The 144,179-nt window shown below is 36.7% G+C and overlaps 2 protein-coding genes, 1 non-coding gene and 1 pseudogene across 7 annotated transcripts; 1 reads left to right on the forward strand and 3 right to left on the reverse strand.

Annotated features, from left to right (window-relative positions):
• Positions 1-3,398: 3,398 nt before the first annotated feature.
• Positions 3,399-50,540, reverse strand: NDC80 (NDC80 kinetochore complex component). Its single transcript, XM_004455864.5, has 17 exons — positions 50,421-50,540; positions 49,033-49,142; positions 47,609-47,695; positions 38,445-38,568; positions 38,172-38,344; positions 36,854-36,956; positions 33,177-33,266; positions 30,876-30,969; positions 29,521-29,627; positions 28,659-28,803; positions 27,251-27,456; positions 22,805-22,957; positions 20,358-20,447; positions 8,917-9,009; positions 7,289-7,419; positions 5,013-5,115; positions 3,399-3,801 (listed from the first exon to the last, which is right to left on the reverse strand). Exons 2-17 carry the CDS (start codon positions 49,131-49,133, stop codon positions 3,634-3,636), a joined length of 1,968 nt encoding a protein of 655 aa, XP_004455921.2. The 5' UTR covers positions 49,134-49,142; positions 50,421-50,540; the 3' UTR covers positions 3,399-3,633.
• A 30-nt stretch (positions 50,541-50,570) lies between these two features.
• METTL4 (methyltransferase 4, N6-adenosine) lies at positions 50,571-94,484 on the forward strand. Of its 5 annotated transcripts, none has more exons than XM_058277495.2 (9): positions 50,571-51,138; positions 52,147-53,061; positions 55,106-55,168; positions 67,728-68,097; positions 71,324-71,393; positions 85,422-85,596; positions 87,689-87,795; positions 88,178-88,269; positions 92,814-94,484. In XM_058277495.2, exons 2-9 carry the CDS (start codon positions 52,663-52,665, stop codon positions 92,957-92,959), a joined length of 1,422 nt encoding a protein of 473 aa, XP_058133478.1. In that variant the 5' UTR covers positions 50,571-51,138; positions 52,147-52,662; the 3' UTR covers positions 92,960-94,484. The 5 variants fall into 5 exon arrangements, with proteins under 5 accessions (XP_058133478.1, XP_058133480.1, XP_058133479.1 ...); XM_058277497.2 differs by having other exon boundaries at positions 88,178-88,223; XM_058277496.1 differs by having other exon boundaries at positions 50,594-50,685.
• Positions 59,118-59,249, reverse strand: LOC111763548 (small nucleolar RNA SNORA38). Its single transcript, XR_002796397.1, has one exon. It is a non-coding gene; the product is annotated as a small nucleolar RNA SNORA38 (small nucleolar RNA).
• A 19,593-nt stretch (positions 94,485-114,077) lies between the features above and the next one.
• LOC139436620 (histone-lysine N-methyltransferase SETMAR-like) lies at positions 114,078-115,101 on the reverse strand (annotated as a pseudogene).
• Positions 115,102-144,179: the final 29,078 nt, after the last annotated feature.

Below are 144,179 nucleotides of genomic sequence, written 5' to 3' on the forward strand. Positions count from 1 at the left end.
GAAAAATAAAAGAGTTGAGGTGGCTCAAGCGATTGAGTGCCTCTCTCCCACATGGGAGGAACTGGGTTTGGTTCCCAGTACCTCCTAAAGAGAAGACGAGCAGACACAGTGCACAACTGAATGGACACAGAGAGCAGACACCAAGCCCAAACAACAGGGGTGGGGGGAGAGGGAGAGGAGAAATAAATAAAAAAAAAAAAGAGCAATTAAAGAGATAATGGCAATTAAATGCAATATGTGAATCTTGATGGGAACTAATAATGGAGGAGAAAAAGTTCAAAAGGACCTTATTGGGGTATATGAAAACGTTGGAATATAGACTTTAAGTTTTTCTATCAATTTAAACTTCTGAAATTTGCTAACTGTACTTAAGACGGTTACATAAGTGAACATCCTGTTCTTAGGAAAAATGTTCCAGCAGTTAGATATATACAACCAACTCTCAAATGTTCAGATAATATAGATGTATAGATATGGAGATAGTTTGAATGGTAGAATGAAATGGTAAATTGGCAAAATGTTAAATTGTTGGATCTGGGGAGTGGATGTAGCTCAGGAGGTTGAATACCTGCTTCCCATGTATAAGGTCTTGGGTTCGATCCCTGGTACCTCCTAAAAAAAATTGTTGGATCTGGGTGTCTGGGGTGGGGTGGGCTATGTTGGAGATTCTGTATGGGGTTTGAATTATTTTTGTAACTGTCTTGTACGTTTGAAATTATTTCAAAATAACAATTTTAAAGAGATAAAATGATCTCCTTATTAGGTAATCATCAAATGTTGGAATTTCTTAGGATGGGAGTTTAATTACAGTTTGTCTTCTAACACACTGCATGTTCATCTGATTGGAGAAATGCTAGGGGGTAAATAAAAAGGAATTTGAGGTAAAGTGTATGGGTGTGAACTCACTGTAAATATGATCTCTTAAAGTTGTTATTTTTAGTTAAGGTGTGGTCAAACTGAATGAGGATGGTTCTTAATCTAGATTACTGCAAGACTGACAAAGAGGACTCAGGAATCACAGAAGCCAGAAATAAGTGGACATCTCCATGTGACTTAGGGAAGAGATTCAAGCCAGGAAACCCCAAGGATTGCAGCAAGCCAGCACCAGAAAGCTACTGATCCTTGGCAGAAGCAAGACTTTTAGCCTCTGAAATCATGAGACAATAAATTTCCATTGTTTAAGCAAAAATCAGTTTGTGGTATTTGTAATAGGAGCTCTGGCAAATGAAAAATTACATCAAATCATACAGAAAATTACTTATTAGATTTTTCACAGTTGCAAGAGTGACTTCAGTGGATGAGTGATTCTCTTAAGGAGACAGTCATGAATTAGTTTAGTTCAAGGAATTGAGGAAGACGTAGCATACTATATTTTCCAAAAAGATGGCCACATTTCCCAACCCACATGCTCTTCCATTACGAGATCTTGCCAATCCCCCATTAAGTGATTAAGTATATTTCCCTTCCCTTTGAGCTGAGACTTACTTGTGACTTGCTTGTAACCTATAGAATGTACATTAGCAACACTCTGTGACGTCTGTAGCTAGATCAGAAAAAACTACGCAGCCTCCCCTGGGCTCTCTTGGGACACTTGCTCAGGGGGAAGCCATCTGCCCTATGAGTAGTCTGAATACTGAGGCCATGCTCTAGTCGAGTTCCGGCTAAGCTCAATTTCTGGCCATTCCCATCATTTGCCAGACACGTGGGTGAAGCTGTCTTGGACCCTCCAATGCAACCCAGCTGACCTCTTCTGCATGAATTTAGCTGATGCCATGAGAACCACCCAGCAAAGGCTTGCCTTAATTCCTGGCTCTTATTTTTGCTCTTTTATTATTTTCTTGCTGTTGACTAATGGGGCTTAATTGGGTCTTTTCCTAGTTTTTAATAAGGAAGTCTAGATCACTATTTTTCCTTTGTGATTTTTTTCCCTCTATTTTAGAACTGTTTAATTTCCAAGTTTTTGGGGATTTTCCAGTTATCTTTTGTTTAGTATTTCAAATTTAATTCTAGTTACTGATTTCTAGATTGTCTGAGAACATACTTTGCATGATTTAAATATTTTTATATTTATCAAAACTTGTTTTATGGCTCAGAATATGGTCTATGTTGAATTTTCTGAATGTACTTGAAAACAATATATATTCTGGTTTTGTGGGGTGTAGTGTTCCATATATGTCAAATAGGTTGCTAGCTGAGCGTATTGTTTAAATCTATATCCTTTGTAAATTTTTGGTCTACTTAAATATAAAAACCTACAACTATAATTATGGCTTAGTCTATTCTTCCTTTCAGTTCCATTTTTGCTTGAGTATATTGGTAACTATCAATCTTGTCATATCTACTAGTTTTCTCCAAATAAGCTACCTATGTTCACTCTTCCTTTGTCCATTCCACTCTCTTAGGCTGAATACCCTCTTCTTCATAAAGCTTTGCTGGAATAATTCTGTTCTGGGTTTTTATAGTATATTGCTTACATTTGTCTGTCATATTCTTCATTCTGACTTGCATTAGAGTTGAAATTAAGTTGAAAGAATAGAATGTTAAACTGGAGGCAGATACCAACTCATTTTAAGGAGGTAATTTCAGAACTTCTCTAAGAATGAATTTTCATCTCTAAAATGAGAGTTGAACTAGATTATTTCTTCTGATTCTCATATTCCATATTCCTGTGCTTATTTCACAGTAAAGATGACATGAAGCCAGAAAGAACTTAAGCTTCTTGGAAAGGAAAGCCATAGGGCTCCGATCAGGAGTGGACAGACTGTTTCCAGAGTCATTAGAAAGTTTACTTAGTACTAAACTTTTGTATAAGAGATTGGCAAACTTTTTCTGTGAAGGTCCAGATAGTAAACATTTTTTTTTTTTTAAAGATTTGTTTTTATTTATTTTAATTCCCCTCTCTTCCCCCGGTTGTCTGTTTTCTGTGTCTTTTTGCTGCGTCTTGTTTCTTTGTCCGCTTCTGTTGTCGTCAGCGGCACGGGAAGTGTGGGCGGCGCCATTCCTCGGCAGGCTGCTCCCTCCTTCTCGCTGGGCGGCTCTCCTTATGGGTGCACTCCTTGCGCGTGGGGCTCCCCTACGCGGGGGACACCCCTGTGTGGCAGGGCACTCCTTGCGCGCATCAGCACTGCGCATGGGCCAGCTCCACGCGGGTCAAGGAGGCCCGGGGCTTGAACCGCGGGCCTACCATGTGGTAGACGGATGCCCTAACCACTGGGCCAAAGTCCGTTTCCCCAGATGGTAAACATTTTTGATTTTGCAGTCCATATGGTCTCTGTATTAACTATTCAACTCTACCTTTTGTAGTGAGAAAGCACAGACAAAACATAAATGTTGGTTTAGACTGTAATACCTATTGTCTCACCATCTGAAATCAGGCAAAGAAATGAGGGAAAACATGCTTTATTTAAGCAATTGTATTATCTCTGGGTACAAATGTAACTGGTCATTTATATCTAAAAGGTAACAATCTAAAATCTATCATATTTTAAGTTAAAGAACTAGGTTTATAGAAGATACAAAAATACTACATAGGCTTGGGAAGATGTGGTCTTAAAACTTCGTTGTAAGGAAGGGCATGGGATAAACTACAGAGATTTTTCAGACTTACAAAGAACATTCCAAAGTTTACACTCTTTAATAAAGTTCTTGCTTAATCATCTTTTCATCTTCACCGGAAGTCTTAAGTAGAGCAGCTTTTTTCTTATACTTGTCTCCAATCTCCCTAATGTATTCCAAGAGATCTTCACACATGTATTCTTCATATTCTCTATCAACTTTAGCAATCTGCTCCTCAAGATGTTTCTAAGTGAAACAATTAGCAACCGTTAATGCAAAAGTAATTTCTTTCTTTTTTAAAAAATTTATTTATCCCCCCTCCCCACATTGTTTGCGCTTGCTCTCTGTTCTGTGTGTCCATTCACTGTATGCTCTGTGTCTGCTTGAGGCACTGGGAATCTGAATCTGGAACCTCCCATGTGGGAGAGTGGTGCTCAATTACTTGAGCCACTTCTGCTCCCTGCTTTGTTGTCTCTCTCATTGTGGTTTCCTCTTTGTGTCTCCTTGTTGTGCCATCTTATTGTGTCAGCTCACCACACCAGACTGTTGTGCCAGCTCACTGTCTTGTTCGTCTTCTCTAGAGGCACTGGGAACTGAACCCAGGACCTCCCATGTGGTAGGCGGGAGCTCAATCACTTGAGCCACATCCACTTCCCAATTTAAGTGTTTGTGAGCTTTACTAACAAGAGTGTAAATAACATTTGTAAGTTAAAGATAGGAATAAAAAGAATATTTTTCATCTACCATGCAGGCTCCTTTTGTACCCTTTTAAAATTATATCCCTTTTTTTTGCTTCCCCAGAGAAAACCACTCTCCTGAATGTTTTGGTTTTCTTTATGCTTTTACTAGTGTGTGCACACACATATGCACACACAGACATATAGATATGTATGGATCTTTAAACAATTTATCAGTTTATTGTTACTTCATTTTTACCTTCATATTTATGGGATTATATTATATGTAATGCTCCATGACATTTTTTCACAGTATGTTTTCAGACTCATTCATGTTAATGCACATAGTAGCAGTTTATTCATCTGTATAGTATTCCATTGAATGAATATATCAATATATATTTATCCATTTTACTGTTAATGAATTTGTTTCCAGGTGTGGTAGGCTGACTAATGGCCCCACACTTCCTAATCTCTGGAATCTGAATATGTTACTTAACATGGCAAAAGAAACTTTGCAGATGTGATTAAATTAAACATTTTGAGATGGGAAGATTCTCTTGAACTATCTAGCTATGCCCAATGTAATCATAAGGGTTTATAAAATGCAGAAATGTCCCTTGCATCCCCTCACCAGACAGGATTCTTCTGATATAATTTTCCTAGATCATTTCCCCAGAAATAAAATTTATCATTTAATTTCTATAGAAACAAAACATGATATATATCAGAGTTTAAAAAAGCTTCCTTAGAATGTAGGGAAGGCCTTCACACACTTACCTCTACAGATCCTACATGTGTAGCAACCATCTCTAAAAGACGCTGCAAGTTATTTCCCACTTTTCGTCTTTCTTCAGTTGTAGTCTGTACTACTAGTTGGTATCTGTAAAATAAAACTCTTGCATAAGTTGTAAGAAAGAAACTAAGATATCATTTTTATTTAAATGACTTTGCATTTTCATATTCAATAAAACCAAGCTGTGATTGGTATCTGTGCTGCCTAATATATGTCTAATTCATCGAGGTTCAGTTATTAATTATTAAAACAGAAGAAAAATATCTCCAAAGATCCTCTGCTGGCTAGGTTAATAGAAGGGAGGAAACACAAAAAAGAAATCAGTTTTATTGAGTCAAATATTTACCAATACAGTATTCTCTGATTTAAGAGAATGCAAAGATTGTACAGTGAACTCTCCTTGGAAAAATCTACCTACTATTCAGTCCTGTAGAAACTGATTAAACATTTCTGAAATGGAATAATTCTTATTTATTACTTCATTGTATTATATTTTAGTATATTACTACCTCAATTAGTGGACATGGGGCCAAGGTCTAGGTAGATGAGTATTAAACAAAACAAAATACTACCAAAACCTTAGCTTTAAGATATAAATCTCTGGAGCAAATGGTCTTACCTGAGTCTCCAAAAGGAATGTAAACTTCAAATGCATTCAGGGATAAAGGGATTGGATAAAAATGCAGGTAGGGAAATAGAAGGGTAGTGTGTTATTTAATACAAAAGGGTAGGGGTGGGGTCACAGCAAATTAGAAAGTAGAAGCCTTAACTTTAGAATCCAAATTCAAATTAATAACAAAGACTACAGGCCAAATAAACCTCCAACTGAATTTTCTATCCCTAGTCTATAGATGAGGAAATGAAGATGTATGATTTTCTCAAAGTTTGTACTTCAACCTCAAAGCAAAATTTTTAATTATTTGAGGGCTGCTAATTTGAAACTTTAAAAAAGTGTATATTTTGATACAAGTGTGCATATAAAGCCTATGGATTAAATAATATATTGATTTTTTATAGGCTGCATGAGTGAATTATTTAGAGAAGGGCAGAATATTTTTTAAAGAAGGGATGCCACTACTTTTAATAGTTATTACAAAGAGTGGCTAAAATTTTTCCTATGAGTTTAGCAAATTAGAGTGGAAATCAACAGGGAAAACCTGACAATGTCTAATTTGACTATAAATAACTTCTAAGAATCATAAAATGATATACAGTCAGTTCTACTATAAAGCTTGTTTGGAAATAAGAATTTGTTCCAACTTGATTGCTATATTAGGTATCAATATGAGCATGATGCAAATTTTGTTTGCTTATGCTGATTTCCTCTATGAGAAACAACAGGTAAATGCAGAAAACTGCACTTGGCTGAATCCAGACAAATAGGAATACATAAAATATGCACATACACATTTGAAATGTGTATCAGACATCTGCATGGTTAGCAGCTGCACCCTTCTACATGTGGTGCTACAATTTTCCATTCAATTTCAGATACACCTCTTTCCACCTCTTCACAATAAATAGCTCACAATCCTTCTGATGCCCATTTCACCAATCGAACTTCTGGTCTTTTTCAAGGTAAAGTGTCATATTTATTGTAGCATTTATGTATCTTTTAACCATTTACCATGTATAACATTTGCTAAAATATCATTAGCTTCCAATTTTTCATTTATGTTTTACACATAATATATTTTTTAGTGTTGTGTCCCAATCCCAATTTTCCCATAAATCCTGTGATTTTTATTACATGATTGTGCACAGTGCAATGATTTTTAGGATCATTATAGCAGAATTCACGGTATCATTTATAGTATAATTACATTTTACAATATACTATAATTGTAAAATAATTGACTATCATTTATAGTATAATTTCACTTTACTTGTAATTTCTAAGAGATATATCTTAAAAATACAAGAAGTTTCGTGGAGTTTAGTAAGTTATCTGAATAGCTACAGTTATTTGAAATGATTTACAATTCTATGTTGTCTTCAGAGATTAAAAACTGTTTATTATCTATTATTTAGAATTTTTCAGGACAATAACTGTAATAGGAGAATGTATAAGAGGGCGAGTATCTCAAGTTATAAGCAAGTTCTTAATTCTAAGAATGCTGTGCTACGTAAGTTATATTCACCGCTAGATCTCCACAAAAAGAATATGAATTAAATCAAATCAATCTAGATCTAGTTTTATATAAAGGTCAGATAATTAATGTGAAAATAAACATGAAAAGTCTTGGAGAGATGAACTTACTCCCGCTGAATTGCATCTAATTCATTTACAGCTTCACTGAGGCCCTCATTAACACCACTCTCCAGCAGGTGCTTGTGTTTCTCCAGGGACTCGAGCTCATTGGCACATTTTTTGTCCTCTTCTTCAGCTTCCTACAAGGATAAAGTCATTGGTAAGAGTTTCAAATATTCACATTTTATATACTCCAGATGGATTATTTTTAAAGCATTTCTTATTAGGCTGCATTGTTTAAATTCTCAGCGCTTACAAGATTTACATGCAAAAGACTTTAAAATGCTTCTTTGGGAATTTTATACTATAGACATAAAGAAGACCTTTTCAATAGGTCTGCTGAGGATTCATTCAGCAGTATATTCAAGTCTGAACTACTTGTTCAGTAAATTTTATGTTACCGTTTTAAAAATTTTCCATGATCCTCAAGGAAGCCTAATCTAGGTCAAAATGTGGACAATTCTTATAACACTATTATTTTGCAAATGTATTAACTATGTGCAGGCAAAGTAGCCCAAATTTATCACTTCTTAGGTTTCTCAAGATGAAGTATCAAAGTCCTTCATTTAAGTATTTCAGAGAATAAACTCAAGTATTATCATAGAGGACATATGAAAAAAACAAATTGATTACCAAATATCTCCTATTTTGAAAATTAAAATTTAACACTGGCTGAAAAAAAGTATAGGCCCTAAATGCAGTACAAGAAAGAACTTTTCAATTCCTAATACTTTGTTGGTATAATTAAAAACAAAATAATGGTGTGGTTAAAATTTTCACATAAATTGTGTAAGTGGTAATGAATCAGTTATCAGAGTTCTTCCCAAAGTCAAATGCTGGCCAGCAGGTTGGGAAGAGGTGGTACGAATTAATCTTATTATTTTACCTACTTTCTTTCTTTTTTTTTTTTTTTAAGATTTATTTATTTATTTAATTTCTCCCCCTCCCCTGGTTGTCTGTTCTTGGTGTCTATTTGCTGCGTCTTGTTTCTTTGTCCGCTTCTGTTGTCGTCAGCGGCACGGGAAGTGTGGGCGGCGCCATTCCTGGGCAGGCAGCATTTTCTTTTCACGCTGGGCGGCTTTCCTCACGGGCGCACTCCTTGCGCGTGGGACTCCCCCACGCGGGGGACACCCTTGCGTGGCTCGGCACTCCTTGCGCGCATCAGCACTGCGCATGGCCAGCTCCACACTATTTTACCTACTTTCTAGATGTCGTATAAATCTCTTTGGAATGGGAATATGAGAGTCAGTTTGCAATGACTTTGGATGGGCAATTATATATATATAAAAGGTCATACTGGGGTTTGAGCTTTAACACAAAATCTCTATAAACAGGTAGAAGAGAATATGTTTAAAAAATATTTTGGACTTGCAAGGGTACTGACTCACATATTCAGTGTAAAATACTAGATAATGGAACAGTAAATGTATTCTACAGTGAAATAGTACTAGTCTAGAAATAAATTCTTCAAAAAACAAAACAAAACTCCTCACAATAAGTTTTTGGATTAGAAGACTAAACTAAAACACAAGTTGAACATTATAGCTTAAAAATTTCAGTTTTGATGTCAGAATATGTGCCTAGTTAATCAAGACATAGCTTTGGCTAGCCTATACAAACTGTGGCGAAGTTCTTACCTTAACTTTTTGTTGGTAAAGATCATCCAACTTCTGAACTTCTTCTTTCAGAGTTCTTACACTTCTCTTGCTTTCTGTTACCATTGTATTCAACTTGGAGAATAAAACTTTGGTTGAGAAATTATAACTATACATCAAAAATTTTTTTAACAAGTTATAGGCTTTCTATATTGTCAATCAACTGACTGAATCATATGATTTCTTCTACTCCTTTTGGATTCTTACCTATCATTTGCCCCCAAATTTTATTCCCCCAAAAGAAATTAATTTCAAAGAGACTTATGCTTTTTAATATATAATTTATGCATGCTCTAAAAATAATATGCACTTAGAAAACACATATTGTTTAAGTGGAATAATAATTACTATGTTTAAATGTGGGGTAGAATAGGACACTAGAAACCAAAACTCTGGTTTAATTCTCATTAAAATAGGGATACTGATATCTGTTTTCTAACTAATGGCTCTTATATAATATATATTATGTAAGATATTAATATATTGTTAATATTGTTATAGCAGCATACTAATAAATTTTTTCTCTCCAGTTCTGAAGTCTAGCTCTTTCTACCTTACTATCTAGCTTTGCATTTATGCTCTTTCTGATAGTTTAAAGGTAAGTATTAATTTTATTAGATAATGCTTACTAATTGTTATAGTCATGTATTCTTCAAAAAACATGAAAGTCACATTTAATCTTGTTAAAACTTGAGCATTAAGGTTCATTGAAACCAAAAATCAACAGCAAAAAAAAAAGAGAACACATTTCTTAAAGTTCATTTCCTGTTGACAAGTGCTAATACCAGTGTTTACCAGTAATTAAAACAGACTGCTCTTCAGTTACACCAAGAGGAAAATATTTCCCACAGGAAACAGAAAATATAAAATGTATAAACATTTAACATCTTCTTTAAAAGGATTTTATACATACATGGAATTAAAAATATATCAATATATTTTGGGAAAAATTAAGTGAAGCTATTGTTATTTGGCAAAAGGTAGCATGGTCAAATAATAACATTTATTAAAAACTTGCAAGTACTTCTCAATTAGTCATCAAAAATCCCTTAAAAGGATTTCTCCTTTCCCTCATCCCCCTTCCCCCCATCTATAAGCAAGAAGGTGGCTGGTAAGAATGTTTGCTCAGGATCATGTAACTTGTATATGTCTAGAGCTAAAAGTCAGATGTTCTAACACCAAGGACTTTTCCTATACCACCTGCTTTTCAAATTATTTTAAAGACTAGAGTTACCAAAGCTATCACCTTTGCTTCCAGTCTAAAGGTATGTTGCCTGTAAAGTAACTAAGAAGTTAAACAAGCTGTTTCATTAAATTCACCTGCGATAAAACCAATGGCCACCCAAGTAATCAGAACTTCCACTATCCCCTCAAGGTTGGTCAAGATCTTAGTTTTTAATCTCTGAGCAGTTTCTACTTTCTATGTCAGTTTCTTTCATCAATTAAAAAATTTCCCCCGATTACAAAACTAAACATTTCCATTGCAGTAAATAGGGGAAACTCATCCCATCCACCCAATAGAGTCCTCAGGCTGCTTATAGGCAAAGGAGATATTAGGCAACTATAATTTCTTTTTGGAATTCCATTACCTCCTGTCTCCAATCCAACCAACATATCAGTATGAGACCTTTCCTTCTTCCTTCCAGTCAATTTCAGGATGCAGGGTGCCTATTTTCCTCCTAATGAGAAGTAATTCTTCTTGCTCTTCATTGTTTCCAGCCATTCTTATCTCTTCAAGGACTGTATTCAAATCCATCATTCAAAAAACAAACTTTCCCACATGCCCCCTTTCCTTTTCTAACTACTGTTCCATGTCCTTTCCTTAGAATCAAACTTTTGTAAAGAGAAGTATATTCATATGATCCTATCTTCCTTTTCTACTGTTCAAATTTCAGGCCATAATATAGTTTCTGACTCCTCCTGTTTTCTTCTTTATGTCTTAGGTGGTCTTTCTTGGTCTTGTAGGTTTCACTTTCTCTGCTTGTCCCTTCTTTTTTATTTAAACAAATCAATTTTATTGATACATATTAATAAAGCAAATAATCCATCCACAGTGTACAATCAATGGTATTTGGTATAATCATATAGTTGTGCATTCATCAATTTAATCATTATTAGAGCATTTTCTTATTTCCATAAGATTAACAAAAGTAAAAAAAACAGAAAAGAAAAATTTTCACCTCTCAATCTCTCTCTTTTCCCCTGCTTTACAGAGCTGCTATTTCTGGCTATTCTTGCACATTTATTTATTAAGCAGTTTTATTGAGATATATTCACATACCCTATGATCTACCTAAAGTGAATAATCAATGGCTTTTAGTATAATCACAATGTTGTACATTCATCATTACAAAAAATTTTAGAATTATTTCATTACTCCAAAAAAGAAAAACCCATACCCCTTAGCATGACTTCCCAGCCCTATATAACCACTAATCAAATTTTATCTTTAAAAATTTGCTGGGCGCATCTGCTGGTTGTGGTGTCTGCTCTTCTTTAGGAAGCACTGGGAACTGAACCAGAGACCTCACATGTGGAAGGCAGGATTCCAATTACTTGAGCCACATCCGCTCCTGAGGGTTTCTTTCTGGAGTCTCAATTCTATTCCACTGATTGATGTGTCTATCTATATGCCAGTACCATGCTGTTTTGACCACTGTAGCTTTGTAATATGTTTCAAGGTTGAGCAGTGAAATTCTTCCCAGGTTGCTCTTCTTTTTCAGAATGTGTTTGGCTATTTAGGTGTACTTTCTCTTCTAAATGAATATGGTAATAGCCTTTTCTAATTCTGAAAAGTAGGCTGTTGGAATTGTGACTGGTATTGCATTGAATCTATATATCAGTTTGGGTAGGACCGACATCTTCACAATGTTTAGTCTTCCAATCCATGAACATGGAATGTTTTTCCATTTGTTTAGGTCTTCATTTACTTATTTTAGCCTTGTTTTGTAGTTTCCTGCAAAAGCCTGTACTTTTTTAGTTAAATTCATTCCTAATATTTGAGTCTTTTTGTTGCTATTTTAAGTGGATTCCCCCGCCCCCGATTTCCTCCTCAGATTGTTCACTACTAGCATGCAAAAACATTACTGATTTTTGCGTGTTGATCTTGTATCCTGCTCCTTTGCTGTAGACATTTCAGAATTTTCTAAATATAGGATAATGTTTTTTTTGGCAAATAGTAAGACTTTTACTTCCTTTTTTCTAATTTGGATGCCTTTAGTTTTTTTTTCTTGTCTAATTGCTCTAGCTAGAACTTCTAGTACAATATTGAATAACAATGGTGACAGTGGGCATCCTTGTCTTGTTCCCAATATTGGAGAGAAAGTTTTCAAACTTTCCCCATTGAGTACAATGTTGGCTGTGGGGTTTTCATATATGCCCTAATCACACTAAGGAATTTTTCATCTATTGCTATCTTTTGAAGAGTTTTTATCAAAATGTATGCTGGATTTTGTCAAATGTCTTTTCTGCATCGATTGAGATGATCATGCGGTTTTTGCCCTTCAATTAGTTAATGTGGTATATTACATTGATTGATTTTATGTTGAACCAGCCTTGCATACTAGGAATAAATCCCACTTGGTTGTGATGTATAAATCTTTTGATATTTACAAGTATTTTGTTGGGAATTTTTGCATTTATGTTCAATAGAGAGATTGGTCTGTAATTTTCTTTTCTTGTAGAGTCTTTATCTGGCTTTGGTATTCAGGTGATGTTGGCTTCATAAACTGTGTTGGGTAATTTTTCCTCCTCTTCAATTTTCTGGAAGAGTTTAAACTGGATTGATGTTATTCTTCTTGAAATACTTGGTAGAATTCACCTGTGAAGCCAGCTGGTCCAGGACTTTTCTTTGCTGGGAGACTTCTGATGATAGATGCAAACTCTTTAAATGTGATTGGTTTTTTAAGTACTTGTATTCCTTGCAGCATCAGTGTAAGTTTTTGTGCATTTCTAGGAACCTGTCCAATTCTTCTAAGTTGTCTAGTTTGTTAACATAGTTTTTCATAATATCCTCTTATAATCCTTTTTATTTTTGTGGGGCGAGTTGTTACTTCCCCCCTTTCATTTTAGATTGTATTTATTTGTATCTTCTCTCTTTTTTTGTTAGTCAAGCTAGGGGTTTGTCAATTTTATTGATCTTCTCAAAGAACCAGCTTTTGGTTTTGTTGATTTTTTTTTTTTTTTGTTCCCAATTTTATTTATTTCTCCCCTAATATTTATTATTACTTTCCTTGTGCTTGCTCTGGGATTGGTTTGTTCTTTTTCTAGTTTCTTTAGTTGTTCAATTAAATCTTTGAGTTTAGCTCTTCTTTTTTAAGGTGTTTAGGCTATAAATTTCCCTCTCAAGACTGCCTTCTCTGTATCCCATAAGTTTTGATAAGTTGTGTTTTCATTTTCATTTGTCTCAATATATTTACTGATTTCAATTGCAGTTTCTTCTTTGACCCATTGACTATGTAGGAGTGTGTTGTTTAGCCTCCACATATTTGCAAATTTACCATTTTCTATTACTGATTTCCAGTTTCATTTCATTATGATATGAGAAGGTGCTGTGTATAATTTCAATCTTTCTATATTTATTGAGCACTGCATTGTACCCTAATATGTGGTCTATCCTAAAGAAAGATGCATGGGCACTCGAGAAGAATGTATAACCTGCTAAGTTTGGATGCAACATTCTGTTTATGTCTGCTAGGTCTAACACATTTATCATATTGTTCAAGTTCTCTGTTTACTTTTTGATCTTCTGTCTAGTTGTTCTAATGATGTGAGTGCGGTGTGAAGTGTCCAGTGATTATTGTAGAGATGTCTATTTTTCCCTTCAGTTTTGCCCAAGTTTGTCTCATGTAATTTGGGGCACCACGGTTAGGTGCATAGATATTTATGACTGTTACATCTTCCTGGCAGATTGCTCCTTTTATTAATATATAATAGCCTCTGCATCAAATTTTTTTTTGCCTTTAAAGTTTGTTTTGTCTGATATTAGTATAGCTACCCCTGCTCTTTTTTGTTCCTATTTGTGTGGCATATCTTTTTCCAGCCTTTCACTTTCAGCCAGTATATATCCTAGGGTCTGAGGGAAGTCTCTTGTAAGCAGCATATGGGTGGCTCATTTTAAAAATCCACTCTGTCAGACTATGTCTTTTGATTGGGGAGTTTAACCCATTCACTTTCAATGATATTACTGTAAACACATTATTTACTTTCACCATTTTCTTACTTGGTTTTCATATGTCATTTCATATTTTTGTCTTTTCACTCTTTTGGTTATCATTTCTGCTATTCTTTCTTCTATACTCTCCTCCAAGCTTCTCTCTCCTGTCTTTTTCTTTCAGGCTTGAAGGCTTCTTTTAATATTTCCTGCAAAGATGGATTCTTTTTTACAAACTTAGTTTCTGTTTGTAAATATTTTATACTCACCTTCACATTTGAAGGACAATTTTGCTGGATAAAGAATTCTCAGCTGGCAGTTTTTCTCTTTCAGTATCCTAATTGTATCATATTACTGTCTTCTCTCACCTCCATGTTTTCTGATGAGAAATCCACACTATGTTTTACTAGGAGTCCCTTGTATGTGATAGTTTGCTTCTCCTGTGCTGCTGTCAGAATTTTCTCTTTATCTTTGACAATTGACACACTGCGTACTATGTACTTTGGAGTAGGTCTATTTGGATTTATTCTGCCTGGGGTACAGTTTGCTTTTTGGACATGTAAGTTCATTTCTTTTGTGAGAGTTGGGAAATTTTCAGCTATTATTTCCTCAAATACTCTGTCTTTTCCCTTCTCTTCTCCTGGAACTCCCATGACATGTCTGTTGCTGCATTTTTTGTTGTAATTCATCTCTGAGCCCCTGCTCATTTTTTTCCATTCTTTTCTGTTTTCATCCTTTAATTTCAGCGTTTTGTCTTTGGTATCACTTTATTCTTTCTTCTATCATTTCAAGTCTGCTGTCGTATGCCTCTAAAGTGTTTATGATCTCATCTGTCATGTCTTTCCTTCCCATGAGCTCTGTTACTTTTCTATGCAGGATTTCAAATTCTTCTTTGTGCTCACCTAATGTCTTATTGATGTTGTTTATCTGTTTAGCCATGTTGTATTTCAACTTATTAATTTGATTTTGGAAATTTCTGTGCATCTAGTTAATTAGTTCTCTCAAATCCTGCATCTCTTCTGGGGCTTTGATGTATTCCTTTTCTTGGGCCATGCCTTCCATTGTCATAGTATGGGTCATAATTTTTTGCTGATGTCTAGGTACCTGATTAGGATGGTAGTTTACTCAGATGCTCAATTTTTTTCTTTTATAGGGATTTAGTGGTGGGAGGTTGTATGTTACTGCTGCTCTTTGAGTCTTTGTTCAACCTGGATCGTTAGATTTGCTTGTTTGCTCAAAACTGAAGCTCTAGACTCAGTAATGGGTTGCAGACGTGCTACCTAGGGCCTTGTGAGGGAGGCTATAAAGGCCAGAAGCAGCCTTTAATTTTCTCACATGCACTTCCTTGGTCTGCCAGCAGATAGCCCTCTCTGGTAGCCCTCTCAGTTCAATGCCTGGTCCTAGTGTGTTGCTGCAACACTGACCAGATCAATGTATAGAGAGGTTCCTGCCTGGAGGCTAAGAGCCTTGTAATTCAAACTTTCTCAGAGACAGTTCTCCAGCCTTCTCTGGCAGACCCCTCCCTTTTCCCAGGCAGGAAATAATTCCACTCCCCTCTGTGTGCTCAACAATCATCTCATTTAGTAGAGATGGAGATTGGGAGGGTTGTATCTCTTTAGCCACTTGCAGGGTCCTAAGGCAAACAATGACTGGGCTCCACTTGGCCTGGAAGGGCTCCTGGGACACAGCAAACCAAATTTGTGGATCAAAAGCTGAGTCAGCCTTAGGCTGTGTCCTTCTCTCTCCCCTTTCCTGGGGAGTGGCATCCTCAACAATCAGTCCTGCTAGAAGAGAGGGAGATTGCAACAGTCAGATCTCTCCAGTCCCGTGCCATCTCCCAGGGCAGAGTGGTGCGATCCCACCATGCGTGAAGTGCTGGTAAGACAGAGCAACCAAATTTGTGGATCAGAAGCTGAGTCAGTCTTAGGCTGTGTCCTTCTCTCCCCCCTTTCCTGGGGTGGTGGATATCTGGAGCCCCCTTTGTCTATAGCTGACTCAGAGGCTTGAAAATTCTAAAGCCTCTCTAGTGTGGGGGAGGCAGTAGCAGCCGCTGGTTTCAACTCAGTTTTGTCATCCTTGCGATTCCCTTCCTTTGTCCTTTTCTCTTTTGGGTGGTGTCCAACTTTCACCTAGTGTCCTAAATCCTAGAAGATATTTTTCCAGTTTGTTTCAGCCTGTCCTCTGGCTATTTTTCTGGAAAAGAGAGGCCTGTGTTTTTCTAGTCTGCCATCTTCCCGGAAGTCCCCCTCTGCTTGTTCTTTTGATGTGAAAGTTCTCTCATCTTGCTCACTTGGGATAGCTCTATTACCTGTGAGAGCTCATGGCTTTACCTACTTGCATGCTAAGAAATTATATATATACATACATACATTTATTTATCTCTATCCAGACTTCTCATCTGAGTTCTAGACCCATATATAATCCAACTGCTTAATGGACATTCTCCACCTTGATGTCCTAGAGAACTGAAAGTCAGCATAACCCAGCCTGAAATTCTTTTTTTTTTTTTTTTAAAGATTTATTTTTTATTTATTTAATTCCCCTCCCCTCCCCCGGTTGTCTGTTTTCTGTGTCTTTTTGCTGCGTCTTGTTTCTTTGTCCGCTTCTGTTGTCGTCAGCGGCACGGGAAGTGTGGGCGGCGCCATTCCTGGGCAGGCTGCTCCCTCCTTCGCGCTGGGCAGCTCTCCTTAGGGGCGCACTCCTTGCGCGTGGGGCTCCCCTATGTGGGGGACATCCCTGTGTAGCACAGCACTCCTTGCGCGCATCACCACTGCGCTTGGGCCAGCTCCACACGGGTCAAGGAGGCCCGGGGCTTGAACCGCGGACCTCCCATATGGTAGACGGACACCCTAACCACTGGGCCAAAGTCCATTTCCCTTTTTTTTTTTCTCTTTTATATCCTTTTCCTGCATTCCTAATCATAGTAAAGAACATTACCACATACCAACAGCCAAAGTTAAACACCTGAACATTTCTGGTTTCTCTGTTAAACTTCACATGCAAATGCTCCACTAAATTCTGTTGTTTCCATCTTTAAGTCTCCTTTCTCCATCCTCACTGCTAATAGCCTTGGTTTGGATCCTTAACATTTATTAGTCAGGATACTGTTAGGTCTCTTAATTGAATGCCTGTGGTCTCATATACCTTTAGGACTGGAATGCCAATTCTCTGAATATATTTTTATTTAAAAATCTTCAGTGGTCCCCACTACCTAGAGAATAACCTTTCAACCAGCAAGCAAAGTCAGATAATTAGGTTCTTGTCTCTTCAGATTTCTCTCTTACTCTACTTACACTCATGGTAATTCATCAATATGCCATGGTCTTTAGTCTTTGGGCATTCATGTGTGTTTATCTTTCCATATATCCATTGGCCAACACCTAGTTGTTATTCATAACTCAACTTGGCTGCTACTTCCTTCAGAAAGGACACTGTGCTTATCTTAGATGTACTAATAAGAATTCACAGCCTGCTGTGCTTACACTACAAAAGTGTTGATAAAAGTAATCATTTTCATGCCTGTCCTCCCAGGCGAAATGGAGTTCACAGGAGCAGACAATGCACTATCTCAGTATCACTACCTACTAAAGCAGGGATTCTTAACCTTTTTTGTTCCACTGACCCCTTTGCCAGTCAGGTGAAAATCACAGACCCCTTACTAAGTCCACACTATAATTATTTAATAAATGTCACACCTGCTCCAACATGGCCCTGCAAGAATGTTCTTTTTTGAATTTCAACTCAAGCTCATGGAACCCTTGTTAAGAAACCCTGTAGTTGAGTGTCAGGCAGTTAAAAAATATTTGATGAATAAATTTCACTAGCAAATATTTAATTTTAACCTTTACATTTATATTCATAAGTGCAATTAATTTAATTTTCTTTGTGATACTTTGCAGGTTGTGGTATGAAAGAGGGTTATACCAATCTTATATAAGATCTCCTTTCTGCTCTATGACAATCTGCAAGTCTTGGGAATCATCTGACCTTTAAAATGCAAAAATACTGACCTGTAAAATCACCTATTAATTGAGTCTTTTTGGAGAGAGAATTTTTTTAAAGAAAAGTTTGTTTATATTTATTCATAATTTTCATAAATTCCCATCTTTATAATGTATCCCGTTTTCACTTTGTATTTTTCTGCTTTTTATTGAATGGTTTTGGCAATAATTTTACTTTTAAATACTTTCAGATTGATTAGCTTCATCTTTCTAATTTATTAATTTCAGTTTAAACTTCCAATGGCTATTTACCTTCTGTCCTTTTATCTTTGTTAAACTAATTGTTAAATCCAAAAGTAGTTTTTAGTCTTTATCCTTGCTTATCTCTGCAGCTTATTATACTACTGATCACTCCTTTTTAAGTTTTCCCATGTTGGCTTCTATAGCATATTCTCTTCTGATCGTTTTCCAACTATTTTGTCCTCTTCTTCTGTTTTTCCCAGAATGTCCTTTCTTTGCCCATCTCTTAAGTGTATTGCTCCTCAGCATTCAATCCTCTGCCACTTCCCTCTACACAGTCATACCAAGAAATATGACCAACATCCATGGCTTCAAATATCAACTTTGTGCTCAAATCCCCCAAATCTGTATTTACAGCCCTGGTCTCTCTCCCATGCTCTGAACTTATTGCTTCAACTTCCTCCTGGATGTCCCATGGACAGCAGGCTCAAAATCTCCAGCACTGTTTTGCCATCCTATGCTCTCATTTTTCCTCTTGTAGGTTAAGAGCAGCATAATCCACTCAGTTGCCCAAAATAGAAGTCATTGTTGATATTTCTTCCTCTTCTGGCTTTCACATTCAGCCATGCAATCCTTGGGTTCTATAACCCTTAACTCTTCCTAAACCTGCTCCCTTCCCTCCATATCTACTATCAGTACATTAGGTTTAACCTCTGAACATTTTCAGTTGCATCCCCTCTAAGCTACTTTTTCCTATAGTCAAAATGGTTTTGCAAAAAATGCAAATCTAAGAAGTATAATTACATATGTCAGTCTTTTCCTAAAAGGAAGCACGTGAAGATTGTATTTACTTTTAGAATATTAACATGGGGCCTAGTCTGTAGCAGGCATGTTATAATTTTTTCCCGTATTTTCCTGCCCATAGCCTTCAAAAAGTTTAGTTTGAAAGACGTTTCAGTCATGGAGGTCCCTCTACTGCTTGGAATTTCACAACTTTTTCAGAGCTACAGATTTAGTTCCTATTCCAACAGAAAAAGAAATCAAACTGAAGCAAGCTAAAAGAAGACTTCGTTTCAAATCTTCACATCTACAGAGCATATGCTTACGCAGTCCTAATTCATCATAACACACTTGATCTTACACAAACTCCAAATTACAGTAATATAACAACAGTATCATGAAATACTTCATTTATGTAATGTAACACAGTTTTCTATTTTTTGAGTGGAAAAATTCTATCTAATACAAAGAAAGTTTTGATAGAACTTAACATTAAAAAATGTCTTTCTGTGGGTTACTAGCATAAATATTTGTGAAGTGCCATATGTTTTATTTCCAAATGAAATAAACAGTTTCTATTTTGAGAAAAGGTATGATTTCATTTTATATCTTGGAATCTGTTAGCTAGGACACAATAGTTCTTAAAGAGCTGAATTTACTGGGGTTTACCTTTAACTGTTGGCATATTATCAATGACCTTTGTGTACATTTGAGAAGCAGCTTCTTAGCTTTTCTTAATCAAGCACAACAATGTTTACAATTAAGATTATTGACCACAATACTAGTGTTCCCTTTCAGGGATATTGGTGATACATTTCGAGGATTTCAGAAATAGGAATTTTCTGAAAATTACTTTTGGAAACAGACTTTATATACATTTAAGGTGGGGCCCCTTGAACTCCATAGTCCAGATGAAAAACTCAGTATAAAGAAACCTCTTATTCTATAATAGCTATCTAGCTTCTAACCACAAATGATACATACCTACTTATAATGTAGCCACCTCTAATCTTTTGGTATAAAAAGTCATATTATTAAATTATCATGAGTTAAAGAAGGCAATTCTTTATTTTACAAAAGAGGGAAATTTTCTCAGTTTCATATTACTTCATCAATGAAATGTGAAGCCTAGGATATGAGTTATTTAATAAATTACTTCAAGTGCTTTAAGCCAAGGGTATAACCAACTCTCATTTTTTCCCTATAAAAAATTTCTTCCATAGTAACCAGAAACCATAAATCACATTTAATATTTACATTTTAAAAATCCTATTTTGCTTTTAATGATATTCTATGTTTGTATTACTTACTTGTTCTAAAGTATCCTCTAAACTCATTTTTTTATTTAGAGCTTTATTAATTTCTTCTTCAGTTTGATTCAGGAGTTCCTTGAGTGGTACCTATAAAATACAGGAATAGTATTATATATGATAGGAGTGTTTGCAAAAATTTCTTTCATGAGGCACCTTCCCATTGTGGCTGGAAGAGTCACTTTTGAATTAAACTACTAGAGAAAAGAAGTGAAGCCATGACATTTTAAATATAAACTAACATACCATTAGTACGAAAACAAAATACTTAATTTCTTTAAGTATAGAGTGTAATCTGCTATTTGTTCTTGAATCCTTGCAAAATTCCAGATTTACTATTTAAAACTTTAATTCCACCCAAAAATTGATGGTAGCTTTTATATGGGGCCTATTTTTAGCTTCTTACCTTTCCTGGAAATTTACTTCTACAATTTAAACATTTTACAAGTACACATGGTTGACTACAGTAGTCTTCTTTGAAAACAATTAATATGTAGTTTGCATTTTTATGCTATATTCTCTAGGGGCATCAATTTCTCTTAATCCTTTTAAAAATGGCTTAGTACTATAATTCTCTGCTTGTATTTCTTATGTCTATCTTCTAATTTACTGATTTTAATTTAAACAGAATATTTCATTGCTTATTTTTTTTTTTTTAACTATTGAGGTAAAATTCAAACTTTAAAATGTTTGATGTGAAATGAGGTTTACATAAAATTAACATTTTAAAGTGTATAATTCAGTGATACTTAGTACATTCACAATGTTGTGCAACCATCATTTCTGTACTAAAACATTTTCATTACTACAAAAGAAAACACTGTATCCCACTATCTGTTTTTTTTTTTTTTTTAGGAGGTGCTAGGGTTTGAAACTAGGACTTTGTAAATGGGAGGCAGATACTCAAACCACTGAACTACACCCATGCCACCCGTTATGTTTTTAAGTCGGTCTTTTGAAGTTACGACTTTATTTTGGCTTGCTCTTTTTTGAAAGATGCATTGGCTTCTTTAATCTCTTTAAGAAACAATTACAAAATTTTCCAATTACTATTTGTAATGTTTGGGGTTGCTTGATATTAATGTTATTTCTATTTTTATTGTTCTAATATTATGTAAAACTATTTCCAGAAATCCAAAAAATCTTTTCTGAGTCCATGCATTTTTTTTGCACTGGGTAAGTTTTTTCACAATGATTTGATTCAGGTAATTATTTTCTTGAACAAGCCATGTAAACCTATTCAAATCAAACTACTGTCTATCTAGTGATCTATGAGTTTGTGGAACAATTCAGGAAAAGATACAGTGTTTTCTGCATACCTGTTTTTTTCCTATTGAAAATAAGCCAGCTTTATTTAATCAATGTCTGTCCACCAGTAGACTGTAATCTCTGGGAATGCAGGGACTGTATCTATTTTGGGTTAGCATTTTATCTCCATTACTTAGCTGGTTTAGAACATATGAGATACTCAATAAAAATTATTGAATGAATGAAAGATTCTCAAGGTAAAAGTGCATAGTCTCATGGGGAGCAGAATTGGCTTAAGCAGTTGAGTGCCTGCTTCCCACAAGGGAGGTCCTGGGTTCAGTTCCTCCAAAAAAACACCAACAAAAAAACAACCAATCAACCAACCAAACAAAAACACCAAGCAAAACAAAGGAAAAGAACAACTCAGGAGAGCTGATGTTGCTCAGTGGTTGACTGCTGGCTTCCCACATACAAGGTCCTGGATTCAATCTCCAACTGTGGTACCTCAAAAAAAAAAAAAAAAAAAAAAAAAAAAGAGGCAGAATCTCATGACTTTAAATGACATTCTTCTATTCAAAAACAGTATTTTGAAAATTGTTTTTTTTTTTGGGGGGGGTGGAGGGGGAAGAGGAGCACTAAAATACTAGAACCTGTGAATAGATGACAAATTGCAACAGGGCAACTAAGAAAATTTCTTCCCCAAATTATATCCTTGGCTATATTTCAAAATCAGGTAAAGATTTCTTATCATTGACTGTTGGTGTTACTTAATGCTCTGTTTCATGCCTTCGTATGTCCTTGTGCCTGGAACTCTTTCTTGTAGACCATCCCCATAAATACCACATTTTTCAACATTTCATTCCAGTGTCACCATTCCAATGGCATCTTTTCTGCTCCTTGTTACCACACCTTGTAAAGACTTATAATTTATGATCCTGGTGACTATCATAAAATCTTACAGACTATATTTTATGTAATCAATTTATTGAAATTTAGTAGTTGAATGGATAAAGTAGATAAAAAGAAAGAAAAGTCTCTATAATTTGAAGAGTAAGGTACAATAGATTTCTACTACCTAGAAGAAAGAAGTTAAAGTTTAGTTCTAAGATACGGACACGCTGAGTTTTAACCTCATAAGTATATGAATCATTCACTAAACATATCATTTAAAAATTTTTCAAGTACCCATGATTACTTACATAAACTTGAGCCTTGTATTTGACAAGGCAGTTGGCACCAGCCTCAGGATTAAATTTTATTTCAAAGTCATAACCTTTGGAATTCTCAGCACCCTTAGGGATAAGTTTTAATTTTCTAGCCAATTTGTGATACTCTGCTAATTGTGTTTCAATCTGTAAGGAGAGAATAGCACACAAAAAGGTTAAAAAAAATCAGTCTTATTCCACATACTTTTCAGCTGCCATTTCTACAACTTTAGACCAATATATTGCTTTACATTTTAGTTTACTAACTTTGCATTTTTCAGTAGTAGGGTGGCAGTTTTCAAATATAGAAATAATGAAAAGCTCTATTTATATTAAATTTGTAAAATAATTTAAAGACTATAATTGATTACTAAGCAATATACTATTGCTCTTTCATTTACTGACAAATAGTTTGGAATAAGAATCACATTTAGGTATTAAAATTCACTTTTTATTTAAAAAAATGTTTTTAAAGATTTTAAATATTTATTTTTCTCCCCTCCCCCCCCCCCCCCCAGTTGTCTGCTCTCTGTGTCCATTCACTGCGTGTTCTCCTGTGACTGCTTCTATCCTTATCAGCAGCACTGGGAATCTGTGTTTCTTTTTGTTGCCTCATCTTGTTTCAGCTCTCCCTGTGTGCAGCATCATTCTTGGGCAGGCTGCACTTTCTTTCGCACTGGGCGGCAATCCTTATGGGGCGTACTCCTTGCACATGGGGCTCCCCTACGCGGGGGACACCCCTGCGTGGCCTGGCATTCCTTGCACACATCAGCATTGCACATGGGCCAGCTCCACATGGGTCAAAGAGGCCTGGGGTTTGAACTGCGGACCTCTCATGTGGTAGGTGGACACCCTATCCATTGGGCCAAGTCCGATTCCCAAAATTCATTTTCTAAAGTACTAGAAGGAGAATTTATTAAAAACAAAACCAAAATAAATCTTAATTTTGTCAATGTACAAAGGAAAACATTTTATTTAATCAAAATAAGTGAAATGTTAAATGTCTTCATCAAGCTATTTTAGTAACATATTCCACATTTCTTGCTCTTTCCTTCATTATGGCCTTTCATCCCAGAAAGAATTTTTCTCTAATTAGCCCTCTAATTTCTATACCTCCTTACTTCATTTTATTTTTCTTCATAGCCCTTATCATTACCTGACATTTATTAGTTGATCATCTTCCCTACTTGAATGTAAACTCCATGAAAGAAGCTGTATTCCCAGCACCTAAACAGTGTTTAGTATACAGTAGATACATTAATATTTAATAGAATAAATGAACAGTAATGAGAAACTAAGTAACAGTAATAAGAAACTATGTATAATACATACTTAGTTTCTCATTACTGTTACCCTTTCATAAAAGCAAGAAATTTGAGCGCAAGAATGCGCTGGCAAGGGCACGCATCTGGAACCTGCTTAAATAATTTGTGATTTCCAGAACTGTGCCAGATCTCACTTGTACTACTACTTACATATTAAATTTAAGATTTTGGGTCTTCTAGAATTCTAGTTTCTTTTGCTCTTTACTTTTTTTCCCCTTAGGCAAACACAGCAGCTTTGTTTGAACCCTGTTTTCATTTTTAACAATGATCATAAGAATATGTAAGAAATACTGTACTATGGAAAGTGTTGGAAGTTAAAAGGATGAAAGCCATTTCTCTGAAGCAAAAGTTATAGGCTAAATTTTCATTTTTAACAATGATGATAAGAATATGTAAGAAATACTGTACTATGGAAAGTGTTGGAAGTTAAAAGGATGAAAGCCATTTCTCTGAAGCAAAAGTCAGAATAATACCTACTAACAAACATCAAAACTGAAAATACAAGGATAAAAAACTTCAAAATAAAACTTAAGTCTGAAATTCTCCAGTCTGTTTTTCCTCATTTAAAAAAAAAAAGGCCTCTTCCTTTTGAAAAAATAACACTTAAAAAATTTTACCAGTTTTCTTAGGAACGCAAATTGTGTATTTAGCAGAAAAGATTGCTGTAGAACTATTTGCTAAGAAAAACACCCCTAGACAACCTATTATATTGTCTTAGAGCACACTAGTGTTATATCCATGATTATGCTGAATCATTAAGAAAAAGTTCATTTATACAGCAAATGTGAAAGTTGCCTTTAACAATAACATTGGCTACATTTTTAATGTACTATCTATATAATTTTAATTAAGTAATTAAGTTCTCATGAAGGTCACTGGTGACTTCTTTGTCTGACCCTTTGAACTCTTATTTCATTTGACACTGCTAATTCCTTCCTGACTCCTCTTTTAGCTTCCATTTGACCTCTACCCAGTCTTCCATTTCCTTTAGGTGTCCCTCCCCCCTCCTTTTTTTCTTCTCAACACGTTATGCGTATAACCCAGTTTTAATGAAACTTTTTCACATAATGTAAATCACAAGTCACAAAGTTGTCAAAACTGAATGGAATACTTGTTCTACTTGCTTCTAAAACACCTCATTCATATGACAGTTAATGAAACTTATTCATGTTATAAATCACATATACTACATAATTTTCAGAACTGAATGAAATGTATGTTTCACTCTCTTCTAACCACTTTACTTCACATATATAATGCAGTTAGGTCTCCCTTAAACTGTGACTTCTTCCTTTTCTTTTATTCTGGAGCGAGTGATGCTACTTGCCCAACTGCCTAACATGGACCTGATTATCTATACCATGTCTACCTCCCTTCTCCACCAGTCTTTTCACCCAACCTGCTAAGCAGTCAGAATCCACTCACTTCTTTTAATTCCCATTAACATGATCTAAATTCAGCCTGCAATTTCTCACCAGATTGACACAGACTATTATCTGTCTGGTACCCCTCTAACCCATTTTCACAAATAAAAATGAGATCCTTGTGAAGCCTGACCATTCCTACTTAAAAATATTAAGGGCGGATGTGGCTCAAGTGGTTGAGCACCTGCCTCTCACATGGGAGGTCCTGAGTTCAGGTTCCAGTGCCTCCTGAAAAAAAAGGAAAAACAAGCAAAAAAAAAAAACCAACTCAGGGAAGCCAATGTGGCTCAGTGGTTGAATGCCACCTTCCTACATACAAGGTCCCGGGTTCAAACTCCAGCCCCGGTAACTTAAAAACAAAAAACAACAAAAAAAGTCAAAAGAAAAAAAAAACCACTAAGGGCTTCATTGATAGCTTTTAGTATCAAGTCCAAAATTCTAAACACAAAAAAGTTTTTCACCAAATGGTCTATGCTATCTCTTGAGTCTCACCTTTGGTCACCCATCTCTTGCTCCAGACATATGAGAAGTTCACAATTCCACAGTGCATCAATCAGATTGTTTTCTCTGAGCTTTCCCACATACTTCTTTTTCTGCTGACCCTGCTGTACTTGCTATGCTAACTCTTCCTTGTACGTCCCAATTCTGCTCAGGTGTTAGTCTTCAAGAAAGTCTGTCCTGAAAAACCACTTCAATCTGTTTCTCCAAACCATGTACACTAAATATGGATTAGTACACTCATCTACTTCCTCACTACCCTGTACAAATCTCTATTACAAGTCTGATCTCATAGTAGAAAGATATACTCTAGATTGTAAGTTTCTTGAGGGGAGAGTCAATATGTATTTTAATCTATATTTTCCATATGCCCAGCAAGGTCTGGGATATAGTAGAGGAATAGACTAATAAGTAGTGAATAGGTAAATGGTGAGGGGACTCCTTTCCGCTTCTGCAGAGTAAAAGGCATGGAATTTATAAGAATTATTTTCATGGTCTTAGAAATATTTTGGTTTATTTCTTTGTTCATTGTTAGAAAATACAGGCTACCTTAAATCTAAATGAGGGAAACTGGGGTATTATTGAACTGACACAAAGGGATGATGTGATGGTTACGCTAATGTGTCAACTCGGCCAGGTAATTATATCCAGTTGTTTGGTCAAGCAAGCACTGCATTAATTGCAATACAAGGACATTTATGGGCTTTAGTTATCTGTGAGTTTACTGCATAGATGGCTGATTACATCTACACCAACCAGCGAGATTGCTGTCAGCAATGAGTGACACTTTATCTAATCAGTTAACTGCCTTTATAGGGACAGTGATTTCAGGATTCAGAGAGAATTTCCCAGCATGTCTTTGGAGAGCATCTTCTGCAAACTCAAGGACCTTAATTGGACTTTCATCAACAGTCCTGGTTTGCAGCCTGCCCGCGGAACTTGGATTTGAGCATCCCCATCGTCACATGAGAGACTCTTAAAAAAATCCCATACTATTTACAGATATCTCCCGTTGATTCTGTTTCCCCAGAGAACCCTAATACAGATGACTAGTTTAGTAAAATGTCAGTGCTTTTTAAAAAATTCTACCTCTTTAGCCAATTTATTCTATGCACTGAAGGGTTCTTAATTTGGATAGACTTTTACAAAGGTTAGCACCAATGAGTTGCCACTCTGGAAATGGTATGACATACCGCTTCTTTGCCTCTGGCATATTTTAGCTCCTCATTCCACAATTGCTGCTGTTCTGCCTGCAGGTCCTTGGTTAATTTATTAATGGTTTGCTGCAATTCATTTCTTTCATGATTTATTCTCTCAATGTCTGCAACTGAGTACTTCTGGTTATCAACAATATTCTGTAGCCTAGTATTCTCCTGTTTCATTGTTTCACACTCTAATTCTGCATTGGAAAAAACATATTTGTTAAGTTTCTCCAATTTCGATAAAGAAATTGATGCCACTTTTTAATAAAGTTGATAAGGATGTTTAAATTTCCAAGTTATATACATATTTCATTTTCACTTTTGTTTTTTTGGACACAATCTGAGTGTTCATCAACAAATGAATGTGGTATATACATACAGTGAACTATTATTCTTTCATAAAACGGAATGAAGTTCTGATATGTGCTACAACTTGAATGAATATTGAAACATATTAAGTGAAAGAAGCTTGACACAAAAGGACAAATATTGCATGATTCCACTTAAATGAGATGTCTAGAATAGGTAAATTCAGAGACAGTATAGAGGTCACTGGGTGTTGGTGCAGGAGGGGAGGGATGGGGGAAATGGTAGTTAATGCTTAATGGGTAAAGAGTTTCTGGAAAGATGAGAAAGTAGTTCTGGAAATAGTGTTGATGGTTACACATCATTGTGAATGTATTATATGCCACTGAATTGTACATGTAAATATAGTTAAAATGGTAAATTTCAAGTTGTATATACTTTACCACAATAAAAAAATTAAATCAAATAAATATGTTAGAAAGTCTATTAGATTGAAAATGATTACTCAAAGATACCAAGACCTAATCTAGGAACTTGTTAATATTACCTTATTTGTAAAAAGAATCTTTGACCATGTGATTAAGTTAAGGCTTCTGAGATGAGATGATTAACTAAATCATAAGAGTGGGCCATAAATACCATCTCAAGTAGCCTTATAAGATAGAGGAGTTTTTGCACAGATGAAGCTGAGAGAATGACACTCAAAGGTGAAGGCAACATGAAGACAGAGGCAGAAGTGGAGTGATGTGGCCACCAGCCCAGGAATGCTGTCAGCCACTGAACCTGGATGAGGCAAGAAATGAATTCTCTCCTAGAGCCTCTGGAGGGACTGTAGTCTGATCAGATTTTGGATTTCTAGCTCCAGAATTGTGAGGATAAATTTCTGTTGTTTTACATTACTGAGTCTGTGGCAATCCGCTACAGCTGTCACAGGAAAATAATACAGAAGGCATTGAAAATTTGAAAGCCTGCTATAGGTATTTCCCATAAAAAGAAGAAGGCTTGGATGACACAGCTGTCTCTATATGTGACAAATCCCACCCAGGTCTGCATCCCAGTCTGAATGGCCTCTTTTAGCATTACAGGTACTTACCCATTCTAGCAATTTCTTCATCAAGACCATTCAGTTTCTGGTCAAGAATGGCTGAATGAGACTCTAAATTGCTCATGTATGCCTGATATTTTTGAACATCTGCTTGTAAGGAAGCTTTCAGTTTTCGCAATGACTCCAGACGATTCTTTACAGAAAATAAAATGAGTTTTTCACATAACAATCATTCCATACTTTAATTGAAAGTAAAGAAATATTTAAATTCATCTTAGAGAAAGGTAAATTAGAGTTTTGCTTTTACTTTTAGAGGGAGTCAAAAGAACTAAAAGGGACTTTACTATTATTAACCAATTAAGAAAGAGAATTTTTAAGAAGTCAGTTTGGAATAGAAAAAACAAGGACCAGGGTGAAAAAACAAATGTTTTTAATCTGCTATTTTTACAGAACAATCTAGGTGCTTCACTAACATAATACACAAAATTAGACATCTGGATATGATCATTTAGCTTTTAGAAAGCCCTTAAAATACCACATATTATCCAAACCCATTTATTACCACTTCTTTTTCACTAACTATAAAACTCAGGGCCTTTTGTGAATAGTGGTCCTTGGAGGATATAACGTGGGACCTTATTCAAATGATACTTTTGGTCTTATGTAAATAGGTAAGAATCTTTCATCATGTTCTGAACACCATTAGTCTAAGACTGATAGACCACAAGGGAAAACAAAGCTCCACAAATACCAAACATGTTTTCATTGGGAGTTCTGTCTTATGTAAAAAAATTTAACTTTTAAGAAGTGTAATTTGTTATCTTTTTTATTGATAAAGAAATAGCTAATATTCTCTAAAGAGGCCCAAGGGTCTAAAAGAGCTCTCAGGAAGACAAGGATGTTTACTAACCGGCTCTTTTTCTCTCTCTTGCTCCAATCTTGCAATCTGCTCATTTAATGCTTTGTTTTTTGTTGTTAATGATTCCAGCTTGGAAGCATCTACATTAAATAAATCCTCTGGAGACAAAATCCAAAAACTTCATAAGATCTTAAACGTACTGAAAACATTCTTCCCCAGGTTTTCACCATTGCTTGCTCCCTCACTTCCCACTGGTTTCGGCTCAAACAACTTTATCAGTGAGGTACATCCTATTCTCTGTAAAATATCAAATCCTTCCCTTTACTCCACTGCAGTCTTTAATCCCCTTTACTCTGCTTCCTTGTCCTCATAGACTTATCAATATTTGACTTATTCTCTTATTCTCTTAATTCTCTTTTTACTAGAATGTATGTAAGCTTATAAGGGCAGGAGTTTTCTCTCTAAATCACTACTGTATCCTTACTGCCTAAATGATGGTTAGCATATAATAAGTATACAATAAATGTTTGAATAAATGAATCCAATTTATATACTTAATTATACACAAAAATATCAAATAACTCACTAGATGCTTGCTGTATCCAGTCTTCTATAATCTATAATTTATCTTATTCCCTTTCCCACGTGGACAAGCTAAAGTTGTCCTGGTTACTCTTCAGAAAGATACATTCCCAGAGGAACATAAAAGAATGTTTTCACCTTTTGTGCTGATAGTAAAAACTAATATTCTCCTGTTTTGCTTAATTTCATTTCTCTAGAGGAATACCTTCACCCACCTAAATTGATCTACTTTACCTACCTCTGACATATTCTATACAAGGTATTTCAATAGAAGACATAGTAGTGTAAAATAATATCTCTGGAACATTTCACAGTTACTAGGTAAATACTGAATGTCACTAGATTAAAGTTGAGTGAAAAACAAAGAATTTCCTTACTTGGCCCATTAACTTTCTGCACATTGAAAGAGAACTTAGGTGATTTGACTAATTAGTTCTTTAATTTCTTAAACAGTAGAGCAAGCGTATCAAAGGGATACTATTTCCTAAGAAGAATAGCATTTATTGACTATCCTCTATGTTCCTAGTAGTATGTTTGTTAAATACATTGCCATCTAATCTTGCAAAACTTTGTTAGACAGGTTAAATATATTGTTAATGTCATATAGCCAATAAAGGGGCAGGCCTTAAGTCTGACTCCAGCACTAGTATCTGTTCTGCTTAACTACTACTTCTTTCCACCAAAGAAATCATGAAGACAAAAATCAGTAGTAAGTAAGTGGCTCATAGAAATATTGGTAAGATATGGTAAGGCAACCTACAATGCCATAAGCAGAATTAACTTAAATGACCAAAAGCAAGCACAGTAGGAACAGAGAGACGTACTCAGTTTCGACTGCAACTCTGCATTCATCTCTTCAAAGCTGTCAGCACCAGTCATGAAACTCTCATAGCATTTTATGGTGTAGTCCAAAAACAACTGATAGGATTAAGAAGATTTTAAAAACAAAGCTGTGATTACTATTTAGTTTCACTTTTCTAAGTGGCAATTTTAATCAGTAGATAGTTTACATACTTGCATAATTTTAAAAAGGTCAAACAAGGAAGACTTTAAATAAATACAATCCAACATAAAATTTACATACTTAATCATCTTTAGGAATAATCTACCTTAAGAAAAATTTAAATGAATTATTGATCATCTAAGTTCAATTAAACTCACAAGGTCTAGTACTCAAAACCAAATGTGCTTAATGAAGACATAAATTATATTTTAACTTTAGGCTAAAATATGGCCTATGAAGTGGGGATCTAAATTGTAGAATACTAGAATTTCTTAGTACTTATCCAAAGGAGGTAACAGTATGTTTTGCAGACATTGAAGTATTTTGGTTCCTGAGGATGCAAAATTTATTGGGAGGCAAGGATGGCTGATCAGAATTTTCCATTGCCTGGATGAAGTAAATATCCCTCAAGACAAGCCAATTCCCTTTGCAGCAATTCTCTGCTTACTAAGCAACCTTCTTTGCTGATATGGAAGGGGTACCTTGAGTAGGTAGTGAGTATTCTTGTAACTGGAAAGGTGCACCACTTATGGTAAATTAATTAACTTTTCATTCTACTTCACAGATCAGTATCTTGTGAATTTGGTAAGAATGGATCAGTGTCTTGAACTCGTTAATTGTGGTTTTACAGATTAAAAAAAAAAAAAGTTACTGGATTCACAATGCTGAGGACCAGAATTTAACTACAGAGTGAAGCTGGATACTCTGATAATTCTCTTTAATTAAAAATAGTACTTTATAGTTTCCAAAGCAATTCTCTATATAATGTCAATTGAAAAAAATAGCTAAAGTTGGAAGAACACCTTTTACTCATTTAACCTTCATGATGAATGTCAAAAATTTTCACATTTAATGTGTTCTTTTAATTGTACTTGAGTGAAAAACTGAGGTGCAACCTAAATCTAGTCCTGTATACACAGAATAGGGGAGGACAATTCTAAGAGTGGGATCAAAGGCTTCAAACAGCATCTCCAACAGGGAACAATGCCAAGTGGTAAAGGGCCACATTTAATCTTCATTAAAAAAAAAAAAAAAAAAGCAAGACAAAAAAACCCCCAAAAACACAATGACACTATGCTAGTCAATTGATACATCTTTGAACTCTTTCCAAGGTAGTAGTAAAAGATGAGAATGAAATTACTTACTCTTCCCTTTTGTGACAAATGTTCTAAAGACTTCAGTTTAAGGTTAGAATTAGACCAGAGAAGAGTTTTTCTTCTTAGGGGTCTTTATGGTGATTGGTCTTTTATGTAAGCTAAGAGACATTAATATATAATTTCAACATTTTAAATATATTCCTAGGAGCTATTGTTTTGCTTCATTTGGAATATAAATGTGCATGTTTTAGGAAACAAGTTGAGTTAGTTACACAGTTTAGGCTCTAATACAATATGGCTTGGTGTGGGTACTAGTTCAGACTTCCTGTGTACTTCTGCCTCAACCACTTCAGGAAGTGGTAACTTGAACCTCAGTGGCACCATGCCTACTAATAGGGCCAAAATGAAATAAAACAAACAAGCAAAAAGCCATATATTTTAAGACCCAATCCATTATTATTTCTATTGACAAAGAATTATATTAAAATAATGTTGACAGAATCAGTATCTTCATTCTAAAAAAGAAGTTAAAGAAACATTGCATCTATAACATAACATTAACATGTTATGATTTAATTTCAATCTCCTTGCATTTTTTACTTAGTTAACATTTAAAATTTCTGTGCCTAGTTATTTTAGGAAATGTCATTGGGACAGTAGATCTGCATATAGATATACATATATATATATATATATATATTTTTAAGAAAGTACCAGAGATAGAATCTGGGACTTCATACATGGGAGGCAGGCACTCAACCACTTAACAACCTCCCCCAAAATCCTTTTTTTTTGAAGGTACTGGGGTTGGGGATTGAACCCCATGTATGTGGGAAGCTGATGCTCAACCACTGAGCTATATTGGCCCCCCTGCTAATATTTTTAAAAATCAAATTTTAGTAGTTTGTTAGGAAGCAAAAAGATAAGCACTACAAGAGAATGAATATTAATTTCAACAGTGATACATTTAGTTACTGCATAATATCAAGACAAATCACATTATAGTATTTGGTAAAGTATTATACCTTATTATGCATAATTCCATCTTCAGTTTCTTCTCCCCAAGGCTGTCCATCATCAAATGAAGATGAGCTTTCTTTCATGGCAGCATGTAACTAATTAATACACAAGCAACCTAGTAAGTTGATATTTAACTCTAAGACATATAGCTTTCATGTTTTGTCAAACTCATTTTTCAGAAGCATTTATATTAATGCATAACTAAAATTCTCTTTTGAGAGGTTATTATATAGAATCTTAAAATATGATCCTTTTGATATTTGAGCAGTTGAATCCCTTAGAATAAAGAAAGTATAGGTTTCATATTTAGTTCTGTTCCCTAAAGATAAATATGCTGGCTTTTATGCTTCTATTAACCCAAAATGAAGAATAGAATCCTCTATCTTATCAGGGTAGATAAAGACAGACTTTCTGTTTTTTTTGTCAAAGGTTCTTATGAAAAGTTTTTCTACTCTGCAAGGTTCAAAGAGAGCTTTACACAAGGACAAAGAGATGTCAATGAGCCACAGAAAAGACTACTGCAGGACCGCAAACTTCTGAACTTACAAGATTTGGTTGAAACAGCTTCAACTTGAAATTGTACAGAGATAAACAGATTTGAGCAATACTTTTTCAGCTAAAGGTGGTATTTTCCACTATAATGCCACTTCTGAATATTGTGAAACATAAGAGAGGAGAAAAGGCCTGAGAGGGTTCTGAGATAAGTGAAGACTGAGCCCACTTTGATTAGTAACTAAATAACTAAGAAGAGTTCATGGAGCCTGTGCACCCTCCTATTCATGATCCCTAGTAGAGGAGGCAGGGCAACCTTGGCAAAACTACTATCACTCAAACATAGCAATAAGAACATATGTGCCAAGCTCTGGCTAGGAGGCATAGGAAGAGTGAGGGAAGAAATAAAACATAAACTGAATTTGCAGCTTTAGAATAAACAATGAACAAAAAGAAGTTATTAGGAAACCAAAATATTATATCAACAGATCAAGAGAAAAACACAATCTTAATAGATCCAAAAGTATATAACTTTCAACTAACATTCTAGATAAAAATTAGAAATAGGTAGATAAATTTCATCATGAAAAACATTATTTTCTATCTGAGCACAACATAACTGATAAAACAGAAAATATTTCAATTGAAAACTGTGGTAGTAATAAAAATCAACTGAGAACAATAGTAATAATAAGGCAGTGCAATCAGAGTAGTACAAAAAATAGAAAACTCAGCAATAAAAACTTTAGAAAATACATCAAAAAACCACAAAACCTGTTCATAACAGAAAACACACAGAATTAACATTCTCCAATAATTCTATGAAATCAATGTGATACTAATAAAAAGGTATTTTTTGGAATTTGAAAAAATAATTTAAAGAGTGAGGACATGAAAATATCCAGGAGAATTCTGAAAAGTAATAAGAATCTTCCTCTAGTAGATAAAATATATTTTAAAGCTACAGGAATTAGAATAGCCACAATGCAGGGAAAGGAAGAAAAGCAGAGAAATAGATCTAGAAACATACCGACAAGAATTCAAAACTGTATGGAAAAGGGGAGTGGATGTGGCTCAAGTAGTTGAGTGCCTTTTTCCCACATGGGAGGTCCCGGGTTCCATTCCCGGTGCCTCCTAAAAACAACAGCAGCAAAACAATGAGCAAACAGACAAGAAAGAACAACTCAGGGGAACTGATATGGCACGGTGGTTGAGCTCTGGCTTCCCACATAAAAGGTTCAGGGTTCAATCCCTGGCCTTGGTAACTCAAAACAAACTAACTATGGAAAAGACAGATTATTCAATAAAGGGTAGGGAATATGTGAGTCATTTAAAAAACAAAGCTTCCTTCTTTCGCTAAAACAAATTTCAGATGTATTGAGATTTAAACACAAAGAAGCTATTAAAACACTAGGAAAAAAAATTGGAAGGAGACCATCAGTGTGGTGAAATTTCTAGGATTATGTTATATGGAAATGATAATTAGAACAAGAAATTTGAAGTCTCTTATTTATTTTTACATTGCTACAGCATTCAGTTCCACAATCTCAAGGAAATCAAGTTAGCAAGGAAAGGATTTCAATCCAGATAATGTAGTGAAGCATCTCAAGAGGTCCCTTCTCAACAGATGCTTACAGTAGCTGCTCCCAAATTCCTGTATCACTGTGGAAATGCTATTTTCCAACCACATAACAATGACATAAAATGCTTAGACAGGACAAGGGTGAAAAGTCCAGTGACAATAGGGATATTTGACTAAAACAGTAGAGAGATTACCCAGTGTCCATGAGCATTCCTGAGAGAGACAAAATGAAAGTATGAATGTTCTCTATAAAGTCCAATAAAACCTCAGTTTTATTAATGGACTATGCTATTGAATTTCTACTTCAATCTTGACAGTTGGTAGTACTGAACATACAAGCCTGGTTTTTTGACTAAAACCCATCCACTAGTACCCAGTGCCTGCCTACATTCAATTAAGGGCTTGTTGATGGCCAAGAGAATGTCAGGTGGACAGCATCATTTTTATGGAATTTGGTGCTAAGTGAGCAGCAAACTGAGAACCTATGAAAGGAAGAGACTGCATTAGACAAATACTAAACATTTCTGAACAACCAAAAACAGTATATAAAATCAAAAGAAAAAGAGGAAAAACATATTTGCACCAGAGTTTCTTTTCCTAATGACCATTTTGACCTACAAAAACAGTGTTCATGAAAATCAATAAGAAAAAAGAATGACAACAAAGGACATGCTTAGGTAGTTACAATAAATGTGAAAAAATGTTTAACTTTAAAACAAAAAAAATGCAAATATGAAAATAGTTGCTACTATTCTTTGCATGCCATGTTGTAAACTATGAATGACATCAATAAGCTTAATACATAGAGTTCAATATATAAGAATTCAGATTAATAGGCAAAAGAAAATAATCCACTATAAAAGGGTCCAAAAAGCATGCAGAAGCAAGTTAAAGGAAATACAAATGACAAACTATATAAAAACATAGTCACTTTAGAAATAATACATATAAATTAAAACAAGCTCTTTTTTACCTGCACATTGTTAAAGATTTTAAAACAATAATGCCTATGGTGGGGGGAAATAGGTATATTCATACACTCATTTTAACTTGTAAAAGTTTTTTTCTTTCCCAGAGGGAACCTGTCAATATGTAGTACAAGCTTAAAAAAAAAACACATATTTTGCACAGCCATTGCACATTTAAAATTATATCGTAAGGAAATGTTATTAGTTATATCTGGTCTATGAGGTTATAGGTATATCATGAACTGTGCTTTTCTGTATTTCCCAAAACTTTTTGCAATGAATATGGATTTTTATTAAAAAAAAAACAGAAAAAACCAATAACAACCCCACAAAACTAATGAATGTCATGGGGAAAATTAAAAAAAAAAATCAATTCCCTATTCATTTTTTGAGCTGTAAAAACTCATGAAAACAAATAAATCTCCTTGCCAGAATGTGTACTTCCTTTCCTTTACCTCTTCCATTATGTGCTATAAGTTAAAGAACTTAAAATTAAATGCACTTTGAAAAATGAAAACTCCACAGCAAACTTTCAGATAACTGGCAAAAGCAGGATTGAGAGAGAAACAAAACACCTTTTTGAGGAAAAAAACAAACAAACCTTCTCATATGTACATTTAAAAATGACAAATCCACATACCTTGATGCAGTCTATCAGCCAAACCAAGGCTGCCACAATGTGAGGCCATGTGTGAGGTGCTCCCACTGTATACATGGAGCTTTTAGACAATGCAAAAGGATATCTACAAAAATTAGAAAAAATAATTTACTGAGTATGGTAACTTAGAATAATGGCTAAAGCAAGCAAGAAATTACATTTTAAAAATTCCATATACACTACCACAAACTTATTTAGAAGATATTTGTTGCGGTTCTGTCCTTAGTCATCTTGCTCTCCAATGATACTGTATTCTTTCGTTTCTTCTCTGATGATTACTCTAAGCCTTCTCTAAACTGCTGAACTTGAGGTACAAATAATATGCTGGACATCTCTCCTAAAGCTCTTTTGTTTCTAACTTACCCCAAATTAAATCAACCCCAGGTATGTACTCCTCACCCTCAAATCCATTCCTCCCTGTTTACTCTTTAATTGGCAGACCAACCCTGTAAAAACCAGTATGTAGCAGTTAAGAGTCCTTTGGGGACCCCAGAAAATCCAGTTCTTAAAGCAATCCATCCCTGTGTGTGTAAACTTATTGTAGGCGGGGACTTTTGGTTAAATTACTTCAGTTAAGGGCCTTTGGTTAGATTGCATGACTCAGGGTGGGACTTAATTCTCTTCCTGGAGTCCTTTTTAAATGGAGGAATAAGAAGCCACAGACATAGAAAGATGGTTACAGAGATGGCGAGGAACCCAGAAGCTGAGAGGAAGCCACTGTAGCCAGAAGCTGAAAGTAACAAGGCCTGGAGGAGAGGGGAGAGATGAGCAGAACAGCACTGTGCCCTGCAATGTGGCTCTTCGCCCACAGCTGTGGCTTGGTGAGAAAGCATCTCTGATGATGCCTTGATATGGACACTTTCACAGCCTCAGAACTGTAATTTTAAATTCCTATTGCAAAACCAACCCCCTTCTGGTATAATTATCCCAGCAACTTTCAGCAAACTAAATATATAAGCTAAAATTTTTGAAGCTTTTTTGGACTTTCTCTCCCCATTTCTACCAGGCTTTCAATCTTGTCTTTTTTGCTTCTTTAAAATCTCTGATAACCAGCCCATTCTTTCTAGTCACCTTCACTTCAGTAGATAAGAGCCTTATGGTCTATCATCTGTAGTTCTGTAATAACCTTCAAACAGTTGGATCTTTTGCCTCTTCAATTTATCCTACATTTTGTGACCATAGTGACCACCTTAAAAAATGTTATTTCATTCACCCAAAATTTTTACAAATTTATTGAGTTTGATCCTTCTCCATGTTTCACTAATCTCTCTAGGCTAATTGAGAAATACAACATACAAACCCAAGGTCTTTAAAGATTCTTGGAACCTCTTCTTCAAACTTTGTATCAGGAGGTTCATAAGAAGGGCACAGGAAACCGTAAATAAAAGTGAAGATCTTTAGGAAGTCTTTAACAGATGGAGCTTGTAGAGATTTCATGGATACACTGTATGCGTAACCATTTTCTGTAAGAAACTACAAAATTTTTATGAAATATCAAACATTTTGTAGTAGAAAACTATTGGAAAATTCCTAAGAACATTCACAGTTTAGACAATTTAACATTATAAAATACCTCACAGAGTTGTCGAATACACTGCTGAATGAATGCTTTGTCATTAAGGGGTCTCGGGTCCTTGATTTTTTCAGAATTAGAAAATACACCAAATTGACTGTTCCGGGATCCAGTTCCACTAGTTCTAGAAACATATTTTTAAAAAAGTCAGTCAAAATATTTCCTTCTGTGGTCAGTCTAAATTATTTCAAGGCAATTTTATAGTTTAACATCAGCATCAAACATTAAAGTTCAATTCTTTAACATATATTTGAACAGAACTCTTATTCGAAGCAGAATAAAAGACCAAATAATGACAAATAAAAGTTAAAAAACAGATAGCAGATAATATAAAATGAAATGGGAATAAAAACACACTTCTGGTACTTTGCATTACCAGCATATATATTGCCATTTTGAGTCCACTAGATCCTTTCCATAATCTATTTTTCACATCTACTCAATAACCTAAGTCCTTTTGCCATCTTAGTTATCCCTTCGTAATTGCTGCCTCAGTCCTGACCCCCTTCATTTATCATTATTTCTTGTGGGAAAATTGCATTTGAGATATGTTAAAACAAAACGGGTTGCGTACTTTTTCTTATGAACATGTTTATGCCATACAATACCTACATTAGGTGTCTGATTATTATTTACCACAAACATATATCCTGTTACTACTTCAGTCATTTATATCTATAGCATATATGTTTCATTCCAAGTCCCGATCCACCTCCCCAATCTTGTTTGTTTAAATAATCTATTCAGTGTTACCTTGCTTGTGTCCCAAATTAGGTAATGGTTACAGTTTATTAAATATTCTCTGGAAAAGAACTTTCTTAAATGGAGAGAGATCACAAAGCTGAGTTATAAGAAACATTGCTAAAGTGTAAATTCTGTTAATCAAAACTCTCTCCCTGGATGCTCTTTGCAACTTCTTTCTTGCTCAGACTTTAAGAGCTCTTTAGTTTAGACCTTCTCCTACTGCTATGATTAATTAGCTATTGTTTTCCCTGAGAACTTATTAATTTATTAATTTGAAAACCACCCTTTCACATATTGTTATTACTTTACCTTTAAGATTTTTACCAAAAAATAGATGTATATAAATGTTTAATGGATTCAGCTTTTATTCTATACAAAATTCCAATTTTGTTTTTTTAAATTATCAGAGAATTTCCCAACCAAAATACTGTGTCATTCAGTTTATAGTTTAAAAGCACGGGGTCTAGAGCCAGCGTATATGCTTTAAATGATGTCTCTGTTACTAGTTGTATGACCTTGGGTAAATTATTTAGCTTACCTGTGCTTCAATTTCCTTATCTATATAACTGCCCTATGGGTAGACTAACAGTATCTACCCATAGGGCAGTTCTGAGAATTGATTAAGAGTTAATATGGATAAATTCCCATCCACCAAGATGGTGGTGTAAGATGCCCCAGGGTTCCTTCCCCCCTCCCAGGCTCTTTGAACAACTAGCAAAAACTGGAACATTCATGTTTCTGAGAGCTCCAGAAAACAGAGTGATAACAACAGGGTAAACACTGAATCAAGAAAACACAGCTTAAAAATGATAGGAGAAATTCATGGTACCCTTGCTGGCCCCTCCTCTGCCCCAACGATGTGGTGTGGACCAGCCTGAACTCCCACTGTGGGATACTGGCAGACATCTAAATCAGTGGAGGAAACAATAGAATTGCAGCAACCTGGGACAAAGGATTACCAACTTTAAGATATATGATAGAACGCCTAGGACCAGGAAGGCTTTTCATAGGGAGAAGGGGCATTTTGATTCCTGTAAATGAGGGAATTCCTAAGGCTACGATCATATGCCCAGAGAGGATACATGTTTAGAAAGGACTGGAGAGGATCCTGCACTTCCACCTCAGGCTGATATACAGGTTCACTGGTGAGAGGACTAATCTCTGAAGGAGAGCACCAGCCAACAAAGAGCTGATCTGTGAAGACTGTGAAAGGTGATTTTTGGGGAAGCAGATGTGGTACAAGCAACTGGGCTCCCATCTACCATTCAGGAGGTACAGGATTCAATTCCCAGGGCCTCCTGTTAAAGGCAAGCTGGCCTGCGTGTTGTGCTGGCCTGCACGGGAGTGATGGCCCATGCAGAGTGCTGGCTTGCTTGGAAAGGTAGTGCAGAAAGATGACACAACAAAAAGAGACACAGAGGAAAGACAATAAGAGATGCACCAGACCAGGGAGCTGAGGTGGCGCAAGAGACTGAGTGCCTCTCTCCCGCTCTGGAAGGTCCTAGGATTGGTTCTTGGTGCTGCCTATATAGAGAAGACAAGCAGACACAGAAGAACACACAGGGAGTGGACATAGAAAGCAGAGAGTGAGCACAAAAATAATAACGGGGGTGGGGAGAGAGAAATAAAGAAATAAATCTTAAAAAAAAAAAAGGTGATTTTTGCATATGTTTTCTTTCTTTTTGCTAGCTCCTGGCATTCAAGATCTGTGTCACATCATTAGCTGGAGACAAACATAAGGAGCATATAGCTTAAGGACTATATCCCAGAGCTACCACTTTAAAATATTACAATATACAGTCAACAAAATATCACAAGACAGACAAAGAAACATAAATAATGGTCCATTCAAGGCAACAAGATAAATTCCAGAAACATATGTAAATGCAGACTTTGGACATTATGGACAAAAACTTAAAAAAAAAAGAATCCTCAATATGCTCAAGGAGATGAAGAAAAATGCAGAGAAATAACTAGAAGATATCAAGAAAATAATGAAGGAACAATATGAGAATCCCAACAAAGAGACAGATATTTTAAAAAAGGAGCCAAACAGAAATACCGGAGTTGAAGACCTCAATCACTGAAATGAAAACTTCCTTAGAGAGCTTAAACAGCAGACTAGCACTGGTAGAAGAAAGATTCAGTAAACTAACTAGAAGATGACAATTGAAATCAGGCTGAGGAGTATAAAGAAAAAAAAAAAGCAAACAGACACTGAGAGAGGCGTGTGACATCACTATATACATTAGTGGAATCCCAGAGGTAGAAAGAAGGGGCAGAAGGCATATTCAAAGAAATAATGGCAGAAAAATTCCCAAATTGAATGAAAGAATATGCACATCCAAAAGTCCAACAAACCTCAAAAAAGATAAACTTGGGAAACGGACTTTGGCCCAGTGGTTAGGGCGTCCGTCTACCATATGGGAGGTCCGCGGTTCAAACCCCGGGCCTCCTTGACCCATGTGGAGCTGGCCCATGCGCAGTGCTGATGCGCGCAAGGAGAGCCGTGCCACGCAAGGGTGTCCCCCGCGTGGGGGAGCCCCACGCGCAAGGAGAGCCGCCCAGCATGAAAAGAAAGAGCAGCCTGCCCAGGAATGGCGCCGCCCACACTTCCCGTGCCGCTGACAACAACAGAAGCGGACAAAGAAACAAGACGCAACAAATAGACACCAAGAACAGACGACCAGGGGAGGGGGGGGAAATTAAATAAATAAATAAATCTTTAAAAAAAAAAAAAAACAAAAAAAAAAACAGTTAACGGAAATAGAGGAATAAAAAAACAATAGAATCAATGAAGCCCAAAATTGTCTCTTTGAAAAAAAGACCAATAAAAGACTGACCACAAAAGAAAAAAAAAAAAGACAGCAAGAACACAAATAATTAAAGCCAGAAATGAAAGGGGGACACTACTACCATCCCCACAGAAAAAAAAGATAACCTAGCAGCGGACTTGGCCCAGTGGTTATGGCGTCCGTCTACCACATGGGAGGTCCACGGTTCAAGCCCCGGGACCCCTTGACCCGTGTGGAGCTGGCCCATACGCAGTCCTGATGCGCACAAGGAGTGCCCTGCCACGCAGGGGTGTCCTCCGCGTAGGGGAGCCCCATGTGCAAGGAGTGTACCCCGTAAGGAGAGCCGCCCAGCGCAAAGAAAGTGCAGCCTGCCCAGGGATGGCGCCGCACACACGGAAAGCTAACACAACAAGATGACACAATAAAAAGAAACACAGATTCCTGGTGCCACTGATAAGGATAGAAGTGGTCACAGAAGAACACCACAGCGAATGGACACAGAAAGCAAACAACTGGGGTGGGGGGCAGAGAAATAAATAAAAAAATAAATCTTTAAAAAAAAAAAGATAACCTAGATAAAATGGACAAATATCTACAAATACACAAGATATCTACACTGATTCAATAAAATATCTTAGGCTAATAGACTAATAACATGTAAAGAGACTAAACTAGTAATGAAAAACTGCAAATTAAGAAAAGCCCATGACACCAGATGGTTTCACTGGTGACTTTTACTAAACACTCCAAGAAGAATTAACATCAATACTGCTCAAACTGTTCCACAAAATTGAAAAGGAGAGATCATTTCCTAACTCATTGTATGAGGCCTGTATCACTCTAATTCCAAAGTCAGATAAAGTTATGGAAGAAACAAAAAGTAGGGATCAATATCCCTGATAAATATAGATGCAAAAATCCTCAATAAATGCAAGCAAACTGAATCTAGCAGCACATTAAAAGAATTTTCTTTATTTAAAGATTTTTAATTTATTTCTCACTGCCCCGTCCCCCCCGCCCCCGCCTTGTCTGCTGTGTGTACTTCTGTGTCTGCTTGTATTCTTGTTGGTGGCACCAGGAATCTGTGTCTCTTTTTTGTTGCGTCATCTTGCTGCATCAGCTCTCTGTGTGGGCGGTGCCACTCCTGCGCAGGCTGCACTTTTTTTGCGTGGGGCAGCTCTCCTTGCGCATGGGGCTCCCCTACATGGCATGGCACTCCTTGTGCGCTTCAGGACTGCACATGGGCTGGCTCACCACATGGGTCAGGAGGCCCTGGGTTTGAACCCTGGACGTCCCATGTGGTAGGTGGACACTCTATCCATTGAGCCAAATCCGCTTCCCAAATTAAAAGAATTATACACCATAATCAGAGGGATTTTTTCTGGGAATGCAAAGGTAGTTCAACACAAGATAATCAATTAATGCAATACACTACATTAAGAGAATGACTAAAAACAGTCATCTTAACACAGAAAAGTCATTTGACAAAATCCAGCACCCCTTCTTGAAAAACATTCAGTAAGCTGTGAATAGAAGGAAATATCCTTACTATGATAAAGGGCATATATGAAAGACCCACAGCTAATATCATACTTAATGGTGAAAGACTGAAAATGGTCCCCCTAAGATCAGGAACAAGACAAGGATGACTGTTACCACTTTTTTCCAACATTGTAATGGAATTTCTATCCAGCAATTAGGCAAGAAAAAGAAATAAAAGGCCTCCAAATTAGAAAGGAAGTAAAATTTTCTCAATTTTCAGATGACATGCTCTCATACACAGACACAGAAATTTTGAGAGGTCCACAACAAACCTACTAGAGCTAATAAACAATTCAGTAAAGTGTTAAATCAACATGCAAAAAATCAGTTTCTATATACTGTTTCTATATACTGTTAAAGATTAATCTGGAAAGGAAATTAAGAAAAAATTCCATTTACAATAGCAACTAAAAGAATCCATTATCTAGAAATAAATTTAACCAAGGATATATAGGAGTTGTATATGGAAAATTAAAAAAACATTGCTGAAATAATGAAAGAAAACCTAAACAAATGGAAGGACAGTGCATGTTTATGCACTGGAAAACTAAGTATCATTAAAATGTCAATTCTACTCAAAAGTGTTACAGATTCAGGGCAATTCCAATCAAAATACCAAGATCTTTCTTTTTAGAAATGGAAAACCCAATCATCAAGTTCATATGAAGGGTAACAGATCCCAAACAGCAAAACCATTTTGGAAAAAAACAGAATGAAGTTGGAATCGTACCTCCTGATTTTAAGATTTATAAACCTACAGTAATCAAAGCAGCATGATACCAGCTTAAGGACAGACATATAGACTAATGGAATAGAATTGAGAGTTCAGAAATAAACCCTCACATCTATGGCCAATTGACTTTTGACAAGGTTGTCACATTCCCTATTCTTGGGGAAAGAATAGTCTCTTCAACAAATGGTACTGGGAAAATGGAATATCCGCATGTAGAAGAATGAAGTTAGACCCATACCTCACACCATATACAAATATCAATGTTAAAGAGATAGAGGACCTAAATGTAAGAGCTAAGGCTATAAAACATTGAGAAGATAACATGGTGGCAAATCTTCATGACCTGGGATTCAGCAACAGATGCTTAGATATGACACCAAAACCATGCGCAACAAAAGAAACATAGGGGAGCGGATGTGGCTCAAGTGGTTCAGTGCTTGCTTCCCAAATAGGGGGTCCTGGGTTTGGTCCTGGTGCCTCCTAAACAAAAACAAAACAACAAGCAAAAACGCACACACAAATAGCTCATAGGAGCTGATGTGGCTCAGTGCTTGAGCACTGGCTTCCCACATAAGAGGTCCTGGGTTCAATGCCCCACTGTAGTACCTCAAAAAAAAAAAAGATAAATTTGATTTCACCAAAATTAAAGCCTTCTGCACATCAAAGGACATTATCAACAAAATGAATAGACAACCTACAGAATGGGAAAAACTAATTTCAAACCATATATCAGATAAGGGTTTAATAACCAGAATATATAAAGAACTTTTTCAATGTAACACAAACAAAACCAGCCCAATTTAAAAATGGGCAAAGGACTTTAGAATAGACATTTCTCCAAAGGAGATAACAAATGGTGAATAAACATATGAAAAGATACTCAATATCATTAGGGAAATGCAAATCAAAACCACAATGAGATACAAGGATGTATATAAAAAGGGAAAATATCAAGTGTTAGAGTGGATATGGAAAACTGAACTCCACTGCATTGTTGGTGGGGGTGTAAAATGGTGTAGTCACTGTAGAAAGCAATATGGGATTTCCTCAGAAAGTTAAAAAATGAACTATGTGACCTGGCAATTCCACTTCTTGTTATCTACCTAAAGAAGTGGAAGCAGGGACTACTACAGATATTTTCACACTGATGTACATAGCAGCATTATTCACATTAGCCAAAAGGTGGAAGCAGCCCATGTATCAATCAGCAGATGAATTGATAAACAAAATGTGGTCTGTACATGAATGGAGTCTTAAAAAGGAATGAAACTGTGATACATTTCACTGTACAGATGAACCTTGAAGACATCATACTGCATGAAATATGACAGACACAAAGGGATCAGATATTGTATAACTCCACTTACACGAAAAAATCATAATATGCAAATTCAAAGAAACAGAAATAGAGTACAGGGTACAGGGACAAGGGTCTGGGAGAATAGGGAATTAATGGATAATGGGTATAGAATTTTTGTTTGGGTTGATGGCAAAGTTCTGGTAATAGATGGTGGTGAGGGCAGCACAACATAGTGAATGTAATTAATTCCACTGAATAGTATGCTTGGGAGTGATTGAGATGGGAAAGTTAATGTATATATGTTTCTACAATTAAAAAGAACTAGAGAGACTAATTTAACTAAATGCAATACATGATTCTGGATGGGATCTAATAATGGAGAAAAGTCTCAAAAGGACATTATTGGAACGTACAAAAAATTGGAATATAGACATTATACCAATGTTAAATTTCTTGAACTTGATAATTGCACTGAAAGTAGTTAAATACGTGAATATCCTTTTTTAAAGAAACATAAATGGAAACAATATATGTTCAAGGAGAGTGATACACACAACCTACCCTCAGAAAGTAGTTATATGGATAATTACACAGAATGATATATGGAGAATATGGCAAAATGCTAAAATTGGTGCATCTGGGTAAGGGGGGATAGTTGGTATGTTAGAGTTTTCTATATAGGCTTTACTTTTGTGTGTGTGTCTGAAAGTGGTCTTTATATCTTAATATTTTATTCTAGAAAAAGAAGGAAGGCAAATAAAACAAAATGTTAGTTATTAGTTCTGAATGGAGGGAATGTGGATATTTATTATTTGTCCTTTTCTCTTATTTTTTCATGTTTTTACTCACTTCCTCTGGTGCTCAACCATATGCTCTGTTCCAATACTGACAGGAAATATTGGTAGTACTGAACACACTGAGAAAGACTACAATATTGGATTTCACATGTGATTTAAATGATATTCAAAGTAAATGTTGACTGTACATGATTTTCGTCTTAATTGACAACTTTAGTGTAGCAGTTTGATTATTTATGAATCCAAAAAAAAAGATTATGTTGTAAACTAATCTATTCCTCTGGGTATGATACTCTTTGATTGTATTAAATTCAGTTGAGGGGCCCTTGATTAAAATACCTGTTAAGATTAGGGCTTTGATCCAACCATATCAGTAAGGTGGACTCAGATTGAGTCCCTACCTCCTTGGAAGGCCTATGTAAATGGACACTCCCTAAAGATGATACACAGGAAGAGAGAGGGCTCCACAGATGCCAGAGGAGAGAATTTTGTCACGTGATAGAAAGGAGAAGGCTCAAACAGCTAAAGCCCTGGGGAGAGGCGAGCTATTTGCCTGATAGCCTACAGAGGAGAGATCCAGCAGAGATCAGCAATCTTGCTTCAACACGTGGCAACTGACTTTGGTGAGAAAGCAACCTTGTGTTGAACTCGTCAGGGTCTTGTAACTAAGCTTTTACCCCCAAATAAATATCCTTTATAAAAGCCAACAGATTTTCGATACTTTGCATCAGCACCTCTTTGGCAAGCTAATATGTTTAGTATTAATTCTCTTTTAAGACTAGAGTCACAATATTCATTAATGTGATTATTTAAAAGCAAACTACATTTAAAACACTTCATTTACATATAAAGATTTTTGAAGGACCAATCTTTTGGGCAAAATTAAGTTAATCAAAACTGCTTTTTTCCCATGCATTATTTTTTAGCTGTTCTATCAGTTTGAAGATATTTGTAAATAAAAAGCTTAAAGAAAAAAAAAATGCTATGATTCCACAGTATCTGAAAGGTAGGGATGGAATTTTCCCCATCAACTTTTTTCAAATGTTTTAATCACTTGTAACAATAAACTAGTCATCTGAATATGCTAATATAGCTCTTAGTCCCAGCTAAAGTAGCCATAATCATTGTAAATCATTTAAAATAAGAAAACTAGATTAACTTGTCATATAATTTTTTTTTGTACTCTGAGGGCATCTGCCTAACGCATAGCTATAGGAATTCTTCCATTAAAACTAATCAAACAGTATCATTACCTTTTACCAAACACCGAGACTTTTCTTTCAGATGTAGAAGATGTGGGTTTGCTTATATTCAACTTTCCAAAGGCTGTTTTTTCTTTGCTTTAAGAAAATGAGAAACATTATTCTTCAAAATATGAAAATATTAGTTCAAGAAACTTTGAAAGTATGTTGGAATCAACACCCCTACACCCACCATTACCAATTAAAATAATTCAAAATCACGAAAATTTCTAACAACAATCATAATTGTTATAGATGGGATGGACTAACAATGTAAGTTATAATACTAAATTGTCAATAAGCACCACAAGATATGTTTATATTAGATTTCAATTATATTTATGGATGGCAATTTTAAGGGAAAAGAAAAAAATTTTTAAAATAGGTATGTTCAGTCATGGGAAGATAACTACATTAAAAAATTTCTTTGAATACTGTCATGTTTGTTTAGGTTTTACAGGTACAATTTAAAGCCTACTTTTTTTTTATTTTTTTATCAGAATACAGCTTAAGAATATATATCATCTGAATTACAGAAAAACTTGACAATGGCTACTTTTTAGCTTCTAATACAATTCCAGGCATAAATCTTTTGGAGTCCATAACGTTCAAGAGTACAAAAAATTTCTCTGTTTAAAGCACACAAATTTGAAAAATATATATTAAATTTAATTAAAAATACATAAAGTGTAAAAATTTGAAAAAAAAAGTCTTTCAAATTTTTAAAAGTAGCAGAGGCTCATACTATGCAAACCTAAAAATTTACTCTCATATTAATAAAAAGATTGATATAGCTCTACTGTAGCTTAGAAATATCCTTTTCTCAATTGGAAGAAAATCATTCATTGGGTAAAAATACAATTTATGATGGCAAGTTGTTTTTTGGACATTTTCCCCCTAGAAAACCTTGAGGAAATGGTTTGGAGAAGGTGTTCTGTAGGTTACTCCACTATAACTCATCATCAGGCCAACTATTTTTGACTCAGAGCTTTGCTAGTTGGATACACCTCAATAAATCGACAGTTAAAGCACAGAAGCTGTTAGAACAAGCAGCTGTAGAATATAGGAGAAAAATATGAACATGGATGGAGTCTCACAAATTGACAGTGTGCTAAACAGTCCTAAACACATCTACTCACATATGGAGTGGAAGCTAATATGGTTAGCAATAAGAGTGCTGAAGGGGAATTAATGGTTCCTTTATGGGTGGCCTTTCACATATGACTAGGATTAGGCTTTGGGAGTTTAAGAAACAAATGAAACAAATCACCTGATAGAGTGCCACTTTTAGCCTTGACTCCAAATTAGGTACTACTGGAAACAGAAAGGATTCACCAAAACACCACTCAGACTACTTCTTTTGGATTAATTACTTTTACAGATCTTTGTCCAAGACATAAGGCATGCAGATGAGACCCACACGTGGAGGTACTTACGTTTGAGGGGTATAGAGGCCTTGTTTATTGAAGTCCTGGGCTCTTAAATCCTGCACAGACAGGCGGCCAGCACCACCGGTGGAAACTGAACTGCGCTTCATGCTTATGACCTACATTCATGAATTCAATATTTAAAAAATCCTTCCAAACCTAGAGGTACAAAGGTGGCCAAGTTTCATTGTTTCTTATTCTTGGGTTATTTTTTATTCATTCATGTACTGTGAAGTTCTCATTTGCAGGGAATAGCTATAATTTCATTTAAAAATATTCAACACACATAAACATTTACAAACTGTCTACCATGTACAAGGCATGTGTTAGGCAATGCACAAGAGACAAAGATGAATAAGGTGTAATTTCTGCCTTTACAAGGGTATTCATGGTAGTTACAGCCTGGACTCTGAACCTGGAACACAAAGCTAGTGGCTGTGACTATTTTATTGGGAGGTCAGAAGCTACCTGACAGGAATTTCCTCAACATCTCCTATTCAGATCAAAATATTCTGTTTTCTTTGGTTCCAGAGAAGAGAGTTATTCCGTTTTCTCTTCCTAATGACAGTCTGTCCTGCTCTATCCTTACCCATTATTTACCAGGTTATATTTTTCAATTACTGCCCCACTTGGGTCAGTCTCCCCATCAACAAAGATAAATCCACGGAACAGTGGATTTTCTCGGGCTTTATTAAGATCTCATTCCCTTCATCTCCACGAAATCGCTGCCTCCTAGGATACTCATCATTGACGGGACAAATCTCTTGGTCCTGTCTCATCTCTTCACAGCATTAGATGTTTCAGATACCCTAGCCTTCTTGAGTCCTGCCCTAGCTTCCGGAAAAGTGGACAACATTTTACTTCTCGGGCATTCCTTAGTCTTTTACACCAATTACACTTTCCTTTTTGGTTTAAGGCGCCTGTTTCTTCTACAACATACGCTTCTTCATTCAACTTTTCCATTCTCACCTATATGTCCACTCCCAACCACTTAAGGTGCAGCGTTCCATACGTACTCCTTTCAGGGACACTAGGATGCTCCACGAGTACCTCAACAACAAACAAACCGAACAGTTCCTCATCTTGCCCCACCCCATCAGTTTCTTTACTTCCCCCTTTCCAACCCATCTTCTTTCCATCAGTATCCCCCTAGACCCTCCTCTCCTTTCCGGAAATTCATTCCAAGTAGAAATTTATAGGACTCCGGGAAACTAGTGTCTCGTACAAACTCGGCCTCGAGACCTCTCACAACAACAGCAGCCAGTAAACGCTGTCCCTCCTTCAAGGCCTCTGAACCCAAGTTGTTGGCGCCCTCTCTTCCTCTCCCAGAACCGCATCGTCCGAAACAAAATTCTCCCGATATCTTTCCTGAGTCGACCCCCCTATTAGTCCCTCACCTTTCTTCCAGCTTTCTGACACTGCCCAGGGGCCGAGTTTCTGTACACCGTGCAAATACCCCGCAGAGGACCAAAGCGCCGCCAGAACGCCGACTCCTTCCTTCACAGCCCGCGCTGTTCGAATTTTAAAATCTCCGCCTTCCTGACGTCACCACGCGTGCGTGCGTGTGCGTGGGGCGTGCGCACCACCTTCTTGTCCCCCGGGGTTTTGCGTACTGTTAGCTGCCCGACGCTTCCCGGGGCTTGTTGGCGTCTCTGTGTACCTGTAAGCGTCCTTACGACATCGACTCTAGTCCCTAAATTTAGCTTTGAAGACCTGAGGGGTTTGCGTCTCTGAAGAGAAGGCAGAGCGCTCGAACTGGCCCTGGAAACGCCCTTTCCGTACAGCAACATGGCCGCGCCCTTTGATTCTTAAAAAAAAAGAAGCGTTTTTTTCCCCTTTGCCCTGAATGGTCTTCCGTCCTTCATGACCTCTGTTTAAATGTGCGCTATTTTCATGACCAGGGAATGCGAACGCAGCGTGCGTTTTTCTGACCAGGGAAGCGCTGAGGTAGGAGGTGGCGGCTCTTGAATGTGGGTGCAGCTGGCTCCGAGGATGGTGCCGCGGTGGTGGTCGCCTGGATTCCGGGTTCGGAATTTGACTGCTCTTCAGGGTCTCCTGGTCCTCTAGTGGTGGCCTGCGAGAAACAAGGAAGACGGAAGTGTGTGGGAATGAGGGGTAGGTGTGAAGCGGAGAATTAAGTAGCGAGGAAGTGAGAGGTTTACTAAGCACGGTAGATTAGTTTGCTCAAATAGGACTCCCCATTTTCCCTGAGCTTTAACTCAGAGACGGACCTGAAGAGGGGTGGGAGTGGGGTAGGGGTGAAAGAAAAGCTCATAGCAGTCTGGATACTTGGGTCTAGTAGCAACCGTACCATTAATTAGAGTTATAATTTTGGGCAAGTCATCTTTCCTGAGTTCCAGTTTTACCTTTCCAAATTTCAGGCCCTCCCTAGCTATTACAGGGCCTCCTCACCGAAAGGGGTTCTCTATAGCGGGGATCAATTCCAGAATTACCATCGCCAATATTAGCAGCGATTAAGACTATTTGAACAATTGCTTCTTGTCTGGCACTGCGCATAGCACTTCATGTAGATTATCTCATTTAATTCTCTCAACTACTCACTGAGATGTTATAAAAATGATGAAATTGAGGCTCAGTGAGATCAAATGACTTGTCGATGGTCATGCTATGGAATTAGAAATTTGAATCTAAATGTTATTGCTATTAAATGGTTAAACACTTTTTCTGTTCTTCTCTTTAGTTCTCCGCTACATTAGATTTAAAAAGCAATACTTGGGACTGTACCGTCTTTTGAAAAACTTAGTTGCTAGAGGATATTGCTCAGAACCAATTGCTAATCTGGACTCTAAACATTTCTCTTTAGTGTTTCTGCTATTCCTCTGCCTCAACCAATAATTTGTAGTCCTTCCTTTCTTCCTCCCTTCTCCTGTTACTCTATTTGTAGTAATGGTTAAGAGGGCTCTGATAATGGAGAATGGAGATTTACTACTCCAAATGTAGTTTGAAAAACCAAGGGCTGACCTCTTAGCACCTCCTGAATTTCTGTGACCCTCTCTACATAGATTTATCTCATTAAAATCAGTAAATTCCATAGATCATGTAGTTTTCTTTGCTTTGACAGGACACTTGGGACACTTTCATCTCTCTTTTTTTTTTTTTTAGGAGGTACCAGAAATTGAACTTGGGACCTTGTACATGGGAAGCAGGCAATCAACCACTGAGCTCCATCCACTCCCCAGGACATTTTTGCCTTTTAAGGATCCCACAACTTCCTAACTTGAAGGATGTGTACATAGTGCCTAGATCCAAGGATCAAAGCAAGGAGGCTGTGGACAGACCAGAAAGAGAGGATGATCAAATTGGGCTTCTAGAAATAAGATAAGGTTTTATCCCTTTTTGGCCAAGATGAATGTTAATTTTGAATTATCAAATCTGATATTGAAAGAAGTTTATATTAAAAAGTTGCAGTTTTCCTTAGAACTGATCCAGATATGTATATAACCGTGTCATGAATTTTAAATTCTCTTCTGGATACATTTAAAGTTTATATACTCATATATCAAATCTGCCTGTGTATATGAAGTGTATTTTGATTGAAATAAAGTAAGAACTTGGTCCAGAAAGTTAGGTTTTACTCCTTTTCCCTGAATCTCAGAGACATTAATTTTAAGGAAAAGAATGTCTGTCGTGCACCAGCTGCCACCTGGATGGTTATTGGATCATCTTTCTTTCATTAATAAGATAAACTATCAACTTCACCAGCATCGTGAACCTTGTTGCTGTAAAAATGAACCCACTCCTTCTGTACACTTTGGTTCTCTTCAAATGGATTCTCTGCCCTCTCTTGGAGCCTCGACTACATTTATTGCTGCCAACTCGACTATTACTGAGCCAGAGAATGATGATGGAGGAAATTATGAAATGTTCATACAAAAATACGTTTTTCGATCTGAACTATTTGATGTCACGAAACCCTATATAATTGCAGCTGTTCACAAAGAATACCAACAAAATAATGAAAAGGAAGATGTAATTGATGGTGTTAAAAGAGAGATCTCCATTTCTATTACTGGGAAGGTAGAGAGTTTTAAGAAATATTTATTTTTCTATAGGAATTAGAAAAAAAAATTATTTCCATTACCTTGAATGTCTTGTGATTTACTAAGTATAAAGAAGAATCAATAAAGCATAAGAAGGTTTTAGTTTATCCAGAGTAATTTATAACTCTTTCCTAATGTTCTACCATTCCTGTAAGTCTAAATTTGGAAAATTCAGAAGTAACCAAAGTTGGTTGAATACTCTGTAAATTAGACACACAAACCCTTACTTAGGTATTTGTATTGATTGCATGTTTTTAAAAATGTGTTTCCTTCTCTGTAAAATTCCAAGTGGTAAATGGATTTTGGGATATTTTTAGGGACCTGTCCTTTGTGGGAAAGATAATATAAGTTTAGTGATGGAAATAGAAAACTACTATGAAAAATGTGCATGCTTGTAAATCATGTATATTTGTATGATTTGTATGTTACATTGGTGCAACCTGTTAATACGGTTTTGTTTTTTTTAGGTACTGGGGCTGGGGATTGAACCCAGGACCTCATATGTGGGAAATTGATGCTCAGCCACTGAACTGCATGGGCTCCCTTAATATAGTTTTTTAAAAATAATCAATTTTATTGATACATATTAATAAAGCATATAGAGAGGGTCAAAATAATTATACTTTAATACTTGCTTTTTTTGTATCTTTGATGAGTGATTATATAAAGTTCATTTCAGGTAGATTATATTAGTGTTTTCTTTGTTAGAGATATGAGTAATATTCATTATTCACCCAATAAATGTTTGGATCTTCTGTTTGCTATTGTTCATAGATTAATGAAACAAGATAAACACAGTCCCTGGCTTCATTGATCTTATAATTGAGTAAGGAAGAAAGATTAAATAAATAAGAACGCATGCTGAGGATTAGAAAAAGGAAAGAAGTAGAAATATTTTATTACACTGATATGTATGCATGAAGTAGAAATGTTTATGTTCTTGTCATTTCTACTTATATATTTTCTTTTCCTTTTCAACAATACTGAGCATTAGCTAATGTCAGAAAAGAAAATGTGTGGAGTGGGTATAGCTCAGTGTTTGAGCATGTGCTTCACGTGAGGTCCTGGGTTCAATCCCCAGTACCTCCTAAAAAAATAAAAAACAAAAAAGCTATAGTGTTGCCTAAGATCTTAGTAAAATAGTGTATAAGTAATTTATCATAACTTAGTAATTATAAGACAGATAACAGGCATTTAGAGTTTATGGAGTATGTATATTATCTTTTAAAGTTGAGTCTTTTATGTTGGTAAAATTTTTCATTTTAATATGGGAAAATGTAGATGAACATATGTAATAAATGTAATTGTGACAAGACTTACCTTGTTTCTGATATGCTAAATCAAGTGATAGAGTTAAATTTACCTCAAGTGCATTTATTTGTTCAACTCACAAACATTTATTATTAGCCTGCTAGAGGTTCAGCAATATGTAAGTACTGGCTTTTCAGCAATAAAAACTGCACAATCCCTGCTCTATAGTGCACTGTTGTATATGTTCTTTTCTATGGAGTTGTTAGATAGAGAACGTTTTTATATGTCTGATTTGTAATTGACCTTCAGATCAATCAAAAAGAGCTTTACAAGTGTATTGGGATTTCTTTTGATGGTAGTGCATGGATAGTGCCTCTCAGAAACAAAGAAAGTTGAGAATACTTACATCATCTATATCAAATAATAGGTGACTCTATAACTTCATAATGTGTCATAGCTCCCTTATGCTTCATAGGTGCCAGTGCTACATTCTGTTACAAGGTACTAGTTTTTATTTAATAGCAGATAAGGCTTAGATGACCTTTCACTGACTATTAAATTGGTAATTATTTATTTACTCTTTTACTTTGGAAAAGCTTGTCTCTCTAGTCAATACCTTTTGAACTGATTTTTGCCTTAACCTATTACCTCTTAAAATCTAGGACAACATGGAAAATATGATAAAGACAAAAGAAATGCAGATATATTTCAAAGATCAATATTGTGATAGATGGCAACCTAACTTTTTCTTGTAATTATCTATACTTTAGAAACGTAAAAGATGTGTTACTTTCAATCAAGGTGAATTGGAGGCTATGGAATACCATGCAAAGGTAGGTGTAAAATTTTGTTGATCACTTTGGAAAATTTATACTTTAAATAGTATAAATCATGGGCAACAGAAGTATGGATGTTCTTAAAATCAAGCAATCATTTTTGATCAAGATAAGAATTTAATAGTGGAGTGATTTATTTTTATAGTAATGAAAAGTTTAAACCAATTTTGATTTAAAAAATACTTCTGTTTTCTAGTTTCCTGTATGTCATACAAGTAAATGTAAAACTGTCTTGTGGGGAGTGGATGTGGCTCAAGCAGTTGAGCACTGTCTTCCCACATAGGAGGACCTGGGTTCGGTTTCCCATGTCTCTTGAGAAACAAAAACATACAACAAGCAAAACAAATGAAAAAAAAAACCAGCTTAGGGGAGCTGATGTGGTTCAGTGGTTGAGTGCTTACTTCCCTTACAAGAAGACGGGTTCATTCCCTGACACTGGGTACCTCAAAAAAATAAACAAAACTATCTTGGTTAAGTTTAGAAATTTTTAAAGTTTCAAAAGCCCATTGTCTGTAGGTAAAATAACTTACTACGATAGTGGCCGAAGAAAGCGTGAATATTGTGAAGGATGTATTTCTAGAACTTAGAGATAAATGAGATTGAGGAGCTAAAGAAATGAGAAGGGAAAACAAAGGATTCACAGATATTTTAGGCCTAGTTGTCAGTGAAGCAGCTTTGACTGCATGGGAAAATTGGGGTTGGAATTTTGTTTAGGAGGGATGATACTAAGTTCAGTTTTGAATGTGTTGAATTAATATGGATAGGATATTGGATTGTACATGAACTGAAGGTATCTGAATAGAAATACGTTAACTCTTTGAATAGCAAAAGTCTGCTGTATCTGTTAATTTTGGGAACACTTGTTTCCTAGAAATGTTTCTTGCAAGATTAAACTTGAGAAATATGCATGCAAAATTCCATGGTGTGATATGATACAAGAAAGATGAAAAATTTTACCTTAAGATGTTAAATGATATTAGTGAATAGAATTTCTTGAGTTCGAGTATATTCAGATTGCTAAATGAACTAAATACTTGAGACTTTTCTGATAGCTATCGATTATGAAGTTTCTATGTTACAGAAGGAATTCAAACTCTTAAAAAGTCATAAAACAGGATATTTTCAAAGTCTTATTTACATCTTTTTCCGATCTAAATAAGCAGTAGTCGCATATTTGAATAAAAATACTATATAGGTATTTATTTTCAATTTATAATTTAATAGAAATTAGAATCTACTTGCTGTAATGTAGTGTACATTAGCTGTAATGTAATATAGTACTAATGAACTATTAAAAGGGTTGGTGGCAGGGCTATTAATAGCTAAAATATGTAGATTACGTTAAGGAATCCACACTCTTAAAAAGTCATAAAACGTTATTTTTTATGGGCTTTGTCTGCTTCAGTCTGGCAGGAAAAGCCTGGAATACACCTGCTTTATTTCCTTCATTCACTGAGTCTGCCTGTTTCCCTCTCTTCCTTCCTATCCAGTTCATTTATTCACTTATACATTTACCCATTCATTCACTCCATAATTAATTTAATTTACTTTAAAAATGTTAATTGAATGCCAACTATATACCAGACATTGTATCAGTACTAGGATTTGAGAAGAGATTGAGAAACACTCCCTATATCACAGAATTTATGATCTTCTTGAGGAATACAGAGAAACTAAATTACATTATAGTGTAAAAAGCACTATCATAGTAGCATTCGAGGATAGAGTAGAATTTATATAGTGGAATTATAGGATACTTTAGGTGTGCATAGAACAGATGTTCAACCCCGACTTGTAGAGGGGCTTGTTAAGGAAAGTTTTATGGAAGCATTGATGTTTGTTTAAGCTGAGTCCTTTGAGTAGGCATTAATCATATGATGATGATGATGAAGAATGTTCTAGGCAGAGAGAACAATAGCATTTGCTGAAGTTCAGAAGGAATAGGGAATATGGCTTGTTTAAAGAACTGAAAAGGGCTCACAATGACTGGATTGCAGAATGTGCAGGGGAGAATCATTAGAGATGGAACTGGAAAAATAAGAAGCAGATTATGTAAGGCTTTGTAAGCTCATTTTAAGAAGTTTAGGCTTAATTCTGAGGGTAGTTGGAAGCTATTGAAAGCACGTGACATGATCAGATTTGATTTTTTTTAATATGCTTTTTTTTAATTTTAAAAGGTATTTAGATTACGTAAATGTTACATAAAAAATATAGGGGCTTCCCATATGCCCTGTTCCCCATGCTGCCCACATTTACCCACTTAATAACATCCTTCATTAGTGTGGTACATTCATTGCAGTCGATGAACACATTTTGGAGCAGTGCCACTAAACATGGATTACAGTTTACACTCTAGTTTATACTCTCTCCCACTCAGTTCTGTGGGTTATGGCAAGATATGTAATGGCCTGTATCTGTCATTGCAGTGTCTTTCAGGGCAATTCCCAAGTCCCGAAAATGCCCCCGTGTTACATCTGCTTTTCCTCTTCCTGACTGCAGAGATTTACTTTTTATTTAATTCACTTAATATTAAGCTCATTTGTTTTTGGACAGAGAATATATTCATACGATAAAATTTAAAATGTGCAAAAAGGATAGAGTAAATAGGCTTCCTCTAATCCCCATCCTCTAGCTCCCAATGTCTTCATCCCAGTATATCCAGTCAGAGGTGTTGTACTTATTTAAAGGCCATCTGTACATATATTTTCCCCTCCCTACTTTTTATTTAAATGGTAACATGCTTCACTCACCTTTGCACCTTGATATTTTCTGTTCACTTAAACATATTTTACAAAGTTTTATACCTTATTGTCTTTCATAGTTTTATTTACTTAGTCTTTAATTGTAGACATTTAGACATTGTCTTAGTTTCCCAGTGCTCTTCAAAAAGTAGCGTGAACTGGATGGTTTATTTATTTTTAAAGATTTATTTTTTATTTATTTCTCTCCCCTTCCCCACCCTCCCCCCGCCCCCAGTTGTCTGCTCTCTCTGTATCCATTCGCTGTGTGTTCTTCTGTGCTTATATTCTTGTCAGTGTCACTGGGAATCTCTGTCTCTTTTTGTTGCGTCATCTTGTTGTGTTAGCTCTCCGTGTGTGCAGTGCCACTCCTGGGCAGGCTGCACTTTTTTCATGCTGGGTGGCTCTCCTTACGGGGCACACTCCTTGTGCGTGGTGCTCCCCTATGTGGGGGACACCCCTGCATGGCAGGGTACTCCTTGTGCTCATCAGCACTCTGTGGACCAGCTCATCACACAGGTCCGGAGGCCCTGGGTTTGAACCCAAGACCTCCCATGTGGTAGGCAGATGCTCTTATCTGTTCAGCCAAATCCACTACCCTGGATGGTTTGAAACAACAGAAATTTATTGTCTCACAGTTCTGGAGGTCCCCTGTAGGGGAGAATCTTTCTTTGCCTCTTCTAGCTTCTGGTATTTAATGGCAGTCATAGTTCCTTGGCTTGTAGATGCATCACTGCAATCTCTGCCTCCTCCATCTTCACATGGCCTTCTCTCTGGTGTCAGTCTGTCTGTGTCCACTTCTCCCCTTCTTCTTATAAGGACACCAGTCATACGCCTACCCTAAACCTGTTTGGCTTCATTTGAACTAATCCCATTTATGGGACTGGGGATTAGGACTTGAACATTTCTTTTTGGAGGACACACTTCAACCCATAATAGATGTTATACACATGTCATTTCCCACATGTATGTGTGTATCTGAAAGATAAATTTCAAGAAGTGGAAATTTCTTGAGTCAGAGGGTTTGAACATTTTGATAGATATTGCCAAATTGCTACTCTAGATGTCATACCACGTTATTAGCATACCAGAAAGGTAGACTTTTGTCTTTTTCTACAGCCTCACAATCATGGTATATTATCAGTGTTTCTGTCTTTGCCATTCTGTCAGGTGAAAAACAGTATTTCAGTATTTTTTTTTTTTTTTTTCTGTGTGGGAAAGGATGATCTGGAGCCTGCGGGGAGCAAGTGGGCTCCAGACTTCTCCAAGTCCACATCTTTTTGCCTCCAATTCTTACGTGTCCAAGGACAGGAAACCACCGACACACTTTTCTAGGAGGGTTATGTTTTTTTTTTTTTAATCCCCCCTGCCCGTGTGGCTTTTTTTGCTTGCTGGCTGCTCTCTATGTCCATTTGCTGTGTGTTCTTCTGTGTCTGTCTTTATTTATTTATTCCCCCCACCTTGCAGCTTGCTTGTTGTCTGCTCTCTGTGTCTATTTGCTGCATGCTCTTCTGTGTTTTTGCTTGTCTCCCTTTTTTGTTGTGTCACCTTGCTGAGTTGGCTCTCCATGGTGCTGGCAGGCTGGGCGGCACTCCGCGGCACTGGCAGGCGAGACTGCCTTCACAAGGAGGCCCTGGGACGTGAACCCAGGGCCTTCCATATGCTAGACGGGAGCCCAGCTGATTGAGTCACAGCTGCTTTCATTCAGTATGGTTTTAATTTGCATTTATTATTGGTGGGGTTAAGGATTTTTACATGTGATTAAAAGTCATTTGTATTTCTTTTTATGAGAACTGTATTTCTTTTGCACATTAAAAAAATAAGTTGTTCTTTATCTTACTGATTTATAGGCACTCTTCATGTGTTAGGGAAATTAGCTGTTTGTGACTTAGGTTGCACATATAGTTTCTCTAGTTAGTCATTTGGATTTTATAATTGTTTTTTTCCTTGTAGACAATATTTTATTTTTATTTAGTTGATTTTATTAATTTTTTTCTTTTATGACTTACAGATTTTTGAGTCTTAATTAGAAAGATATTTCTTTCCCAAGACTATAAAAGAATGTCTACATATTTTCTTATAGAACATTTATGGTTTTATTTCATATTTAAATCTTTGATCCATTTAGGTTTCATCCTTCTGAAAGTATGGGGTATAGATCTACCTTTTTTTCCCCAGATGGTTACCCATTTATCCTGCCATTATTTATTGAAATTTTTGCTGCTAATTTGAGATGCTAATTATACCAAATTCACCTATGTATTTGAGTTTACTTCTGGACCTTGAGATATATTTAATTTTCTATCTTTATTTTATTTGTTTGCCAGTCTCTTTTGAGGTTTATAATTTGAATATAATATAATATGAATATATTTTAATATTTGGTAGTGCGAGTGTCCCCAAACCTATCATCTCTTCACTGTTTCTCTTTTATAATGTTTTTCTGGTTTAAAAAAAAAAATTATTTTTCCTTATATGGATTTTAGGATCAATTTCAATGTCTAGTTAGAAAAATGGAATTTTTATAGCATCAAGTTAAATTTATAAATTAGGGAAGAATTAACATAATGTGAATATGTCTTTCCATTCGTTCAAATTTGTTCAAATTTCTGTTGTGTCATTTTGTGAAGTTTTCTTTATTAAGGCCTTGCAAATTTCTTGTTAAGTTGCAGTACTGTTTTTCTTTTTGTTGAGTCTCTTTGGTTTTCCAGGTATACAATTACTTCTGTAAACTATAGTAGTTTTACTTAAACCTTTCCAATTTTATCTCTAATTTCTTTATCTTGTCTAATTATGTAGGCTGGAAAATATAATACAGTATTTGCAAGGGGAGCTGTCCTTGTTCCTGACTTGGGACAATTTTCTCATTAAGTGTACTGCTGGCATCATTATACTTTCCTAATGTCTATAGGATCTGTAGTGATAAACTTTTTATTCCTAATATTGGAGATTTGTGTTCTTACTCTTTATAACTAGGGCTTGTCAATTTTATTGATTTTTTTGGGGGGAAGAATTAGCTTTTGGCTTTATTAATTTTCTTTAATAATTACAAGTTTTGTTTTATTTTGTTGTTTTCTGCTCTTTATTATTTTCGTTTTCTTTAACTTGTGTTTACTTTGCTCTTTTTCTGACTTCTTGAAGTAGAACTGTAGGTCAGTGATTTTAGATCTTTTTTTCTTTTCTAATATAAGCATTTAAAGCTGGAAGTGTCCCTCTAATCACTGGTTTAGTTGCATTCCACACATTTTGGTATTTAGTATTTTCACTTTCATTCAATTCAAAGTGTTTCCTAATTTCTCTGTGATTTCCTCTTTGAACTATATGAATTAATTAGAAGTGCTCTGCATCATTTGCAGATATTTGGAGTTTACCTAGAAATCTTGTTATTGATTTCTCACATAATTAGAATGAATTTAATTGAATTGATTTAATTAAATTTAGAGGATTTCAGTCCTCAAAAATTTATTGATCCTTGTTTTATGGCCCAGTTTATGGGTTATCTTTATGATGGTACTGTCTGCTATTGAATGAGCATTCTATAGAATATGTAGTGTTCTATGAATGTCAGTTAGATCAAATTGGTGGATAGTGCTGTTCAGGGCTTCTGTGTCTTTAGAGATTTTTGGTCTAGTTGGTCTTTTAATTGCTGGGAGAGGAGAGTTAAATCTATAATGAATTGTCTATGTTCCCCTCTTATTCTGTGGTTTCCTTTGCTTCGTGGATTTTGAGGCACTATTAATAGATGCATACATATTTATGATTATTATGTCTTCCTGGTAAATTGACACATTCATTTGTTGTGAAATGTCCCTTGTATTTTCATTAAAACTCTCTCTTGAAGTCTATTTTATCTATATATTTAAACAGTCACTCTAGCCTTCTTATTATTTACATGATACATTTTTTCCCATCCCTAAGCTTTAACCTTCTTATATTTAAATTGTGTCTCTTTTAGGTAGTGTATAGTTGGCTCTTTCTTTTTTACCTATTCTTTCAATCTTAACTTTTTAATCAGAGTGTATGCCATTAACAATTACTGTAACTTTATGATTGGATTCAAGTTTATTTTTCAGTTCTTATTTTGTTTGGCCCCCTCTCCTTTTTTTAAAAATTTTTATTATTTTATTTTATTTATTCATTTAAAAAAAATTACATTAAAAAAATATGAGGTTCCCATTCACCCCCACCGCCCCCACCCCACCACTCCCCCCAGAGTAACACTCTCCCCCATCATCATGACACATCCATTGCATCTGGTGAGTACATCTCTGGGCATCACTGCACCCCATGGCCAATGGGCCACACCATAGCCCACACTCTCCCACGTTCCATCCAGTGGGCCATGGGAGGACCCCCTCTCCTTTTGGTTCATCTGTTTCACCTTTCCTGCCTTTTTTAGATTATTGGAATATTTTTTAGTTTCCATTTTAAATTATCTCCATTGTTTGGCTCTCTTTTTTTCATATAATTTTTCAAATGATTGCTCTCGCAATTACAATATATACCTAATCCTTCACAGTCTTGGAATTACTGTTATATACCATTTCACCTGAAATGTAGAGACCTTGCAACCATGTAGGTTCCTTTCTAGCAAGACTGGTTTTTATGTTAGAGTTTTTATATGTATTGCATCTACATATTTCGAAAACCATACCAGACAGTATTATAACACCTTCTTTAAGCACACATACATATTTTAAAGAACTTCAGTGGGGGAAATAATCCTTTTATATTTATCTGGATATTTACCTTTTTTGTTGCTCTTCTTTTAGTCTTGATGATCCCAGTTTTTCTTTGGTGTCATTTTCTCCTCAGCCTGAAAAACTTCCTTTAACATGTTTTGTATGGTAGGTTTGCTGGCAATGGATTATCTTATTTTTTTTTCATATGAGAAATGTCTTTTTTTTGCTTGCCTTTCTGCTGGGTATTCACTACTGACAGGTTTTTTTTTTTCTTCCAGCACTTTAAAGATACTGTTTCAGTCTTCTAATGTCCGTGATTCCTGTTGAGAAATCCATCATTATTCTACTTATTGTTTCCCTGTATTTTATTTTTTCTAGCTGTTTTTCATGTTTTTTCCTCTTTTTTTCTTTCTACCTTAATACTCCCTTGTTATCCTTTTCGTGTCTGTAGAGTCTCCCATGATTTCACCTCTTATTACTGATTTTGATAATTTTTGTCTCCTCTCTTTTTTCCCTGATTAGTCTAGCCAGAAGTTTATCAATTTTATTGATCTCAAAGAACCAGCTTTTGGTTTCATTGACTTTTCTCTATTGTTTTTCTATAAAAATTTTTTGCTTTGAATTTAATTGTATCCTTTTCTCAGCTTATTTTGGATTTAATTTGCTCTTATTTTTCTAGTTTCTTAAGGTGGGAGCTAAGGTCACTAATTTAAAACTTTTCCTATTTTATTCTATTTTTAAAAATATTTATCTCCCCTTCCCCACCCCCCCTCCAATTGTCTCCTCTTTGTGTCCATTTGTTGTGTGTTCTTCTGTGTCTGCTTGTCTACTCTTTAGGCAGCACTGGGAACTGATCCTGGGACCTTCCAGAGTAGGCTAAGGCGCCACCTTAGCTCCCTGGTCTGCTGCATCTCTTATTGTCTCTCTTCTGTGTCCCTTTTTATTGGGTCATCTTACTGCACCAGCTCTCCACTCAGGCCAGCTTGCTGCATGGCCCAGCACTCCTGTGCGGACCAGCACCCCTGCATGGGCCAGCTCACTGCGTGGGCTAGCACTCCCCGTGGGTCAGCTCGCCTTCACCAGGAGGCCCTGGGAATTGAACCCTGGACCTTCCATATAGAAGATGGGAGCCCAATCGCTTGAGCCACATCTTCTTCCCTCCTCTTTTATATGTTAGATGTTTAGTGATATAAATGTCCCCCTAAGTACTGTATTAGTGACATCCCACAAATTTGAATATGTTGTGTTTTCATTCAATTCAAAACACTTTCTAATTTCTCTTTTGATTTCTTTTTTGACCTATGGATGATTTAAAAGTGTTTTCTTTAAGTTTCTAAATAGGGATTTTCAACTGATTTTTCCATTCTTGATTCTTATTTAATTCCATTGTGAGCCACAAATATACTTTGTATGACATGAATCTTTTAAAATTTACCAAGACTTGTTTTATGGCCCAGAATATCTTCTATTTTGGTAAATGTTCTGTGTTTTCTTCTCTTGGTCTCTGGAATGTTCTATAAATGTCCATTAGATCAAGTTATTGATAGTGTTGTTCAGGTCTTCTATATCCTTACTGATTTTAATTCTTGAAAGGAGGTATTGAAATATCTACTAATTACATTTATAGGTTTGACTCTTTTTCCTTATAGTTTTTTTAACAAATCATTTTCATTGATATATATTAGTAAAATATATAGACATATATTTAATAGGTATCAATTATAGGCTCAATATGTGTGGGGAAATTTTACATGAGTTTAACTCTCATACACTGGGGAAATAGGTTGTTATATATTCCAAGGTAAGGCCCACTGACAGGGTGCTGATTTCTATAGAACCCTCAGGTTCTTTTCTTTGAGGTACTTTTTCTCCTTTGTTGGCTCGTTAGGTATATATTTTGTTTTGTTAATTTAGTGGTTGCCTTAAAGTTGATAGCAACCGTCATTAATTATTACAGTATAACTTCAAGTGATGTTATACCATTATGTGTGGTATAAGAAATTTTTCTATAACGGTATACTTCCATTTTTCTCCTGCGGATGTTTTTGCTGTTGTTATCGTAATTTTGCTTATGTTATAATCCCACTTGTATTATTAACATTGTTTTTTTTTTTTTGTTTAAACAATCAACTATCTTTTAAAGAGATTTAAATACTAAGAAAAATATGTTTATTTTTATTTATTTAGTTCCCATTTATGGTATCCTTCATTCCTGTGCATAGGTCCATATTTCCATCTGGCATTGCTTTTCTTCTGCCTGGGGCACTTCCTTTAGCAGGTCTGCTGCTTCTGAATTCTTTTTTTTTTTTTTAAAGATTTTATTTATTTATTTAATTTCCCCCCCTCCCCTGGTTGTCTGTTCTTGGTGTCTATTTGCTGTGTCTTGTTTCTTTGTCCGCTTCTGTTGTCGTCAGCGGCACGGGAAGTGTGGGCGGCGCCATTCCTGGGCAGGCTGCTCTTTCTTTTCACGCTGGGCGGCTTTCCTCACGGGCGCACTCCTTGCGCGTGGGGCTCCCCCACGCGGGGGACACCCTTGCGTGGCAAGGCACTCCTTGCGCGCATCAGCGCTGCGCATGGCCAGCTCCACACGGGTCAAGGAGGCCCGGGGTTTGAACCGCGGACCTCCCATATGGTAGACGGACGCCCTAACCACTGGGCCTAAGTCCGTTTCCCTGCTTCTGAATTCTTTCAGCTTTTTTATGTCTGAAAAAGTCTTTATTTTGTCTTCATATTTGAAAAATATTTTTGCTTTCTGGGTTGACAGTTTTTTTTTTCCACTACTTTAAAGATGTTGCTCTGCTCTCTTCTTACTTCCGTTGTTTCTGTATTCTAGATTCTGTCTCTGAGTTAGCTTATTTTAATTGTTTCTAATCAGTGAAATCGCACAATTAATTGTCCCTTTGCATCTAGCTTATTTCTCCCAACATGATGTCTTTTGGGTTCATCCATGTTGTAGCATATATCAGAACTTCATTCTTTCTACAGCTGAATAATATTCCACTGTATGTATGTAGCATATTTCATTTATCCATTCATCAGTTGATGGACTCCTTGGTTGTTTCCATCTTTTGACAATTGGGAATAATACTTTTATGACCAGTGGTGTGAAAATATCTGTTCAAGTTACTGTTTTCAGTTCTTTACGTATACTGAGTAGTGGGATTGCCAGGTCATATGGTGGTTCTTTACTTAGCTTTTTGAGGAACTGCCAACCTGTCTTCCACAATGGCTGTGCACCGTTTATTTTATAGTCCTACCAACAGTGAATGAGTGTTCCTATTTTCCTGCTTTTTTACATTCCTGATTATTTTTTATTTATTGGTAAGACACTTCAATTTTAGTTTGTTGGCTGTGGGATATTTTTATATCCCTGCAAATATTCTTGAGCTTTGTTCTTGATCAAAGTTATTTTGAAACTTGTTGATCCTTTTGAGATTGTCCTTTAAGTTTTTTTAGGTAGCTACAGAGCAGACTTTAGTCTAGAGCTTTTATTTTTTCCCCCGGTTATGGAGACAGTATCCTTTTAGTAGTCTAACTGATGCCCTGTGCATTATGAGGTTTTCCACTTTGGCTGGTAGATGCACAAACTGTTCCCAGCTTTGGGTGAGCTTTAGGGATTATTCCCACTAATTATTTCATTGTTTTTTTTTCCCTAACCTTGGTTAGTTTCATTGTACATGTGTGTTGATCAAGTCTCCAGCTGGAGACTCGAGGGGATCTGCTATAGATCTCAAGAGCTCTCCTTCTCTGCAGCTCTCTCTGCTCTGGTACTGCTCTGCAGACTCCATCTGCCTTGACCTTTTGAGACTCCGCAGTCCATCTCCCCAACACTTTGATCAAGTGATTGAAAGTTGCAACACAATAATGAGATATATTGACCTCATGTACCTCCCTCCCTATGTTGCTGTCTGGAAACTTTCTCAAGGCAGTAAGCTGGTACAATCATTTGTTTCTTTATTTTTATGGACAACTGTCCCTTGCTGCCTGACATCCAAAGTCTGAAACTCTTTCTTTTTCCCACAAACACAACCTGTTTAATTTGCATTTTTAATTTTTCCCCCCATCACTTTCTTAATTCTAGATAGTCAAAAACAATAAATTGAACTCTGATTTGCAGCACTTTCAAGTGCACAGTATGACATTAGTGAATGTAGCATTGGGAAGATATTGCAGTAGCACACCTTTGTATAATATTTGCACCATATAGATAAAATAAACCACTTGAAAACTTAAAAAAAAAAGTGCATTTATTTTAATCATTCCCAGTGGAAGGATAAATTTGATCCCTGATACCTCTACTCCTCTTGTACAGAAATGGAACTCAGTCATGCATGTATTCATTCTTTCATTCATTCATTTATCTTTATTAGAGAAGTTTGGGTTTACAGAACAATCAGGCATAAAATACAGGATTCACATTCATCACCCCACCACCAACACCTTGCATTGGGGTGGAACATTTGTTACAATTGATATAGCACATTTTTATAATTGTGCTATTAATTAAAATCCGTGGTTTAACTTGGGGTTTACTGTTCGTGTTATGTAGTTCCATGGATTAAAAAAAAATTTTTAAATGCTGTTACCATATGTACAATGGAACATTTACCCTTTTTTTCATATTCAGATATGTATTTCAGTGCTGTTAATTGCATTCACAATGTGCCACCATTACCACCATCCCATATCAAAACTTCCCTCATTCCAAATAGCAACCCTTTACATTTTAAGCCTAATTTTGTATTTTCTATTCCCCACTCTTTCCTCTGGTTACCTGTATTCTAGATTTGGATTCTATGAGTTTGCTTATTCTAATTGTTTCCAATCAGTGAGATCTTACATTATGTGTCCTTTTTAAGGACAAATTTTAAGAATATATTTTCCTATTATATTACTTGGTTATTTAATTGTTGGTATATTTCTGAGGTTTGCTTCATTCTACAATCAGGAAACAATTCAAATATATACCAATACATTCCTTTTATTCTAGTATTGTATTTTATTGTAAGCATTAAGAATGTTGACTTCAATGTATAAATTCAAATATTTTAAAAATAGTGTAAATTTTTTTTTTTATTAAATTGTTTCAGTGTCAGTGTCCTTCTTTTCATATATTCTTAAAATTTTCTCTTACAGATCAGGGGGCTGATTTTGGATGGATCTTCACAGTTAGTTCAAGAAGGTCTCAAAAGTGGCTTTCTTTCTCCAATTTCTGACAAGCAGGACAAGTATAGTGAACCCCTTACTTTACCAGTTGATACCTGCAATTTGTCGGAATTATGTGAAATGGCAAAACATTTGCCTTTTTTGAGTGAAATGAAACTTGAGACATTACAATTAATGGAAGATGATATGTCTATTACAGAGCAGGATTTACTTTCAAGGGTTGTTGTAAACAACTCTAGCTATACAAAAATGATTACGTTAATGGGACAGAAATACCTGCTGCCACCAAAAAGCAGTTTTCTTTTGTCTGACGTTTCTTATATGCAGCCACTTCTGAATTGTAAGTAATTATTATGTTTATTATTAGAAATAGATAATTTTTTTGCAACTTCAAAAGTCAAGACCTAGTTTGAATTTTGAATGAGTGTCAACATTTTATGAGAAAGGGTTAACACTTTTCCAAGTTTAATCTTGGAATTAAAGTTTATTTTAAAGTGCTGCCTTTTTCCTTTTTTAAAAATTTTATTTTGAATTCTTAACCTAATTAGTCTCCAAGAGAATAAATAATAGTTACTGTGCTTACTTAGAAATTCTGGATACAATTGTGTTTACCCAATTGACTTTACTTAACTCTTCTTTTTTTTTAAATACCCTCTCCCCACTGAGATGGCTCCCTTGCTCCCTTGCCTGTATTGCTCATTGTTTTTGTTTGTTGTTTGCCCTCTTTTTTTTTTCCTTGTTGTCTGCTTGTTGTTTGCTTTTTCTGTTAGGAGGCACCAGGAACTGAAACCAGGACCTCCCATGTGGGAGTCGGGTGCTCAGCTCCTTGAGCCGCATCTGTTCCTTGCTTGTTTGTTTTTGCTCATTGTCTACTTGTTGTTTTGCTAACTCTTCTTCATAGCAAAGTAGGGGCACATCAGATATGAATATTAATTTCTGAGTTGTTCCCAGAATTTTAGTTTAAATTTTAAGCTCATGTTCAAGTTTATTGTCTAAAATGCCTTAAGAAGTTTTTCTTCACAATGTTAAAGAATTTAAATATTGAAATCCACAGTCACAGACCTGGGTTTGAATTTAGATTCTGAAACTTAACTGTGAGTCTTTGCGCTATCGCTTCACAAAACTGAACCTCAGTTTCTGAATCTATGAAATGAATATGTGATATACCTACTTCTTAGGGTTGTTTTAGGATTAAATGAGATAATTTGCACCAGGTGCTTAGTGCAGTGATTTATTTGTTTTTAATAAATTATACAACATGTCCTAAGGCATACGGTGTATAAGAGATGTTCAAATCAAATGCAATCAGCTGTTATTATTTGGACATTGTAGAGCAAATTTAAAGTTATGAAACAACTACAACATAGCTTATTAATGAAAAGTTTCTTTTAATTACTATCAAGCCATCTTACAGATGATTGATTATGCATATAACAGTGTCATAAACTTTTCAAAGGTAAATGACAGTAGAACGAATTAATGAAAAAGTCATACTATGTTTGGACTTCTTTTTTTTAAAGATTTATTTTACCTATTCCCCGCCTCCCACCCCACCTCATTGCTCGAGCTCGCCGTCTGCTCTCTCTCTCCATTTGCTCTGTGCTCTGTCTGTTCATCTTCTCTTTAGGAGGCACAAGGAACCAAACCTTGGACTTCCCATGTGGGGAGAGACGTGCTCAATCCCTTGAGCCATCTCAGCTCCTTGGTTTGTTGTGGGTCTCATTTGTCTTTCCTCTTAGTTGTGTCATCTTGTCAGCTCACTGCACCTTCCTGTTGTGTCATCTCGCTTTCTTGTTTGTCTTCTCCAGGAGCCACCAGGAACTGAACCTGGGACCTCTCATGGGGTATGCGGGAACCCATTTGCTTGGGCCACATCCTCTTCCCTGCTGTGATTTTTTGATGTTTGTTACTCCAGTGGAAGAGTTGTTACCCCTTATTTTAACTTGAGTTCTTCTGATTGCAACATTTTTGATTATGCATTTAAAATATATACTTAATATTTATAAAAAAGGGGAGAAAGGACAGTTCTTCCTTACAGTGAAATTCCAACTAATAAGTGTGGATGAAATGATGGAACCGAAAATTTCCGTTTGATAATTTACCATAGTAGTGACTATTGCTGGCAGATATCTCCAGTGGATGTCAAAAGAATAAGTGAAAAGATGAGACACAGAATATTTGCCTAGACTCAAATAATCTCCTGCAAAATATTTATTAATTATAAAGGGAAAAAAATAATTTTACATGGAGAAACCTGGCAGACAACACTTGGATTAAGTGATTAAAGGTTGCCACACAATAATGAGATATATTGACCTCATGTACCTCCTGATACGATGCTTTGATAAGGGTACAATATTGCTTCTGTGGTACTATTGCCAGAAGTGAATAACCTACATTTAATCATGAGGAAACATTACACCCATGTTGTGAGACAGTCTATCCATTAACTAGCTGGTAGCTTTCAAAAGTGTCAGGATCATATAAGATAAAGAAACACTGAGGAGATTCAGAAGACCTGGCAACTAAATGCAACATGTAACTCTGGTTTGGAACTGGACCAGAAAAAAGGACATTAGGAGAAAATTGGGGAAATTTTATTGTGGTGGATATATCTATTATTATTGTATCAATTTTAATTTCTTGGTTTTTAGAATTATATTGTTATCTAAAAGGTTAACATTTGGTGAATCTGAGTGAAAGGTATATGGGAACTCTTTGTACTACTTATGTACTTTTGAAATAAGACTGAAATTATTTCCAAATTAAAAGTTCAAAAAAAGTAAAGCACCTAGGCTTGATAGGATCATATTTATATGGTTGTGAGAATTATGGGAATTTGAAAATCATTAGTGCCCAACTCAGTGGAGCTGTAATCATCTGCAGGTAGACTCTGTAAAAATTGCAAGAGGTAAAATTATGTTAAAATTTTAGAGGTAATAATTTGTAAGGGAAATCTCCAGTTTTTTTAAGATAAATTATTTTAATAAATGCCACAAAGCCTTTTTTGTTGTGTTCCGTTACATTTGTATTTATAGTGAATGCAGTTTTTTTTTTTAAGATTTATTTATTTTTTTATTTATTTCTCTCCCCTTCCTTGCCCCACCCCTCTCTGTGTCCGTTTGCTGTGTTTTCTTCTGTGTCTGCTTGTGTTCTTCTTAGCGGCACTTGGAATCTGTGTCTCGTTTTTTTGTTGTTGTTGCATCATCTTGCTGTGTCAGCTCTCTGTGTGTGTGGTGCCATTCCTGGTCAGGCTGCACTTTTTTTTTTTCGCGCTGGGCAGCTCTTCTTATGGGGCTCACTCCTTGTGCATGGGACTCCCCTACACGGGGGACACTCCTGCGTGGCATGGCACATCTTGCACGCATCAGCACTGCGCGTGGGCCAGCTCGTCACATGGGTCGGGAGGCCCTGGGTTTGAACCTTGGACCTCCCATGTAGTAGCTGGACGCCCTATCCATTGGACCAAATCCGCTTCCCGTGACTGCCGTTTTGAAGTACTTATTTCGTGTTTAGAGTGATCATGTATAGAAGGTTTTTTTCTGAAACTCTGTCTTTGTTTTCAGGTGGGGTAAAATATGATGTAATTGTGATAGATCCACCATGGCAGAACAAATCAGTTAAAAGAAGTAACAGGTAAGTGGAAATATCTATTATATATGTTATCTAAAAACTCTGCAGTCCTTTGTACATTCTCGTTAAGTATACTAAAAAATTGCTCTATGATTCATGTTTTCTGAAACTTCTAAAATTTTTTAAACAGTTTTAAAATTTTAATTTCCTTAACTAGATAATTCAGGATGATTCTCTTGAAACTATATGTAGGTCTAAGAATGCCAAAAGTAATATAACCTGCTATGGATTGGTCATGAATGAATTTGTCTAATCCATTCTTATGTTTATTTTAGTTTACATCACCTAAATTAACCCAAAAAGTTTAATTAGTTACCAAGATGACATCTCTTTGTAATACCTTTTTTAGATTAGAAAAGTTGTGAGCTTAAAAACGTTCATGCGTAACATTCAGAATTCTCATACATTACCCTGCCGCCAACACCTTGCATTGCTGAGAGACATTTGTTACAGAGTATAAAAGAGCATCATCAAAATATTACTGCTAATTATGGTCCATAGCTTACATTTGATGTATTTTTTTCCTCATAATATGATAACTTTTTTTTTAAACTTTAAGAGGTTTCCCCCTCCCCCTCTAGTTCTAGACAATGTCTTCAGTTGACATTTCTTCTCACTGTTCAGTTTTTTAGGTTGACAGTTCCTATTTCCTTGACTTAAACTTCATTTGCAATTTCCACATCTTCACAATTATATTTATTAATTTTTAAAAAAATTATTTATTTATTTATTTCCCTCCCCCCTCACCACCCCAGTTGTCTGTTTTCTGTGTCTAATTGCTGAGTCTTGTTTTTTTCTCCACTTCTGTTGTTGTCAGTGGCACGGGAATCTGTGTCTCTTTTTCTTGCACATCTTGTTGTGTCAGCTCTCTGTGTGCGTGGTGCACTTTCTTTCGTGCTGGGCGGCTCTTCTTACGGGGCGTGCTCCTTGCGCGTGGGGCTCCCCTATGCTGGGCACACCCCTGTGTGGCACGGCACTCCTTGCACGCATCAGCACTGCGCACAATTACATTTAAATTCCTTACGCTCTTTAAAATTTTTCAGTTTTTAAAAAATTTATTGTAGTATATCACTCATACATAAACATACATAAAAGTTAAGTGTATAGTAATCGTTGTGAACTTACAAAACAAACCTACCTCACCCTACCACCAATATCTTGCACTGTTGTTAAACATTTTTAAACTAGTGATTAAAGAGCATCATCAAAATATTGCTACTACCAAAGTATTTCCCCCCAACCCACCCTATTATTATTATTATCTTTATATCATTTATATATAAACATATATAAACAATAAGTATAGAGTAAAAGTTGTGAAATTACAAAGCAAACATGCATAACATCATACAGGAGTTCCATGTATTGAACCTCCACCACCACCTTGCGTTGTCATGAGACATTTGTAATAGATTAAGAATGAATATTGTCAAAATCTTACTATTAATTTTAGTCCTTATCTTACATTTGGTGTATTTTCCCCCCAACCCAACCTGTTACTATTTTTAAATATATAGTTTATGACAGAGGTTGTAAACTTATAAAACAATCATGCACATGTGCAAAATCCCCAAACCAAACCCCTCTCTCAACATACCACACTGTGGTGGAACATTGTTATAGATTATAAGATAATCTGATTGTTACCACAAACATAGTGTACATTTGGCACATTTTCCATACTGCCCCATTGTCCACACAGTACATCTTTGGCATAGGTGCAAGAGTATTATATTCTTACTGCTAACCACAATCCATAGGTCACTCCAGTTGTATTTTTCCCGTACTTCCCCACATTCCCACCATATTTTCCTGTATTTGGATATGATCAAATAATGGTGTACATTTGCTCTAGCTCACAAAGGACACTCTTGCATCTGTACCATCAACCACAATTCTCATCCACATCTGGGTTTACTGTGCTATTCAGTTCCTAGATTATTCTCAAGCATTCTGTCAATTGGCATTTACAACCCTAGACTATCATTTTCAGCCACATCACCATTTATAAACTGGCTGTTATATACTATGTGTTACCATCCACTCTATACGTTTCCACACTTTTACAGTAAAGCTCATTAAAACTTCTACATACATTAAACATCAGTAGTCCATCATCGTCCTCTTAATCTCCTTTATGAATCCACCACCTACCACCAGGTATTGGAAGATATTTTCCTACATTTTCTTCTGAAGCTTTATGGTTCTTACTTTTATATTTAGGTTTTTGAATCATTTTGAGTTAATTTTTGGATACGGTGTGAGATAGGGGTCTTCTTTTGGCTATGGATATTCAGTTTTCTCAGCACCATTTGTTGAATGGACTGTTCTGCCCAAGCTGAGTGGGTTTGACAGGTTAGTCAAAATCACTTCACCATACATGTGAGGGTCTGTTTTTGAACTATCAGTTTGGTTCCCTTGGTCTTTGTGTCAGTTTTTATGCCAGTACCATGCTGTTTTTACCACTGTAGCAAGGTAACATGATTTAAAGTCTGATGATAAGAGTCCTCTAACTTCACTTTTCCTTTTTAAGATATTTCTGGCTATTCAGGACCCCTTACCCTTCCAAATAAAATTGGTAATCGTGCTTTTGATTAAAAAAAAAATGCTGGTGAAGTTTTTATTGGGATTGCAGTGAATCTGTATATCAGTTTGAGTAGAATTGACATCTTAATGATGTTTATTCTTCTGTACCATGAGCATGGAATGTTGTTTTATTTATTTAGGCCTTTTTTGATTTCTTTTAACATTGAGTTGCAGTTTTCTGAATACAAGTGCTTTATATCATTGGTTTAGTTTATTCCTGACTATTTGAGTTTTATCTGTTATATTTTATTGTCACCACTCTTTTGACACTTTTTGTTATTTTTATTGATACAATCTTCATTTCTAGACTCTCTTCCACAGCTCTGTCTCCTGTCTTTTCTTTCCAGGCTCTAGCACACCCTTTAGTATTTCTTGAAAATCTGGTCTCTTTGATTCGAGATTCTCTCAGTTTCTGTTTATCTGTGAATATTCTAATCTTGCCCTCATTTTTGAAAGGCATCCTTGCAAGATATAAGATTTTTGGCTGGAAGTTTTTCTCTTGTAGTATCTTAAATATATCGTACCACTGCCTTCTTGCCTCCATGGTTTCTGGTGAGAAATCAGAACTTAATCTTATTTGGTGTCCCTTATGTATTATGCATTACTTTTCTCTGAAGTCTCTCTTTGTCTTTGGCATTGACATTCTGATTAGTATGGAATGGGTCTCTTCGGATTTTTTCAGATGGGAGTATGTTGTGCTTCTTGGACATGGATATCTATGTTCTTCAATAGGGTTGAGAAATTTTCTACCATTATTTCTTCAAATATTTTTTCTGTCCCTTTTCCCTTCCTCTTCAGGGACAGCCATGACATGTATGTTTGCATGTCTCTTGTTGTCATTTAGTTCCTTGAGACTTTGTTCAATTTTTTCCATTCTTTTATTCTTTTGTATGCTCACTTTCAGAGGCTGTTTCTTCAAGTTCACCATTTGCATCCTTAAATCTGCTATTATATGATTCTAACGTATTTTTAATTTCATTTATTGCACTTTTCATTCCCATAAGATCTGTTGTTTTTCTGTGTATGCTTTCAAATTTTTCTCTGTGGTCATCCAATGTCTTCTTAATATCCATGATCTGTTAGTCTCATTGAATTTATTAAGGAGATTTGTTTGAACATCTATGATTGGTTGTCTCAACTCCTTTATGTCATCTGGAGACTTATCTTGTTCTTTTAAGTGGCCCATACCTTCCTGTTTCTTGGTGTGGTTTCTAATTTTTCGTTGGTGTCTTTGCATCTGTACTAGATGTATTTATTCTGGGTGCAGTTTTTCTCTTTAGTTTAGGGCTTCCTGCCATTTCTCCCTTGCTGGTTGTGCAGTAGGAGCCAAGGTTGTAGTTGGCAGTATAAGCTGTGGTGGCTCAAGCTGCTCTCATTGCCCCAGAGACTGATGAACTGTCTCCCAATTTTCTCCTTTGCCAGGGGTAGGGACAGAATTACAGCTGTGTGGAATAATTCAAGTTGTGCAGACCTAGACTATAGTTGCCCAGAGAGACTGATGAAGCTTCATGCTTCTTTTTCCCATGCTGGGGGTGGGAATGGAGCTGCAGGTGTGGGCAGCAGTCTATGCAGTGTGGGTCCAAAATGACTGCAGTTGCCCCAGGAGACTTCTGATTATTCAATCTGTGCCAGCCAAATGTACCTGCCCTTACCTGGATAGGCTGGCGTAGGGCCCACCAGTTTCCTCCCTGCCAGAGGTAGGTCTGAAGCCTAGGCTAGGGCTGCAGGCTGAGCTGGGTGAAAGAAACTGGTTCCTATCATCACTGTGATTTTCGGTCAGCCTGGCTTCCCCTCAGGCTGGGGGTGGAGTCAAAGTGGTGGCCACTGGCTTCTTTCTAACGTGGACAGGTTCAAACTTTAGCTGTTCTTAGGGTTATACTTCAGCCAGCTGAATTTACTAATCATTAGCTGAAATCGATGGCCATTTGTCTCTTCCTCCCTGTTTTTGGGAAATGGAGCTTCCAGTTCCAGCCACAGAATTGCTCCTGGGGCAGCTTGTGCTGCCAAAGTAGGACAATTCCTGACCTCCAGTACTGGGCCAGTACTTTCCCAGAGAGGCTGGCACAGGTTCCCCCCAGCTTCCTCCTTGCTGGATGTGGGGCTGGGGCTTATGCCAGAGCTGCCATCTGGCCTGGAGAGAAACCAGTCCCTATCAGCACTGTGATTTTCCGTCCACCCAATGCCAGGTATGGAGTTAAGATGGCAGCTACCAGCCTCTTTCTAACTTGGGCAGTTTCAAACTTTAGCTGTTTTTAGGATTATACTTTAACCTGCTGAATTTACTCATCAATAGCTGAAGTTTGTGTTCAGTCATCTCTTCGTCCCCCATTTTTGGGAAGTGTAGCTTCCAATTCTAGCCGCGGAACAGCTCCCAAGGCGGCTGGTGCCTCCAGTGGAGGATGGGCACTGGCCTCCATGGCATAGAGTGCTGTACCTAGGATACTTCCCTACAGATGGGCTGTCTTCTCCTTCCATTCTTTAAGCATGTCGCAGGATGCTCTTCTGGTCTTCTGGAGCCCCCAAACAGGTGCTTCAGATAGCTCTGGGTGTTTACTAACTGCCCTGTAGGAGTTGACTCTAGGAGCTCTTTACTCTGCTGCCATCTTGCTGGTTGTCCAACTTCCTTAGGTGTTTTGGTTTTGAATTGTGCCAATAGGATTTTTTTCTATTAAAGTTGCAGGAATAGTACAAAGAATTCATGTATTCCTTCTCTGTGTGTGTTTAGATATCTCTATAATTTTTTTTTCTCAATGCTTGCAAACAAGTTATTTAAGAAAAAGACTAAGTTACTCTTAAACACTTTGGTGTTTGTTTCCTAAAAACAAAGATATTCTCTTATATAATCAAGGTATTAAAATTGAGTAACATTGTAAAAACTTACTGATAAAGTACTATTATCTCATCTACACACCATATTCAGATTTCACTACTTGTCCCACAAAGGTCCTTTATAGCTAAATAAAATCCTGTATCATGCATTATGTTCAGTTATCAAATGCCTTTAGTATACTTTAATCTAGAATAGTCTTTCTGCTCTTTCATGACTTTGCCATTTTTGAGGTAATTTGTCATGGCATCCATAGAAAAGTAATACAGCATCCATAGATGATTCATGACCAGATCAGTTATTATGATGATTGCCAAATGGTGGTTGTTTAAATTCCATCTTTCCTTCTATACTTTCCACTCTAGGTAAGATTAATAGGAATTTTGGACTATATGCCATGAATTTGTCTGCACCATTAGATGTTTTATTGATTGTGACTTCTCCTTGTTCAGCTGTAAAAATGATAAATAAATGCAGAAGCAGAGTAGGAAGAGGATTTGGAGGTGTGGTAGAGTATGAGTGTGCAGTCAAAAGGAGGGGATAGAATGTGGGGATATATATGATGATGTCTTTTCTGATTTTGATATTAGGGTAATGCTGGTCTCAGAATGATTTAGGAAGTGTTCTTTTCTATTTTTTGGAAGTATTAGAAGAAGATTTGATATTAATTCTTCTTTAAACATATGGTAAAATTGATCTGTGAATTCTCAACGTTTAGTAGAATTGATCAGTGAATCTGGTCATGGGCTTCTCCTTGTGGGAAGTTTTTTGATTATTAATAATCTATTTGTTATTTGTCTATTTAGATTTTTCATTTCTTCCTTAGTTTTGGTGGCTTGTATCTTTCTAGGAATTTGTTCATTTTATCAAGGTTATCTAATTTTTGGCATATATTCATAATATTTTTTATAATACTTTCCATTTCTGTAATGTCAGTGGTAATATTCCTGCTTTCATTCCTGATTTTAGTAATTTGAGTCTTTTTTTAGTCTTGAGCATTCTACCTAAAAGTCTGTCAGTTTTGTTTTGTTATCTTCTTAAAGAACTAGCTTTTGGGTTTGTTGATTTTCTGTATTGTTATTCTGTTCTCTATTTCTCTGCTTCTTGCTTTGGATTAGTTTGCTCTTCTTTTTCTGGTGTCTTAAAGTGGAAGATTAGATTCTTGGTATGGGGTTTTCCTGTTTTTAATGTAGGTATTTACAACTATATATATTCTGCTGAGCACTGTTTTTACTGCATCCCATAAGGTTTAATATGGGTTTGTTTTTTTTTTCCATTCATCTCAAAGCATTTTCTAATTTCCCTTGTGATTTCTTCTGTGACCCTTTGGTTGTTTTGTAGTGTTATTTAAGTATCACGTTTGTCAGTATTCCAAATTTCCTTTTTAAATTAATAACCAATTTCATTCTTTTGTGGTCTGAGAAGATACTTTGTCATACAAAGTCTTTTAAAATTAATTGAGTCTTGTTCTGTGACCACTATATGGTCCATCCTGGAGAATGTTCCATTTGCGCTTTAAAAGAATGTGTGTTCTACTGTGATTGGGTGGTGTGTTCTATAGCTGTCCTTTAAGTCTACTTGGTTTATAGTATTGTACAGGTCTTTTGTTTCCTTGCTGATATTCTGTCTAGTTCTTTCTATTGTTGAAAGTGGGATAATGAAATCTCCATCTATTATTGTCTTTTTCTTCCTTCAATTTTGTTAGTTTCTGTTTCATGTATTTTTGTGTTTTGTTCGGTGCATGTATTTTTTTAAATTGTGATATCTTCTTGATGGATTGACCCTTTTATCATTACATAATATTCTTTTTTGTCTCTCATGACAATTTTTGTCTTAAAATCTGTTTCATCAGATATATAGCCATTCTGGCTGTATTTTGATTACTGCTTGCATGGTGTATCATTTTCCATTCTTTTACTTTCAACCTATTTGACTTTTTATCTATAGTGAGTTTCTTGTCAATAACATATAACCGGATCCATTTTTCACCCATTCTGTAAAGCTTTGTTTTTCATTGGAACATTATTTTTAATTGTTTAATTTGTTTTTAATTGGAACATTAATCCACTTAGAGTTAATGAAATGACTAATTATAAAGCCTTATTTAATCCATTTTGCTATTTTCTATGTTTTGCTTCCCTTTTTTCCTCAGTTCCTCCATTACTACCTTAATACATATTTTCTAATGTACCATTTTAATTCCCCTATTGTTTTTTTTAAAGATTTACTTTTTATTTATTTCTCTCCCCTTTGCTGTCCCCCGCCCCCCATTGTCCGCTCTCTGTGTCCATTCGCTGTGTGTTCTTCTTTGTCCGCTTCCATTCTTGTCAGTGACACCGGGAATCTGTGTCTCTTTTTGTTCCGTCATCTTGCTGCTTTAGATCTCTGTGTGTGCAGCACCACTCCTGGGCGGGCTGCGCTTTTTTTGCACGGGGCGGCCCTCCTTGAGGGGTGCATTCCTTGCACATGGGGCTCCCTCATGTTGGGGACACCCCTGTGTGGCACAGCACTCCTTGCGTGCATCAGCACTGTGTGTGGGCCAGCTTACCACAGGTGTCAGGAGGCCCTGGGTTTGAACCCTGGACCTCCCATATGATAGGTGGACACTCTGTCAGTTGACCCAATACTGCTTCCTGCTATGTTTCTTTTACTCTATATTTTTGAGTTATTTTCTTAATTGTTGCCCTGAAGATTACAATTAACATCTTAATTTATGACAGCCTAGTTACCATTAATTCAACTTAATTTCAATAGTATACAAAACTTTGCTTCTATATGGTTCTGTTTTCCTTCTCCCCTATGTTGTTATTGTCACAAATTACATCTTTATACATTGTGTGCCCATCAACCTCGAGTTATAATTATTGCTTCATGGAATTGTCATTTGTATCAGATAGGAAAAAAAGGAATTACAAACTAAAAAGACATTAATGCTGTATTATATATTTACCTATGTAGTTAACTCTATTAGGGTTCTTTGTTTCTTTGTGTTGATTCTAGTGTTCTTTTACTCAGACTGAAGGACTTCTTTTAGCATTTTTGTAGAGCAGGTCTGCTAGTGATGAACTCTTTGTTTATGTTTATCTGGAAATGTTTTAATTTCCTCTTCATTTTTGAAGGATACTTTTGCCAGACATAGAATTTTGGGTTGATATTTTTTTTTTCAGCACTTAAGATATATGATCACATTGTCTTCTAGCCTTCATTGTTTGTTATCTTATTGTGAATCTCTTATATGTGAATTTTTTCTTGTTACTTTCAAGTTCTTACATTGTCATTCATCATTTTGATTATAATGTCTCTGAATTCATTCTACTTAGAGCTCATTAAGTTTCTTGGATGTGTAGATTAAAGTATTTCGTATTTGGGAACTTTTCTATCTTTATTTCTTCAGATATTCTTTGTCCCTTTCTTTTGCTTCTCCCTTTGGGGCTCCCCTATGCATATGTTTTTTTTTTTTTTTTTTTTTTTTAATTTTTTTATTTTTTATTGACTTTGTAATAATATTACATTAAAAATATATATGTGAGGTCCCATTCAACCCCACCCCCCCACCCCCCCTCTCCCCCCCCCCCAACAACACTCGTTCCCATCATCATGACACATCCATTGGATTTGGTAAGTACATCTTTGGGCACCTCTGCACCTCATATACATTGGTTCACATCATGGCCCATACTCTCCTCTATTCCATCATGTAGGCCCTGTGAGGATTTACAATGTCCGGTGATTACCTCTGAAGCACCATCCAGGGCAGCTCCATGTCCCGAAGACGCCTCCACCTCTCATCTCTTCCTGCCTTTCCCCATACCCTTTGTCCATTATGTCCACTTTTCCCAATCCAATGCCACCTCTTCTATGTGGACACTGGATTGGTTGTGTCCATTGCACCTTTATGTCAAGAGGAGGCTCAGATTCCACCTGGATGCTGGATGCAATCCTCCCATTTTCAGTTGTAATCACTCTAGGCTCCATGGTGTGGTGGTTGTCCTTCTTCACCTCCATCTTAGCTGAGTGTGGTAAGTCCAATAAATCAGATTGTAGGTGCTGGAGTCTGTTGAGGCTCAGGATCTGGCTATCACATTGTCAGTCCAGAGATTCAAATCCCCTAAATATATCTTAAACCCCAACATTAACTGCACCTCCAGCACATTAGCATGAAAGTCTTATGAAGGGAGATCCCATCTGAGTCCAGATTCATCACACATAAACACCATTTCCAAAGAGGGGCCATCTGCCCTGGTAGTTAACCCCATCGGCCATGACCATAACTCCCATGGGTCTCTTTAGCCCTCAAAGGAACCAATATCTGGGGGTTGTATCTGCTTTATCTGTCTCTCTGACTCTGCTCAGTTGTGCATGAGGGCAAACCTTCTGCCAGCCTCCAGACTCTTTTTTAGAAACTCGTAGCCATATAAACTCATTTCTCCTTTCCATTTCCCCCTTACTTTAGGTCAAACAGCATTTTAAAGTCATGGTATTTTATGTAGACATGGATATTCTGCTGATCCGCATTGAACCTTCCATATAAGGTCATTTTCCAGTTTATGCATATGTTTTGTATGCTTGATGGTGTCCCACAGGCTATTAGTCTCTGTTCCTTTTTCGTCATTCTTTTTTATTTCTGTTTCTCAGTTTGGAGAATACCAGTTGACCTGTCTTCAAGTTTGCTGATTATTTCTTCTGTCTTTTCAAATCTGCTGTTGAGACTCTCTAGTACAGTTTTCATTTTATTTTTTGTACTTTTCAACTCCAGAATTTATATTTGATTCCTTTTTATAATTTTGATTGATTGATATTCTGTATTTGCTTTCCTTTAGTTCTTTGCCCATGGTTTCCTTTAGCTCTTGGAACATATTTAAAATGGCTTAATCAAAGTCTTTGGGTATGAGGTCAGTGTCTGCACTTTTTCAAAGACAATTTTTGTTGACCTTTTTCTTGGGTATGAGTCATAATTTAATATTTCTTTGTGTGTCTTATAATTTTTTTGCTGTACACTGGATATTTTGAGTAATATGACATGGCGACTATGGAAATTAGATTTTCCACCTTCCCCATGGTTTGTTGTAGTTTTTGTTTATTTATTTTATATCTTTTTTGAACTAATTTTATAAAATCTGTATTCTTTGTTATGTATGCTCATTGACAGTTAAGTAGTCAGTTAATAATTTTGTAGAAAACTTCATAATGGTAGACAGGTTACTGATTAATCATGCAGACTACTTCTTTGCTTCTCATTATTAGAAAATAAAATATTAAATTAAAAGAATCAAAGATGCCAATTCTGTAATCTTTGATAAGTATTCCTGTTTACTCCAAGAATTACTTTTTTAAATTTCATTTGCTTTTTTTTTTAGTAATGAAAATAGGGGTAGTTTTCTATCCTGTTCAATAACATGATCATCCCCCCAAAAGTTAACATTGATAAGATAGTAAATATTTAGATTTCCCTGCTTATCTTCAGATTGTTCTTTATAGCTTTGTTTTTGTTTTTTAGATCCATGTCCCAATCAAGGATCATTCATTGCATTTGCTTTTTATGTTTCTTTAGTTCCTTTAATATATAACAGTCTCTGAGCCATTTTTTTTTCCCCTAAGCCATTTTTAAAAAATCTCCCAGGACCTTGAAATTTTTCAAGTTTTCTTATAAATATCTTATAACTTAGATTTATCTGATTATTTTTATCATGATTAGATTCAGATTAAACATTGTTGGCAAGAATACTACATAGGTGGTACCGAACATTTTCCATTACACCACATACAGATGCACCTTCTGGAACTTGCTCAGTTATTTCCCATGCCGTTAGAGGGAGTTGGAGTATTTCTTCCTGCCCCTTCAAATTAAGTATAATTAAGACAGCCAAGAAATCTGCAATTATTTAAACCATCTACATGTCAAATTTTAACCTGACATTTTTCATACTGCTGCTAATTTAGTGTTTTAAAATCATAGCTTTGATCATAAGAAATGCTGGTCTCCTGAAAGGGTTCTAATCTAGATATAAGGAAACTTAGGTACTTGAGTTCTGTTCTTTTATTCATTTATTTGTTTATTGAAAAAGTATTTATTAATCACTTATTGACATAATACAGTGGGCATGTGGCAGAGCTAGATTCCAGTGTTTATTGCATTTGGATATTAGTAGGTCATTTATATTTTTCTAGAGCAGGTATAATGATAGAAGCCTTAATAGAGTCAATTGAGGAATAAACAAGAGGAGAGAAAGAAAGACCAGTGCATACCACTCCTTAGCTGTGAAAGGAGGGTGTCTGAATTGAGGGAATTTTTCTTTTCTTCCTTGTTTCTCTCCCTTCCTCCCACCTCTTCCTTTTTATCTTCTCCTTCTTTTAAAATTGGATAGTATAAATATATTTATAGACTGAGGGTAAGGAACTAGTGGAGAAGATGAAAATACAGAAGGGGGGAATTTATTGGCATTACAGGATAATAGAAGATAGGAGTAAGAGAGTATAGCTTGAAAGTTGAGCTTTAAATACGAGAAGACATGCGTTTGTCTAAGTAGTGCCTAGAAATAGATAAGTGAAGATCTGTAAAGGAGGGTGGAGAAGGTTGGATAGTTAGAGAATCCTGGCCTTTAGTTTTACTGATGTATGAGTTAAATTCATCTGCTAAGCATGAATTTGGGTACCAGATGTGAAAAATGGTGTGGGTTTTTAGCAGTCGACCAAGGATAAGTAAAAAAATTGATGAGTATTTTGAGAGCCTGAGAATGGATTTAGTAAATGTTTATTAACTACAATCTGCAGTTCTACATGTTTTCCACCAGATTTCCCCAGTATGAATTAAATTTTAGTATTGACTTAGAATTGGACATTTGTGGGAATGGTGGTGCTGAAGGGTAAAAGGGCTGAAAATTGAGGGTGCTAGTGAGAGAGCAATGAAATGATTGGTAACTGGTAGTCTATAAGGACAAGGAGAAAGTACAGTTAGAAAGAAACAGACTCAGGAGGTTGTGGCCAGAGATTGTTGTTGATAGTTTCAGAGATGAAACAAGTCTGGGTAATGATAAAATCCAGGTTATGGCCATTGGGATAGATTTTTAAAGTAGGATGAATTAAATTGTATTTGTTTGGGTAAAGGGTAGTTGAAGTGTGCACATTATAAAATTGTGTTTTGAAATTGCCTAGATAATGGCAAGGTTTGTGTTGGTGCATGTGTGTTAGTCAAGGTTTTTTAGAGAAACAGAATTGACAGGGTATATATCTATGTAACTATTAAAAGATTTATTATAGGGATTGGCTCATGAGACTAGGGGGATTGGCAATTCCAGGTTCTTTAGGGTAGGCTGCAGAATCAATGAAATGTGTCATTGAATTCCCCAGGAAAAGCCTTCTTCTGAAGAAGGTGGTGATGAATTCCCAGGAGAAGCTGGCTGTCTGGGGTAGAGGTAGAAATTCTTCCTGACTGCTGAAATCATCAGTTCTCTCTTTAAGGCCTTCAACTGCTTGGATGTGGAGACTTCTCTCATGCCTGAAGGCATTCTCCTTTGTCGATTGTATATAATCATTCATAGATGCACTCAACCCACTAATGATTTAAATCCATGAAATACCCTCACAGTCAGGCCAGTGGTTGCTTGACCAAACAACTGGACACTATAACTTAGCCAACTTAATCATCAAAATGAGTTAAAAGGAATCTGAGAGATTAAATCCTCATTGAATATCGAGGGTGAGGATGAAATGGGTCAATAAGGAAGATTAGAGGCTAATGTAGCTGGATGGCCTAACGTTCAAAGAGAAGGAACATTTATGCAAATGTATAGACTGGAAATAGCAGAGAGAGCTAGGAGAACCTCCCCTTCCTGTTGTATGCATTGGATGTAGAAAGATCCACATTCATTTGATTGGATATTTTAGAGCAAAATAGTATTCTAGGAAGAGAAACCAGACTTCATATTATTAATGGCTAGGAGGTACAAGACTGTAGAATTTATTTATTTATTTATTTTTTAAATGAAAGTATGAGGGTTTCAGCACACCCAGGCAATTGACTGGGAAGGAGGGAAGAAGCGGGATGACAGGTTGGGGATTGAAAATAACAATGGTTTTAGGGAATGAGGATGGGTGAGATGGGGCCAGGATTTTGGGCTGGGTTTGAGGATTATAGGTATATGAGAAACTTTGTTGAAATAATTTGGCTTTAGCATTACCAACCTCACCTTATTTTGTGCAGGTAAAGTCTGCAGGTTTTGACTTGGGTTGTTGAGAAAATAGTTTCAAGTTTTGTAGCAACAGGGTCTCCCCCCGTGTAACATAAAGATTATGGGATCCAAATGATAACATTTGTTTAATTTTGAATGAGAGAAAACCATGTATTAAATATTATTAGTAAAATTATTGAAATGTAATGCATTTAGAAGTGATTAAAAAAAATAAACAGCCTGACAACTTTAGTAAAAACAAAAAAGTTAGTCAGTTCTGACCTGTGTGTAAAATTATGTCCACTGGGTGTCACTGTGGCTTCATATTTAGCTATACAACTAGTTGTAAGAACTTTGTGCTTGCCGAGTCAGTGTTACACAGGTTTTCTCTTTGCTTAGTTTTCTTCTCTGCAGTGATTTTTCCTAGTTGTTGTTTTTGTTTACTTTTAGGTACAGTTATTTATCACCGTGGCAGATAAAGCAAATACCTGTCCCTAAACTGGCTGCTCCGAACTGTCTTGTGATTACCTGGGTGACCAATAGACAGAAGCACCTGCGTTTTGTAAAGGAAGAACTTTATCCCTTTTGGTCTGTTGAGGTAGTTGCTGGTTGGCACTGGGTAAAGGTATGTTCAGGAGTTAATTTGTTAACATAATGTGACATATAAATCGCATAAAGATAGCACCTGCTTTGTAATGCTTAATATGTCACTGATCTACTCCTTCACCATAGTCTAATTAAAACTTTTACTTCACTGTTATCTTTTATCTTCTTCTTTTATCTTCTTCTCAAGGCTTTTACCTGTTTCTTCAGTGTCTTTTTATGGTAGGTCCCACATTACTGGGCTTTGGGATTCTCACTCAGGAAGACATCAGGGTAAAATATGAAAAAATTTCTGATGTCTACAGTTTAAAAAACAACAAACAAGACTTTGGGGCATCTCTTCATCCCTAAACATGGAAATAATCTTACCTTTCGTCTTCTTTTCTTTTATATATATATACACACACACACACAATTTCATTCATGCCTTGTGTCTTCATTTTTTTTTTCTTTTTTTTTTTTTAATTGCTGTTGCTGAGGATGACAGGGGAGAATGGAAAAGTAGGGGAGAATAAAAAGGGTAGGAAAATGCCAGAACTGAGAACTGTTTACACTCTAAATCTTAAGTGATACAGTGCCTATTTTTAAAAAGAAATCATCATAGCTCTAGGGTTGGTTGAATGATCTTTAATATCTCTGCTTGCTATGAGGATACAGAAAAATACAGAAAAATAAGACATCAGTTCAGAGTGCACTGGGCATCCTTTAAAGATACAGTGTCTACTCATCTGAATTCCATTAAAAGCTCTCCTAACTTTTAAAAAGATAAGCCAAATTTTTATCAATTAAACGTTAATATTTACATAGCTGATATATTCATTTTAGGCATTGTAGAGTTGTATTTTTATGTGCTTTGTGTGTACTTTGTAGTCTGTTGAAATGTCTTCTAAAGCTGTGTATATTATTTATTTGTATTTATTTTATGGGATTTAGCAAACAAAGATTTACAGTTTTTGTTTTTGCTTTCATGATGTACCTTTGGTCTTGGTTAGCTTTGGTTAATTTGCTAAAGAACCATGACAGGAGGATAACACCCCCTGCTCCCCTGCCCATTCCAACAGATAGCTGATAGCTAAAGCCTGAAGCCTAAGTCAGGAAAAAGCTACCCAAAACCAGTAGTACAATGTTATTAATGACATGTTAAAACTTAGACTGTTCATCTGTGGTAGGAGTTAGTTCTAAGAGATAGTGTGTAAATGGGTTATGATAAGCCCAGAGTTTAAAGCAAAAATGTAATATATGAGACATTTATTAGGTAATTGCACATATTGTTATAACAGGAGTTTATCTGCATTGAGAATAAAGGATATCCAAAGAATAAGAATTTGTTAGTGTTCATACAGCACTATGAGTGAGAAATGCTGTGTTTGATGGCTCTACAGGATATAAAAGGATGTTCTGATCACTTACTTGGTTCTTCAGGTACCTTGATGTAGAGTACAAGATTTCATAGATAATAGATATGAATATTTTGACAATGGAAATATATATCCCCTATGATAAATTGACACATTAGCATTATTATAAATTGTATTTTGAGTTTGATTAGTTTGAGTGAGTCTTTGAGAATCTGATAACCCCAGAGTGAAATGATAAAATTGGATTTCTGAATTTAAGATGTCAAGATCCAGTCTCTGGATCAGGTATTGTTTATCTCATCAACCACCCGGCTTTTCTCCTTATGACTGTACTTAACGACACTCTTTTCTTTAAAGGAAAATGCTTTATTATGATCTATTTGGTCACAGTGCAAAGTAATCAGTAAATATTATTTGTATGGATGAGTGAATGAATTAATGATAACATGGTTTCCAAAAATAGTTTTTCTGAATTGATTACATGTTGACATAATATTTTGAATATGTTACCTTAAATCAAATACATAATTAAAATTAATTTTATCTCATTCTTTTTAATGTTGCTACTAGAGAATTTAAAATTATATTTGTAGTTCACTTTTGTGACTTGCATTGTATTTTTATTGGATAGCACTAGCCTAGAGGTTTAATTTTTTTCTGTTTTAGTAGAAACTGTATAGTGATAGAAAAAAGAACTCTTTCCTGGATATTTACAGATATGCTTTTTTGTTTGTTTTGGCTCCTTTATATCATCAGATCACCAATTCAGGAGAATTTGTGTTCCCATTAGATTCTCCACACAAAAAGCCTTATGAAGGTCTTATACTGGGGAGAATTCGAGAAAAGACTGCTTTACCATTAAGGTAGGAAAGATGATTTTTAAAAATTGTATAAAAGAATTAAATTTTAAGGTTTTAAAAATTATTAATATAGTTATATTGATTTTCCTTAATTTTTACAGTTTTAAAAATCTGAAAATTGCCCAAAGAAAAGAACAAATGATATGGCACATGTACTTTTGCATTACCTTTTGCTTGTCTAATGTGTAATTGTCATTATTATAGAACAGGAAATCATAGGAAATGTCTTAGTACTTCAATTGTTGATTTCTTTCCATTTCTATACTTAAAATTATTTGAAATTCAGATACTATTTTAAACAGGGAAAAAATCAAGGCAATTGTGGCTTGTATGTAAAAAATTGTTCTTTAAATTATAATTTACTTTCTTGTTCTGTTTTAATTAGGAATTCAGATATAAAAGTACTCCCCATTCCAGATCACAAGTTGATTGTAAGTGTGCCCTGTACTCTTCACTCACATAAACCACCTCTTGCTGGTATGTTTCTGTAAAGTAGAATTGTTATTATTGTATGACTTTTGCCAAATTGATATAAGGATTGAATTTAGTATTGAAATGGTAAATACTAATTTGATGGAAATTAAGTCAGATGTGTTGTTTTAGTTAACATTCTAAAATTCCATATCAGCATTCATAGCAGAATGTATGAAATGGGGTATAGATTAGTTTTACATTACCTTAGTCTTTCCTGTTATAAAGCTTTTCAGGGTCCCTTTACTATTAGTTATTCCCCACATGCTGGCATGACAGAATGAAGACTGATGAGACACCAGAGAACTGTAGTTCATCTGGGGTTTATTTTACTACCAGGGCTCTGTCTCTTGCTTGTTCTAGAACCGGGAGCCTAGAATAGCAGTCAGAGAGCTGATTAGAATTCCCTTGATATTTGGTAGAGGCTCTCAGTTTTATGTTTTTTAAGAGGTAGTATTGCTTTCCTGAAACATTGGAAAGGTAATTGCTTTAGCCTACAGTTCTCAGAAGTCTTAATGCTTTAGTATTATGTTCTTCATTCAGTGGAACTAAGCACATAGAAATAGAGGAAAGGTTTGGCTTTGGATATTGACTGAGTTTAAATCCTAACTCTGCTATTTAGTAACTGTGTAATCTTGGGCTAGTTAATCTTTCAGAGTTGTAAGAATTGGATATAATATATTTAAGTCTGTGATATAGTACAAGTTCATTAAATGCTAAATTTTTCCAGTGAGAATTTTAAAATTAGGAATGTAAGTTCTTGAAGGATACTAAATTTGATATTCAGAGTTTACTTTTCAAAGAATTTCTTCTGCAGTACATATTTTATAAATTTGGTGATTCCTGTTTAAAAACAAAACAAGACAAAACAAAACAAAACAAAACAAAATGAAAAACCCAGAAAGCAACCTCCTCCAAGCTGCTATTCAGAAAAAGTACAGGCAGACCATCATGTTATTTTACAAAGTTAAATTAGTTCATGAAGTAGGATATATAAGGAAGTGAAATGAATTTACCAGGTACATATTCTGAAGAGAATTTTTATTGCTTGCATTCAGAATTTGTTTTCTTAATTTGCTTGTGCATAAGAGTCTTCATGTTATTATTTCATTTGGTGACTATTCAGATGTTGACCTGATGACCCATTCTTTGAAATAAAGAGATTCTCAGTGAATAGTTGCCTTCAAGCTTTGGACTGTCACAGACTCTTACATATATATACATGTGTGTGTATATATATATATATATGTATTTTATTAGCAAGGTTGTAAACTTACAAAACAATCGTGTATAATATGCAGAATTCCCATACAATACCCCTCCACAAATATCTTATATTGTTTTGTAACATTTGTTATAGATTATTAAAGAACATCATCTGTCATAGGCTCTTGAATGCATAAATATATGACTTAAATAAAAAGTGAGATTGTACTGTTCTTTGAGGAAAAAGAAATTATTTTTGATACCAGTTATACTCAGTGGATGCAATCTAATTTATGTTCCACTCATTTGAGTTTTCTTTATCATTTGATGGGAACCAAAGCTTAATTTAGCGTTTTGTTTTAGGGATTATTTTTTTACTACAAAAATCCAAAAGCCAAAACACAAAACCTTTCATTTTTAGATGATAGTTAAACTGTATACCAATTCCTTTAAAGTAGAATGAGATTATATTTAAATATTAGTTTTAACAGAAAATGTTTTAAAATAATGAAAAAAATTCGTTTTGCCTTGAGATAGTAGCCTGTGTATGAAAGTCACTATGGCCATATTGCCAGTAGGGAGCAGCACAAGCACATTTTTAGGACTGATAACATTTAAAAACAAAAGCTAGCTTTGGGGGAAAAAATCTGGAGGACTCAATATATGTAACTCATGTTTTAGTTAAGTAGTGGTAGACAAAAAATATTTGTAATTCTTTATCTTTGAGTTCATGTTACTATATAGCAAGTGCATATATTGCAAGTGTACTGATAGCAATGATTTATTCTCTTGATTAGGTTTAGAGAGGTACAAATTAAAGGTTTAGAGAGGTACAAATTAAAGCCATCAGGAAGCAACTTTCAGATGTCTGCAATATATTGTGCAATATATTTTACTGTAAAGTCATAGCTCTAAGGGTTTGGGATAGTACATGTTCTGTATATAATGCTTATAGCTTTTACATGTAAATGTTCTTAAACTGCTTTATGCAAATTCATAAAATGAAATGCTCTTACTCTAGTTTTTGCTTCTAGAAGCATCAAGAGTTTTTTAAAGTTTAATGTGTTATTAAACTTAACACATACACACATTGATGGAGAATTCCACTTCAAAGTGACACATTTACTCTATTTTTTAAGTTAAAAGTTTCTTTCTATAGATAGAAAGCTACGCTGTCAAAAGCTATGGGTTACAGCATAACATTATAAGAGTATATTCTTTGTATTATATTATTATATTATTTATTTTTTCATTTATTTGTTTTTGTTCTAACTAGTTATATATGGTTAACAGTGTAAAAACACTGCTTCTGGAGTTTTTATTTTTCCTAATTAGAAAGAGAAAAAAACATGCAAAAAATGTGTTATTACATTGAGTTAGTGGGATGGTGGTAAATGAGTATAATCTTTATATATTTTTCTACTCCAAGTACCTCACCATCTTTTTCTGTTGGATTGTGAACTCTTATAAAACACAGATATTGTTTTCTTTGTTTTAAATCCCCAGAGAATTGATTATTGTGGGTGTTCAAAATTGTAAATACTTTTGACTGGCTGGCTGCAGTGTTAAGTTCCAAAATAGCAAAACCTTGTTTCAGTATAACCTTAGACCACGTTAAAGTGAATCAAGGCTGGTAAGTCAGTGAATTCATGGAGGGAGAGAACGGAATAGTGTTATAGGGTATTGTCCTCTAAGACTCTAGAGAAAGCTTTTTCTATTTAATTGGGTGGCATATTATTAAATACTTATGAAAGGACTAGAAGTCTTCATGCCAGCATCTCCTAGAATCTATCAAAACCCAGATATGAGTTCCGTAGAATTACAGACAATGAGTACCTTTAATTCTTCTTTGATAGTTGATAAACAAGACCAGGACTTAAAAACAAATGTTTTTCTCTGAGAACAAGTAAAGAACATTATGAAACTTATGTTTCATACATATCTGTGGCATACATATTTGACATAAATATTTTGACATATTATCTTTTAAATTTAACCTATATTAAGTATTCCTAAGGAACATTTCCTTTTTTTTTTTTTTTGAGGTACCAGGGCTGGGGATTGAACCTGGGATCTCATATGTCAGAAACCAGTGTTTAACCACTCAGCCACATCGGCTCCCCTGAGTTGGGTTTTTTGTGTTTGATTTTTGTTTGTTTTGTTGTTATGTTTTCTAGGAGGTACTGGAAACTGAACCCAGGACCTCCCATGTGGAAAGCAGGCATTCAACTGCTTGAGCCACATTCTCTCCCCCTTATCATTTTGAAAAGGAATTTAAGCTCAGTCCAAGCTCAATCTTACATAATTAAGAATTATAGTTTACTTTTTCTAGTGACTTTTCTCCTCCGAAAATTCATACTCAGTTCCTGTAGTGGGAATAGTATAGTTAATAAGTAACATGATCAAAGTTAATTCAATTTCAGTATTTGTCATCCAAATGATCATTAGTTTAAAAAATGTTTTTATGGTATACTTTGCTAACTCAGTTAGCCAACATATATCTGAGATGCCTTCTCCTAAACAAAATATAATTTTCAATAGTTATTATTAAATTGCATAAGGGATAACTAACTGGAAATAATATGGTGAAATTTTATGTAAAGAAGGATTTATGGGGAGTGGATGTGGCTCAAGCAGTTGAGTGCCTGCCTCCTACACAGGAAAGCCTGGGTTCAGTTCCCAGTGCCTCCAGAGAAAACTAAAACAAACAACAAGCAAAACAAAAAAATCAGCTCAAGGAAGTGGTTGAGCACTGGCTTCAATTCACCAGCCCTTGTTACCTCAAAAAAAAGGAAGGATCTATGATTTGAACATGAAGGGGAATGTTCTTATTACTACTAAGTTATGGCTAAGGGGGCTATAGTACTGAATTTTTCTATCTGAATCCAACTCTTTATTTATTATCTGTTCACTAAAGTGTATTTTGCAAAGAGAATTATGCTTTAGCTTAGTTTTTTAAGTGGGTTGTCTTTGTGGGCTTTTTTACATGAATGGATTACATTTATTAAATTAAGTTAGTACTTAGAAGATGATATCTCATCTGTCCTAGAAAATTGAAAAGTCACCTGTGAGGGTGTTAAAATGCTCATTTCTCATCTACAAATGAAAGCTGATAAATCAGGACCACTAAAAGTTCTGATGGCATTGTTCCTAATCTCAAGAGTGCTTAGTTCAAATGACTTTCTAACTATAAATAGTAAAGCCTGTTAATGAAATTCTTGAAATTAATTCGCTGTCTTTTTTTTTTTAATGAAACATTCCCTTTTTTTCTACTCTAACTGCTGAAAGGTAATTGATTCCTTTCCTCTTAATAATCTTTTTGTTCTTTTCTTTTTTTTGGACAGAGGTTCTAAAAGACTATATCAAACCAGATGGGGAATATTTGGAATTGTTTGCTCGAAACTTACAACCAGGTTGGACTAGTTGGGGCAATGAAGTTCTCAAGTTTCAGCATGTGGATTGTTTTATTGCTCTGGAGTCTGGAAGCTGACCATGATCTTAACTAAAGTAGTAATTTTTTTTTTTCAGTTTTTCCTCATCCTTTTTCCCTTCATTCTCATGCATTTTCATTTTATTACTAACCATTATATTTAGAAATGTAAACAGGACAGAAATGACTAGCCTTCACATAATTTTTTTTTAAGAAAAATTTAACAAGTTTATTTATAATTGTTATAAAGTTGAACTGTTGAAACTTGCTCACTGAAACATTTCGACTTGCATTATTGCTTTATGTCCCCACATTTATATTAAAAATTCATGCACATTTAAAAACAAAAGTTAGGTTTGGAGATATAACTTCTGGTAACACCTAATTTCAGGGAGTGCCACAGTACCAGACCTGTACCAATGAGCTTTCTTTGCCCCTCTAGTAGAGGGCGCACTCTTGCAAGTGGCTTTTGTAGCCAGTGCCTCCTGGGTGCTTTACCGCTGGTTGAGCCGGCAGTCTGCTTTGTACAAGCCATGGTATGAAGACCTTACCCCACCCCTTTGGCTGGGTGTCGAGTGAGAGGCTGTGCTGGCATGGGCAAACAGCCTCAAACGCAAATCATATAATTTTGAAATAAATTTTACTTCAGTTACTCTAGTATTCCACATTTTTCTACACTTTCTACAAATAAACTGGTAAGCAGAAGGAAGGCTATTCTATTCAAAAAGTTCAGAAAGTATACACTGTGGATCAGAGGTCAGAATCTTGCCTATGGATATATTTTGTCTGCAGTGTTGTAAAAAACATTTGAACCATTATTCTGAAATACTGGGAAGTTTCACATTCAGTCCAGATTTTTGCTTCTCTTTAAATATTTGATATCTGGCTCCATGGAGACCTGTGTTCTCTCATGACATCAGCTGCTGGGTCTAGTGGTGGCTGCACACTTAGAAGCGCCCTGCACACTCCAGCACCACCTCCTCCATTACACTCAATTATGTAATCTAATTGATTCCGTACAACCTGAATTTGAACCCCTGGTACACTGGTATATTGTGCAAAAAGTATCCTAAAATCTGCCAAGGACGGCATCAGTGTATTGAGTTTATGCCACATTTTTGGAGGATTTTAAATTGTATTCAAAGTTACTTTTCAAATACGTCCTTGTTTTACTTGCTTGTCTAGAAGAAAATAAAAAAAACATTTCTTATACATGTAAACATTCCTTATGTTTGTGAAAAACTATTAGTACTGTTCACAAATTTTCTACAACTAAATGAAATGTTTTGACTGAAATGATTCTTGGAAAAGCATGCCGATATATATCACCTGTTAAAAAATTGAGGCATAGTCTTCAAAAAATGAAATTCTCCAATATCCATTGTAAATTTCAGTGTTTTGAAAATGTTGAGTTGTCTATCTACCACTGTAATAATGTTTTAGAACATTTCCTTCACCCCCAAACTTCTCATGTGTCTTCTTGCCATCAGTCCCCTTCTCCTACCTCTGCCCCTGACAAATGATCTGCTTTCTATCACTAATTTTGCTTTTTTAGAATTTCATATAAATGGAATCATGCAATATATACTCTTTTGTGTCTGGCTTCTTTTTAAAAGAAAATATAAAGATTTTCTACATATATTTATCTTCTAAGTAAAATGTTAAATGGAGTGATTCTTTGACAAGCTGGCCAATTTATTTATTGATTTTGTAAAAAAAAATGCATTCTGTTGGAAGTTTGTTCATCCTTTGAGTTGAGTATAGCATAAGGGGTATAGCTTTATATTTTATGGAGGTATCCTAACTTGTTATTTAAAAGGGAAAAGGTATTAAACTTGAAGCAGATTTTTCTCACAATCTTATTTGAAACTCTTCTCAGCCTCTTGTGGTATTTATAGATTTTACATAGGTTTCAGAAACATTTTATCATTACCAAGTGTTTGGACTTGTATTTTTTTATATCATAAATATTGACACTTAGGAGAGAAAAAGAGAGACACATTTTTGTTCAATGAGTCTTAGCTCTGCTCCTAAGTTGCATAACCTTTGGACCCTATTTGTAACACCTGTTTAATTATTGCATTATTTTTTGAACAAAGGATAATTCTGAAAGATAGGCGATTATCATTCACCTTATGAAAACCAAAAAGCAGGGGTAAAAGCATTGAGGTTTTTTTTTTTTTTACTGTATTACAACAATTCAAAAGACTTTATGCATCATATTTTGTCAACTTAGTTAATACACAAGATTATTATTAGGTCCTATGGAGAAACGAGATCACATGTTCTTTCCCATCATAACGTTGCAATGTTCTACTCTTTGTGGCGTACAACAAGAGCTGAATTGTTTCCTCCTTACATCCTCGAATCTCTGTGTTTGTTAGCCTGTAACACATGTTCCTGTTCCTTTTGGTCTCTCGGAGTTACTTTCCAGCAACTTGTGAGAGGCTTGCTTGGACTCCACTCCTTCCTACTTGGCCATGGTACATTTCTTCTGGAGCCTGCAAGATGTGGCTGCACAGCTCTCCTGTCCTATCACTTTGTAAACCACAGGAATGCTTTTATATGCACCAAGTCTCAACTGGTGCTTATTTCTGGTGAGCCAGATGATAAGCTGAGGAGGGAGGGAGCTCTTGGGGGACTTCCAGATTATCCTCCTACCAAACTCTAGATAAAACCTGCCTTGAGAAGGCAGTGTGTCCTGTGGACTGATTTCCTGATAGAGGCATTCAACCTCATCTACCTCGTCATCTTCAGCTTCCTCTTCCATCTTCCACTCTACTCTGGGACTGTGTTTTAGCCCTCTGACCTAATGAGCCTATGTATAATGCATGTTCATTCAGGCTTTTTATATTACCTTTATAACTTGTAAGAATTTTTTTCTTTTATTCTCTTTTTATAGGTTTTAGGTCTTTATAACTCTTGGTAAAATTTAGGCAAAGGAAAGGGAACTAACATTTATCAAGTCTTGTATTAGTCTGTGCTATGCTGTTTAAATATTTTATTGCATTTAACTCTTACACAATCCTGTGAGATAAATATTATCCCCATTTAATTAAGAAAACTGAGGCACAGAAAGCCATTTTGTCCTGAAACATAAAATAGTCCAGTAGGAAGTTTTAGAACGAGGATTAGAAGGCATTATTCTCTGGCTCTTAAAGTATGTTATTTTCTTCATAAGAATGTGGAAATTTAGCAAATGCTAAAGTGATATCAGTGCACTGTAGCCTGTTCCCTCTGCCTCTAGAATTTGGTTTGATATGGACTTATTCCAGAGGCCATGGAATCATGATGGTCATCCAGGGCAACACAGTTAGAAAAATAAAGCCTTTCAGCCATTTTGTCACCTCATGGTTTATGGCCAGTCAAGAAACTTTTGGGGAATTGTGCCTCATAAGATCATGTTCTAGGAATTCATGGCCTTTCTCTGGGTATTTTGTGACCTTTCCACACAGGTCCATTAGAGTGAAACAACAGGTCATTTAACTTCTCGTTTAGAAGCAGATCTATTTTAACTTGACCGGTTTTGTCACTTGTCTTTCTTAGCCTTTGTTTCTACCCTGTGGTCAGTGTTTGATTTAGTTTCTTTTAGTGTTCTTCACCTCTGTAGGAGCAAGTTCCTTTTTTGAATATAAAGCGATATGATCAGTGTGGCAGTCTGTGCAGTGTGAAGCCAACTTGTCTAGATTTGAACCCCAACTTTGTCACTAGCTATTGACTTTGGATGAGTTAAGTCTCTGAGCCTCAGTTTCTCCATCCATAGATTGGGACAATAATACCACATAGAGTTGTTATGAAGATAAGGAGTTAATACATGTAAGGCATTTAGAAGAGTGCTTAGAATATTTTAAGCACTAGTAAGTGCTAGGTATGATTATTGTTTGGACCCCTTGCATACTTTTCCATTTCTGGTCAAAAAGGTTCTTGCCACAAACTGGGCCTTAATTCAGGGCACTCACTTGAATGCTGCCAACAGAGTTTTTTTTGGTCCAGATATCCTTTTTTTCTTAATCTGGTTCTTGAGATCAGATTTCCTAATGTGCACCTGATTTCTAACATAAAGAAGCTATGATATCTTGCTTCATTCCTGTTGTGGTCCTGCTGAAAACCAAGTAATTAAAAATAAAACAAAGGCCACAATATGGCTTTGGGCTTCAACTCTTCTTTGCATGCAGTCATGCTGATTCAGAACTGAGTTGCTACTCCATTTTGCTCTTTTGTTGACTTCCATGGTGCATAATAGACGGCTTTTTTTTTTCCAAGTTTTTTCCTCCTTTTTTTAAATGTTACATTAAAAAATATGAGGTCCCTATATAGCCCCCACCCCCCTCACCCCACTCCTCCCACATCAACAACCTCTTTCATCATCGTGGGACGTACATTGCATTTGGTAAATACATTTTGGAGCACTGCTGTCCCACATGGATAATGATTTACATTGTAGTTTGCACTCTCCCCCAGTCCACCCAGTGGGCCATGGCAGGACATACAGTGTCCAGCGTCTGCATAACAGATGGCTTTTCGGATATTTCTTTTGTATCCAGGACCTTCAAGACCCATGCTGTATTAATTTTGGTTCATAATAGAAGTGCTAACACTTTGTTGGGGATGTCAGAATCTTGATCTTTATGTGCACTCAAGGGTTTTTCTACTTGACTAAGGCACAGGCCAACTAAATAAGGCCTGTTTCTTCTGAAAGGTACCAGGTGGGGAATAGGTTCCCTGTCTTGGATGTCAATATTTGAAGGAGCCAACATCACTATGTGTTGCGGTCTTCTTGGAAGAGGACATAATCCAGAAAGGCAAGTCCATGATTCTGGAGAGATAAGTCTGCATTTAGGTCTCAGCCTGGCTTTAGTCACTCTCCTTACTCTGTCCTTGCTGTAGGATTTGTCTAACTTATCCTGTTCTAGTCCTCTAAAATTCTTTGGCAGACCAGAAAATCCTAGGTTCTCAGATCTTCTTTTCAGCCTTACTACCCTAGAGTCACATATTTACCTTCTGTGTATTCAGCTTCCACGAAACATTGTGTTTTCAACTGATGGTGACTCTGAGCAGGATTATAATCACCTCAAGGGCCTTCCTCTCCCTGAAGATGCTGCCCCTTTTATTCATACCATGTATACCATGGGCCAGCCACACCCTGGCAAGCACCATGCACTTTGCAGAGTGCTCTGGTAACCAGAGCACTTTTATGTCAATTATCTTACTTTATCCTCAGAGCAATCCTATGAACTAGTTATGAGGGAACAGGTTCGTGGAGGTTAGGCGATATGATTAGCTAGTGACAACCAAGACTTGAATTCTGTCCTCCTGATTCCTAAGTTGTCATTTTACATGGTGCCATATTTGCTAATGAACCTGGGATCTCCATAATAGGTTCATCACATGAGAATCAGAGTGTCCATTGTGTGGCCTGGAGCAAGTTTAGAGTGATTCATATATAATCATCTAAACATACCTTTCTCAATAAACTATCTTCTGTCTTGGTTATTAACAATATTTTCATTTAGAAATTTTATGACATTAGTTGAACTAATGGCCTTTGTATCACTCAGAATCTTTCAGAATCAGATGTGGGCTTCTAAACTCTTTGATATGAGCCATTGGCACACTAAGCATCCACTACTCATTCAGGCTTGGCATTTTAAGTTGATATTTTTAAGAAAATTCTTCCGCAGAACATTGACCAGAACTTGAAGGTTGTCTATCCTGGTGGCTAGAGAGGGGGAGGTAAGTACAGATGTGAGCACAGTGAGCACACTTGTGAATAATTTTATGTACCATAGTGATCTGGTATCAATGTTTGGATATATGGGCCAACCTCGAATTCCAGAGTGGGGCTTAATTCAATTCACTGCTCTGTTGACCATTCTCTTACAGCTTGAAAGCAAATCAGGGCTACCATGGTTAACTCACAGCCAACCTTTTTCCTCTAAATATTCTTAGGGGTTAACCTACACTTCTTAGGGCTTCTTTTAACTTGAGTAGAACCTCTTGGACCTTTCTAGTATCAATCTAAAACCCTGAAGCCATATAAAAATAAATTGATCTCCAGAAATGTAGAGCATAAGAAACTATTGATCCAACTTTTCACATTAGGTTTTTGTCTAATTATCCCGTAATTGACACAACAATGGGATAGCTTTGGATAATAGCTAAGGCAAATGGAAGGTTGTTTGCAGCATTAAAATAGTTTTTGGTCAGTATCTTTAAAGAAAAACATGGTGCTTTTTAGCCTCTAACACTATCCACATGTATCCTGAATGTTGATCCAACAGTCCTGTTTGCTGTTACCTGCATTTAGGCCTCCCTGCTTGTGCTCATGGTATTTCCTCTGCCAGGGAAAGCCTAGGCTTTGAGGTCAGCTGTGGATCTATATATTCAGTCTGTTCAGCCTAAGATATTCAGGTATTTATCTTCTGGGTAACTTTGAGCAATTAAGCTATCTTATCCTGAGTTTCATTTTCTGATGAATGAGAAGGCTAACCCTTGTAGGATTATTATAAGGATAAAGTGAAATAACGTCTGAAGGTGCCTAGCATGGGACCTGGCATGTAAAAGGTATTCGATATGTATTCATTTCTTTGTATTCACAGTTTCTGACAATACCTCTCATTTCACAATCAGGTTTTTTTTTTTTAAGTTCTTATTTCGGACTAATATTAAATTTACAGAAAAGATGCAAAAACTGTACAGAGTTTCCATATCTCTCTCACCAAGGCAGGATTCACTTTTATGTAATCTATGAAACCTGCTGTTTTATAGTCACATGTCATTTTTTTTAAATTTAGCCTTTTGCATGCTTCTTGTGCAAGATTTATCAGGTTGGCTCTTTCTATATCTTCTTCCTCAATAGATTATGGGAGACAAGACCAGTTTTTACTAATCTTTATATTTCTCACACCAATATACCTAGAACTGCAGATATTTAATGAGTCAATGAGTAAATGAACTGACTCTTGGTCTTCAAGTAGTTTTGGATTCAATCAAAAGGCAAGGCTCCTGCTAGAAACTATTAGGACATAACAAACCCAGTCTGCAGTCAAGCACTAAGAGCTGTGGAACAGATGGAACGCAATCTAGACATTTAGAGAAGCAGATCACTGTGAAAGACACTTTAGCAGTATGAGAAATGGAGAGCAGGAACCATGTCCTGATTAAATTTTGGTTTGTTTTCTAACACTAGGTAGTAGGCAGGTAAAATGTGTCAGTTCAAAAGAGATAAAAAAGGAAGGATTTTTGTTCTTTCTAGATTATAAATTAAAAATATCCTCACTATTCTGCACCATATTATCCCAAGAATATGTCCTCCCTGGAACCTTTATGGAGCTTCTGATTTCTTGTCCTTTTCACCCACTTGTCTCTGTCACCATCCCTTTTGGGTCCAATAAGAAAGCACCTATCCAGATATTTAAAAAACTCCACAAATCAAAGAGGAAAAGATGAACAATCTAATAGAAAGATGGACAAAATAATTGAATGGGGTCTTTAGAAAAGGGGAATTTCAGTATCCTTGACAAAATAATAAGTCATTTAATTTCCCCAGAAATTTAGAAAATATTAGCATATACAATTTATTTTATCAGTCTAACAGAACTAGAAGTTAGCTGAGGATTTTTTTACCTGCTTCTCTGCATTCTCTACCTTTGGATGAAAATGTTACTTGGGCTTTTCTCCAGTTGTCTAGCTTTATTTATTTATTCTTTAAATTTTATTGAAGTATATCATTTGTATGAGAACATATATAGACACTAAGTGTATAGTAAAAGTTGTGATCTTACAAAACAAACATGCATAACATCATATAGGGGTCCTATACATTACCCTGCCACCAACACCTTGCATTGTTGTGAAGTGAAACGTTTGTTACAAATTATGAAAGAATATCATCAAAATTTTATTACTAACTATAGTCCATGTCTTACATTTGATGTACTTTTTGCCCAACCCACCCTATTTTTAAAAATATTTTTCTATTGCAAAAGTTGTGAACTTACAAAACAATCATGCACATGTGTAGAATTCCCATACAACACCCCTTCACCAACATCCTACACTGTAGTAGAACATTTATTATTGATTATGAGATAATAAAGCAGACTATTACCACCAAACATGGTCTGTAGCATACATTTGGCACACTTTTTCCATACCTCCTCCCCCTACCCCCATTATCAACACAGTACATCTTTGGCATTGAAGCAAGAATATTACACTGTTCTGTTAACCACAGTCCAGAGGTCACACAAGTTATATTTTCCCCAATGCTTCTCCACATTCCCACCACCCTGCAATAGTGATGTATATCCACTCTAGCTCGTAGGACACTCTTGGGTCTATACCATCACCACAATTCGCATTCACCTCTGGGTTCATTGTGTTATTCACTCCCTAGATTATTCCCTAACTTTCTTTCAATTGACAGTTATATCCCTAGCCTACCCTTTTCAGTTACAATCCTATTTATAAACCATGTCTAGCTTTATTTTTATCATTATTTTTACAGCTCAAGAAATAATTGATGTACAACAAAGCACATTTAAAATGCACAATTTGGGGAAACAGACTTGGCCCAGTGGTTAGGGCGTCTGTCTACTACATGGGAGGTCCGCGGTTCAAACCCCGGGCCTCCTTGACCCGTGTGGAGCTGGCCCATGCGCAGTGCTGATGCGTGCAAGCAGTGCCCTGCCACGCAGGAGTGTCCCCCGCGTAGGGGAGCCCCATGCGCAAGGAGTGTGCCCCGTAAGGAGAGCCGCCCAGCGCTAAAGAAAGTGCAGCCTGCCCAGGAATGGCACCGCCCACACTTCCCGTGCCGCTGACAACAGAAGCGGACAAAGAAACAAGACGCAGCAAATAGACACAGAGAACAGACAACCGGGGTGGGGGTGGGGGTGTGGGGGGATTAAATAAATAAATCTTTGGGAAAAAAAAAGCACAATTTGAACATAATGAACATGATCATTGCTTCCCCACATTTACTTATGACCCTTTATAAACCATGTCTTCCTAACTGTCCCATCCAATTCCATCCCCAGGTAGTTACTAATCTGCTCTCTGCACTATAAACTTGTGTGCATTTTCTAGAATTTTACAGAAATGAAATTATACAGTGTTACTCTTTTTGTCTGGCTTCTTTCATTAAGCATAATTATTGTGAGATTTTTACATTTTGTTGTATGTATCAAGTCAATCTTTTTTGTTACTGAGTAGTAATCCACTGTATGACTGTATACCATATTTTACCTATTCGTGTGTCTGTTTTCTATTGCTACCGTGACAAATTGCCACAAACATAGTGGCTTAAAACACTACCTTCTAAACTCTTGCCCCCAATAACCTGTGTCTGCCTCATGTGTGAAATACATTGACCTCATTCCAAGGTTCCCAGTGTTATCATTCCATTATAGTATTTGTTCAAAGTCCAAAATCTCACCTAATTCTTCAGCTCAAAAGCCCCAAATCTCATCTTCCAAATCATCTAAATTAGGTAAGTCTCATGTAATCCATTAAGTACAGTTCCTGGGCAAAGTTCCTTTTTCTCTGTGGACCTGTGAAACTAAAGAAACAAGTAACCTGTCTCCAATACTCCCAGTATACAGCAGTTAAAAAAAAGTGGGGCAAGGGGAATGGAAGGTTAAAAGCTTTCGCTGGTCCCAATCAGTTTTGAAATCCAGTCAAGATAACTTCAGCTAGTGTTCCTTGATTAGATTTCAAGGTATGGCAATAATTTGTGGTTCTCAGCTCTTCTTTAACTCTTACTTCTTCCCTTAACTCTCAGCTCCACCCTTGTTCACCCCCTGGGTTTTTGGTTCCATCCTGAGTCGTTCTTCCATTTTCATGAAAGGTAGCATGCATTTGCAAGTAAGTTGTTTGATCTGCTGGCTTCCTGCCATTAGATATTTGGAATCTGACTATTTTCTTTCATTTCATACTCTCTCTTCCTTTTAGACCAAAATGGAAGTGTTTCTGCTTCAAAATGGTTGTACCATTTATATTCCTTCTAGTAGTGTGTGAGAATTCCAGTTACTTCACAACCTTGTCAACAATTGGTATGCAGTCTTTTTAAATTTAGCTATTATAGGCAGTAATATCTCATCCTGGCTTGAACTTGCATTTTCCTGATATGATGGGTTGATTTAATGTGACAACTTAGCCTGGGTACTGTGTCTACTTGTTGGGTCAAATACTGTGGGAGAGCCTTATCAAGGATGATCTCCCCTTAATTTAAAGCCAACTGACTGTAGATGCTAATTCCATCTAAAAAATACCTCCACACAACATCCAGGCCAGTATTTGTCCCAGCAAGTGTTCCACAATCAGAAGGAATACTGCCTAAAGATCATCCTTTTGAGTTTCCAGCCTACTGTTCTCCCTGTGGATTTCAGACTCAAGACTTCAACACAACTCTTAGGATAATTTCCATCCTGATGGCATTCCTAAGAAATCTGAACTCAAGATTTCCACATTTTAAGTTGGAAGTATTCTTTACAAAGACTAGGTTCATATCCTTCATTGACTTTTAAGTTTTTCAAATATTTTTCTCCAGTGCAAAACATACATTTTAATTTTTGAACAATGTCTTTTTCTTTGTGTGTTAAAATTTTATTAAGGAGTAATGATTGATTCTCAGAAAGTTGGAAAAATATATACAAACATGTCCTATATACACATCATCCATTTTATCCCAATGGTAACATGCTGTATAATTATTGAACAATAGCAAGACGAGAAATTTGACATTGGTACAATCTTCAGAACTTGTTCAGATTTCACCATTTTTATATGCACTTATTTGTGTGTGTACACACATGTATATAATTTGTATGTTGAGTGTGTATGTGTATATGTATAACAGTGTGCAGTTTATCACATGTATAGATTTGTGTAATCACCATCACAAAATACAGAATTGTTCCATTCCCTTAAGGCTTTCTCATTCTGTACTTTTATAGCCATATCTCCTTCCTCCCTCCCATCCCTAAACATTGGCAACCACTAATCTGTTCATCTCTGTCATTTTGTTACTTCAGGGATATTATACAAATACCATTACATAGTATGTAGCTATTTGAGGGTGGCTTTTTTCATCCAGCTTAATTTCCTTGAGATCTAACCAAGTTGTTGCAGTCCTATATATTGCTGTATAGTATCCCATGTTATAAATGTACCATAGTTTGCCTAGCCATTCCCATGTGGAAAGACATATAGGTTGTTTCCAGTTTTGGGCTAATACAAATAGGTCTGCTAGGAACACCTGTGCACAGGTTTTTGTGTGAGCATGCATTTTCATTACCCTGGTAATAGTCCAAGACTATAATCACTGGGTCATATGGTAAATGCATGCTAAGATTTATTTCAAAAAGTCAAACTGCTTTCCATTGTGACTGTACCATTTTATATTCCCATCAGGAGTGTATGAGTGATTCAGTTTCTCTACATCCTCACCAGCATTTGGTGTTGTCACTATTTATTTCAGCCATTCTTATAAGTTTGTATGACATTTCATTGTGGCTAATGATATTGAATATCTTTTTTTAAATAGATTTATTTATTTATTTCTCCCCTCTTGTGGCTTGCTTGTTGTCTGCTCTCTGTGTGCAATCCATTCGCTGCGCGTTCTTCTGTGTCTGCTTGTCTCCCTTTGTTGAGTCATCTTGCTGTGCTGGCTTTCTTTGGGCGTGGGCCATCAGCTCTCTGCTGGCGCAGGCCGGCTTGCCTTCACAAGGAGGCCCTGGTACAAGAACCCAGGGCCTTCTGTATGGTAGATGGGAGCCCAATGGATTGAGCCACAGCTGCTTCCCAGATACTGAATATCTTTTGATGGGCTGATTTTCCATCCATAGATCCTCTTCAGTAGCATGTCTGTATCTTTTGCCCTTTTGTTTGTTTCATTTTCAGTTTTGTTTAAAAAATTCTGACAATCAGGAATGGGGATTGGTTTATGATTGGTGGTGATGCAACAGAGGGAAGCCATGACTGGGGTGGGGCAGGGGTGGGGGCTAGGGGTAAGTGGCAGAAGAGTCTCTTCATCCCCACACCTTGAGTTGCCTCCTGAAGATTGACACACTGTCACATTCCAGTATGGGTGAATCCTTTACCGTGTCTGTTAAGCATAGGAGATGTGTACCTCATCAGGCAGCTCACTGACATTGACCTCAAAGTGGTCCTGAACGTCATTGAGGATCTTGGCATCGTTCTCATCTGACACAAACGTGATAGCCAAGCCCTTGGCGCCAAACCAACCTGCTCTGGCCACCCAATGCATGTAGGTGTCAGAATCCCCAGGCATATTATAGTTAAAGGCAATGTTCATCCGCTCAGTGTCCATGCCTTGGTCAAACAGGTTGGTGGCCACAAGAGTTCCTCGATGAAAATCTCAGGATTTAGTACTGAGAAAGCCTCTCCTCCTGAAGCATCCCATGGTGGATTCTTTTGCCCATTTTTAAATTGGATTTTAAAAACTGAGTTTTGAGGGTTCTTTATATATTCTAGATACATGTCCTTTGTAGATATGTAGGTATATGGTTGCAGGCATTTTTTTTTTAAGATTTATTTATTTTATGTTATTTCTCTCCCCTACCCCCCACCCCAGTTGTCTGTTCTCTGTGTCTTATTTGCTGCATGTTCTTCTTTGTCCACTTCTGTTGTTGTCAGTGACATGGGAATCTGTGTTTCTTCTTTTGTTGTGTCATCTAATTGTGTCAGCTCTCCGTGTGTGCAGCGCCATTCCTGTGCAGGCTGCACTTTCTTTCGCACTGGGCAGCTCTCCTTATGGGGTGCACTCCTTGCACGTGGGGCTCCCCTACACGGGGGACACCCCTGTGTGGCATGGCACTCCTTGCGCGCATCAGCACTGCACGTGGGCCAGCTCCACACAGGTCAAGGAGGCCCGGGGTTTGAACCACGGACCTCCCATGTGGTAGATGGATGCCCTAACCACTCGGCCAAGTCCGCTTTCCATTGCAGGCATTTTTATCTCAGTTTGTATTTTGTTTTTTAATCCTCTTCTTAGGTTTTTTTTTTTGTGGAACAAAGTTTTTAGTTTTGATGAGGTCCAACTCCTAAATTTTCCCTTTTATGGATCATGCTTTTGATGTCAAGTCTAAGAACTTTTCTCTGGGCCCTATGTCCTGAAGATTTTCTGTTTTGTTGTTTTCCTAAGAGTTCCATAGTTTTATATTTTACATTTAAGTCCATAATCTATTGTGAATGAATTTTTTTGTATAAGGTGTGAAGTTTAAAAGTTTTTTTTTTGCCTCTGATTGTCCGGTTGCTTCAGTACTATTTGTTGAAAAGGCTATCTTTCCTCCATTGATAGTTTTTGTACCTTTGTGAAAAATTACATGAGCATATTTGTATGGGTGTTTTTTTAGGTTCTCTATTCCTTTCCATTGATCAGTGTGTCTAACCCTCCATTAACACCACACTAATTAAATAGCGAGGCTACTGGTATTCATTCTGTTTTGGGGAATGAATCTATTCCTTCTTTTAAGTTCTTAGAAACTTCTTATAAACTAAGGACAAGAACCTGGTCTGTATTGTTCGCTGCTATAGCTCCACTTTGGCACAGTACTTGGCACCTATAGGCACTAGAGAAACATTTGTTAAATGAGTTCATGAAAAATAAATTTAAAAATGAATAAATAAAAAAAGTAGCAAGGCTCAACATTAGGTAAAGTGATTCCTCCCACTTTGTTCTTTTTCAAAATTATTTTAGCTATTAGGAGATGCCACAACATAGCATCTAGCTGATCCTGCTTCAAGTCACATCTCTTTCTCTGATTTTCTCTTTGGTCACCTTCTTCCACTTAAAAGGCCCCTTGTGGGAAGTGGATGTGGCTCAACTGATAGAGCGTCCATCTACCGTATGGGGGGCCCAGGGTTTGATCCCCAGGGCCTCCTGACCTGTGTGGTAAGCTGGCCCGTGTGCGGTGCTGTGTGTGCAAGGAGTGCCGTGCCACACAGAGGTGCCCCCGTGTAGGGGTGCCCCGTACACAAGGAGTGCGCCCCGCAAGGAGAGCCACCCTGTGTGAAAAAAGCACAGCATATCCAGGAGTGGTGCCGCACACACAGAGAGCTGACGCAGCAATATAATGCAACAAAAAAGAGAAGCAGTTTCCCAGTGCTGCTAGATAATGCAAGCGGATGCAGAAGAACACACAGCGAATGGACACAGAAGGCAGACAACAGGGGAGGAAGGGAGGAAGGGGAGAGAAACAAAATAAATCTTAAAAAAAAAAAAGTACCCGCGTGGTTACATTGGGCCCAGCTGCGTAACCAGGATAAAATCCCTATAGTAAGGTCATCTGATTAGCAATTTTAATTCCATCTGCAACCTTAATTCTCCTTTGCCAGGTGTATCAGTTTCCCAGGACTGCTGTAAACAAATTACCACAAACTGGGTGCAGCTTAAAAACAACAGAAATTTACTCTGTCACAGTTCTGGAGGCTGGAACTCCCAAATCGAGTTGGCAGGGCCATACTCCCACTGAAGACTCCGGGGCAGGATCCTTCCTTGCCCCTCACAGCTTCTGATGGCCTTAGGTATTCCTTGGTGTAGGGATACTCCAATTTCTGCCTCTGTCTTCACATGGTTGTTGTCCCTCTGTGTGTCTGTCTGCACATGGTGGTGTCACATGGTATCTGCATGTTTATATCTCTGTGTCTTAATCCTAAAGGTACGCCAGTCATATTGGATTAGGGTGTCCCTAATCCATGATGACCTAATTTTAACTAATTTTATCTGCTAAGACCCTATTTCCAGAAAAAGTCACTTTCATAAGTACTAGGGGTTGGGACTTGAATGCAGACACAATTCAACCGCCGGCACCATGTATCTTAAAATATTCACAGGTTCCAGGGATTAGAATGTAGACATCTTGGGGGGAGAGCAGCAATTATTCTGCCTACCACAGTCTACAAAAAGACCTTGCTGGAATTTTAATAGAAATTGACTTAAATGTAGGAGATATGACAGCTTTACTATGTTGACTCTTTAAAGCCATGAATAAGATTTGTCTCCCCTTTTATTTGGGTCTTTGATTTTTTTTCCCCAGGAGCATTTTGTCATTTTCAGCATACAACTACTGTGCATATTTTGTTAGATATATACCTAAGTATAAATTTAGGTATAGATTAAGTTAATTAATTTAAGTATTTAATTTTCTTTGATGTAATTGTAAATGAGTATTGTGTTTTTAATTTTGGTTGCCACCTGTGTTTTGTTAATAAAACAGATGATTCTTGTGTGTTTATTTTGCGTCCTAGGTGTGTTTTTTCTAACTTATTTTTTTTTTTAAGATTTACGTTTTATTTATTTCTCTCCCTCCTCCCTCCCCCCCCCCCCCCGTTGTCTGCTCTCTGTGTCCATTCGCTGTGTGTTCTTCTGTGACCGCTTCTATCCTTATCAGCAGTGGATGCCCTATCCATTGGGCCAAGTCCACTTCCTCTCTGTAGTTTTTTTTTTTTTAAGATTTATTTATTTATTTTATTTCTCTCCCCTTCCCCCCCCCCCCCAGTTGTCGGTTCTCTGTGTCTATTTGCTGTGTCTTCTTTGTCCACTTCTGTTGTTGTCAGTGGCATGGGAATCTGTTCCTTTTTGTTGCATCATCTTGCTGTGCCAGCTCTCCGCGTGTGCGGCACCATTCCTGGGCAGGCTGCACTTTCTTTTGCGCTGGGCGGCTCTCCTTACAGAGCACACTCCTTGCGCGTGGGGCTCTGCCACGCGGGGGACACCCCTGTGTGGCAGGGCACTCCTTGCGTGCATCAGCACTGTGCGTGGGCCAGCTGCACACGGGTCAAGGAGGCCCAGGGTTTGAACCAAGGACCTCCCATGTGGTAGACAGACACCCTAACCACTGGGCCAAGTCCACCGCCTGTAGTATGTTTTAAAGTCAGGTAGTGTGATTCCTCCAATTTCATTTTTCTTTTCTTTTTTTTTTTTTTTCATTTTTCTTTTTCAATATGTCTGGCTATTCGGGGCCCCTGCCCTTCCAAATAAATTTCATAGTTCGTTCTTCCAATTCAGTAAAAAATGTGGTCATTTTTATTGGGATTGCATTAAATCTGTAGATCAGTTTGGGTAGGATGGACATCTTAATGTTGTTTAGACTTCCTGCCCATGAACAGGAAATATTCTTCCATTTGCTTAGGTCTCCTTTGATTTCCTTTAACAGTGTTGTGTAGTTTTCTTCACATAAGTCATTTACATCTTTAGTTAAATTTACTCCTGGTATTTGATTCTTTTAGTTGCTATTGTAAATGGGATTTTTTTCTTGATTTCTCCCTCAGTTTGCTTGTCATTGGTGTACAGAAATGCTACTGATTTTTGCACATTGATCTTATAACCTGCCACTTTAGTGAACTCATTTATAAGTTCTAGAAGCTTTGTTGTAGATTTCTCAGATTTTTGAGGTATAGGATAGTATCATCTGCAATAGTCAAATACTTCTTCCTTTCTAATTTGGATGCCTTTCATATCTTTTTCTTGCCTAAGTGCTCAAGCAAGTACTTCTAACACAATATTAAATAATAGCAGTGAGAGTGGGCATCCTTGTCTTGTTGCAGATCTCAAAAGGAAATCTTTTAGAATTTCACCATTAGTTGTTAGCTGTGAGTTTTTTCATATATACCTTTTATCATGTTAACAAAGTTTCCTTCTATTCCTATCTTTTGAAGTGTTTTTATCAGGAAAGGGCACTATATTTTATCGAATGCTTTTTCTGCATCTATAGAGATAATCATGTGATTTTTTTCTTTTGATCTGTTTATGTTGTGTATCACATTGATTGATTTTCTTATGTTGATGCTTCCTTGCATACCAGAGGTGAAACTGACTTGATTATGGTGTATAATTCATTTGATGTGTTGTTGAATAAGATTAGCAAGTATTTTGTTGAGGATTTTATCATGTAGGTTCATTAGAGAGATTGGTTTATAGTTTTCCTTTCTTGAGGCATCTTTGTTTGGCTTTGGAATTAAGGTGATGTTGGCATCATAGAATGAGGTGGGCAATATTGCCTCTACTTCTATTTTTTTGAAGACTTTAAGCAGGACTTGTGTTAGTTCTTTCCAGAATGTTTGATAGAATTCACCTGTGAAGCCATCTGGTCCTGAGCTGTTCTTAGTTGGGAGGTTTTTGATGACTAATTCAATCTTGTTTATTTTTAAAGATTTATTTTATTTATTTCTCTCCCTTCCCCCCCATTTCTTCTCTCTGTGTCCATTCGCTGTGTGTTCTTCTGTGTCCACTTGCATTCTTGTCATGCGGCCCCAGGAAACTGTCTTTTTTTTGTTGCATGATCTTGATTCGTCAGCTCTTCGTGTGTGTGGCACCACTCCTGGGTGGGCTGTGCTTTTTTTGTGTGTGGGGCAGCTCTCCTTGTGGGGCAAACTCCTTGTGCTGGGGGCTCCTCTATGCAGGGGACACCCCTGCATGTTATGGCACTCCTTGCATGCAGCAGGACTGCACATGGGCCAGCTCACCACATGGGCCAGGAAGTCCTGGGTATCAAACCCTGGACCCTCCATATCTTGGGTGGATGCTCTTATCAGTTGAGCCACAACTGCTTCCCTAATTCAATCTTGTTACTTGTGATTGGTCTATTGAATTCATTAATTTCTTCTTTCATAAATGTATGCTGCTTGTGTGTTTCTAGGAATTTGTCCATTTCCTTTAAATTATCCATCTTGTTGGCATGTAATTTTTCAAAGTATTCTCTTATGATACTCTTTATTTCTGTGGGGTCAGTGGTTATATCCCCTTCCTCATTTCTTATTTTGTGTATTTGCATCTTTTCTCCTTTTTTTTTTTTTTTGTTAGTGTAGCTAAAAGTTTGTCAATTTTGTTAATCTTTTCAAAGAACCAGGTTTTGGTTTTGTTTATTTTTTTCTAGTGCTTTCCTATTTTCAGTTTCATTTAGTGCTGCTCTAATCTTTTTATTTCCTTCTTTCTGCTCATTTTGGGGTTAGTTTGTTATTTTTCTAATTCCTCCAGGTGTGCTGTTAGGTTTTTGATTTTAGCTCTTTCTTCTTTTTTAATACAGGCATTTATGGCTTTGAGTTTCCCCTCTCAGTACAGCTTTTATTGCATCCCATAGGTTTTGATATGTTGCATTGTCATTTTCATTCCTTTCAAGGTAGTTACTGATTTCTTTTGAGATTTCCTTCTTGACCCACTGTTTGTCTAAGAGTGTGTTGTTTAACTTCCATATCTTTGCGCCTAATCTGCTTTTCTGCCCCTTATATTTCCAACTTCATTCCATTGTAGACAGAGAAATTACTTTGTATAATTTCAATCTTTCTGAATTCTTTGAGAGTTGTTCTGTGGCCTAGCATGTGGTCTATCCTGGAGAATGATCCATCTGCACTTCTGAAGAATGTATATGCCAATGTATTTTGGTGTAGTGTTCTGTATATGTCCAATGGGTCCAGATCCTCTACTGTGTTTTTCAAGGTGTTTGTTTCTTTATTGATTCTCTGTCAAGATGTTCTGTCTAATGGTGATAGTGGTGTATTAAAGTCCCCCACTATAATTGGAGAGTCATCTATTTCTCCACTTCATTTTTTTAAATGTTTGCCTCATGTATTTTGAGGTGCTTGGTTAGGTACATAAACATTTATGATTATTCTTCTTGACAGATTATCCCTTTTATTAATATATAGGGTCCTTTGTCTCTTACAATAGATTTGCAATTAAAGTCTATTTTGTCTTGATATTAGTATAGTTATTCTTACCCTTTTTGGTTGTTGGACCCCTGTTCTTGCCTTCTGCACCCTGCTCTCACCATTTTTCCCCTGCCATGATGGCCACGCAAGTAAAACCTGGGCATTTATAATCTATAATAGGAAACTGTAGTCTGTAAATCAGCCCACTTTATCACTTTTCAACCCCTTCCTCTCTACTTGCGACCCATGGTCTGTTATTTTCTTCCATTTCTGTTCCCTCCCTACCTGCATAAATTACTGGCCTAAATCACCCAATGTGCCCTTGAAATTTATTTCTGCAGCATAGTCAAGAACGTAGTCAAAATCTGGTAACAATGAGAAGAGAAAAAGAATAACAGTAATAATAATAATAAAAGGTAGAAGAGGAATCATACAAGATCTAGGAGAAGAGATAACACAAGTAAGTACAGAGGAATAAGAATAAAAAGGTGAAGTAGAAACAATGAAATTAGAAGCAAAATAGAGAAAAATATATTGAATGTATTAAAATGCTGGAATGATGAAAAGAGTGGAAAAGAAATAAAACAAAAGAAAGAGAGAGAGAGGCGGCGGACTTGGCCCAGGGGCTAGGGCGTCTGTCTACCACGTGGGAGGTCCGCAGTTCAAACCCTGGGCCCCCTTGACCCGTGTGGAGCTGGCCCATGTGCAGTGCTGATGCATGCAAGGAATGCCCTGCCATGCAGGGGTGTCCCCGTGTAGGGGAGCCCCACACACAAGGAGTGCGCCCCATAAGGAGAGCCGCCCAGCGCAAAAGAAAGTGCAGCCTGCCCAGGAATGGCGCTGCCCACACAGCCGCCCACACGGAGAGCTGACACAACAAGATGACACAGCAAAAAGAAACACAGGGGAAACGGACTTTGGCCCAGTGGTTAGGGCGTCCGTCTACCACATGGGAGGTCCATGGTTCAAACCCCGGGCCTCCTTGACCCGTGTGGCGCTGGCCCATGTGCAGTGCTGATGCGCGCAAGGAGTGCTGTGCCACACAGGGGTGTCCCCCGCGTAGGGGAGCCCCACGGGCAAGCAGTGCACCCATAAGGAGAGCTGCCCAGCGCGAAGGAGGGAACAGCCTGCCGAGGAATGGCGCCGCCCACACTTCCCGTGCCACTGACGACAACAGAAGCGGACAAAGAAACAGGACGCAGCAAAAAGACACAGAAACAGACAACCGAGGGAGGGGAGGGGAATTAAATAAATAAAAAATAAATCTTTAAAAAAAAAAAAAAAAAAAGAAACACAGGTTCCCATGCCGCTGACAAAAACCGAAGTGGACAAAGAAGACGCAGCAAATGCACACAGAGAACAGACAACCAGGGTGTGAGAAATAAATTTAAAAAAATTAATCTTTAAAAAAAAGAGTTAAATACAAGAAAAATTGAAAGACAAAAAGAGGTGGAATCAAAAAGCAAAAGAAGAGAAGATAGAAGAATGAAGTAAAGAAATAGCATAGGTAGAAAAAATTGGTATAAGATAAAAAAGAGAAACAAAGAAGGGGGAAACACAACAGACAAGAAACAAGACAGCAGCAACTAATAAAAATAAACAACCAAAAAAAAAAACAACAAGGAAAAGAAAAAAAAGAAAACAAAACAATCAAGGTAAAACAGAAACAGCCTTCCCTCTGAGGCCCCTAAGGAGTGTCTCAGGCTGCAGGTATTTGTCAATCAATCACCCTGCAGGTGGCCCTCTGTAGGTTTTGAACCAGGTTTTAGTGAGTGAAATAGGAAGGAAAAAAAAAAGATTAAAAAAAAAAAGATCCAAGAAAAGCTAATACAAAAAGAATGTCTGTATGTTACCTGTCATAAAATTTCAGCTGGATGCCTGATAATTCAGTGGATCCTTTTCTAAGAAGAGCAGGGAATTGAACCTTTTCTGTGCAAGGCAGGAATTCCTCCTCTGAGCTAAAGTCACCTGAGGTTAATTAGCCTTTCGGAAAGCTATCTGCCCCCTTTTCCTCAGTTAGATTCCTGATAGTTTTCCAGATCCCTGCTGATTATGCCTGTCTCCACCCTCTCTATTCAAATTTTTCTCTTTACCAGGGGTGTTGGACAAGACAGCCTGCCTTAGGAAATCCCTCCTCACCTCTCCTCATTGGATTGGGGTCCCTGCTGAGATTCAGAGGGGGCTCAGCTGGCTAAACTCACCACAAAGAAACCACTGTCCACTCTCCCAGACCCCTTTTCCTCGCAGATTATACTCCCTCACACTCTGTTCAGAGCAGAGAGCTTGGGGCTCCACCCAGTCTATTTGTCCTGAGGGTGGGGTATATGTGCCTTTTCCAGCCATAGGGGCGAGCAACTCTTGGGTTTCCCTTTGGCTTCTTTATCTTTCCAATACCCTCCTAGATGACTCAGAGCACCTTCCAGGTCTATCTATTAGGTTAGTGCAAAAGGAATTGCGGTCTCGGACAGTGAATTTTAAATCACTATAACCAGGCTCAAACATATCTTTATTAATCAAAATAGGCACCATTAAAATCAACACATTTTTGCCAATGAGAAGTGTATTTTTATTCCTGTAGTGTAAAAATCTGTGCTTTGGGATTTGACAAAGTCTTGGAAAGCATTTTCTGCATTCTGCTGGTTGTGGAAGCTTTTTCTCTGCAAAAAGTTGTTGAAATGTTTGAAGAAGTGGTAGTCCATTGGCGAGAGGTCAGGTGGATATGGTGGATGAGGCAAAACTTCGTAGCCCAATTCATTCAACTTTTGAAGTGTTGGTTGTGTGATGTGTGTTGGGCGTTGTGATGGAGAATTGGGTCCTTTCTGTTGACCAATGCTGGCTGCAGGTTTTACAGTTTTAGGTGCATCTCATCCATTTGCTGAGCATACTTCTCAGATGTAATGGTTTTGCCGGGATTCAGAAAGCTGTAGTGGATCAGACTGGCAGCAGACCACCGAAGAGTGACCATGATCTTTTTTTTTGGTGCAAGTATGGCTTTGGGAAGTGCTTTGGAGTAACTTCTTGGTCCAGCCACTGAGCTGGTTGTCTCCAGTTGTCATATAAAATCCACTTTTCATCGTATGTCACAATCCAATTGAGAAATCGTTAGTTATTGTTTTGTAGAATAAGAGAAGACAACACTTCAAAACGATGATTTTTAAAATTTTTGGTCAGCTCCTGAGGCATCCACTTATTGAGCTTTTTCACCTCTCCAGTTTGCTTCAAATGCTGAATGACCATAGAATGGTTGATGTTGACTTCTTTGGCAATTTCTCCTGTAGTTTAAGAGGATCAGCTTCCATGATTGCTTCCAACTGGTTGTTGTCCACTTCTGATGACTGGCCACTATGCTTCTCATCTTCAAGTTTCTCATCTCCTTTGCAAAACTTCTTGAACCACCACTGCACTGTACCTTCATTAGCAGTTCCTGGGCCAAACGCATTGTTGATGTGAGTTGTCTCTGCTGCTTTACAACCCATTTTGAAGTCAAATAAGAAAATAGTTCAAATTAGCTTTTTGTCTAACATCATTTCCATAGTCTAATATAAATATAAAATAAATAGCAAGTATAATTTATTAGAAAAAAACCCCAGAGATCGAGAAATGCACATTAAAATGATGTATAACATAACCACACTTATTTAAGAATGTATGTCAATATCAAACAGCAAATTTCAACAATGCGAAATCGCAATTACTTTTGCACTAACCTAAATACATCCAAAGCAGCTCCTCTAGATAGGTCTCTGCTCCTTTTTTTCAAGAAGAGATTGGACTCTGTCTACCCAATTTGGCACCATTTTCCTAGAACCCATATATTAACCTTATGTCCTGCAACTTGCTAAACTCACTGTAATTTTTTTTAGTGAATCATATCAAGGGGCATATGATGACAAACTGCCCCATTCACTGGTGATGCTAACCTTGATTACTTGGTTGTTTTGGTGTTTGCAAGATTTTTCCACCACCACCACCACCACCATTTATCCCTTTATAATTGATTAGTGTTTTGTGGAAGAGCTATTCCAAGATTATACCAATATCCTATTTCCCATCAAGGTTTTACCCACCAAGCTTTTCCTCCATGCTAACTCCTTCTGAATCAACTACCAGTATGATGGGTATCAACTTATGATTTTCTATTTTAATCCTTATTTCTTCAATTATTTTTTGGCATCTACTGTAAGGAAGAACTTTTTCTTCTCCCTCCATTTCTTTATTCACTGTGGTAGGTTGAATTATGTGCCCCAAAAAACACGTTCTTAATCTTAATCTGCCCCCCTGTGTATGAATATATATATAATGATGTGAAACCATTATAAATAGGGTCTTTTGAAGGTGTAGTGTTTTTTTGTTTTGAGGTGCTGGGGGGCCAGGAATTAACCCAGGACCTTGTATGTGGGAAACTGGCACTCAACCACGGAACCACATCGGTTTCCCTGTGTTGGTTTTATCATTTATTTTGGTTGTTTTTTGTTTTATTTATTTTTTCAGGGGGCACTGGAAACTGAACCCAGGTCTCCCATGTGGGAGGCAGGTGCTCAACTACTTGAGCCACATTCGCTCCCTGAAGGTATAATTTTTAGTTAAGGTATGGCCAACTGAATCAGGGTGGATCTTAGTCTGTATTTCTGGAGGTCTTACAAAGATAACCTGGAAGCCACAGAAGCCAGGAAAGAGAGGCCATTGCTATGTGCCAGGAGGCAGGTCTATAAGTCAAGGAATCCCAAGGATGACTGGCAGCCAAAACCAAAATGCTACAGACTCTGGGAGAAAGCAAGTCTTGCAGATGTCTTGATTTTGGAATTCTAGCCTCAAAACTATAAGCCAATAAATTACTTTTGTTTAAGCCAAAACCAGTTCGTGGTATTTGTCCTAGCAGCCTGGTAAACTAAAATCGTCACATATGTATTTATATCCATATTGACTTGTGGATTTCTATTTTATTCATTGGATTGATTGATTGACTGTATATAAGCTCAAAGTTTCCACATTTGATCAGTGGGAGCCCTTTCAAACTGGGTTTTATGTCCTTTTGATATCTCCACCATTCTTTGAACACATCCTTACTTTCTGTTGAGAAAGTTCAAGGCTCTTCTTGTACTTTCATTCCCCAAGCCCTGAAATCAGCTTCCTTCTCCAATATGGCTTTCACTAGCTTCAATATATTTATTTATTTTCTTTGTTAATTTTAAAATTTGCTCAATGTCATCAATCTCCCAACCAGGCTGTTCATCTTTGCCTACCAATTCCATGCCACATACATCTACTCTACTCCTTGGGTGCCAGGGATTCCATTGCCAATGTGCCTCTGTGCGGCTCCTCCCCTGCTTCCCTCAGTGCCCTGCATTCTTGAGCACTGTTGGTACACTGAAAGCATACCTCCATGTAGCGTTCTGCATTCGCTCCTTCACATCCCACATCCATGACACTAGTAGGCATGCTACCAAGATGCCTCAGCATGCCCTTCCCACTTGCCTGCCATTGATTCCTCCAGCTCAGGAAGAGAAGATGGAAAAAAATATAGGAAAGCTAGGGAGTGAGACTGGAATTTCTGAAGCTAAGTAAGAATGTGTTTAAACAAGGAGGGGTAATCAACTGCATCTGTGCTACATATGGATGGGATCAGAAAAATGCCAAGGAGAGGTTATTGTTAACATTGAGAATGATTTTAGTAGAGGAGTGGGTATAAAAGTCTAACCGGAGTGGATTAAATAGTTAATGAGGAAAGGATGGTGGAGATAGTAAATATACATCACTTTTTAGGATGTTTTGCTATAAAGAATGAGTAGAAAAATGGGGACAGTAGCTGGATGTAGTTGCTTTAATAAGTTTTGCCATTTCATGCAGATGAAACGAAGTAGTTTCCAGAAGAACTAATGGAAATCAGTAATATTTCCTCTAACTGGGTTTTCATCATCTGCTGATAAAATCTAGTGGAGTAGGGAAACGGACTTTGGCCCAGTGGTTAGGGCGTCCGTCTACCATATGGGAGGTCTGCGGTTCAAACCCCAGGCCTCCTTGACCCGTGTGGAGCTGGCCATGCGCAGTGCTGATGCGCACAAGGAGTGCCGTGCCACGCAAGGGTGTCCCCCGCGTTGGGGAGCCCCACGCGCAAGGAGTGCGCCCGTGAGGAAAGCCGCCCAGTGTGAAAAGAAAGAGCAGCCTGCCCAGGAATGGCGCCGCCCACACTTCCCGTGCCGCTGACGACAACAGAAGCGGACAAAGAAACAAGACGCAGCAAATAGACACCAAGAACAGACAACCAGGGGAGGGGGGGGAATTAAATAAATAAATAAATCTTTAAAAAAAAAAAAAAATCTAGTGGAGTAGAGGGCTGTTCTTTCAAGAATTAGGACTTAACTAGTCACGGAGAAAATTGTATATTGGATGGACTATGTTAAAAGAAGACCTGGATTGAAGTTGCCATAATTTCTTATTGATCCTGATAAAGTCTGGTGACATTTCTGATTGTCACCTGCTGACCTGGTGTGATGGTTTGGAGTATCAAAATGAGAAAATGCATAGGTAGGTACACTGATCACTTAAATGAACAGTAATTAGTTTTTTACCCTATTCTTAGTTCCTAAAACAGTAAAGGTACTTAGTAGGTGTTCAGTAAATATTTACTGAACAAATAAAGCATGATTACATAACAAATGATTAATGGAAATGAATTTAAATCTCTTAATTTCAAGTTACATATGTTTGTCATTCAAAATTGCATTGACAATTCATTTTGTTAAAAAAGGTAAAGTACCTTTTAAATTACTGTCTTCATATAGTAAATCGGGCAATGTGAATGGTTACTAAAAAACTGAATATTTTCTGAATGTATTCACTGAACTTTTTCCAGATATAGAAATATTATGCCTTTGTTAGTTAAAAAGGACTCTTCTATAAATTGTGCATTTTCATAATCATTCTTTGATAAAGATTGGATTAGGGGTTATTATATAGACTCCATAGTTCAGGAAATTGGAATTTGGAGAAGTTAAGAGATTGACCATAACTTTACAGAGCCTACAAGTAATGAAATCTGAATAAGGTTTCCAAAGCCTAGATTTCCTCACTTTGAGCCTCATAATGAAGCTTTCCTAGAAAGGAAGGGGTACCTAGGTAGAGGTGACATTTTTGGTGAAAGGAAATACATTTTTGTGTATTTTAGGGACTAGTTTTCTTTGGAACATAATCCAACTGAAATTATTTGAACATAGAAGTATGAATGCCATTTTGTCCTATGTGACATTAAAATGCTTTCCCACCAAGAGCATATTTTATATTTATAAAGAAAGCTTGTTTAAAAATAGGAGATACATTCCCTACATTATTATTTCCAATTCTTGGCACAACCCTGAAAAGTGGTTATTATCAACTCTGTTTTACAAATGAGGAAACTAAGACCCAAGGACGTTAAATACTCATCCAAGTTCACACAGCTAGTAAGCGACAGAACTAGGATTCAAAACCAGGTAGGCAAGATTTTAAATACCTTATGCACACTCCTCCTCCGCTAGGCATCAGGATATGTTGCTATAAATAATGTCAGGATATGCTTCTTTAAGCATAAAATTTAGTGCTTTCTGGTTGCAAATATGAAAATGAATCAGCATGTACCTGCTTTTTTTCTGTTCTCGAAGAATAAGAAGGGAAGAGCTGTCATTGCTTTTACTGCATAGCCATTTCTGAAATGCCAGCCTGCAGATACTATTACTTTAATTTAGGATCTTGGAAAATATGGTTTATTTCTTGAGACCAGCTAGGAGACTGAAGTATTTTCCGTCCTGGTGACTGATAAATAAAATAAACTGGTAGTTCCCTTTTAAGCTGTAGAAAGAAACATTTAATAATCAATAAAGTGGCAACCTCTAGTAGCCAGGAAATCTATAGAATAATATAACTATTGTTGCATAATATGAAGTTCCAAAAGTGTAGCTTTAATTACAAAAAATTATCTACATGATATTTGTAAATAATTTTAAACCTTTATTTATCTTTCTTAATTTCTGTGAGTCTTTTAGCAATTGCATTTTGTTGTTACTTATTCTTTATTATTTGCCATAACATCTAAATGGCCTTTTCTTTTTTGAGTGCTTTAGATATATGGAAACATTAAAGGCAATATTTTCTAAAGTGAGGAGGAATCCCTTTAGCTGAAAAATTGTAGTAGACAGGTAAGCACAGGGAACTTCAGTGCTGGGAATGAGGTTCTCTGATTCACCTGAGTGGATTAGCTTTGCTTTTTCATTATGTGCAATGACATGTGTCTTAGTTGGCTAAGGCTGTGATACAAAAATATCAGAAATGGGTTCGCTTTTATGAAGGGAATGTATCTGGGCTAAAAGCTTGTAGTTCCAAGGCTGCAAATATGTACAAATCAAGGCTTCACCAGAGATGATATCTCACCAAAGGTTGGCTGCTAGGAGATCCTGGAGTCCTGCCATGTGGTGAAGCAAAATGGCAGGTCTTCTGGTGTCTCTCTGTTTTCTCCTAGAGCTCAGCTGTGGGTGTTCAGGCACCTCTCCCTGGACCTTGTATCCTTGAGCCTCTCTGGGCTTCTCTCTTTCTGCAGCTGTAGGCAAACCTGGTGTCCTCTATCTTACCTGGCAGGGTTGAAATGGCAGAGTTCCCTTTCTCTGTGTCTGTTCTTTCTCTCTGTGTCTCAGTTTATATATAAGACCCAGCAGGAGCATGGAGAAACAACCTGGGTCACATCTCTTTGACATAGTCCAATCAAAATCCCTAAAGGGATATATTTGAAAGTGATCTAATCAAAGGGTCCCTTAACTGAATCTAATGCAATCAAAGGGCCCCACACCCACAGGAATGTACAAGTTAAAAAACATAATCTATGGGAAGCGGATTTGGCCCAATGGATAGGGTGTCTGCCTACCACATGGGAGGTCCAAGGTTCAAACTGAGGGCCTCCTGACCCATGTGATGAACTGGCCCATGTGCAGTGCTGATGCACGTAGGGGTGCTGTGCCACGCAGTGTCCTCCACATAGGGGAGCCCCACACGCAAGGAGTGTGCTCCATAAGGAGAGCCGTCCAGCACACAAAAAAGTGCAGCCTGCCCAGGAATGGCATGGCACACATGAGAGCTGACACAGCAAGATGATGTAACAAAATGAGACACAGAATCCGGGTGCTGCTAACACAAGCGGACATAGAACACACAGTGAATGGACACAGAGAGCAGACAATGGGGGGGGTGGGGGTGGGCAGGGAAGGGGAGAGAAATAAATAAAAAAACCAAACCCAAACAGAACAAAAACATAATCTTTTCTGGGATTCATAAAACTTGAACTGTCACATGTAAATATCAATTTTACATCAGCAGGGGATTTGAAATTGATTGTCTTGAGGTAAAACACTGATGATAGATATATGAGAATTCCTGTTTTCAGTCTTTTCTTGGCTGAGATCAGGTTAACGATAGAGCTGATATAGATACAAATGTATATATATTTTGAATAAATCGATTTTATTGATACATATTAATAAAGCATAAATCCATTCAAAGTGTACAATCTGTGGCATTTGGTGTAATCACATATTTGTGCATTCATCACTTCAGACATTCCTAGAGCACCCTCATCGCTCCAGTAATAATGATAAACAAAAAACAAAACTCATTACCTCTCAATCTCTCCATGCCTCCTCTGCCACGAATAGCTGCTACTTTCCCCTTCTATAGTATATTTGTATTTATATTTTGTAAAAACAATTTTATATATGCAGTATCACCCATATTCATGTTTTACATGAAGTTTTATTATCTTATACAGTCCCAAGTTACAGTTTTTAGCTTTCCTTCTAGCAATATACATGACCCTTAGACTTTCCCTTTCAACCACTGTCATGCCCATTCAATACCACTGCAATTTAAAAACACCATGATATGCTTTAATCATTTCTATTCATTTTCAAAGATCTACAACCATTTTACCAATTCTGCACAGATTAACCCTCAGCTTTCCATTCTGTACCTCCTTCTATTTTTTGGTGACCTATATTCTAATTATTAACTTCATGAGTTTACACAATATATTTGGTTCATAATAGCACAATCATATAGTATTTGTCCTTTTGTGTCTGGCTTGCTTCATTCAACATAACATCCTCCAGGTTCATCCATGTTGTCATATGCTTCACAACTTCATTTCTTCTTACCACTGCCAAGTATTCCATCATATATATATCACAATTTGTTTGTCTATTCATCAGTTGATGGACACCTGAGGTGTTTCCAACTTTTGGCAATTGTGAATAATGTTGCTGTGAACATCAGTGTGCAGATGTCTATTTGTGTCTCTGCTCTCAGTTCTTCTGGATATATATACCTAGTAATGGTATTGCTGGGTCACATGGCAAGTCCTTTCAACTTCCTCAGGAACTGCAAAACAGTCCTCCACAGTGGCTGTACCATTCTACATTCCTACCGACAGTGAATAAATATTCCCATCTCTCCACATCCTCTCCAACATTTACAGTTTTCTGACTTTTTAATAGTGGCCAGTCTAATATGTATGAAATGATATCTCATTGTAGTTTTGATTTGCATTTCCCTAATCACTAGTGATGTTGAACATTTTTTCATGTGTTTCTTCACCATTTGTATTTCTTTGGACAATTGTCTTTTCAAGTCTTTTGCTCATTTTTAAATTGGGTAGTTCATCTTTTTATTGTTGTGTTATATGACCTCTTTGTATATTAAAATATTAAATGCTGATCAGATATGTGATTGCCAATATTTTCTCCCATTGAGCCGGCTACGTTTTCACCTTTTGACAAAGTCTTTTGAGGTGCGGAAGTGTTTAGTTTTGTGGAGGTTCCATTTATCTATTTTTTCTTCTGTTGCTATCCTTTGTGTGTAAGATTTAAGAAACTACTGCCCAGCACAAGATCTCGAAGATGTTTTCCTACATTTTCTTCTAGGAAATACAAATATATTTTTGAAAAATTTCGGAAGCATCTAATAAACAATTCTTGACCTACTTTGGGAGGCCCTTAGTTCACTCAGGATAATGACAATGACAAAATCAGCAGCAAAATCATCTTTGTGTCTTTATTATGAGCTTTCAATCTAGAATTTAATTTAATCCTAATAAAATTTGTGTGGCAATATTATTTTATAGAAGTAATAAGGGATTAAATGAGTTGCCCAAGGGCATAACTGGGATTTCGGCCCAGGTTGTCTGAAATTCAAGGATACATTTATTTGTTTATTTATTTATTTTTAAAGATTTATTTATTTTTTATTTATTTCTCTCCCCTCCCCCCCCACAGTTGTCTGTTCTCTGTGTCTATTTGCTGTGAGTTCTTTGTCCACTTCTGTTGTTGTCAGCAGCATGGGAATCTGTGTTTCTTTTTTGTTGTTGTTGTGGCATCTTGCTGCATCAACTCTCCATGTGTGCGGCACCATTCCTGGGCAGGCTACACTTTCTTTTCGCACTGTGCGGCTCTCCTTATGGGGTGCACTTCTTGCACGTGGGGCTCCCCTACGTGGGTACATCCCTGTGTGGCACGGCACTCCTTGCATGTGGGCCAGCTGCACACGGGTCAAGGAGGCCTGGGCTTTGAACTGCGGATCTCCCATGTGGTAGATGGATGCCCTATTCACTGGGCCAAGTCTGCTTCCTAGTTTTGCTTTTAACAATTCTTTTTTCTTTCTACTCAGCCTGACTAATTTCAAGTGTCTTATCTTCAAATCACTGATTCTTTCTTCTGCCCACTCCAATATGCTCCTGAGATCCTTCTGGGCATTTTTCGTTTTAATTATTGTGGCCTTGTACTCAAATAGTTCTCTTTGGTTCCTTTTAAAAACTTATAAGTCTTTAGCAAGACTCTCCTATTGCTCATTCATTGTTTTCCTGATATCCTTTAGTTTTTTTCTCCTTATGTTCCTTCATCTCCTTGAGCATTTTTAAGATCATTATTTTAAAGGCATTATTCATTATGTCCACATTCTTATCCTCTTTGGTGTTTTCTGGCTTTTTGTCCTCTTCCTTTGGATGGACCATCATTTCCTATTTCTTTGTTTGTGTTGTACTTTTTTTGGGTGAGCACTGTACATTTTAATATTTTAAAATATTAACTCTGGGACTATATTCTCTGAAATGTATATTTCTTGATTTTGTAACCAGTTTGTGATAGAGATTTTCCTGAGCTTTAGCCCTCCTATCAGTAAGGTTTGCCAAGGTGAACGCAGTGTTCAGGGTTTCTTGGACTGTGTCTTGTCCTAGGCTTTTCTTTTTAGTTTTTTTTTTTTTAAGTTCCCCTGTTTACAGGATTTTGGTTGTCCCTTCTGTTTCCAAGGAGACAGACCTTTCTCTCATGACTATTTGAAGCTGGCAGGCCTTTGCCCAAGACTATCAGCCTCTATAGTTTCTTACATTCCTTTCATTGTCTCAAGCTGCTTTTCCCTGGAAGGCAAATTCTTGGAGGAGGGGCATGCTAGAGAGGACTTTCCAATTTCAACATTTCCCAGCCAAAATAGTGCCAAGGACCCCAAAAGAAGGTGTAGACCTGCTCCATAGTTCCCTGGAGAGGGGATCAGGAAGGAAGCCAAGAGCTTCTTTGATGGCTCCCCAATGCTGTCCTGCCCAGCAAATGCAGCCCTTCAGCTAATTATCCCTCTACAGCCCTGGGGAAGCACAGCATATTTAAATCGCACTGCTTCCTCTCCTGTCCAGGAGGGTTGAAACATTGGATGCTTCTACTTTTTTCTGGGCAGTTTGAAACAATGGCTGCCCTCAGTGCTGGGCCCCTATAGATCTGAATTTGCTAATCAAAAGCTGTGATTTGTGATCATCCATGCCCATCCCATTTTGGAGAAGAGGATCTTTATGTCCCTTTCTGTCACCAGTGAGTTGGTCACATACTAGATCCCAGGGTGACCTTCTATTAGGTGGGCAATGGGTACCAGGAGTTGCCATGTGGAGAGAGCAGTTTGCAGTTCTTTACCATAATTAATGAGCCTCTCCCTTCTGCTCTTCTTTAGATACTGTACAGTGTTTTCTGGCCTCTGGAGTTTCAAAATATTTGCTTCTGACAGTTGCTACCTATTTAATAGTTGTTTTGATAGAAGGACTGGATCCTGGAACATTCTACTCTGCCATCTTCCCACAATTTACTCTGCTCAATAGTAATATATCCATTCCAGGTTTCTTATGGTTAGTGTCTTCATGGGATTTTATTTTTAATTTATGTGTCTTTTTATGTAAAGTGGATTTCCTGTAAAAAGAATATTGTTGGAATTTGTTTTTAATAAAATATATTCTGAAAATCTTTCTCTTTTAGTTGGTGTGTTTAGGCCATTTACATTTTGTATTAATCAGCCAAAAGGGGTGCTGATGCAAAGTACCAGAAATTTGTTGTCTTTTTTAAAGGGTATTTATCTGGGGTAAAAGCTTACAGTTACAAGGCCCTAAAGTGTCCAACTCAAGGTTACTTCCTTAGTAAACTCTGTTGCCATGTGTTAAAGCAAGATGACAGGCAATGTCTGTGAGGGTTCAGCCTTTCTCTTCCCTCTAAGGCTCTGTGGGTCCAGCTTCTTCCTATCTCAGCTGTAGGCTGGCACAGGGCTCCTCTCTCTTCCAGGGACTCATTACTTTCTGGGCCCAGCTGCTCTGTTTTCTTCTCAAGGTCAGCTGTAAACTATCAGGCAAATGGCTCTCTCTTCCCAAGGCCTCTGCTGTGTCTGTGGAGCTGTCTCTCTTCCTCTGTGTATTTTCTCTGTGTATCTACTTCTACATAAGAGTTTGTTTTATCAGCCCACCAAGGGGTGAGGACTCAGCCCTGTATGCCCTAATTATGTGGTTGAATCAAAGCCCTAATCTTAATATAATTTAATCAAAGTCATCTCAGCCAAATCTAATACAATGAAAGGGTGTCATGCCCAGAGGAACAGACCAGTTTACAAACATAATAAAATATCTTTTTTGTGATTCATAAATAATATCAAGCTGCTAAACATTTTATATAAGTATTAATATGATTGGGTTTACATCTGCCATTTTGCTAGTTTTTTTTCTATTGGCTCTTTGTTCCCTTTTTCCTCTTTATCTAACTTCTTTTGAATTAATTATTATTATTTTTAAATATTTATTTAATTTTTTTATTTCTCCCCATCCCCTTGTTGTTTTTCACTTGCAGTGTCTATTCATCTTCATTGTTTCTTTTTTCTTTTCCTTGTTTCTTTAGGAGGCACTGGGAGCCAAACTCGGGACCTCTGATGTGGGAGGGAGGTGCCTGGTCACTTGCTCTTGTTGTGTCTCCCATTATGTTTTTCTTCCCTGCATCTTTTGTTGTGTCATCTTGTGTCAGCTTGCTGTGCCTGCCTATTGCATCAGCTTGCTGTCTTCTTTAGGAGGCACCAGGAACCTCTCTTCCCTGCTTTGTGGTCTCTCTCATTATGTTTTTTCTTCTTGTGTCTCTTGTTGGGTCAGCTTGCTGTACCTGCCCATCAGGCCAGCTTGCTGTCTTTTTTAGGATGCACTGGGATCCAAACCAGCGACCTCCTGTGTGGTACGTGGGAGCCCAGTTGCCTGAGTCACATCCACTTCCCTGGATTAATTATTTTTTATGATTCCATTTTATCACCATTATTGGCTTGCAATTTACACTTCTTTTCTTTTTTTCAGTGATTGCTTTAAGATTTATAACACCTAATTTCATTGTTACAGCCTACCTTCAATTTGCATTATACTACTTTATGTGTAAAAACTTTACTTACAACTAATTCCATTACCTTCTCTTATCCTTTGTGCTATTGTTGTCTTAGATTTTATTTCTACCTATATTATAAGGCTCACAACACATTTTAGTTTTGCATTGAATATACAATTGTTTTTTAAAGAGATTAAAAAATGAAAAAAAGATATTATATGCCAATCTATTTATTATTTTTGATGTTCTTAATTACATCGGGTAAATCCAAGCTTCCAACTGATATCTTTTCTCTTCCACTTGAATAACTTTGTTTACCATTTCTTATACTGAGGTCTGAGGGTGACTACTTCACTCTGCTTTTGTTTGGTTGGAAAGGTCTTTATTTTGCCTTTATTTTTGGAGATATTTTTACTGGCTCTAGAATTCTTGATTCCCCCCCCCCCCCAACACTTTAAAGGTGTGAGTATCTTGCACTGTACTGGGTTAGGCAGTGAACAAAGTAGACAAACATTCTAATGCAGAGAACAAGTCAGTAAACAACATAAATAGCTAAAATGTATTTGATATAGTAAAAAGTAATAAGTTCCAACAGAGAAAAATAAGCAATAAAAGGATGTGCAGAGTTGGGGATGGGGTAAATTTTTTTTTGTCTATTTTTTTTTAATGTACATTAAAAAAATATAAGAGGTCCCCATATAACCCCACCCCCTAGGGTAAAATTTTAAGTTGTGTGGTTAGGAGGAAGGTCTCCTGAGAAATACTTGAAGGAGGTAAGAAAGCAAGACCACTAGTTGTCTGGAAGGAGAGCATTCCAGATAATTCAAAGAAGAAATACAAAAGTCCTAAGGATTTAGCATGTCTATAGGTTTGAGAAAGGGCAAGGAGTCCTGAAGAACTAAAACTGAGTGCGGGAGGGTTTGGGTAATGGATCATAAAGGGCTTTGTAGGACATTTTAAGGATTTTGGGAGATGGATGTCATAGGAGGGTACAAAGGAGTTGTTGATGTTACTGTTATTAAAATGAGATTTATTTCCCATCCACATTACATGTTTGTGGTTGTAGGTTGGCTGCTATGATTCTGCCCCAGGTTGTGGGTCAGATTGCAGATCAGCCTCAGATGCTACATGTGTCTTCTCATTCTGGGTCATTCTGGGTCTCATTCTGGCTCCATCTAAAGGAACAACTCCTGATGGGACATACCTTTCTCATGGAAGAAGGCAGAGGAGAAAGTGGCCTGGTTGAATCACACAATCAAATTCATTGTTTCTGTTTGATCATGGCCTTTGTCATATCTGCACATGTTCTATTGATTAAACAAGTTACACGGCCAGGTCCACTTCAGTGGAGTGGAAAGTATGTCCTCCCACAGCATGGCAAGGGTGGTCATATGTAGTCTCTTATTGGGAGGGAATACATTATTGTGAACAAGAATAAAATCTACTACAAGATCTCATGCATTCCATTCTCTACAAGTACTAACACACTCCTATTCCAGAGCCCTTCTCTCCCCACTTCATTGAGTCCACCATGCAGCTCAACTAATTTATGTTAAAGGAAGAGTGATTATCTAGTCCAATCCCCCTTATTTGACAGATGAAGAAACTTGAATTTGAAAGCAGCAAAGTGACTTCCTCAGATCCCATGGCTAGATAATGTCAGAGCAGAAAGAAGGGTCTAGTCTGATTGCAATGGAGACGGTCTTTTTATAGTTTATAATTTGATTTGATTAGGTTTTTAAATAGGATAGACATTAAGCTTATCCTCCAAGGCCTATGTAATTATGGAACCTGCATATCTCAAATTTGGCCTAAAGACTGACAAATTTAAATGGCCATGAAATACATGGATGAGCTTAGGGAAGAGGTATTATACTGGATTTATGGATTTCAGAAACTGCTGTGGGAATCCCCAGGAGGTGGGGGTGGGGATGATTGTTGCTAGGCAATGTATAGAAATTGACTGGCTTGTGTTATGGCTTAAATAGTCAGGTCAGTAGGAAAAATATATGAGAAAATTGTCAGTCATTCTCTTTCATTACTGGATTTATGATTAGAGTACTATAGAAATCGCTTGGGTTTGTTTAGGGATTCTTGTCTCATATCTATCTCGGAATTTTCTCAATCTCCAATTTTTTCCCTTTCTTATTGGTTCACAATGTCACTGAGAAGACCTCTTTATTAGGAGGTCAGTCGTCCTATCTTGTATCTGCTGGAAATAGCCATGAATGGAAATGGAAATGAATAAATAGTTAGCAAATAGCTGCAACCCATTCTTAATTCTTTAGAGAGAGGGCAGGCTGTTCTGTGCCACAGTGAAAAGGAATGGGATTTTGGAGTCAGAAGACTGACCTACAAATCTCATTTCTATCAGTATATCTCAGTTGGAGATAAGACCAACTTTATAGTGTTATTGAGAGGTTTTAAGGAAAAATACATAGAGAACTGTTCTATAATCTCTAAAGCTGCTACTTATATTTCTAACTTGATTTTTATGAGACCCTAATAACCTAGCCAGGATTGTTTTGGCTATCAGAAGTCCTTGCAAAACAGATATTAGAAGGGACAAGTGTAAATTCCTGGTGATATTTTTCAGTTTAATCTGAATTAAAGTTATGGTTGATCACTCGGCATGTGGAGAAAGAAGAGAAACTTTAACTTGAAGACACCTAAGGCAGTGTTTAAATTGCACTCAACTAGTAGAATGCAGTTTCCTGATCTTTCCACTCCCAGCAATAGCTCCAGGTCAACTGAATCCTAAGCAGAAAGGCCAGAAGAGCTTCTCTATTTCCTTCAGATCCACTATTCCAGGGAGATGTGAGCTCTAAGAAGCACAAGATTTGATGTCTTAGGTTAAGAACCATTCTTTAGGGCAAAGCACCAGTGCTGCTCTAAATCATGCTTTTTGTGGATTAGCCCTTGTTCTGGATTGTTTTTTTTTTAGCCACGAGATGAAGGGAACTGGGGAAAGGCCTGACTCCAAGGGTTTTCTTTAATACCTTCACTGGAAATAGTAGGCAGTCCTTCCCAGTGAGATATCCTGGCTCATTATCTTGGTTTATTTGTTTATTTTAGAAGCCAGAGATTAGTAAATGGTTAGTGGGGTTAGTTTGAAATGGTGACAGGCAACACTTACAAGAGAGCTAAAGTGTTGTCTGTTCAGTGGTATTAAAAGCCATTGGTTTTAAAAACCAGTTATGCTCTTAGGCTTTTAAGATGCTTTGCAAAGCCCTCTTGGACTGGGCTGGGGCTGGATTTCTGGGAGTCATGGAGAAAGATGCTGAAGGAATTGGGGTTGGAGGTAGGGAGGGGGTAGAAGGCAGGAAGGACAAAGCATCCAACTCCTAGAAGTATAACGTGAATGTTCTCCAGATTAAGTCTTTCCCTGTCTAGATAAGTCAATTAAAAATAATTTAAAAATGGAAATAAACTTCAGACTCTATCCTGGAAAAAGATGAGTTCCTACAGTACAAAGTAAATAAAAGAAAGAAGATTTTAAAATGGAATGCATAAAAAGTTAAAAATAACAAAGGTAGAGAGAAAAAAATTGGTGTAAGACTCAAGTTAAAATTCCAGAAATAACAATAATAATTTTAAATCAAAATAAGAACAAAAGTAAAAGAACAGAACTGAGTAAAAGGTAAAGTCAGATAAAAGGCTGAAACCAAGATACATGCTGGAATGAATAAAAGTTAAGAGAGATAGTTAAACGATTCAACAGTTCAAGATATGAAGTAACTAAGGTAAAGAGATGATAGAATAAAGAATGAAAATGATATGGTGGACTGGGGGCAGCTGTCCTCTGTTGCTGGGGAAGAGAGGACCCTGTGCTTCCTTCAGCTTCTCCCTTCCCTGGCAGCCAGACATTCTTTCAGGTCTCAGTACATGGCTCCCTTCAGTTGTTCATGGATTCAGTGAACAAGAGCTCTTAGAGCCTGAGGTTCACACATCAGATTCCAGATGCAGCAGCAATACAATCTGGCTACAGGAAACCTCTCCTTGAATTTACTCATTTATATAATTTTGTTGTTTTTTAAAAAATTTATTTCTCTCCCCTTCCCCCCCTCCCTGCCCCCGTTGTCTGCTCTCTGTGTCCATCTACTGTGTGTTCTTCTGTGTCCGCTTGCATTCTTGTCAGTGGCACTGGGAATCTGTGTCTCTTTTTCTTGCATCATCTTGCTGTGTCAGCTCTCTGTGTGTACAGCACTACTTCTGGGCAGGCTGCGCTTTATACGCGCGGGCGGCTTTCCTTACAGGGCGCACTCCTTGCACATGTGGCTCCCCTACAAGGGGGACACTCCTGTGTGGCATGGCACTCCTTGTGCATATCAGCACTGTACATGGACCAGGTCGACACACAGGTCAGGAGACCCTGAGTTTGAACCATGGACCTCCCATATGGTAGCCGGACTCTCTTATCAGTTGAGCCAAATACGCTTCCCATTATCATTTGCAATAAATGTTGACAGCAGAAGGGGGAAACAGGTGGTGTGCTGTGTGCTGTTTAACAGCCAGCTGGGAGGGCAGGGGAAATGGGGAGAAAGGAGAGCCCAATCCTAATTGAGAGTGTTTGCCAATTTTAGTGGTGTAAATTCTACTTTTAAGCTACTAATGTTCTGTCAACCAACTGTGTGAGACTGATGGGCTTCCCATGATGCCAGACTCTCAGTGATGAAACCTGGACAGTCCCAGGAAAACTGGTTTTTTTAGTCACTCTAAGAGCTTGCAAAATCCCTGAAAATTTAATAGATGAGAACTGGTGCAAGCAGGCTCTACCTGGACAAAACAGGCTTACTGGCCCCTTCAAAACTCACTTAGGACCTACCTTGGGATTAAACGTGACCCAGGCTGATCCTGCAACAGAAAGAGGGCTGGCTGTCAGTGCCTGGAGCCTTCCAACCCCACCTGAGGTTCAGCATGTGGAGTCTATAGTGATGTGGGCTATGGGTGGAAGGCTCTTTGTCTCTTCAGAGATAACTAAGTTGTTTGACTTGTGGGTGTGGAACAGTAAGAGGCTGCAGTCCTGCCCTTAGGGACAGTGGCTGCAGCTCCAGTCCCAAGAAATGTTTAACAATGCAAGGGCTATAAACTTTAAGTATTTAGGGAAAATGCAAAAAGTAAATATGCTAAAAGCTTATCTAGAATATCTAGAGTCCATGCTAAAAGCTTACCTAAGATGTGAACGAGATATATGCTAATTGAAGCCTATTGAGAACTGAAACAAAGGGACCATTTGGCCTTTCCTCTCTGTATAAAAGACGTTTGAAAATCTTGTTCAGGGCTCGGGATTCAAACAGAAAGCTCCCGAGTCTGGCCGGCTGTCAATAAACCATTTTTCCTTCTCAAAATCATTCCTGAGTCCTAGCCTCTCTATACTCAAATAATTGAACTTCTCTCTAATTCCACAACATTTTTGGTGACTCTGGTGGGATAACAAATGAAGGCCAGAGACGGTAGCATTTTGCTGCCCCTTCCAAATCCCCGAGGAAGCCGGGAGGACTCAGGTGAACCCCAAATCTGGGCGCCCCTGGATTAAATTTAATCCAGAAAAGATGTGGGCTCCACCAGAATCTTCCCGACAAAAATCGAGGGCAATGGAAGGTCTGAAGAGAAAGATTCTGAGAACGAAAAAGAACTCCGAACATGGAAGAAGGTAAGACTCCCCGGGTGAGCACAGTCTGGAAGGCCCTAGCTTTAATTGCTAGGAAGGGGAGGCTGATCATCTCCCGAGAGAACCCTAGTAGCCCCAGAAGGCTGGGGGGGAAGCCGTTCTCTCTAGGCTTGGAAAAAAGAGGAAAACCGGGGAAAAGCCCTGGTGTTTTGGGTTTGTCTAACTGCATGTTAAAATCTGGTACTGGTTTTATATCCAGTAAAGGAGTGGAGTCTCGATTTTAATAGGAAGGGCTATTTATAAGTTCAAGTCCTAATGTCCTGGAAATTGGTCTAGATTAAGGAAAACAAAACTTGGTTACAGGAAAATGGATCAGCTTTTCTGGTGGAGCTTGGTCTGGGTGTAAAGTTTAAACAGTGGAAAAGTCTAGCTGAAATCTTTTGTTATAGTGCCAATTTGTAAATGAATTCGCTTTATACCAAATGTTAAGTGTTCTGAGGTTTGTGATGGCTGTAGGGGCAGCCATGGTGAAAATAAATATATAACTTGTGGGTCAGATTAGTGACCTTTGTGCTTCTGTCTGTGTCAGCTCAATGCTAGTGTTGGAGTTGTGTCCTTATGTAAAGTGGAATTACAGCTGAGCTGGAGCCCTCCCTTGCCATTGGCAAGGGGGTGAAATGATTCTAAGGCAAAAGCTGAGGAGTCTGAATGTTTGCAGAGTCTAGATGTTTGTGCATGCTCTGCTGTCTTGTCTCTGGTCTGGCCCTTTGCCGGGGCTTGGAGGCCATCTGTGTCCGTGCCACGCACCCAAGTTTGTTGGAGATGTCCCAGTCAGGGTAGCTAGGTCCCTGGGAGAGTTGCCAAATTTGAGTAGGTTCTGTCTGCCCATTTTGGCTGAAAGCTGGAAAGGGGGGAGTGGCTTGCCCCTTTCCAGTGAGTCCACCCTTCTATTCATAAGCCGCATTCCTGTTTGTTGTGCACCCGACTGCCTGGAAGGGGGGGAAGTGAAGGGGGTGAAAAGCAGAATCAGAATAAATGCAGTAAAGTTCCCTCCTTAGGGTGTCAAAGCCAAAATACGTTTGCATTCTGCCCAGGTTCTTAGAAGGTATTGTAGTAACTTTAAGTAAGAGAATGTGTTCTGTGAAGGTAAAATTTGTCTTAAGGGTATAAATAATTATAAAAGTTTTACAAAGCATTGTTTAAATTAAGATATTTAAATGGCTAATTGCAGGTCATTATTTAACAAAAACTGAATTAATAATAATAATAATAGGCAATTTTATAACAAACTTATTCAGCAGCCAGTCTCCCCTGCCAACTTGCTTCCAAAAAAACTGTTTCTGGTATTACATGCTACTAAGTATTTAAAGTAAAAAAAAGTTCATTATTTTAACAAACTTGTTTAGTATTAATGGCAATTATATGTTATAAGAAGTTTGCCTGGTAACTTAGTATGTGAGATATATGGAGTGTGTTTTTATTGTTAAAGAAACAGAAGATGATTTTGTCCTAAGATAAAATGATTGATTATTGGAAAGAGTAGAGTGTGGGACAGAACTTGAATGAATACTGAAAGTGTAAAAAGTTTGTGGAAGGAAAATTTTTATGATTAAAATTGAATAAGATCAATATACAAAAAAAACTTTTATCAATAGCTTCTTGTGCTTTAACCTCATCATTTCCTCAGTGTTTAAAGAAGAGTCTTCTTACCTCTTTTAAAAGAACATTTATGTTCTAGAAATCAAATCCTAAAAAGTAGCTTTTTATTTCAAACTAACTGCAAGAGATTTATTCTTTTACTTTAAAAGAAAAATTAAAGTAATAGTTAAGTTCATTTAATATGTTATAAGTCGAAAGAAAGGTATTTAAAAGTGTTATAAAATTAATAGTTTTTTTTAAAAAATTAATAAAAACTGTAACTAAGTTAAAATCATTTATAAATGCATTTATGTTATAAAACAGTGAAAAAGTAATAACTGAAATTATAGCTGAGTAAATTTAGCTTAAAATTATTAAGTGTAAACTCTAAACTTTACCTTTCCTTAGTTTATAGTTACTTCAAGCCTAACCTCACCCTTTGCCTTTGCCTATGGTTATTTCATAATTGAGAGAAGCTGGGACATCACTGTCTCCTCTCTTGGTATTAGTAACCCTTTCTCTCATGAATTCAAGTGTAAACTAAATAAATTTCTGCCTAATAGAATAAAGTTAAATAACCACTAGAGTTTTATTATCTCCAAAATCAAAAAGGGAAATAAAGAGATAAAAGTCTCCTGCCTTGACAGTCAGTGTTCCTAAGAGTAGCAATTCATGAGAGAAAGCAGTCTGTCTCCCTGAGGCTTCAAATAGCCTCAGTAAATATATATAAAATTAATCTTGTTGCTTATCCAAAATTCTGCTAATTTCAAAGTAAAATATAAAGTTCTAAAACAAAATAGTGCTAAAGCATTAAGAACATTTTAGTTATTACAATCCATTAAGTAAGAAGGAAAATTCTTGTAGTAAACTACATAGTCATAGTGCAAATTAAGAAGAGTTTCAAAAGTCTTTAAAATGTTTTGCAGTCACACATGTTTTGTAAAAATTAAAAGTTTAAAGTAACTAAAGTCATGTTGTGTCAAACTATTCATGTCTGCCTATTTGCTCAAATTATTAAAGTTAAATATGCAGTTATAAGTAATATATATTTTGGAACCCCAAATTAAGCTAAACAGTATATAAAATAATGCAAATTATAAATAATATCAATAAGTTTTATTTCTGTGTCTAACTCTTTGTGTCTGCCCATTTGCTCAGTGTATGTCTTCATACATCAAAATAATAATATCAAATAAAAATTTTTAAAAGAGCTCTATTCAAATTGTTAATTAAATATGCAGTTATATATGTAAATAAATATTCTTAAAGCCCAAATTAAACTAAGCAGAATGAAAAAGTCATAAAAATCTGATTATAAAAACAATTAAGAAAGGGCCTCCTTTGCAAAAACTTTAAAGACAAAACTAGGTGTAACAGATTAAACCTATCTACTAGGCTGAAGAATTAAGAATCAGTTTGCCTGGTAATTTCCCAGTTTAAACCTTTGTCAGCCATAAAATGCAAAAAAAAAAAAAACCAAAAAACAAAGATTAGGTTAATTTTCACATAAAAAAATGTTAATGTAACCTGGCGGCCTGCTGCCTCAGTCTCCCACTCCCGGGTTAGACAGCAGTAGAGGAAACCAGTTTAAGCCAGTCCTATGGGCAGTAAAAAGATGCCCAAGAAAGAGCTAACTAAGTCGGTGCCATTTCAGCACTAAATTCTATTCCTTATTTGACAAAGGGGGGAGCAAGTAAAAACTAAAATGGTTGGAATGTAATAGAGAAAGCAGTTAAATCAAACTTTTGCGTGGAAAAGTTAAATCTCAGATAAGCTGTAACTTCTGAAGTATCCAATCTATAGAAAAACAAGAAAAGCTTGCATGCTAAGCTTAAAAGTATAAATTGTGTCATTTTTCTTTGTTCATAGCACCAGCCATATCTGGCTCTGCACCCCTTCTTGCAAGATTGAAAATAAATTATTTTCTTCTCCACAATCTGGTGAGCCTTATTTTCTTCCAGAAAATTTCTTTCCAACAAAATAAAAGTAATTAGTGGCTCTATTAACAAATTTCAATAAGTAAAGAAAAGTCCATAAAAACTATGGAGAGATCTTTCCTGAGTTATAATTTTAAAAAAATTAAGTAATTGTATAATGTGTTTTAAAACCTAGTAGTCAGTATGCATGTGTTTTAAAACCTGGTAGTCAGTATACTTTTAAATTAATAATTTTCATAACTTAAAAAAAAAGTTTTTAGCTTCCTGTAAAGGAAAAAGAGAACATTCCTTGCATAAACTATTATAGTTACAATTTTATTTAACTTGAGTGTAATCTCCAATAGTTAATTTATAAACTAAATTAACATTATGTATAAAATCTTTAATGAGTAAAATTGGGGCTAAAAAAATTGTAAATATGCTCTCTTAAATAAAGAGTAAATTTCTTTCATTGGTAATTGTAATTTAGTAAGTTTATTTAAACATGAGGTAGCTAGTCAATGTAGTTATAGTCAATTATAAAAAGTTTGTAAAACATCCTCCAACTAAAAATGTTTAAATAGTTCTAGTTCTAAAAAAGTCATTGTTAACTAAAACTTAGATTAGTTATTAGTAGCAGAAATAACTTCATAATAATAAACCTGTCTGAAAGCCACTGCAAAGTATACATTTAAGTAAATAGTAATAAAAAATTATCTTGATTATATTAAAAGTCTTCTGTTTTCATTTTAACAATGAAAAATAATATTTTTCCTCTATTACTAAAGTACCTACTGTTATCTTCATAATAAAATTGTGTAAGTAAACAGTCATTTAATATATAATGTGTTGCATTAAATTGTTTAAAATATATATATAAACAAAAAATAAACGTTAACATTATCAAACTCTTGTGCATTCAAACCAGGCCTTGTATACATTACAGGTGGCCTCTCCATGTGAGTTATTAGCTAGGCTGGTCACTGACCCCTCAATTAAAAATATGTACTATATCAGTCTCTAGTTCTGCTCCTGAAGTCGATAGAAACTATATTGCAGTTTCAAGCTCCTGCAGCCAATAATGACTCAGTACAGCCAAGTGTACAATAAATATCGCCTCCAGACTGGCACTGTTCCATGGTGCCAGAGAGCACTATGCACCAGGCTAGTAAAATACTGAAAAATCTCTCTAAGATGAAAGATGCTGCAACTTGCTCACTGCGTTAAAGAACATGCTAAGTGGAGCCATGATACCAAGATACTGTAAATAAAACTTAAACACAATTAGCATTATAGCCTGCTCTCATGGAGAGATAACATGTAAAATATTACAAACCTGAAACTCAAAACTAATAATTGCAACTCTAAATCCTTATGCATTAAGTAATACATTAGTTAATATTAAGTGCTGTACTTTTATCCTGTACTAAATATATGCCTAATAATTATAATGTTATCTTTTCTATTTTAGATCAAGTGCAGAAGTATATTAGACATGTTAAATTCCTGGTAAAATCATTTTCTAAACAGTTAATAACATGTCTATAAAATAAAGTGGCAGTCTCAGCCAGTCTCAGCCAACTTCTATATTCTGCTGTACTCTGCTGTGTAGCAAAAGTGAGGCTTGCTTGCTGATAGTGAGTCACCTATTGAACAAGTCAAAATTGCTAGAAATTGTACAATGAAAACCAAAGTATAAAAATCTTTATTCTGTAGTTCTAATCACTCCCACAGGTAAAAACTAAGAGTATTTCCAAATTAGTGTTCTAATCCTGAGTGAAGCCAGTTGCCCAAGGAGTGCCAGTTCACCAGGAGCATCTAACAAAGCAAATGAGTGTCAATCATTAAACAGCTTAAAATGTGTCTTCAGACAAAGCTAAGTGTCTGTTGCAATTTCTCTCTAAAGATAAATAACTTAAAAAAGAATATATATGCTGTTCCCACCAGCTTTTAAAGAATGCCATCTTTATAAGCACCTAACCTTGTCTACCTCTGTAATCCAATGTGTCCTCCTTTAAAAACAAGTATTCCAAATTTTTAATTAAGTTTGTTTCTTTCAGAGTGAACATCTTATTAACCATATGAAAACTTCATCCCACTTCGTACAGAATGCCAGATCCATCTTCCTCTAGTTTAAATAAATTAAAGAGTTTTACACCTTATTAAGCAATGACTACAGCCCATGGCCAGCAGAAAGCAGTTACAGAAAAGAGATCGTCTCCCTTCAGCACCCCTTTTAAATTAAAGGTGTAAACTCTTTAAAAGTAAAATAAAAGTAATAGATAGATCTGGAACCTGACTAAAAATCCACGTGAGTGCCAGTGGCAGCAAAATAACTGCAGAAGGCCCCTGCCCAAGATTCTGCTGTCCAGAATAAAAAGTTCTAAACTTCTAAAAACAGTCCTAAATGCTGTACTAAATACTGATAAATAATCAATCAAGACAACAAACAGCCATCCACCTCATAGCTCCAACAATAATTATGCCAAAGCTAGCAAGTTAAACTTTGGCAAAAGGGGGGGGAATGATGTGGGCTATGGGTGGAAGGCTCTTTGTCTCTTCAGAGATAACTAAGTTGTTTGACTTGTGGGTGTGGAACAGTAAGAGGCTGCAGTCCTGCCCTTAGGGACAGTGGCAGCAGCTCCAGTCCCAGGAAATGTTTAACAATGCAAGGGCTATAAACTTTAAGTATTTAGGGAAAATGCAAAAAGTAAATATGCTAAATGCTTATCTAGAATATCTAGAGTCCATGCTAAAAGCTTACCTAAGATGTGAACGAGATATATGCTAATTGAAGCCTATTGAGAACTGAAACAAAGGGACCATTTGGCCTTTCCTCTCTGTATAAAAGACGTTTGAAAATCTTGTTCGGGGCTTGAAATTCAAACAGAAAGCTCCCAAGTCCGGCCGGCCGTCAATAAACCATTTTTCCTTCTCAAAATCATTCCTGAGTCCTAGCCTCTCTATACTCAAATAATTGAACTTCTCTCTAATTCCACAACAATAGTATTTTATTTTATTTTTATTTATATTTTGTTTTATTTATTTTAAAAGGAGTTTTAGATTTCATAAATGTTACATTGAAATTATAGGGGATTCCCATATACTCCATTCTCTCCCTCCCCTCAAACTCTTACCAATTAACAACATCTTTCATTGGTGTAGTACATTTGTTACAATTGATTAACATATATTAAAGCATTGCTACTAACTATGGACCATAGTTTATCTTTTAGCTTCACTTTGCACTATGCAATTTCACAGATTTTGGCAAAATGTATAATGGCCTGTATCCATCATTGCAATGTCATTTAGGACAATTCCAATGTCCCCAAAAATGCCCCAGGTAATACCTATTCTTCCCTTGCCCTTCCCTGACAACATTTGATGACCACTGCCTTTATATCAATGTTACAGGTTTTCCATTGCTAGAAGAATAATAAGTCTACAGTAGTCCATAGTTGCATTCCTGCCTTAAGTTTGTTCATTCCTCAGTCTTGAGAATTTTAGGATGGTGATGCACCTCTGATTCTGATTGAGAGGGGGCTTAGATCCCATGGGGCAGATGGATAGAACTGTCTTGCTTGCAGGGATGGGCATTGTCCATCATCATCTTTTGTTAGTTGTCTTGGATGAGTCCAATGAATTGGAGAAGAGGTGTTAAAATTCTGCTGAGATTCAGGGCTCAACTGGCATATGAACAGATTTAAGTCTCTGGGACATATATTTAAAGAGTATATTGCTAATTATAGGTCCAAATAAAAGAGGCATAAGAACCATGTATAGGGAAATTATAAATGAGTTCAACTTTTTTACATTGGGGAGCATATATTCCAAAGTAAGGCCCAAGGACAAGGTGTTGAATTCCTGAGATTTTCTGCCCTGCCTATAGTACCTAGATATCTCTAGAGCCCTCAGGACCCCCCCGTTTGAGGCATTGTTTATAGTGATGGTCAATGAGATCCTCTTGAGATGTGCATAAATGTAACTTCTGGGATGACCTCCTTATTCATTTTGACATATCTTAGCCAAAAAAATTATTTGTATTTAATATTTCCCCATTTTGGTCAAGGTCATTTTCCAAATGTATTGCTAATTGGTGCTTGGTAAATATCACTCTGTGTCAGGGAGTCTCATCCCCGGGGGTCAGGTCTCGTGCTCAGGGGGGAAGGTAGTGCATTTATATGTTGAGTTTGGCTTAGAGAGAGGCCACATGTGCCAGTTTGAGATTATATTTGTGAATCCCAAAAAGAGAAAGATTATGTTTCTAAATTAATCTTTTCCTCTGGGTATGATACCCTTTGATTGCATCAGATTCAGCTGAGATGTCTTTGATTAAATTACCTGTTAAGATGAGGGCTTTGATTTGAGCATGTCAGTAAGGTGTGACTCAGGTTGAGTCCCACCCAATGGTGGGCTGATAAAAATGTGCACTCACTCAAGAAGATACACGGAAAGAGAGAGAGCTCTGTCGTTTTTGATTCTGGGGCCCCAGGGAGAGATGAGCCTTTCACCTGATAGTTTGCAGCTGACCTTGGGAAGAGAGTCCACACTGCTATAGAAAGTCCATAAAGACACGGGCGCTATGCCAGGAGAGAAAGGAAACCCTGAGAGACAAGCCCTGTATCAGCCTGCAGCTGAAAGATAGGAAGCCCAGAGGGGAAAGCTGAATCCTCACAGACATCAACAACCATCTTGCTTCAACACATGGCAACTGATTTTGGTGAGAAAGCAACCTTGAGTTGGACTCTTTAGGTTTTACCTCAAATAAATACTCTTTATGAAAGCCAATAGAGTTCTGATACTTTGCATCAGGACCCTTTAGGCAGACTAATACACCTCATTTGAGAAACAAAGCCTTCAGGAGGTAACTCTTAGGGAAAATATAATACTAGGCTAAGTTTCAGTGTCATAAGAACAAACATCAGTATCAAGGGCCTGGCATATTGGTCTGTCCTCCTTCACTAGGCACTGCCCATGTACTCGGGGTATTCTTGAGCTCTTTTAGAGAATGTAGCAGGATTTCCCAGGATGGGAATTCAATATTCTTTCAGTTATTGTGTGGGTCTCCACCCATGAGATAATACCCCATGACCACTTGAACATACTCATATGCCATAGAGGCCTCCCCCAGGTGCGCCACCCCACACATCCTCCACCACCAACACCCCACACCAGTGGTCCTCCCCTGCCACAGTTGTGACCCTTCTGTGATCCAAAACAAAGCCAAAAAAAAAAACCAAAATAAAAATAATGAAAAATAATAACTAAAAAATAACAAATAAAATACAAAAATCCAAAATCCAAAATAAGTTTTTTTCATTGTGTCTTTTATCATGTAAGGTCTGCTATCTTTTATGTACAGGGACATTTTTTCCGTTTGTTCCCCCAGTGCCTTTTTTTTTTTTTCTTTATCTTCAAAGAAGCCTTAGGCTACAGAAAAGTCGCATAGAAAATATAGGGGATTCCCCTATACCCAACTCCTTCCCCCTTACCCTGTCTCCTCTGTTAATAACATCTTACATGAGTATGGTACATTTGTTACAATTGATTTGTACAAATATTGAAGCATTGCTACTAATTATGATCAGTGGTTTATGTTATGGTTTATCTTTTGCACTGTACATTTTTATAGGTTTTGACAATTTAAAATGGATTTGCATCTGTCATTGCAAGATCATGCAACAATTCCAATGCCCTGAAAATACCCTATGTTCCATCTATTCTATTCTTCCCTCCCTCTCCCCTTGGAACCTATGTTAACCACTGAGTTTCAATTTTTGAAGAATAAGGTTCATTGTTACATGCAATAATATTGAGTGCTTGATAAATTGTCTGTTTTCTTTTATCAGGCACTGCCTATGTTCTTGAGAGATTCTTTCCCCTCTCATTGAGAACATAGCAGGACTGCCCAAGATGGGAATTTAATATTTTCTTGTTTATTGTGTGGATCTCCACCCACTGAGATAACACTATGACAAGAGAACACTTTCATATTCCATAGAGGCATGCCCCAGGCACACCCAGTTCCAATGATAGTCCCACCCAAACCCCCAACCCTACTCTCCCTCACATTCCTGCACCATCCAACCTAGTTACATGACTGCACCGCTATCATCCCTATCCACAGTCCAACCCTCCCTTCCATATTATCATAGATTTTGCCCATCTTGAGCATTGGTTCACCACCCTCTACTCCATTACTGTCTCCTGATAACCTATCCTCCAGACTCTAGCTCTGTTAGTCTGCTCAATTTGCTTAAGTCATATCAGTGCGGTCATGTAATATTCAGTGACTGACTTACTTCAGACCCAACATAAAGTCTTCGAGAGTCAGACATGTTGTCCTCCTGTGTTAATATTGCATTCCTTCTTAGAGCTGAGTAATATTCTATTTTATGTATAGACCACAGTTTGCTTGTCTATTCATCTGTTGATGGACACCTGGTTGCTTCCAACTTTTGGCAATGATGAATAATGCCGCTTTGAACATTGGTGTACATATATATGCTCACGTCCCTGCCTTTAGTTCTTCTGGCTGTATATCCAGAAGTGGGATTGCTTGATCATATGGTAGTCTATAGTTAGTTTCCTGAGGAACAACCAAACTGTCCTCCACAATGGCTGTAACATTCTACATTCCCTCCAGGAGTGGATGATTGTCCAGGAGTGGATGATTGTTTTCCTTCCTCCACATCCTCTCCAACACTTGTAGTCCTCTGTTTTTTTTTTTTTTTAATAGCCTTGAGTCTAATGAATGTAAGATGATATCTCATTGTAGTTTTGATTTGTATTTCCCTAGTAGCTAGTGATGTTGGGCATCTCTTCATTTGCTTTTTCACCTTTTGTATGTCTTCTTTGGAGAAGTGTCTATTCAAACCTCTTGTGCATTTTTTAATGGGCTGTCTTTTTATTTTTGAGATGTAGGATTTCTTTATATATGTTGGTTATTAGGCCCTTAGCAGATAAATGTTACCAATTATTTTCTCCTATTGAGTAGGCTGCTTTTTCACTTTCTTCACAAACTCCGTTGAAGTGCAAAAGTTTTTAATTTTGAGGAGGTCCCATTTATTTTATCTTTTATTACTCATGTTTTGAGTATAAAGTTTTTGAAACCATTTCCTACTATGAGATCTTGTAGATGCTTCCCTACATTATCTTCTAGGAGCTTTACGGTCTTGGCTCTTATATTTAGGTCTTATCCATCTTGAGTTAATTTTTGTATAGGGTATGAGATGATGATCCTCTCTCATTCTTTCAGTTATGGGTATTCAGTTTTCCAAGCACCATTTGTTGAAAAGGCCATTCTGTTCCAGTTGAGTGGGCTTGGTGGCCTTGTTGAAAATCAGCTGACCGTAGATGTGAGGATCTATATCAGAACTCTCAATTCAGTTTCTTTTTTTTTTTTAAGATTTATTTTTCTTCCCTTCCCTCACCCCTTGTCTGCTCTCTGTGTCCATTTGCTGTGTGTTCTTCTGTGTCTGCTTGTATTCTTGGTGGCACCAGGAATCTGTCTCTTTTTTGTTGCATAATCTTGCTGTGTCAGCTCTCCATGTGTGTGGCACCACTCCTGGGGGTGCTGTGCTTTACTTGCACTGGGTGGCTCAATGTGGGGTGCACACTTTGTGTGTGGGGTTCCCCTGCATGGGGGACACCCCTGTGTGGCATGGCACTCCTTGAGCGCAGCAGCGCTTTGCTTGGGCCACCTTACCACACAGGCCAGGAGGCCCTGGGTTTGAACCCTGGACCTCCCATGTGGAAGGCAAACACTCTATCAATTGAGCCATGTCTGCTTCCCTCAATTCAGTTTCATTAGTCAGTATGTCCATCCTTGTCCAATACCATGCAATTTTGACCACTGTAGCTTTGTAGTATGCTTTAAAGTCAGGTAGCATGATTCCTCCATTTTGTTTTTCCTTTTCAATATGTTTTTGCATATTTGATGCCCCTTGCCCTCCCAAATAGATTTCATAATTAAATTTACCAATTCAGTTTAAAAATGCTGTGATAATTTTTATTGGGGTTGCATTAAATATGTAAATCAATTTGGTTAGAGAAGACAACTTAATGATGTTTAGTCTTCCAATCAATGAACATGGAATATTGTTCCATTTATTTTGGCCTTCTTTGAATTCCTTTAATAATGTTGTGTAGTTTTCTGTGTATAAATTCTTTACATCTTTGGTTAAGTTTATTCCTAGATATTTGATTCTTTTTGTTGCTTTTGTGAATGGAATTATTTTCTTCATTTCCTCCTCAGATTGCTCATTTTTGGTGTACAGAAATGTTATTGATTTTTGCATGTTGCTCTTATATTCTGCCACTTTACTGAACTCATTTATGAGCTCTGGAAGCCTTGTTGTTGATTTTTCAGGGTTTTCTATGTGTAGGATCATATCACCTGCAAATAGTGAAATTTTTACTTCTTCCTTTCTAGTTTGGATGCCTTTTATATATTTTTCTTGTCTAAGTGCTTGAGCAAGTGTTTCAAACCCAATGTTAAATAGGAACAGTGACAGTGGGCATTCTTGTCTTGTTCCAGAGCTTAGAGGGGAAGCCTTTAGCATTCACCATTGAATATGATGTTAGCTCTGGTTTTTTAAAAATATATACCCTTTATCCAGTTGACAAAGTTTCCTTCTATTGAGGTGTTTTTTTTTTATTAAGACAGGGTAATGCATTTTGTCAAATGCCTTTTCTGCATCAATTGAGATGATCATGTGAATTTTTTCTTTCAATCTGTTAATGTGGTATATTACATTGTTTGCTTTTCTCAT

The sequence above is a fragment of the Dasypus novemcinctus genome, chromosome 16 (genome assembly GCF_030445035.2).
Source record: "Dasypus novemcinctus isolate mDasNov1 chromosome 16, mDasNov1.1.hap2, whole genome shotgun sequence".
NCBI lineage: Eukaryota > Metazoa > Chordata > Mammalia > Cingulata > Dasypodidae > Dasypus > Dasypus novemcinctus.

Coding starts and splice junctions, on each gene's coding strand:
- NDC80 (XM_004455864.5), bottom strand. CDS start 49,133: ATGAAGCGCAGTTCAGTTTCCACCGGTGGTGCTGGCCGCCTGTCTGTG. Junction 27,457..28,658: donor TGAAGAAATTGCTAGAATGG/GTAAGTACCTGT, acceptor TTTCCAATGCAG/AATTAGAGTGTGAAACAATG. Junction 7,420..8,916: donor TTTACCAACAAAAAGTTAAG/GTAAGAACTTCG, acceptor TTATCCTTGTAG/GAAGCTGAAGAAGAGGACAA.
- METTL4 (XM_058277495.2), top strand. CDS start 52,663: ATGTCTGTCGTGCACCAGCTGCCACCTGGATGGTTATTGGATCATCTT. Junction 68,098..71,323: donor TATGCAGCCACTTCTGAATT/GTAAGTAATTAT, acceptor CTTTGTTTTCAG/GTGGGGTAAAATATGATGTA. Junction 88,270..92,813: donor ACATAAACCACCTCTTGCTG/GTATGTTTCTGT, acceptor TTTTTTGGACAG/AGGTTCTAAAAGACTATATC.